This window comes from Perognathus longimembris, chromosome 18, assembly GCF_023159225.1.
Source record: "Perognathus longimembris pacificus isolate PPM17 chromosome 18, ASM2315922v1, whole genome shotgun sequence".
In the NCBI taxonomy this organism is placed as follows: Eukaryota; Metazoa; Chordata; class Mammalia; order Rodentia; family Heteromyidae; genus Perognathus; species Perognathus longimembris.
In genome coordinates this window covers 22,806,603-22,950,781 of record NC_063178.1, presented here as the reverse complement: position 1 = coordinate 22,950,781, position 144,179 = coordinate 22,806,603, and the positions used below count along the sequence as shown (strand labels likewise).

Here is a 144,179-nt window from a genome sequence, read left to right as displayed (position 1 = left end):
GACTTTCCTGCCTAGGCTGGCACTGAAGCAAGAGCCTCAGATCTCAGCCTCTTCAGTAGCTAGGATTCCAGGCGTGAGCCACTGGACGCCTGCTACTCTAGTTATTTTTGACGTAGTCTCCCTTGTTGCACCTGGAGAGATTGTATGTTTCTTTTTTTCTTTTTATCAGTCATGAGGCTTGAACTTAGGGCCTGACACTGTCGCTGGGCTCTTTTTGCTCAAGGCTAGCACTCACTACTTTGAGCCATTGTGCCGCTTCATTTTCTGGTGGTTCATTGGAGAAAAGAGTCTCCTGGACTTTCCTGCCCAGGCTGGCTGTGAACCTCAATCCTCAGCTCTCAGCCTCTTGAATAGCTAGGATGACAGGTGTGAGCCACCAGTGTGTGGCAAGACAATATTTTTTTAACAAGTTCTGAGGCTCCAAGATAGGGTGCTGGTCTCAGAGTTGTGCTCCAAGTGCCCACTTCAGCATTCTCTAATAACACGAGCTCTGCTCTGTTGCCAATTTCCTGAGTTATCAAAACAACATTTCCGTCTAGGAAAGACACACCAGTAATTTTGTATACCCCTCCCCCTGTTCAAAAATAAGAATAAAAATGTGGTGTGATTGCTTGTGCTTAGATGGCGTTGTGGATGACAACCAAACATCACTGAATCTTGCCAGTCAGCTCCGAATTAGTCTATTTTTGAAAGTCATATAAAACTCAACGGAAAGTCTGCTGGGATCAGGTGTTTTCCGGTCTTGAGAGACAAAACAGCTAATTGAAGCTCCAGCTGCTGCAAGTTTTTTCTTTTTCTCAATTTTTTTTTCCTCCTCTTGGGGAAAAGACTCTTAAAGTCGGTGACAGCAGAGCGGTAGACCTTATTTCACCAAACTTGAAGCATTCTCTAGCTCATTATTGGCTCAACTGCTTTCGGGCTGGCGGAGACATTTCTAGTATGTCCTTTTCCAGATGACAAGCAGATGGCACTTTGGCACAGGATGGAGGAGGGCTTAGAAAGCCCATAAGATGTCTCTATTGGGTTTGTTTTATGCCAGTCCTGGGGCTTGAACTCAGGGCTTGGGTGCTGTCCCAAGGCTAGTGCTTTACCACTTGAGCCACAGCTCCTCTTCTGGCTTTTTGGTGGCTCATTGAAGATAAAAGTTTCACCAACTTTCCTGCCCCGGCTAGCTTTGAACCTTGAACCCTAGGCCTTAGCCTCCTGGGTAGTTAGGATTCCAGGTGTGAGCCACCAACGCCCACCCAGCTTTTTGTCATGTCTTCAGGCTTTTCCCACGTTGTAGTCGACCCCAGGGGGCGCAGATTCCCCAGTGTAAAGTGTTTCTCTAAGGGCTAAAGACATGGCTAAAGGAAGTTAAAGATGCTCCCAGCCTAGGAAACCATCCATACGCAGTGAAAAATATGGAGATGCCCCTACATGCCTTAGGACAAGAGAAATACTGCAGTGTCTGGCAAAACTATTCATTGCAGCTGGGCACCAGGGGCTCACGCCTGTAACACCGGCTGCTAAGGAGGCTGAGATTGCGAAGCTCGGTCCATGAGACTCTTAGCTTCAAGTAACTAGCAAAAAACCTGGAAGTGGGGGTGTGGCTCAGGTGGCAGAGTACCAGACTTGAGCCAGCAAGAGCCTCAGGCCCTGAGTTCAATCCTTGGTCCCAACACAGAAAAACAACCAACCAAAAAACCCCTTACAAATTGTTCATTTGTCCATTTTAAGGACTTCTCCCCCCCACCACACACCTTTTTTTCCTTCAACTTTGGGCATTGAGAGCAATTAGTTCACCCAGTGTTCCCTCCCACCAGGAGGAAAAAGCCATTGTGAAGCAACAAAAGGTTTTCTAAGTGATCAAAAGGGTATATGACTGAAAATCTGCATAACTCAGATGCATTTGCTGATCTGAAACAACTCCAAACTTTCCCACAAAGCAATATTCTGCTGGAGGCACAAAGGAAACCCAGGGAGCACAAAGTTAGTTTGGGGTTTTGGGGTTCTGCTTAATTGTGGTGTGCTTGACTCATTCTGTTAGTTAAACACATTGATATGGAAATCTCAGCTAATTTGCTTACTTTTTTCTTCTCTTCTTTCTCTCTCTGTCTCTGTCTCTGTCTTTCTCTGTCAGTCATGGGGCTTGAACTCTGGGCCTAGGTGCTGTCTCTGAGCTGAGCTCAAGGCTAGCACTTGAGCCACAGCGCCACTTCTGGTTTTCTGGTGGTTAATTTAAGAGTCTCACAGACTTTGGTGCCTGGGCTGGCTTCGAACCGTGATCCTCAGCTCTCAGCCTCCTGAGTAGCTAGGATTCCAGGTGTAGGCCGCCGGCAGTGGACTGAACATGTTCTCAGAAATGTGAGTCCTCATATTGTTTTATTGAACTATATGAATCTGAGCTGAAAACCTTTATATACAAGTGCCTAGCAATTGTAAATAAGTACATGGGGAAAGATAAGTGTTACTTGTAAAACATTATTACGTATTTTTCTAGTTAAAATATTGTGAAATTCTACACTTAGATTAACTTGCAATTTAAAATTCACTTCCAATTAGATATTGCCTGTCCACAGTATGCCCTGGGAATTAAACATATAATTATTAAAAAAAATGAAAAATGAATGAGGGAAGGTTGCCTACGAAGCGCTGTCATGTTAATGTCATAAACTAAATTCCAATTTAGTGGATGAAAACCACAGGACGGGAGGTTTCCACAGCAAGAAGAGGGCAGCCCTGACCGGGGCTCCCCGACGCCTCACCGGGCGGGCTGCATCCTGTGGTCCGCAAATGACTTTGATCTGGGAAGGAAAATAGTCACATTTGTGGGCCGAGCCCAGGTGGCCCAGGTGGCTCAGACCCCTAATCCGCGCCCCTCAGGAGCCGGGGGCCCGAGGACGGTCCGCGAGACCCTGCTCTCCCATAGACCACTCAGGAAAAGCCAGAGTGGCTGTGGCTCCGGCGGTAGAGTGCTGGCAGGGCCAGAGCCCAGGCTCCGAGTTCAAGCCCCAGGAATGGAGGTGTGGCTCACGTTAGCAGAGTGCTAGCTTTGCACAGTGGAGTGCTCCAGAACTGGCGCGCACACACGCGTGCACACACGCGCACACACACGAAAAATAGTACTCAGGAAGGAGCAATGGGGACAGACCAGTAGGCGATCAAGGTGTGAGGCCGAAGGCAGCAGGTGGATGCAGGGAGACCCAGAGCTGAGCTCACAGCGGAAGGGGCGGGGCTCCCCGCGGAAAGGGCGGGACTCGCCGCGGGATGGGCGGAGCTCGCAGCGGAGGGGGCGGGGCTAGCCGCGGGAGGGGCGGAGCTTGCAGCAGAGGGGGCGGGGCTCATCGCGGAAAGGGCGGGGCTCGCCGCGGGAGGGGAGGGCCTAGCCGCGGGAGGGGCGGAGCTCGCCGCGGAGGGGGCGGGGCTAGCCGCGGGAGGGGCGGGGCTAGCCGCGGAAAGGGCCCGGCAGAAGCCCGGGCTGGACGTAGGTAGCGGTGGATAGGAACACCGGTCCCTCTTCCGGCTTCCTCCAGACCTGTCAGGCTTCCCGAAGATTCTGCCAGTCAGCCGACTGCACTGTCTTTGAGCCGGCCCGCCAGAGCTTTCTTAGAAGCCACCCCGCACTGTCTCGCGCAGCGACGGGAACCACTCGGTTCCCGCACCCAGCAGGGGCGCGCGGCCCCGCAGCTGCGCGCGTGCGCGTGTGCGTGCGTGCGTGACGTCTGCGCGCTCCGATCGCCCCCTCCTCCCTGCCTCCCGGGACCGCACACCTGGAGTCGTTTGCCTTCCGTCCGTGAACTGGCGCGGGGCGCAGCCGCGGGGCCGTCAGCTGGAGACACGCAGCGCTGAGCCCCCCACCCACCCCAGGCAACAGGGGCACAGAGGGAATATATTTATTTTTATTTTGAAGCGTGCGTGTGTGTGTGTGTGCGCGTGCGTGCTGGTCCTGGGGCTTGAACTCAGGGCCTGAGTGGTGCCCCTGAGCTTGTTATTTTAGCTCAAGCTAACCCTCTACCACGCGAGCTCTTCAGTGATTGACTGGCGACGAGAGCCTCAGGGACTTTCCCGCCAGGCTGGTGCTGAGCCGTGGTCCTTCGATCTCAGCCTCCTGACTCGAGCTCGGATTGCCGGTGTGAGCCGCCGGTGCCCGGGGAAGCTGCCGGCCGCTCGGTGGAGGGGCGATGGGTCTGCTGAGGCCCGCGCAGGGCCCGGGCAGCCCTTGGGCGGGGACCTGACCGGCCTGTCTGCTTCTCCTCCCTTGCTGGCTGCAGCCCGGCCCGGCCCATCTGCTTTGATCATTGTGCTTGGTCCTTTAATGATGTTACCAACACCCAAATGGTCCTTGCAGAGCCTTCTTCAAGGTTGGCCATATTTATTTCTGGTTTGAATTGTTGTTTTAACTGTGTTCTCCCCCCCCCCCCCCCACCTTCCTTTTTTGGTAGTGGGAGTCGAACCCGGGATGTTGCAGTTACTGGGCGAGCACGTTGCCACTGAGCTAACGTCCCAGACCCAGGTCTATCCCAGCTGATGTCAAACTTGTGATCCTCCTGCCTCCCCCTCCCCACCGATGGCCACCCTGCGCCGCCATGGCCGGCTCGGCCATGTTGTTCATATCAACAAAATGTGACTAGAAAATGAAAACAGTTCCTTTGCAGCCACTGGGCTCCCCTCATCAATGAAAGATCGCAACGACTCCCATGCTACTTTAAGACCCCAAGGAAGTAACGGATGGCCGTTTAGAGGCCACGTGCTGTGGCTTGCACTTGGGATCCTAGTGTGTCGGCGAGGAGCAGTGCACGCCCATCTCAGCAAACAAGCCGGAGCAGCCACCATCCCAGCTCTGTGCAAGGTAACAGCTCAAGGCTGGCCTAGTCCAAGACTGCAAGGCCTTAGACGGATGCTGACGACTCAGGAAGCTGCCACCTCAGCACTGAGCTTCAAAATCAGCACGGAAGAAAAGTCCGTGAGACTCTGATCTCCATGGAACCAGCAAAAAGCTGAACGTGGAGGCGTGGCTCCCGTGACAGGGTACCACCTCTGAGTGGAAAAAGCCAGGGGAGACCATGGGGCCCTGGATTCAAGTTTGACTACTGGCACACACACACACACACACTCACACACACACACAGCTGTATGTAAAAAGCAAAGAAAAAATGTGTTGGGAGCGTGACTTCAGTGACAGAGCCCTTGCCTCTATAAGCATAAAGCCCCGAGTTCAAACCCCAGTACTGCCAAGAAAAGAAAAAAAGAAAGAAAAGATAACTGTAAAAGTGGACAGTACTGATAGTGAGTCCATCATCATTAAAATACGTGGGGTGGGCGCCAGTGGCTCACGCCTGTCATCCTAGCTACTCAGGAGGCTGAGATCTGAGGATCATGGTTCAAAACCAGCCTGGGCAGGAAAATCCATGAGACTCTTATCTCCAGTTAACTACCAAAAACGCCAGAAGTGGTGCGGTGGCTCAAGTGGTGGAGTGCTAGCCTTGAGTAAAGAAAGCTTAGGGACAGTGCCCAGACCCTGAGTTCAAGCCCCAGGACTGGCACAAAAGTGAATGAATAGATAAATAAATAAATAAATAAATAAAAATATGTAGAAAAAGGTTACTTTATTTTTGGATAATTTGCCCATAAATGTAAAATATTCTAGCAAATATTCCTTGAGGATTTTCATGAAAATGGATGCTACAAAGAGAAAAGCACTTCAACATCAATGTTAAAACGTAACCAAGGCTCTCTATGAATGAACGTCAGTAATTGCATGACTTAGTGAACTGCGAAGCAGAGCCCCGGGAGTAGCGAGGGAGGGAGACCGGCCAGCGGCACACATTGCTCCAACAGCATTGGGTTTATATTAATTTACTTGTCAAATAAGCTAACACTCCCCCCCCCCATAATGTTTGATATTAAAGATGTGCATTTGTGTTCATCTAGGTTGAATTTCAAGTGATTTCAAGTGAAATGGTTTAATTTAAGCATAATCTCATTCTTAGGTAACTTAGCTACTTGGATCAATATTAAATCAATCAAATGAATGAATATTTCATTTGCTTATTTATTTATTTATTTATTTAGGCATTTTCCTTTTTTTTCAAATTTTTATTATCAAACTGATGTACAGAAAGGTTAAGTTTCATACGTTAGGCACTGGACAGCTTATTTATTTTTATGCCAGGCCTGGAGCTTGAACTCAGGGCCTGGGCGCTATCCCTGAGTTTGTTTTTTCTCAAGGCTAGCACTTTACCACTTGAGCCACAATGCCACTTCTGGGTTTTGCTGAGTAGTTAATTGGAGATGAGAATCTCACAGACTTTCCTGCCCGGGCTGGCTTTGAACTACAGTCCTCAGATGTCAGCCTCCTGAGCTGCTAGGATTACAGGTGTGAGCCACCAGCGCCTGACTAACATCACCAACTTCCAAACCCTAGACAAACATATGCAGTTGACCCTGTCAGTGCCTGGAAATGTTCCCAAAAACAAAGTACTGGGCAGGAGTGGGCAGGGGAGAAGAGAACAAAATAGAAGAAAACAAAGTATGTGCAGGCAGAACTGTGCATGCTATCGCCTTGGAGGTGCCTCGCACATAGATCGCCCAGAGCTCACTAAAGAGACAAAAAAGTTATTGATTGTCCATACACTTAATATAGCATTGTAGAGCTAGGCACGGGTGGCTGAGGCCTGTAATTGTAGCTACTCAGGAGGCTGAGATCTGAGGAACACGGTTGAAGCCAGCCTGGGCAGGAAGAGTCCATGAGACTCATTATCAATTAATCACAGAAAAAGCCAAACACGGCGCTGTGGCTCAAGTGGTAGAGTGCTAGTCTTGTGCAAAAAGAACTCAGGGACAGTGCTCAGGCCCAGAGTTCAAGCCCCAGAACCTGAAATTTAAAAAAAAAAAGATACATGTAGTAAATAGATTAATACTGATTACTTTTTGTAAGTTTGTTTAAATTTCAAATTCAGTGGTATTAATAACCCGAGGTTTTGAAAATAATCTTTCTTCCATAAAAGTGAAGTTCCGTAGCCTGAAAAACCTGGAATTTGACTGAAAAGATTGACATTCCACACACTACCACTAGAGGGCAGTCTAGTACCCACTGGCCGTCTCCAGAGCTCCAGGACTGAGCTGTAGCCCTGGGACCATCAGCAGCATGGTGTGTGTGTGGTGAGGGTTATTAAAACAGTAAAAACATAGGCTCTTCCAGGCATTGGTGGCTCACGCCTATAATCCTACTTACCCAGAAGGTTGAGATCTGAGGATCGTGGCTCAAAGCCAGACCGGGCAGGAAAGTGTGTGAAAAACTTACCTCCAATTAACCACCGCCCAAAAAGCTGGAAGTGGAGCTGTGGCTTAAGTGGCAGAGTGCTAGCTACGAGCAAAAAGAAGTTCAGGGACAGTGCCCAGGCCCTGAGTTCATGCCCCAGGACTGTCACCAAAAAAACTAATGGACCAGCACTCTACCACCTGAACCCCAGTTCTACTTCTGACTCATTTGGTAGCTGATTGGGAGATAAGGGTCTCATGGACTTTCCTTCCACACTGGCTTCAAACCGTGATCCTCAGATCTTGGTGTCCTGCGTAGTTAGGATTACAGGCATGGACCACTGGCTCTGGGCTCTGTCTTCTTACTGCACAAGGAGTGGATTTTGCACATGGAAACTCAGCACAAGAGTGGGATTGAAAACCCACCCAGCAAACCCCACAGCTGCTAGTGTCTTTTAAGGCCAACGCAGGCCAGCTGCTTCAACTCTCTTGCCTTTCCGTGGGATAAACTCTGATTTGAGTCACCAAAGCAGAACGAAGGGACAGCTGGTTTTTAAGGACATTTACCACTGCTGTCCTCTTTATAGGGAAGAGTCAGCTCTTGACACCCGTTCGTCTGAAAACCAAAGCCATGATTAGCCCCTCCCCAGCCCACTGACCGCAAAGGAAGAAAGGAAAGCGAGGGAGGACAGGGAGTTAGAGGATGGGGAGCTGGCTGGGGAGCCGGGCTGGACCTAGGTGGACAGAAGTCCCCAGGTGTCGGTGGCCGTTGCAGGGTTGGGACACCAGGCAATCCTGGGCTCTGTTTCTGTCATTTCCACGAGTGGAATTTCACCCCATGGATTTCCCAGGAATCTTACTGCTCTCAGAGTCAGACGGGGCGTGGCCTCAACTTAAGGAAAGGCGGCTTTGCAGAAAAGGCTTTGCAGAAACAAGTTCTAGGACAGCAGCTGGAGCCTCAGTCCCTCTCTTCAGTCAGCGTTCGTCCACATTCTGCCATCCAAGCAGCAGCTGTCAACCTTCTCGTCACGTCAGAGACCTTTGGAGGGCGTGTCCAACAGCTCCTGGGCCAGACCCACAAAGAGCGCAGTGATCTGAGGAGGGGCCTGAGAACTTGCATTTCTCCTAGATTGCAAGGGATGATGATGCTGGTGAAGCGGTTCACATTTTCAAAACCATTATGGTTTTACAGTGTGTGTGTGTGTGTGTGTGTGTGTGTGTGTGTGTGTGTGTGTGTGTGCTACTACCTGAAGTCAAGCCCGGGTGCTGTCTCTTAGCTTTTTTGCCCACATTTGAGTCACAACTCCACTTTCAGCTTTTTGGTGGTTAATTGGAGATAAAAGACTCGCGGACTTTCTTGCCTGGAATGGCTTCGAATCTCAATCCTCAGATCTCAGCCTCCTATGTAAGCTAGGATTACAGGCATGAGCTACCTACCAATGCCTGGCTTGAAGCATCTTAATACATTGCAGTGAGTTCAACATTGTTAGGGAAGGCTTGAGAAATTTCTGTGCAGGTTTTCTTCCTCCCTGTCTATAGGAAAGTCTGTTCTCAACTGCACACAGAATTAAATACAGATTAAAATATGACTAGCTTTGGTCCACCCCACCCAGGAGGCAAGTTTGTTCCCTGAATTCTAGTTTGCTTACCAGCAAGAACCTATCTCCTGCTTCTACCTCAATAACCCACAAGGTGGCGCTACGGGGCTGCCACCAAGGAGGCAAAGAAAATGTGCCAGTTACAGTAGTGCTAGTGTCTACCTAAAGAATGCAGTACTCAGTGGCACACTGTGCTACTGCCACCAGCCCCACACCCTTACATCGGGGCTTGGAATAGTCTGTTGTTAAAAAGTAAGGTATTATGTATTATGTTCTATTAAAACACAAAGAGCTGCCTCCTGGTGGCTCATGCCCATAATACTAACCACTGAGGAAGCTGAGATCTGAGGATCCGTGTTCAGGGAAGTCCCTGAGACCCTAACACCCCCTTTTTTTCTTGGGCTTGAACTCAGGGCCTGGGTTCTGTTCCTGAGCCTCATTGTGCTCAAGGCTAGAGCTCTACCACTTGAACCACAGCTCCACTTCCAGCCCTTTCTGAGTAGTTTAGTGGAGATAAGAGTCTCATGGAGGGGCTGGGAATATGGCCTAGTGGTAGAGTACTTACCTTGCATGCATGAAGCCCTGGGTTCGATTCCTCAGCATCACATAAACAGAAAAAGCCACAAGTGGCACTGTGGCTCAAGTGGTAGAGTGTTAGCCTTGAGCAAAAGAAGCCAGAGATAGTACTCAGCCGCAGGACTGGCAAACAACAGCAACAACAACAAAAAGAGTCTCCTGGACTTTCCTTTCTGGGCTGGCTTCGAACCACAATCCTCAGATCTCAACCTCCAGAGTAGCTACGATTACAGGCATGAGCCACAAGCTCTCTGCTCTCCGAGATTCTTATCTCCAATGAACCACCAGAAAACCAGAAGTGGAGCTTTGGCTCAAAGTGGTAGAGTGCTAGTCTTGGGCAAAAAGAACTCAGGGGGGGCTGGGAATATGGCCTAGTGGTAGAGTGCTCGCCTCATGCACATGAAGCCCTGGATTTGATTCCTCAGCACCACATATATAAAAAACGGCTAGAAGTGGTGCTGTGGCTCAAGTGGCAGAGTGCTAGCCTTGAGCAAAAAGAAGCCAGGGACAGTGCTCAGGCCCTGAGTCCAAGCCCCAGGACTGGCCAAAAAAAAAGAGTTGAGGGGCTGGGAATATGGCCTAATGGCAAGAGTGCCTGCCTCATATACATGAGGCCCTGGGTTCGATTCCCAGCACCACATAAATAAAAAACGGCCAGAAGTGGCGCTGTAGCTCAAGTGGCAGAGTGCTAGCCTTGAGCAAAAAGAAGCCAGGGACAGTGCTCAGGCCCTGAGTTCAAGCCCAGGACTGACAACAAAAACAAAACGGAAAAAAAAAAAGAACTCAGGGCCAGAGTCCTGGCCAGGAATTCAAGCTCCAGGATTGACAAACAACAACAACAACAACAATAACACAAAGAGTCTTCCAGATGCTGGTGGCGCACATCTGTAATTCTAGCTACTCAGGAGGCTGAGATCTGAGGATTGCAGTTCGAAGCCAGCCCAGGCAAAAAAGTCCCCGTGAGATTCTTATCTCCAATTAACCACTCACAAATGAGAAGTGGAGCTGTAGCTCAAAGTACTAGAGCACTAGCCTTGAGCACAAAGTGGCTCAGAGACAGCACCCAGGTCCTGAGTTCGAGCCTCGCAACTGACCAAAAGAAAGAAAGAAAGAAAAAGGAGTGGTAGAGAGAAAGGGAGGTGGACAGAGAGAGACAAGGAGAGAGGAAGGGACGGCGGAGCTGAGGGAGAGGAATGGGGCAGCATGGTCTTTGTCCTCGTTTCCTGACTTGGAAGCCCTCCTGTCCTGGGTTCGAGTCTCTCCCACCCACGAGTCCTATGAGCCCGCAGTGTTTTGAGCTCCCAGGCGCCCCCTCCTCGGTCCTCTGCCTCCCCTCACTGGCTGGGCACAGCCTAAACTCCAAACATGGGCGGGAAGTTCACTGAAGCTCGTGTTCTTCCAGCGACAAGAGATGGCAGGGCAACCTGGAGACGCCATTCTGTCAACAAGCAAGCTCGCAGCGCGTCCAGCTCACACCTGCGAGCCTCGGAGCGTGAGCTCATGAAATCCTCTCACACCCCATAGCCGCTGTGATCACACCCCATTGCTGCCCTACTTATGGGGGGGGGGGGCGGTGAGATCAGAAGGAAGGATCTCGGGCCGAGTGCGGGCCTGGGCAGGAATGGAGGCTCAGATCTCAACATTAACCAGTGCAACCCAAAAGGGTGAGCGGTGCGGCTTGTCAGTAGCCTGGGTGGAGCCCGCGTGCAAGTGGGGCATGGGAGGGAGGGAAGCAGGGAGGGAGGCGGGGAAGGGACATTAGCCACCTGCCAATCACACGGTGCTGGCTAAGGATGACTCTACACTCAGGTTCATGTGACCTGTTATTAAGAAATTCCTAAAAAGAAAAAACAGTCTGAGTACCCATTGGATTTATATTTCCACCAAAAGCAAAATTCGAATTGCATAGCCACTTAGGTCAAATTCGAAGAATTGCCTGCTTCAGATCCAAGCCAAGTAGCTAGACCTGTGGAAACCTCCGCGCTAGCCTTCCCAAGAGCCCTTCACTTTTGCCTTGAGGAAAACAGAAGTGTGCAGATTTACACAGAGAGACAGACACTCAAACTCTGGGAAGAACCAGGTGTGTGTGTGTGTGTGTGTGTCTGAACTGGGGCTAGACCTCAGGGCCTAGAAGTTGTGCCTTCGTTTTTTTGGCTTAAACTGGTTGAGCCATGGCCCGGTCCTTTATGATTTAGTTATTTGTCTCATGTTTACGCCTCAGCCAGTCTACACTTTCATCCCCCTACTTCCATTTCCCTCACACAGCTAGGCTAGCAGATAAGCATCATGAGGCCCAGAAATTTTATTGAGATAGAGGTCTCACAAACTTTTCCCCCTGGGTTGGCTTTGAACTGTGATCTTTCCGACCTCCTTCCCAAGTCCTTAAGATTATACACATGGCCACCACGCTCAGCTCAGTTTCTTGTGTGTTCACTTGGACTGGATATTGAATTCTGTCAGACTTTTCTGGGCGCTTATTGAGTTAATTACATAATTTTACTCCTCAAGATCTTAGTACAAAAATTACTTTGAGCTTTTCAAATGTACTAACTTTGCAATCTTGGAATGAAAATAATTTGGCTGGAAAATAATCATTATACTGCCAACTTATCACAGGGTTATTACGAAGGCATACACTGCTCAATCAATGTTTTTGGCTATAACTTACCACAAACTGAAGTTTTTATTTTTATTATTTTTTTCGTGTTTAGTTTTGCTGGTATAGAGGTTTGAACCCAGGCCTTGTGCTTGCTTATTTTCTTGGCTAGCACTCCATTTATGTGAACCATACTTCCAGCTGAGCTTTTTGCTGGCTATTTTGGTGACCTGTCTGGAGGGCTTTTCTGCCTAGTCTGGCCTCGAGCTATGATCTTCCAGATCTCAGCCTCCGGAGTAGTTAGGGTTACAGGTAAGAGCTACATGTGCTCAGCATGAGCTGAACTTTGAGCCTCCATTTTCTTGGAGAAGCTTATTGATGTTCCTGTACTTTGATTTGCAGGAGGAAAAAGCAATGTTCTGTGATTAGCAAACTTCCTAATAAAATTATTTCTACAGATACGTTGGGTATAAATAGGCACGCATTTGAAGTATGAAATAAGCATTCTATCAGCAGTGAATGGTGAGAACAGGGCAAGATAGAGATTTAGCATTTAATATGCTTCAGGAACAGTTACAATAATTACTTCTTTTAAGCAGAGTTATCTGCTAAGAGCACTTTGCTGCCAACATATTTACAATGGCTGTCATTCGGGACCTGAATTACCTTGATAGTCACGGTGTGGTACAATATAGTTACAGCAACTCCATTGATACCTTTATGTATGCCTTTTAGGCAAGAGTCTGCCATCTAGTGGCAGGAATTATTACTGCAGACATGGGAAAAAGCCCAATAGTGTATTTAGCAAACACACACACCTGGGCGCTGTGTGTGTGTGTGTGTGTGTGTGTGTGTGTGTGTGTGTGTGTGTGTATCCTGGGTCTTAAACTCTGGGTCTGGGAGATGTCCAAGAGCTTTTTTGCTCAAGGCTAGTGCTCTCCCACTTGAGCCACAGTGCCACTTCTGGTTTTCTGATGGCTAATTGGGGATAAGAAAGAGTCTCACAGACTTGAGCAACAGCTCCCTATGTCATTTTGGGTAGTTAACTGGAGATAAAAGCTTAGAGCCATGATTCTCAGATCTCAGCCTCCTGAATAGTTAAGGTTCCAGGTCTGAGGCACCAATGCCCAGCTAAGCCCCTATTTTCTGTGTTGACCTTTTCTGTTGTTGTTGGTTGTGAGGCTTGAACTCAGGGCCTGGGCATTGTCCCTGAGCTCTTTTGCTCAAAGCTAGTGCCCTACCACTTGAGCCACAGTGCTACTTCTGGTTTTCTGATGGCTAATTGGGGATAAGAAAGAGTCTCACAGACTTGAGCAACAGCTCCCTATGTCATTTTGGGTAGTTAACTGGAGATAAAAGCTTAGAGCCATGATTCTCAGATCTCAGCCTCCTGAATAGTTAAGGTTCCAGGTCTGAGGCACCAATGCCCAGCTAAGCCCCTATTTTCTGTGTTGACCTTTTCTGTTGTTGTTGGTTGTGAGGCTTGAACTCAGGGCCTGGGCATTGTCCCTGAGCTCTTTTGCTCAAAGCTAGTGCCCTACCACTTGAGCCACAGTGCCACTTCTGGTTTTCTGATGGCTAATTGGGGATAAGAAAGAGTCTCACAGACTTTCTTGCCCGGGCTGGCTTTAAAGCTGTGATTCTCACATCTGAGTTTTCTGAGTAGCTAGGATTACAGGCGTGAGTCACTGGCTGTATTTTATTTCTTCATATCTTTTTTTTTTCTTTTGGTCATGAGGCTTGAACTCAGAGCCTGGGCCATGTCCCTGAGCTTTTATGCTCGAGGCTAGTGCTCTACTGCTTTGAGCCATTGCTTTGCTTCTGGTCTTCTGGTGTTTAATTGGCGATGAGTCTCCCAGACTTTCCTGGGCTGGCTTCAAACTGCGATCCTCAGATCTCAGCCTCCTGAGTAGCTAGCATTATAGGTACAAGCCACCCGCACCCAGCAAGAGTTCACAGTTCACACTCTTTTTTTTTTTTTTTGGCCAGTCCTGGGCCTTGGACTCAGGGCCTGAGCACTGTCCCTGGCTTCTTTTTGCTCAAGGCTAACACTCTGCCACTTGAGCCACAGCGCCACTTCTGGCCATTTTCTGTATATGTGGTGCTGGGGAATCGAACCCAGGCCTTCATGTATGGGAGGCAAGCTCTCTTGCCACTAGGCCATATCCCCAGCCCCAGTTCACACTCTTGCTTGGCTTTTTCACTGAAGGCTGGTGCTCTACACTTGAGCCACACCTCCACTTCCAGCTTTTTGGTGGTTAATTAGACATAAGAGTCTCACAGCCTTTTCTGCTCAGGTTGGCTTTGAACCCAGATCCTCAGATCTGGTACAAAGGAATTTTTTTTGAGAGAACGAAAACAAAGGAAGAGGAAGGGCTGTATTAGGCTTTTGTACTTGGTTTCATGTGTGTGCGTGCATGTGTGTGTGTGTATGTGTGTGTGTGTGTGTGCTGACATATGTTATAATATGGATGACTTTGAAAACACAGTGCTGGGATTACAAGCATGCACCACCATGCTGGATATATCCACCCACATGCACACATGTTTAGCCAAACCTCACCTAAGCATACGGGCTGGGGGGCGCTTTCCGTAGCCTCAGCCCGGCGTGCGCCCGCGCATGGGTTCTGTGTCTTTCTCAGAACATCATGAACTACCCAAATCTAACACAGCACCGCGCGGCGCAGCAGGGGAGCAGGGCTTCCGGCCACAATCCAGGTTCGTCACTGCCTAGCTATGTAAATTTGGGCAGATTTGTTCACTTCTTTGGTCCTCAGTTTCCGTATCTGTAAATTATAGAAATTGCTCACCTGTCAGCTCCAAAGGAAGGGAGTTTTGTTGTTCTATGTTATATTTCTTTCTTCCTTCCTTCCTTTCTTCTTCTTCTTCTTCTTCTTCTTCTTCTTCTTCTTCTTCTTCTTCTTCTTCTTCTTCTTCTTCTTCTTCTTCTTCTTCTTCTTTTTTTTGCCAGTCCTGGGGCTTGAACTCAGGGCCTGAGCACTGTTCCTGGCTTCTTTTTGCTCAAGGCTAGCACTCTACCACTTGAGCCACAGCGCCACTTCTGGCTTTTTCTATATATGTGGTGCTGGGGAATCGAACCCAGGGCTTCATGTATATGAGGCAAGCACTCTACCACTAGGCCATATTCCCAGCCCTCTATGTTATATTTCTACCAACTAGAAAAGGCCTGGCACTCAGTAGTTGCTCATTAAGCATAATTATCACAGCCACTCTTGTGAGTGGTTTATTAAAAACACAACTTCTGCTACTTTCTCCTTTAGCTATTTTCTTCCCATTACCTTCCCCCCACCTCCTCCTCCTGGAGATTGAACTCAGGACCTCATAGTTTCTAGGCAGGCACTCTACCACTTGAGCCACACTCCCAGTCCACTTTGCTTTAGTTATTTTTCAAATAATTGCCCCAGTGCCAGCCTCAGACCGCAGACCTTCCAACTTCTGCCTTCCTTCCAGCTCGGGTTACAGGAGGGCAGCCTGTTCTTTGAGATAGCATCTCACTAACATTGTTGCCCAGACTGTTCTGGAACACAGAGTCTTTTTCCTATCTCTGTGAGCCTTAGTGTTCAGCCTTCCCATAGCATTTTTGTAGCAAGAAACCCAAACCAAGTCTGACAATTTAGCGCAAGAGGGAGTTAGTTACTCATGCAGGGAGCTTGGATATGTACAGATTCGCTGCGAAGGTTGCGTTGCACACACCGAACCTGAGCTCTCTTTTCAGGTTTTTCTCCTTCCTTCCTTCCTTCCTATACATGAGTCATCTGCCTTTCCATATATTTTCTCAGGAAGGGAATAACATTTCAGCCTCGACACTTATCAGAAATCTCACTTCCTTTCTGAAGCCATTCCTGACCAGCCTGGCAGAAGTCACTTTTATATCCTTTGAATCCTTCAATGCCAAATATCTTCAACTCTGCTTTCTGTCAAGGCTTTTATCGCTCTGTCTGAATTACATGTCCCTTGAGGCCACAGAATGTGCTGGTAATGTCAAAGGCCCTGTACCAACTTACCCAAGGAAGACACTCCAGACCTTCCTGGGGACCAAAATGCCCATGTGCCTGAAGTTAGTCTATTCTAATCTGATTACCAGACAAAAGCTGCCAGTCAGTGTGGCCCCTTTGTGTGTTCTTTTTTTCCTCATCGCTTTCCTGCTAGGGACCTACACACAGGTACCCGCTCCTTTGGTCCAGGGCTGGGCTGTTTCTGTTATGACTGCCAGCTCACAACTCTATTGTTCTGAACAAACGACTTTCTTTCTCCTCATTATTTCCGGCCCCAGAGATTGGGCCTTTCTCCTGGGAGGGGAGGAGCCCGGATGTGGCTAGGCAACAGCTCCCAGTGCTTACCTCATAAACGGGCCCTGGGGCTTAGGGCTGCCCCGCTGTTCTGCAAGCAGGCTGCGAGGAGATGTTTTCAACTCTGTCTGCGGTAGCTTTCCTCTCCAGCCCTTGGGCACCTGCCAGTCCCAGATGGGTGGCTGCGAATGTAGCTCTGTTCAAAAGTTTGGGCCACCCTCTGCTTTGTGATGTAGACTATCTCTACTCTAGGAAGACATTCCTGCCTTCTCCCTCTTTCCACCCAATACCTTCACAATCAAATCAGTACACACTTATTTTTGGTGTGTGTGTGTGTGTGTGTGTGTGTGTGTGTGCATGCATGTGTGGTGCAGGACTGGGGCTTGAACTCAGGACCCCGCACTCTTGCTTTGCTTTCTCACTCAAGGGTGGAACCACACCTCCACCTGTGGTATCCGGCTAGTTCATTGCAGAGGAGAGTCTCCTATGTGCCTGCTCTGGTTGGCTTTGAACCTTGATCCTCAGATCCCAGCCTCCTGAGCAGCTAGGATGATAGGCGTGAGCCATTGGTGCCTGGCGATAAAACTTCTTAAGAGATGACACTTAACATATCCTCCAAGCCACCCAAGTTACAATACGACGGTGCTAAAGCTGAGTACCCACAGGAAGCGGGGGGGTGGGGGTGGGGTGGGGTGTAGGTACTGGTTTTGCTCCTTACCAAGCAGGCTTGGCCCCTGGGTGTCATGGCCAGATTTGGCACTAACCAAATAAGCAAAGAAATCAGAATGAAGTATTCCACAGGCCCGGGGAGAACTGAAATGACGTCCTCAATGAACTCAGGGCCAGCTGGCTTCCTCTCGCGTGGCTTCCTGTGTGTCCTCCATTGTCAGTCTTCCCACTCTGTCCTGGGATGGTTGAACCACGGATCCTCCATCCCCATCCCCTCAGCAGCTGCCCCAGTAACCAAGGAGAGAGCGCCCCCCCCCCCCCCAGTCAGTGGGTGTTCCAGCAGTGCTGAGCACAGCGCCCCCTGCAGGACGGAGGAGCCCTTGCTTCAGGCAAGGAGGCTTCCCCCAGTCCTGGGCTGGGCTCTGAAAGCCTCATCCACTCTCCAGGGATGAGTCTTCAGTTCTCCAGAACCATCTCTGTGACCCTCGGGCCAAGGACCCACCCACTGGGCCTCCTCCGCCAGCAAAATGAAAGAATGTCTTGATCAGGGCCGGCCCGGGGCTGGGAGGGCAGCTCAGACTTTGACATGCATGAGGGGGTGAGTTTGAGCTTCAGTAATGCAATCAAATAAATGAAATGTAAAAATGAAGTGCTTGGCACAGGTTCTCGCACTTAATGCATGCACAGGAGTCTCTATAATTATATATTTCACTTAGTAGGCTGACCTACTTTTTTTTTCTTTTTCTTTTTTGCCAGTCCGGGGGCTTGAACTCTGGGCCTGGGCACTGTCCCTGAGCTGCTTTTGCTCTTGTCTGGCATTCTACCACTTGAGCCACAGTACCACTTCTGGATTTTTCTGTCATTAATTGGCAATTAAGAGTCTCACAAAGTTTCCTGCTTGGACTGGCTTTGAACCACAATTCTCAGAGCTCAGCTTCCCAGGTAGCTAGGATTACAGGTGTCAGTCACCGGCTCCTGACTTCTTTTCTTTCTAAAATGGTTGTCTCACATATTTTGTTACTGTGATAGAAAGCGAACTACCACATCCTCACCTACTTCTGATTGTATAACAACCCAAGGGGGGGAGAGGGCGCTAGTGGTTCATGCCTGATGCCTATAATCCTAGCTACTCAGGAAGCTGAGATCTGAGGATCATTGTTCGAAGGCAGCCCCTGCAGGAAAGTCCTTGAAACTTACCTCCAGTTAACCACCAAAAAGCCAGAAGTGGGGGGAAGGGGTTGTTAAAAAAAAATAGCACAAGGGCTTTGCATTTTGTTACAGTGAAAGCACTTCTCTTTGAGGCAGTTCTAAAGCAAGGTCTGAGAACAGCTAGGTCCCACCTACAAATATTTACTAGCAAGCTGGCAAATAACAGTTGCAGAGCCTGTTCTGTAAGTTCCAGGGAATGGCAGCTGCTACTGTTCCCAGACTTTACAAGAAACTTACCTAAGGAGCTTCACCAACAACCTAGCGGAAGGACTGGGTGGAGGGGTATTTATTGGCTCCTGGCCTTCCAGGGCTGTTTGAAGTTGATTGATTACCCAATTTCACTCCTGGTCATTTCAGTTATAAAATACATTGCTGCTTCTTCTTCTTCTTCTTCTTCTTCTTCTTCTTCTTCTTCTTCTTCTTCTTCTTCTTCTTCTTCTTCTTTTTTGGCCAGTCCTGGGCCTTGGACTCAGGGCCTGAGCACCATCCCTGGCTTCTTCCCGCTCAAGGCTAGCACTCTGCCACCTGAGCCACAGCGCCCCTTCTGGCCATTTTCCATATATGTGGTGCTGGGGAATCGAACCGAGAGCTTCATGTGTAGGAGGCAAGCACTCTTTGCCACTAGGCCATATTCCCAGCCCCAACACATTGCTTCTTAACAAAGTCAACTGAAAGGCTTAGGGATCTGGCTCTAGAATGTGAACTTCTGGCTAGTCTTCTAAATTCAAATGAAATACCCCAAATTGTGTGTTCTCTATTAAGAATCACGAAGAGCAACACACACACACTCACATACACACACACACACACACACACACACACACAAAACAATCCTTCAAAGCATGAAGGATCACTGAAATCTTGAGGTATTTGGTAAGTTTAGAAAGTAACATTTCAGGGACTGGGAATATAGCCTAGTGGTGAAGTGCTCGCCTTGTATACATGAAGCCCTGGGTTTGATTCCTCAGCACTACATATATAGAAAAAGCCGGAAGTGGTGCTGTGGATTATGTGGTAGAGTGCTAGCCTTGAGCAAAAAGAAGCCAGGGACAGTGCTCAGGCCCTGAGTTCAAGCCCCAGGACTAGCAAAAAGAAAGAAAGTAACATTTCAGGGATTTATGCAAGTGTAGACTTTTGTATAAGCAGGATCATGTACGTATTGGGGTTTTTAAGTGTATCCCTTTCTTTTTCTGGTCCCCTATCCTTACTTTCATTCTCCATCACCCCTCAATGTATAGTACTTACTAGTTTTCTTCTGGCTCACATACTTATACAAAGTATTTGCGTAGAATTTTGTCATTATTTGACAAAAATAGTTTGGGTGTTTTTTTGTTTTTTTGTTTTTTTTTGGTCAGTCGTGGGCCTAGGCACTGTCCCTGAGCTCTTCAGCTCAAGGCTAGCTCTCTACCACTTGAGCCACAGGGCCACTTGAAGTTTTCTGGTGGTTGATTGGGGATAAAAGTCTCACAGGCTTTCCTGCCTGGACTGGCTTTGAACTGTGATCCTCAGATCTCAGTCTCCTGAGTAGCTAGGATGACAGGCGTGAGCCACCGGAGCCCGGCAAAACTAGGTACTTAGGATACATCTGCTGCTCTGAGTTTTGCTGCCTTGAACTCATTGGTACCTCCTTGCAACCTCTATAAAGCCATGCACATAGATTTAATAGTTCTTCATAATAACTATGATAGTCCATGATACAAAAATGAGTACTTATTCTGTTTCTAATACTCCAGTACCATAAGTCGGGCTGGGAGAGACATGCCTTCTTGGTCCATAGTATTTGGCACAGAGTATTTCACAATAGTCTTCTGTGGAAGGTAGATCTGTTGGCTTTGGTTGTATAATGAACCACACCAAAACATAATGACTTAAACAAAAGTCCTTTCCCTGGCTTAGTTGGTTCTGCTGGGAGTGTGTATCTGTGTTTTTTTTTTTGTGTGTGTGTGTGTGTGTGTGTGTGTGTGTGTCTTATCCTTCAGTAAGCTAGCCCCTGCTCTTTCACGTGGTACTCTCAGGCTTGCCAGAGCAACAGAAGAAGCCAAATACTAATATGAAAATTCCCCTGCCCCCTCAGGTCCAAGACTGACTTGAACTCAGTACCTGATGCTTTTGCTCTCTGACTGGCACTGTACCACCTGAGCCATGCCTCCAACCCATGAAAGTCCTCTTCACACGCTGCTTGTGGCAGATTGGTTTGTCACACTCACCAAGACACACTACGTGGCCAAATCCAGAGTCACTAGGAAGATGAAAGCAGCAGAACACAGACGCGGGGAGGGAAGGGAGCGGGAGGGGTGGGGGGTGGTTCTGGCCATTCGTGCAAACAACCCACACTCGCAGATGTCTGCTAAGAGCTTCTACCTGTTTCATAGGATACTGTAGCTTGGGGAAAATTGCCAATTAAGAGGTTCAGGAGCTTGTAATTTCCTGCCCAAAGAATGGCTCCAGTGATGTGACAAAGCTGGCACACTTCTAAGGATCCAAGTGTCACAGAACTTACGCCAAGACTCCTGGGACATGGTCTCTGCAAGGGCTGACACCATCTGCTCTGTTCTCCCTCTTTCCACAGATGCTCCCAGGGGAGAGCTCTCCCAGAAGCCTCTGCGTGCACCTGCTACCCGGAGGCTACCCGGAGGCTACAGGAAATGTCCTCTCCTTGCCTCTCGTGTATCTAGCTTGTGTGTGTGTGTATGTGTGTGCATGTGTGTGCATGTGTGTGTCCTAGGGCTTGAACTCATGGCCTAGCCACTGTTTCTGAGCTTCTTTTGCTCAAGGCTAGTGCTCTATCATTGAGCCACAGCTCCACTTCCAGCTTTTTGGTAGTTGATTGGAGATAAGAGTCCCACAGACTTTTCTGCCAGGGCTGGCTTTGAACCATAATTCTCAGATCTCAGCTTCCTGAGTAGCTAGAATTATAGGCACGAACCACCAGCACCTGGTTTTGTGTGTGTGTGTGTGTGTGTGTGTGTGTGTGTGTGTATGTACATGTGTGTGATATTTACTAAAGCATTTGCTTCCAGGATTCTGTAAGAAGAGACCTTACCAGGCCTGCCTTATGGTTGATGTGTGTGTGTGTGTGTGTGTGTGTGTGTATGTGTGTGTGTGTGCCTGGACGCTGTCCCTGAGTTTTTGTGCTCAAGGCTAGCATTCTACCACTTGAGCTACAGCTCCACATCTGGCTTCTTTGGTAGTTAGAGATAAGAGTCTCATAGACATTTTTTGCCTCAGCTGGTTTTGAACCGTGATCTTTAGATCTCATCCTCCTGACTAGCTAGGATTATAGGCGTGACCCACAGGCACCCAGCCAGGCCTGCTTAATCCTTATTGGAAGAAAGAGAGGGCTGGGAATATGGCCTAGTGGTAGAGTGCTTGCCTTGTATACACAAAGCCCTGGTTTTGGTTCCTTAACACCACATATATAGAAAACAGCCAGAAGTGGCGCTGTGGCTCAAGTGGCAGAGTGCTAGCCTTGAGCAAAAAGAAGCCCAGGACAGTGCTCAGGCCCTGAGTCCAAGGCCCAGGACTGACAAAAAAAAAAAAAAAGAAGAAGAAGAAAGAAAGAAAGAGAAAGAATGTACCAAGACTTGAACTGAACTTAGGGCAGCACTTTCTACACAGAACAGCCTATACAATGCTACTCAAGATGAGTTACTTATTCCTGGAATTACTTACTATCAGTGCTTATGATTGCATCACCTAGACCATATAGATGTACATATCAGCTTGTAGTTGAGGTGGTTTGCACTTCATCTTTCATTGTCCTATGGTAGAAAAGGTGGCTCTTCATGCCTGTAACATGGGTCACTCCTTTTTTTGCCAGTCCTGGGGCTTGAACTCAGCGCCTGAGCAATGTCCCTGGCTTCTTTTTGCTCAAGGCTAGCACTCTGCCACTTGAGCCACAGCGCCACCTCTGGCCATTTTTCTATATATGTGGTGCTGGGGAATCAAACCCAGGGCTTCATGTACACGAGGCAAGCACTCTTGCCACTAGGCCATATTCCCAGCCCCCATGGGTCACTCTTATAATCCTAGCCACTTGGGATGCTGAGATCTAAGGACTGCAGTTAGCGGCCAGCCCAGGCAAAACCAAGTTCTAGAGACGCCATCTGAACCAATGGCTGAGCGCAGTGGCACTTGCCCATTACCCTAGTTAGTTGGGGAAGCGCAATGGCTGGTGAATACAGTGGTGTGAACCTGTTACTCCCCGTATGGAGGGGAAATACAAGCAGGAGAATCCAGCCCAGCCTGCTGGGACATAACCACTGAGTGGTGGCCCAAGTGCCTGCCTAGCATAGAGCCAGGCCATGAGTTCAATCCTCAGTACCACTAAAAACTAAAAAGAATTAAAAAGAGCCTCTATTTTGGGAAGAGTGATCTCCCAGCCCCCGAGAGGCTGGAGGCTAAAGCCTAAAGTGGCCAGCTAGGGACTTGGGGCCATAGGAGAAGCGATATCCAGTACAGAGTTCTGAGCTTTGGTGTCCAGTGAAGTCATGTCATCCTTCCAGCCTGGAGTCCCCTACGCCTTGGGGCCATGTCTGGCCAGTATTGACAGCAGTGACAATGTCATGACAAACTCGCAAGGGGTGGCAGTTGAGGAGTGGAGAAGCAAGTCCCAGAGGGAGAGCAGTGAGCGAAGAGAACGTGTGTCACAAGTATGGATTCCTAGTTGCTGCTGGGAAGAACGAGAAGGAGCCCCGTGGGCTGGACTTCTGCAGGGAGGAGATGGATAGCTGCGTTTGGGGGGACAGGGTCCCCACTCTCAGCCCACCACTGCAAAATCTGAGAACTTGGGCATCTTCAACCACCTTGCTTGTAATTCCAGAACAACTCTATGTGTGCCTAGGCTCTTAAAAACCCTCTAACTCAACAGGCGTCGGTGGCTCACCCCTGGAATCCTAGCTAGGCAGGAGGCTGAGAGCTGAGGATTGTTGTTCCAGCCAGCCCAGCAGGAAAATCGATGAGACTCTTATCTAACATTCACTCCTCTAACTTTCTGAGCAGTCCCAGAGCTCAAAAAGGGACTGATGGCAACACTTCCTTTCCTCCTTCCTCGGCTTCCTGTCCTCCTCTGGGCTTGTGCAAAACTCTCCTTTCAGAGCTACCCAACAAGAGTTTCGTGAACATGAAAGCATCGACACAGACATAGTGGCATCCTAGCTCAGCCAGTTCCAGGCGTTCTGCTGTATTTCTCACTGGGCCGTGCGTGGCTATGTTTATCTTTTGGTTCACTTGTGAGTGACAGGGAGGGCGGTCACCTCCCCCACCTGAGGTTTCAGCCACACACCTTTCCCAGCTTGGAATGCCCCTCCTCTCTAGATGCTTCTCACACCTTTCCCAGCTCCTCAAGGCTGCCAGCAGGCTTCGTCTGTAATTTCAACATCTCCTGTGCTGGCACCCGGCATTCAACAGAAAAGAAACTGCTCAAGTCGCTTTCTGCTTAACAGAATATTTCCTTCTCCCTCAGAAGATACTGGTGTGTGTGTGTGTGTGTGTGTAATAAAAATAAAAAAAATAAGTTCACTTGGCCTTTGTAATATATTTCAAAACCCAGGGCTTTTACAGATTTGTTTTTTTATTTTATTTTTGGCCGGCCCTGGGGCTTGAACTCAGGGCCTAGGTGCTGTTCCTGAGTTTCTTCTTGCTCAAGGCTAGTGCTCTACCGCTGAAGCCACAGCTCTATTTCCAGCTTTTTGGGAGTAGTTACAGTAACTGAAGATAAGAGACTCACAGACTTCCCTGCCAGGGCTGGCTTCAAACTGCTATCTTCAGATCTCAGCCTCCTGAGTAGGTAGGGTTACAGGGGTAAGCCACTGGCACTTGGTGTGTGTGTGTGTGTGTGTGTGTGTGTGTGTGTGTGTGTGTGTGTGTGCTGGTTCTAGGGCTAGCTGTTCCTGAATTTTTTTTTCTTTCTTAAGGCTAGTGTTCTACCACTTGAGCCACAGCTCCACTTCTGGCTTTTTGGTAGTTCATTGGAGAAAAGAGTGTTATGAAGACTTTTGTGCCCAGGCTGGCTTCAAATCCTGATACTCAATTCTCAGTCTCCTGCGTAGCGAGGATTACTGGCATGAGCCACCAATGGCCAGCTTCTCGTAGATTTTGATTCAGTAATTTCACCAGTAGAATGTACCAGGGGCTTGCTCAAAGACATATTTATAAGATAAGTCAGCCCAGTCCTGATTATAATACTGAAAAACTGCATAACATCATAGGCAAAACAGAAATTATTTAAGTAAAATATGTGGATATGAAAGAAAACATTATCTACTGTCATTAAAGATGATGTTGTAGAAAAAATACCTATGACAAACTAATAGGTCAGAGCTCTCTTATCTTCCTCATTCTTTATGGGCTGGGAGCTACCTATGCAGAAGAAATACGCCATCTTGGGGGTTTCCAGGTGGTGAATTTGGGCATTTATTTGGACCCTGAAAAGGGGGTCTTTTCTTTTTCCAACCAGTTTACATGATGATAGTTAGACAAGGCTTAGTGTGTAACTAAGGCCAGAACTAGGGATAAGTTTGAGTTGTGTGATTGAAAATGCCTAAAGTCAAAGCAATACAATTTGGCAGAGATTTCTGGAAAAGATTGTATAGCCGCTAAGACTGAGCAGCTTGTGACTTGAACTCTAGCCTGCTCATTTCCAACTGCGTCTTTTCTTTATCATATCTGCAGAATACATTAATGAGTGGGAGGGTAGTCTGGCTTCTGGGAAGGGAAGAGACAGATAGGGGAGAATCATCACAACCATAGCACTGCTGTGATGGAAGCAGAAACAGTTCCATGATCCGCAGGAGAGGAAAGGCTGAGTATATGTCTATGATCCTAGCTCCTTGAGAGGCAGAGATTGGGAGGACTGAAGTTCGAGGCCAACTCAGGCAAAACTATTATGCAACCTCATCTCAACCAATGGCAACAAGAGAGGAGCCAGCAGGACTCTAAGCCTAGCAGGTGAACGGACAGAGCCATCTGGGGTGAAATTGTGGTAGAAATCAAAAGAACTTGTTTGAATTTTGGAAAAACCTTAGTGAAAATTTGAATTCTCTTTGTGAGTGTAGAAACCCCGAAGGTTGGACACAGAGGGCAAACATGAATGATTTCATTTCTAGTTAGAGGAAAACCCACAGTTGTTTTTCTTTTAACTTCATGGACTGATTTTCAATGTATAAAGTTGAAAGAGAGAGTTAAACATGAATCAGGTAGGTTAACAATCAGAACATCATCCGAAACAAAAGGAATAAGCTGAATGGAAGGGTGGGGTGTGATTCAAGCCTTCTGTCACTAGTGGAAACATTACAAGGTTATCTGCGATTAAGCCAAGTTTCATGTTTGCTTCTCCAGTCAGCTTCTTCTGTGTGTGCTGGTTCTGGGGTTTGAACTCAGGGCCCGGGTGCTGTTCCTTAGCTTTTTTGCTCAAGGCTGGCACTCTACCACTTGAGCCACAGCACCACTTCCTTTTTTTTTTTTCCTGTGATGAATTGGAGACAAGAGTCCCATGGACTTTCCTATCTGGTCTGGCTTTGAACCCCGATCCTCAGATCTCAGACTCCTGAGTAGCTCGGATAACAGGCGTGAGCCACCAGTACCCAGTGCTATTGTATTTTGAAATGCCAACTCTAAACCACAGTTCCCAGGACTTGCCGTTGGATGTCAAAACCGAGATGAACAGTCTGAGTCACAGAGTCCTTCACTTCAGATTTGCTAAGTCATTCTAAAAGTGGGCCATGGGTGTGGGAATGGCTTCTCCGGAGTCACCCTAAGGCAACAGGATCCCATGGCGGGATTCCCACCCGGGGCCTGCTCCTGGTCCCCTCCCCGCCCGGGCTGTGGCTGGAGGAGCTGCTCCCTGCCTTGTGCTTCCCCCGTGGGCAGCTGCTGCCCGCAGCTTCCATCTCAGCTTGCAAGCTGAGCTGCCAACTTTCCATTCTAGGTTCCCAAATGAAGACAAAGAGTCAGATTCCCAAGTCACACGAGGGCTTTTTCTGTTTGCTTCTTTTCTCTCTCTTTTAGCATCCGTGTTGTTCCCCCCCCCCCCCAGGACACCCAATGTACCTGTCACAAAAACAAACAACAGAAAACACACACCCCCCCAAACCCCACAAGAGATGGCTGTGTCCCAGGAGTCAGACGCAAGCTGTTTTGAGAGATCTGTTTCACGGGTGAATCGCCCATTGTGCTGAAAAGCGAGCTTCTAAGAAGCCAGACAGGCAGCCTCTCCCGAGGGATTGCCTGAAACTTCTCTGAGACTCCCAAGGGAACGTTCTAGAACAAACGGTGGCCTGAAGCAGCAGGGTGTCAAATGCCAGTCCTGCAAGGTTTATCTTGTCTGCGATGACATACATATGACTTTATGCTCGTGAATATCAAGTGACAAAGGTGCAAAAAGCTTTGTCTCCCTGCTGGACTCCCTCTGTTCTCGGGGGTGGGCTCCTCTACTGACTAGCTGCTGGTGGTACTGCAAGATGGGACATTCTTCTAGAAATTCTCACTTGATAGGTGATCAATTATAGAAATTCTTACTTGCTAGGTGATAAATGATGGTTAAATAAGATAAGGGTCACACCCAGAGAGTCTGATACACAGAAGGCGAGGAATCTTGCTCAACTCCCTGGGTCAAAAATTTGTTCAGCCATGTGCTAACTACGTGAATTACAGTGCCTCCATTTTCTGGATGCAAATTCCCATCCAAAATCATTTGGAAATCTCCTCAGAGGCTGTTCAGAGGGTTCGGTGGGTTCCTAAGTGTGACGCAGTTAGAACCATCTTTGACGTCAAATGATACTTGTTATGAGTTTGCTTCCATTGTAGTGAGAGCAATAAACAGTTTTTCTAGACAAATTAGTGGGGTGCGAGGATCTCACCTTCGCTTCTGTAACTCTACAGGCTCCTGTTTTAGCCTTCAGCAGAGGTGCACATGGCGGAAAGGCCTGCTCACCTCACCACATCCTGGATACAAAGGAGAAAAGCCTGTAAGTCCTTCAAGGGCATGTCCCCAATAGCCCAACTTCCTCCCATGACATCGACCTCCAGGGAGTTCCTTCCCTTCCCGGTATTACTACCGGCACCGCACCGACCAGGCCTTCGACACAAGCGCCTTTAAGAACTTTCAAGATTCATACTATTATGAGCTGTGCACCAATGGCTCACACTTGTAATCCTAGCTATTTAGGAGGCTAAGATCTGAGGCTAGAGGTTCAAAGCCAGCCTGGGTAGGAAAGTCTGTGAGAGTCTTATCACTAATTTACAAAAAGCCAGAAGTAGAACTGTGGCTCATATGTTAAAGTGCTAGACCTGTATTTAAAAAGCCAAGCAAGAGCAAGAAGTCCTGAGCTAAAACCCCAGTACCAGTATACCCGTGCGTGCACACACACACACACACACACACACACACACACACACACACACACACGGTAGCACATTACTTTGAGAAGGAATTCAGGCATATCACCCCTCTGATCAGTGAGAGACAGCCTTACCTGAACAGGAAAAACTCTTTCATTACACGTTGGAATATATTTAAAGACACAGACACCTCCTGCTGACGGAAATTCCCACTGAAGTGTAACTCTGATAGAAGATCCTTTCCTGATATCAGATTTAGTTGTAGCAGAAACAAAAAAGTGCTGGGTCCCAAAAGGGAAGCCACCACTTAGAGACATTTGCCCTAGAAAACTAATTTTTTAGTGTCTACTCCTTGTAGGGTTACCAGACTTGAAGAAAAAAGAAACAACTAATAATTGTTAGTGCTAGTAAACCTCCTATAATATTTGGGAAATGTAAAATATTATTTGCCTGTTTAAAATTCAAGTTTACCTGGGTATTCTGTCTTTTGCCAGGCAACGCTAGCTCCTTGACCTGGAAGTTTTCCCCTGGGTTGTCTCCTAGACAGAAGGCCTAATGATGTCAACACTAAGTGCCTTGACGTCAGAGAAGTTGGCCAAGTGCCTTTCTAACCCAGCAGTTTCAAGTGAGCCTTGAGCTGCACCCAGGAATATCTGGATGTAGCTTAGCTGGCTGAAGTTTTCAGAGTTCCTAAGAAAGGACCAGTCAACTAAACAAGTGATTGGCAGTCCTGGGACTGATGGAATGTTGAGGACTATTGGATGGGGTGAATCTTCACACTGTGCTTGAACCTCTTTGTTTATTTACTATTGCTGCCATCACAAATGATAGAAGTTCAATGGCTAACAATAATACACTGCTGGAAATGTAGCTCGGTGGTAAAGCACTTGTCTAGCGTACACAAGGCTGTGGGTTCAGCCCCTAGCACCTCAAACCAAACAATTTGTTGGCAGTATTTGGTTCCTTCTCATCTAATTGTAGGGCTGATGTCTCTGTGCCCTTGCTGGCTATTGGCCAGGGGTCAGTCTCTGCTGCTAGAGGCTACCGTTTCATTGGCTCATGGGTCTGTCCATCTCCAAAGCCAATAGCAGTGCATCAAATCCATCTCAGGTGTCAGTCTTCTGCTGCCTCTGGCTGGCTGCCTCCCACTTTCCTCCGATGAGAAAGCTCTTGGCATTACATTGGGCACATCCAGCTAATCCAAGATCATTTCTCCATTTTGAGGTCAATTGTAATAAACTTAATTGCATCTTCAAGTTCCTTTTTGTACAACACACTGGAGTGTATTTCCAGGTAGAACATTAGGAGACAAAGGTGACAGGCTCCAAATCCTGCCTGTACAAGAGGCTTCTAGCTCACCAGGGTTGGCACTTCCCAAGGCAGAAGAGGAACTTGACATGACATCAAAGGTCACAGCTCTTCACAGATTCATCTGCTCTGTGCCATGTGAAATAACTAGGGTAGAGGGGGGAAAAGAGCCCTACAACCTTAGCGAGGCCCTGTGGCTCAAGCCTGCAAGCCTAGCTACTCAGGAGGCTGCCATCTGAGGATGATAGCTGGAAGCCAGCAAGGCAGGAAAGCCCGGGAGACTCTCCTCTTCAACAAACCACCAAAAAAGACATGAGTGGCGCTGTGGCTCAAGTGGTAGCGTGCTAGCCTTGAGCATAAGAGCTCAGGGACAGCGCCCAGGCCTTGAGTTCAAGCCCCAGGACTGGCACACACACAGAAAAAAAAGAACCTTGGTCTCCTCCCAGTTCAGCCACCACCAGGTTAAGTCAATGTAGACAAGTCATTTAAAGTCAACGGCCATGTTATCTGTCCAATAACAAGAGCTTGGAGAGGAGTCTTGCTCCAGGGCAAAACTTGCGATGGACTTTTCCCTGGCTCAACGGGAGGCGACCATACCAGTCTCCCCCAGCAGGCCTCCCTGGGGGACTCTGCTCTTCTTCTGCTCAGCCTCTGTGCAAGGCCAGAGTCTTGTCGCCAGCCCCGGTGCCAAGCCGCCAGCCCCCGTGCCTCTGGTTAGAAGCCTCCTTCTGGGGCGGTGACCCTGCCAAGAGTGAGACAGATGTAGGTAGACTTCTGCTCTCCCCGATGCAGTAGGCAGTGTGTTTCTTCTCCTGGTCCCTCCCCGACTTCCTGTCCTCACTCTTGACCCTCTGCTCCCAGCCATAAACCTGCAGGAGGAAAAAAAAAAGAATAAAAGAAAGAAAGAGGGGCTGGGGATATGGCCTAGTGGCAAGAGTGCTTGTCTCGTATACATGAGGCCCTGGGTTCGATTCCTCAGCACCACATATACAGAAAATGGCCAGAAGGGGCGCTGTGGCTCAAGTGGTAGAGTGCTAGCCTTGAGCAAAAAAGAAGCCAGGGACAGTGCTCAGGCCCTGAGTTCACGCGTGGCCTAGGACTGGCCAAAAAAAAAAAAAAAAAAAAAAAAAAAAGAAAGAAAGAACCAACTCTTTTTTTCCCTTCAGATTTCTTTATTGTTAAAGTGATGTACAGAGAGGTTTCCGTTTCATACGTAAGGCAGTGAGTACATTTATTTTCTTTTTTTTGGGGGGGGTTAAGTTATTACATATACTTCGCAGTACACATTTTGCCATTCACAATGGTGAAAATTGTCATTCTACTCTACATAGCTTATGAAGTCTATGATCTTCAACAGTACAGACACTTTCTCCATTTGGGGTGATATGTACTTTATGTTTCTTTTGTTTAGCAACATCCGTTCCCTCCTTCCCTCATTCCTTCCTTCCCAATCCCACCCATGAGATGCTCGGTTCCCTTTCCTCAGTGTCCCATGTAGCGATGAAGAACTAACTCTTAAGGGGTTGGATGCCTGGCTCCGTGGGTAGAGTGCTAGCCAAGGAGCGGAAAGTATCAGGTACTGAATTCCAGTCTCAGAAACTTCAGGAGCATGTTTGTTTGTTTTTTGCTTAAGATCCCTCAACAGTGAACAACCAATCCCCTCCAGCTGTCTCTGCACTGAGTCTTACCTGGTGCTGTTCCAGGGCAGAAATGGACCTGGGGATTATTCACACCTCCAGATTGGCTTCTTGCTTGTGCCATTGCAAACGATGCCTTCTCGGTGACTATTCTGTTGGTGTGTTGGCATCAGTGGCATCTGATGGCATCAGTGGCCCCTGGCAGATCTGTGCTCTAGCTCTTCGGAGCTCATGACCACACTCCATAGGCGAATGGAACAAGCAGTGTCCCGAACTCTAGGGCTCATCCACCGACATGAATGAATCCATCCATCCATTTAGTCCATGACATTGATTCCCTCCCATTAGGGGTTGGGCACAAATCCCAGCCAAGGATGCAAAGATGAGTAAGACTTGTTCCATCACTGGGAGGAAGCTGGCATTCCAGTTGAGGCATGGGACTGATTCACTGTGGCACCTCGGGATTCAGTCTCTCATCAAGTATTGATGGAAAGGCTAATTTCCCGCATGAGGTCTGAAATAACTCTCACAATAAATGTCTGAGACAAGTGTAAGGATCACCTTTACTTTGCAGAGAACGTTTTGTTTGTTTTGTTTGTTTTAGAGAGGCTCTCTCTGGAAGGCTTGCCTGGAATCCACCATTCTCCTGCTACGGCCTCCCCAGTGCTAGAATCAGATGCAAGAATTGTAGGTTCCCCACTTTTGGTAAATGATACATCAGGATTCGAACTCAGAACTTCTGATTTAAATTCAGTGCTGTCTCCTTCATCCCAGCTAGAGATTAGCTCTTGGTAAAGACACACAGGGAAAGGTTGATGCTTCTGGAGTTATCCCTCAGGAGTTTGAAAAGGCAAAGTGTTATGTATAATCATGACTACTGTTCAGTCCTAGGGCTGGAATTTATGCCTGGACACTGTCCTTGAGCTTTTTATTTCTTTTTACTCAGGCTAGCACCCTGCCATTTGAGCCACAGCTTAACTTCTGGCTTTTTAGAGGTTCATTGGAGATAAAAGTCCCAGGGTGGCTTTGAACCCTGATCCTCAGCTCTCAGCCTCCTGAGTCACTAGGATTACAGGCATGAGCCACTGGCACCCAGCTTTATTATACTTTTATAATCATCATAGTTTAAATTCTTATACTTTGACAGAGCTTTTGGTTTTTTTTTTTTTTTTTTTTTTGCCAATCCTGGGGCTTGAACTCAGGGCCTGAGCACTGTCCCTTGGCTTCTTTTTGCTCAAAGTTAGCACTCTACTACTTGAGCCACAGCGCCACTTCTGGCCTTTTCTACATATGTGATGCTGAGGAATCGAACCCAGGGCTTCATGTATACGAGGCAAGCACTCTACCACTAAGCCATATTCCCAGCCCCCAGATTTTTTTTTTTTTGGGGGGGCCAGTCCTGGGGCTTGGACTCAGGGCCTGAGCACTGTTCCCTGGCTTCGTTTTGCTCAAGGCTAGCACTCTGCCACTTGAGCCACAGCGCCACTTCTGGCCATTTTCTGTATATGTGGTGCTGGGGAATTGAACCCAGGGCCTCATGTATACGAGGCAAGCACTCTTGCCACTAGGCCATATCCCCAGCCCCCCAGATTTTTTTTTTTAAATTCCAAGTCAAGCATACACCACTGTACACAGATAAGGATTTTTTCTTATTTTCTTTTTTTTGCTGAGATAGAAGTTTAGTGCCATTTTGTCACAAACCTTATTTAGTTATGTGCTGAGAACCAGCATTGCTCAAGACCCTGGAACAAATGGCCTTTTCCAGGAGGATTTTTTTTTTTTTTTTGGCCAGTCCTGGGCCTTGGACTCAGGGCCTGAGCACTGTCCCTGGCTTCCTTTTGCTCAAGGCTACCACTCTGCCACTTGAACCACAGCGCCACTTCTGGCCGTTTTCTGTATATGTGGTGCTGGGGAATCGAACCCAGGGCCTCATGTATACAAGGCAAGCTCTCTTGCCACTAGGCTATATCCCCAGCCCCTCCAGGAGGATTTTTGTTTATTTGTTTTGTTTTTGTTGCCAGTCCTGGGGCTTGGACTCAGGGCCTGAGCACTGTCCCTGGCTTCTTTTTGCTCAAGGCTAGCATTCTACCTCTTGAGCCACAGCCCCACTTCCGGCATTTTCTATATATGTGGTGCTGAGGAATCGAACCCAGGGCTTTATGTATATGAGGTGAGCAGGTTACCACTAGGCCATATTCCCAGCCCCCCAGGAGGATTTTTGGAAAAATCTGTCTTTGCATAATGACCCACTAGACATAATGGCTCTTGAGAAGGCTAGTCCTTTAATGAGGCATTTACAGATCACAGCCCGATCTAGACATAAAGGAACCCATTTATTGCCTCTCACTGACTGAAAGGGAAAAGCTCCATGTGGGTGTTTGCAGAATGCCAGATAACAATAAAGGGTGTAGCACAATTCCCAGCTAGGAGAGCACCTGTAATGTAATATAGAGATGATGTAATGGTCTCCTCCCTGAAATTCTTCCTCTCCATTTCCGGGAGGGTGAAGGTATTGGCAAATATTTCAGCTAAGTGCTCTTGTCTGTGCTCTGGTGCTGTGTTGACGGAGATGGATGCTACAGAGGCCGGTCCTGGCCCCAGCCCATCCCAAAGTAATCATTACTTTCTTTGTTGTTTCTGCTCTCACTCTCTGTCCTTCTTTCCCAGGTTCCTCATGAAAAAATGCAGCAGTCCATGCAGACTTGAGAAGCTTGGCCCCTCGGCCTTACCTCAGTTTCCTGGAAAATTCTGCAGCCACAGAGCAAATATCATTTTCTCCAATGGACTTCAGTCAGCCAGACCACATCACTGACTACAATGCTCCCTTTTATCTTCGGTTTCTTCCTTAGACATATACAGCTTGAAAGTACAAATGAGGAAGTCTGAATTTCACCCTTCCCCATTGGGTGGTAGCCAAATCATCACCTCACTCAACCTGTGCATGCCCCGTTGTCAAACAGAACTAACAGAAGATTTTATTTTCTGAAAGTTGATATCATAGTTTAAGTTGGTTGCAGAAGGAGCCTGTCTACAGAACTTCAAACTACAGTGAATCTCCTTCTACATAGCAAGTGAAAATAGTAATCACTAGAATCTTGACTCATATATCTTTCTTTTCTTTTTTCTTTTTCTTTTTTTTTTTTTTTTGGCAGTCCTGGGCCTTGGACTCAGGGCCTGAGCACTGTCCCTGGCTTCTTTTTGCTCAAGGCTAGCACTCTGCCACTTGAGCCACAGCGCCACTTCTGGCCATTTTCTATATATGTGGTGCTGGGGAATCGAACCCAGAGCTTCATGTACGGGAGGCAAGCACTTTTGCCACTAGGCCATATTCCCAGCCCCTATCTTTCTTTTTAATAAACATCTTATGAGCACCCACTGCATGTAGAGTACTCTGCTGGACACCTATTGGGGGATACAGATTGGTTCTGTCAGCAGGATTTACCATCTTTTTTTTTTTTTTTAAACAAGCAGAGTACTGGAGCTATAGCTATCTGTTCAATAACCAGGCAAGACTGGTGCTGACTCTAGTGAGTGATAAGTTGTATAAAGGGATTCTAATTCAACACATCAATTTGTGACTAGCGTGGATCTTGATCAATGGTTCCTCTTCTGTCCTTTTCTTCCCCCATCTTTATCAATGTTACCTCTTCCGTTCCCTGGCATCTCTCCCAGGTGTACACCATTAAAGGGGAGGCAAGGCCTTGGCCAGTGTCCAACTCCCACATTGAGCTTAATGCTTGAGGGTGGTGTGGTTTCTGCTAAAGGCCCGCAGAGTTCATTCCAAGTCTGCTAGTGGGCACTTTGGGGCTGTAAGTGCACTCATTTTTAATGGATGAGATTCGAAGGAGACACTGAAATGGTCCACCAGCTTTAACAGGCCAGCCTGAGAATTTGGGGGAGCATTCGGTGAAAGATTGCAGGAGCCCCGCCTCAGCTGGGGGTTGGGGGGTGACTCACCTGGAGCTGTAGAGGCTGGACAGGAAACGGTTGCCTCTTTCCTGGCTGTTCCAGGCTGGACCTGCGTTCCCGGTGAGACTCGGTTGCATTAGGATTGGGGCTGAATTGAGAAGGCAGTTTTTTTTCTGCCTCTGTCGTGAGTTTTCTTGGGGAAAAGGGAGTTGGGCAAAAGGGTGAAAGAGTGAATGCAACAAGACCAAATAGAAAGGAATGGAAGTGACCTGCCAGGCCGCCTCCTTAAAGTCAGCCAGCAATTCCCAACCTGGAGCAGTAAATGGAAACCAGGGGAGCCCCGGATACCCCAGAAATACCCTCCTTACTGTGGAGCCTGGGTTTGCTTTGAAGCTCAGAGCTCGTGATGAGTGGCTTTCACCCTCCAACCTGGGGAGAGCCCCTGGCCTGGCCTCTCCACAGCTCAGGGACCTCTCATTTCCTTCTATTCCTTGCAGCTCCAAAACCACAATTGTAAAATAAGGTGAATCATGGAAGCTGCCTATTGGACTGCTGGTGAGGATTAGTGAATCAAAACATGAAGCCCCTAGAAGGATGTATACCTCGGTGTGTGTGTGTGTGTGTGTGTGTGTGTGTGTGTGTGTGCATGTGTGTGCATGTGTGAGTCTTGGGGCTTGTACTCAGGGTCTAGGTGCTGTCCCCGAGCTTTTTTTTTGTTGCTTAAGGCTCTACCACGTGAGCCATAGCACCACTCCTGGCCTTTTTCCCTGGTTAATTGGAAATAAGAGTCTTATAGACTTTCCTGCCTGGCCTGGCTTGGAAACTCCATCCTTGAATCTCAGATTCCTGAGCAGCTAGAAGTACAGGCACGAGCCACTGTCATCCAGCATAAAGGTTTAGCTGTTTTGATGGAGTCAAGCGTAGGGGCACGTGTCAACACCAGTAGATGCACAGACTCCGGTTATTAAGTGACAGATGAACGTGGAGAACATGTTCGTTTTCAAGAAGCCATTGTAAAGACTCCTGCCTGCAGGAAATGAATCTGCACTGGTGGTGCCCAGCTAGATGCCCCGGATGTAGTTTCTTTTCTTCTACTAAGCCTCAGTGTGTGTTTCCTTGATTGTGCCAACCAGTGCTTCTTAGATGCTCATCACGTGAAATCATTGGGGACTTTGGTGATAAACAGATTCTCACTTGGTAGGTCTCAGGATGCAGAGGTTCTACATTGCTTACAATCTCTCCCAGGGGGTGCCAGCACTGTGACTTCACAGATTTTGATTACCAGCGATACTGCTAACAGTGTCCCTTGAAGTCTCTTTGTGTTAGTGGAAATCTTCTCTATCTTCCATGCCCAATACAGGAGTCATTCCACACAAAGCACCACCAACTATCCATCTTGTAGCTCCTCCTCTCCAGTGTTCTGCCTGTTTTAAATAATAGATGATTTGTGTAACCCTGGAAATAAAGCTATTGGAAAGTGATGTTTTCATTTGATTTCATTGTGTTAACAATCATATGCTATTGGACAGTCTAATTCTGGACCCTAGCTCAAGTGCTCAGGGTTTGGGTTTTGATCCTGATTAAGAGTTAAGCATTACAGCTGATTGCTAGTGGCTCACACCTGTAGTCTGCACTACTCAGGAGGCTGAGATCTAAGGATCACAGTTCAAAGCCAGCTCAATCAGGAAAGCTCATGAGACTCTAACCTCTAACCACCAAAAGAAGCTGGAAGTGGAGCTGTGGCTCAAGTGGTAGAGTGTTACCCTTGAATACAAAAGCTCAGGGACAGCTCCCAGGTCCTGAATTGAAGCCCCAGGACGAACACACACACACACACACACACACACACACACACACAAATTTAAGAGTCACAACTGTATTCAGGACCATGTACATCTTTACCCAGTGAGGACTGAGCGAATAAGTGTACACAGCTCTACTGGGCTATGTACACATCCAGAAAATACAGTCAATATGTGTGCTCTGGAATCTATACATGTCTGTAAAATAATCTTTCTATTTGCAGATAAACTTCCTGGTAGAGCTGTTTGATTGGATCTGTCCTTTCACCTCAAGGCTTGGACTTAAAGCCACTGTTTATGTGTGTTGGTAAAGGAAGACATTCAAAAAATAATTTAATTAATATCACATCCTTAGCTCATGATTTTTTTTCCATGTTGGTACTGGGGTTTGAGCCCAAGGACCTCACATTCTTGCTTAGCAGTGTGTGTGTGTGTGTGTGTGTGTGTGTGTGTGTGTGTGTACACGTGCACTGGTCTTGGGGCTTGAATGCAGGGCCTAGCTACTGTCTCTGAGCTTTTTTTTTTCTCTCCTCAAAGCTAGGATTCTACCATTTGAGCCACAATTTCACTTCCGGCTTTTGGGTGGTTATGAACGCATGGGTTTAACTGCCCGGGCTGGCTCCAACCATAATCCCCACAGTTCAGCCTCCTGAGTAGCTAGGATTACAGGCGTGAGTCACCAGTACCTGGCTTTGCTTAGCTTTTGCTTAGCTGGTACTTCCACATCCAGCTGTTTGCTGGTTAATTGGTAATAAGAATCTCTTGAGGGCTGGGAATATGGCCTAGTGGCAAGAGTGCTTGCCTCCTACACATGAAGCTCTCAGTTCGATTCCCCAGCACCACATATATGGAAAATGGCCAGAAGGGGTGTTGTGGCTCAGGTGGCAGAGTGCCTTGAGCGGGAAGAAGCCAGGCCCTGAGTCCAAGGCCCAGGACTGGCCAAAAAAAAAAAAAAAAAAAAAAAAGAATCTCTTGGATTTGTGGAGCTAACTTCTAATGAGATCCTCAGATCTCAGCATCCCGAATGCTAGGATTACAGGCGCGACACTAGTACAGGGCACTAGTTCACAATTTTCACCTTTCAATTGTTTTTCTGGCATGCCCCTGAGAGCCCTACATGTTATAGAAAAGTGCATTTTCAACTTAGAAGTAGAGAATTCAATCAACTAAACACGATCTCTATTGTACTGTATTGAGAAATATGAAAACCTTAACTGTTTGCAAAATAGCAAGTTCTCTTTCTCCTTCTCCTTCTCCTTCTTCTTCTTCTTCTTCTTCTTCTTCTTCTTCTTCTTCTTCTTCTTCTTCTTCTTCTTCTTCTTCTTCTTCCTTCATCTTCTCCTCCTCCTCCTCCTCCTCCTCGTCCTCCTCCTCCTCGTCCTCCTCCTCCTCCTCCTCCTCCTCCTCCCTCCTCGTCCTCCTCCTCCTCGTCCTCCTCATCCTCCTCGTCCTCCTCGTCCTCGTCCTCCTCCTCCTCCTCGTCCTCCTCCTCCTCGTCGTCGTCGTCGTCGTCGTCCTCCTCCTCCTCCTCCTCCTCCTTTTTTGCCAGTCCTGAGGCTTGGGACTCAGAGTCTGAGCACTGTCCCTGGATTGTTTTTGCTCAAGGGTCTAGCACTCTATCTCTTGAGTCACAGCTCCACTTCTGGCTTTTTCTCTTTATGTGGTGCTGAGGAATCGAACCCAGGGCTTCATGCATGCTAGGCAAGCATTCTACTGCTAAACCACCTTCCCAGCCCTAAGTAGCAAGTTTTCTCAGGTTGAAAATGCTATCTAAATCTTTAGCTTTCCTCCTGATTGTTCCAAATGGTCTTTGACTTGTGCCGGCACTTTCCTGGATTTGGTAGGCTCGTCAGGCATCCTGAATGAATGGCGAGGAGCCTTACATCCACATGAGTGACAAACGACTGACGCAGGCCCAGAATGCAGCGCGGGAATGTGAAGATGCCTGGAAGCCCAGCATAGCTGGGAGGAAGGAAGCTAGTCCCAGTCTTCACTATGTTGTGCAGAGATGCTCATTGCCCTTTATTTCATGTGGAACACTTCCTGATTTGCAGGTTATCCTAGCTCATGCTAACTTCTCTGTACCATTCCAGGTTTGCAATATATGCTGCTGACACCAGCATTCTTCCTTGTGCTTTATGTTACATGTACAAGATCATTTTTGTCTCAGGTTATGAATGATTGCTTTCTTTTGACTCTGCATTTTTTTTTGGTGGGTTGTGGGGCTTGAACTCAGGGCCTGGGTGCTGCCCTTGTACTGTTTTGCTCAAGGCTAGTGCTCTCCCACTTTAAGCCACGGCTCCATTTCTGATTTTTAGATAGTTAACTGGACATCAGAGTCTCAAGAATTTTCCTGCCTGTGCTGGCTTCAAACCATGGCCCTCAGATCTCATCCTCCTGAGAAGTTAGGATTACAGCCAGGAGCCACCAGCATCCAGAGACACTGCATTTTTTAGCATGAATATTTGCAGTCAGAATAACCAACAGCCTATGTATAGGTACCAAGTAAAGAGGTAGTATATGTTGCCAAGCTTAGTGGCATATGCCTGTAATCCCAGCACTTGAAAAGCTAAGGAAAAGGATTGAGAGTTCAAGCCCAGCCTGGTCTACATAGGAATTGAGATCCTGTCTCAAAGACAATTAAGCTTATTTTAGAAACTGGAGCTATTAGATTGTTAGAAATTAAACAGTAATGTAAACTAAGTGAATTTAATAACAATGAGCACTTTAACATTTACTTTTACTTAACAATACTAGAAAGTATTTCTAACTCATTGTTTGTGTGTGTGTGTGTGTGTGCACACGCGTGTGCCTATCCTGGGGCTTGAACTCAGGGTCTTGGGTGTTGTCCTGAGCTTTATTTTTATTTATTTATTTATTTTTTGGCCAGTCCTAGGCCGTGAACTCAGGGCCTGAGCACTGTCCCTGGCTTCTTTTTTGCTCAAGGCTAGCACTCTGCCACTTGAGCCACAGCGCCACTTCTGGCCATTTTCTGTATATGTGGTGCTGAGGAATCAAGCCCAGGGCCTCATGTATACGAGGCAAGCACTCTTGCCACTAGGCCATATTCCCAGCCCCCTGAGCTTTATTTTTTGCTCAAGGTTAGAGCTCTACCACTTGAGCCGCAGCTCTGTGGCTCACAGAAAAAGCCACACTTCTGGCTTTTTTCCTGGTTAATTGAAGATAAGAATTTCATGGACTTTCTTGCCTGTGATGGCTTGGAAACCTGATCCTTGTATCTCAGTCTCTTAAGAAGCTAGAATTACAGGCGTGAGCCACTGGTACTCTATGTCAGTTTTATACAGTACCTTTCAGAGTTGTATCTTTGCATTGTAACTTCCATTCTTAGTAAAGCATACTCACAAAAGCATATTGTTGAGACAAGAGGAGAAAGCAAGAAATAAATGCAGGTAAATAGCCAAGGTCTTGGAAAATATAAGAACTGAGAACTAAGAACTAAGAATGTGGACTTAATAAATAGTGAAACCCAAGTGAATAAACAAGAGAAACTATTTAGAGTCATTTATGCATATTTTTGCAGTTCACTATCATAAATAAATGAGCTCAAATAGAAAAGGACAGATGCTGAAATATGAAATCGAAAGATAAAGATGTAAAAAAATATCTTGGGCCTTAAATTCTTCATGTTTGTGAAGAACAGATGAAATGTTAAAACTTCACAGCAACAATTGTTTTCTCATGCCAATGGCTAGATTGCTGACTTTTCTGTGAAATGAGTGAATAGACCTTTGTCTCCAGTGTTCTGGACACACAGCCTTTGTTGCAAACCTCTGAGGAGTGAGGAGGAGTGAACTTATGTTGGGACAAGCTAATATAGTTTAGAAGACAGATGCTTGGTGGCGATGGCTCACGCCTGTAATCCCAGCTACTCAGGACGCTGAGATCTGAGGATCGCAGTTTGAAACCAGCCTGGGCAGGAAAGTGTGTGAGATTCTTGTCTACATTGACTACCAAAAAAGAAAAAAAGCCAGAAATGGAGCGGTGGCTCTGGGAGCACCTAGGCCCTTAGTTCAAGCCCCAGGACCAGCACAAAGAGGTGTGTGTGTGTGTGTGTGTGTGTGTGTGTGTGTGTGTGTGTGTGAGAGAGAGAGAGAGAGAGAGAGATTCTTATTTCAACTAAATATTTTCTTATTTGTTCTTAGAGTCCCAGGGCAGATTCCAAGTCATCAACTCTTACCTCAGCCCTATTCCAAAAATACATTCCTATCTCCTCTGAAGGTTAATGCTCAGAACCAAGAGCTCTACTCCGTACCACCCCAGTTCCCGCCCCGGTGTAGGAGCTTTGTCACTAGCATTCCCATTGCAATTCTGTAGCCAGCTTAATACATTTGAAGTGTGATCAAAACAAAAGGAATCACAATTTAGATTTAATTACTAGCTAATGAGAGAAAATAATGGTACTAGATTAAACATGATTCTTTGGGCTGGGCTAATAGAATACCTAACTCTAACTAGCTAAAGCTAAAAGAGGACATTAGCTGTAGATGCAGTCCATGGAGATCTCGAACTAAGGCTGGGTCTATGGAAGGAATGGATCCAGGATCTCAAATCCTTTTTATCTGCTTCCTTCCTTTCTTCTGTTCTCAGTCCACCAGGCTGCCTTAATTACAACTATGTACCTGCTCCAATCACAGATTCCCGATGAAGCTAGAATTATGTTTCTATTTTCCCCAAAGCCTTAGGTCCTATAAAAGGTGTTAAGGACCTGAGTCTCAAAAACCCTGCTATTCCTGTGTGAGTAATTTGGAATTTGTGGAAATGGCAAGGCAACGCTTCTGCCTACCCCAAGGGAAACTTCCTGCTGTTTCCTCTTCCTGCTGGCTCCTCTTCACTTTGGGGGCCAGCCCAGATCTGTGGAACCTTGCCCAATTCTTTCACCCCAATGAATCCCTTCCTCCTCTTCTTCTTGCCTCTACATTTTGCCTTCACTGCTAAAGATGCTACTTATTTTTTATATTCCTTTCCATAATGCAGGGAATAGCAAACCTGGCACCTAGCAGAAGCTTACTAAGTATCTACTGTTTTGAACCCAACCGGGACATGCACAAATTGGCCCAGTTTAGGGATTGTCCTGTGTCTTTACCATTAAATCAATGGATAGGTTCTTTCTTTCTTTCTTCTTTCTTTCTTTCTTTCTTTCTTTCTTTCTTTCTTTCTTTCTTTCTTTCTTTCTTTCTCGCTCCTTCTCCTTCCTTCCTTCCTTCCTTCCTGCACCACGGCTTGAACTCAGAACCTTGTACTCAGCTTGCTTGTTCAAGGCCTGCCGTGCCTCCAGCCTAGCTTTTTGCTGGTTAATTGGAGATAAAAGTCTCCTAGACTTTTCTGCCTGGACTGGTTTTGAACCAACATCCTGATATCCTCGTATTTGGAGTCGCTAGGATGACAGGTGTGAGCCATTAGGACCAGCTTTCATTTTTTTAAATTTTCATTTAACTTTATTGTCAAGGTGATGTACAGAGAAGTTATAGTTACTTAAGGTAGTGAGTACATTTTCCTCTCTCTGTCTTTTTTTACCAGTCCTGGAACTTGAACTCAGGGCCTGGCACTTTTCGCTGAGCTTCTTTTGCTCAAAGCTAGCACTCTATCACTTGAGCCACAGCGCCACTCCTGGCCCTTTTTATTTTTTTTGTATTTTCTTAGATTTATTGAGGTATGTTTATGTACAATCAAATTTCATAATTCTAAGTTGATAATTTACTGAGTTTTTCCTTTCTTTCACCACTATGCAAGCACGCTACCACTGAACTGCTTCCCAAGCTAAATTTACATTAGCACAATCGTGTCTCCATGACCCCCAAAGTTCCCTCATCATCTCAAGTGAATCACCCCCCTCCTCTCCCCCTCAACCACACAGCTGCTTTCGATCACTATTGTTTCCTCCATCTGGAATTTCATCTTAACGGAAACATACTTTGTACTCTGTGTGCCTGATTTATGCTACTGCGCATAACCATCTCTCTTTCTCTCTCTCGTACTGGGGATTTAGACAAGCACTCTGGCAGTTGAGACACCTTTCACTTTTCAGGTTGCTTTTCAGATAAGCCTGCTTGGGCAAACCTTGGACCAAGATCCTCCTACCTCTACCTCCTGAGGAGCTGGAATCACAGGCTTGCACCCGGCTTGTTCTGGAGTTAAAGTCTTGGAATGTTTGCCTGAGCTGATCTCAAATTCACAATACTCCTGGTTATACCTTCCTTTCATGTCCTTGGGATTGTAGGCCTGTGCCTTCATGCCCAGATTAAGCCTTTTGTTGAAAATAGATATTATAAGCCAGGTGACAGTAGCTCTATAATCATAGCTACTCAGGAGGCTATGATCTAGGATTGTAGTTCAAAGCCAGCCCAGGCAGGGAAATCCATGAGACTCTTATCTCCAATTAGTTAACTAAAAAAAAGCCAAAAGTGGAGCTGTGGCTCAAGTGGTAGAATGCTAGCCTTGAGCAAGGGTCCTGGACAGTGCCCAGGCCCTGAGTTCAAGCCCCAGAACTGGCGTAAAAAAAGTTATAATCTCTATTTACCTTGTCACTTTTTGGGGAAGAATGATTGATTCAGTCAGGATTGCTTGATTGATTTTTTTTTTTTTTTTTGGCCAGTCGTGGGCCTTGGACTCAGGGCCTGAGCACTGTCCCTGGCTTCTTCCCGCTCAAGGCTAGCACTCTGCCACTTGAGCCACAGCGCCGCTTCTGGCCGTTTTCTGTATATGTGGTGCTGGGGAATCGAACCTAGGGCCTCGTGTATCCGAGGCAGGCACTCTTGCCACTAGGCTATATCCCCAGCCCACTTGATTGATTTTTTGAGACTCCAGCATTTCATTACAGAGGCCGAGCTGATCTCAAGATCATGATTCTCCTGCCTCTACTTCCCAAATTCTGGGATTACAAGTATGAACCACCATGCTGGGTTTGGCCTTTTCTGTGTATATGGTGCTGAGGAATCAAACCCAGGGCTTCATGCATGCTAGACAAGCACTCTACCCACAGTCTCAGCCCAACATTTTCATCTTTCTTAAAAGAAAAAAGTTAAAGTCATGACTTGAAGAAACACTGAAAAAACCAGAGCAGTGTTCAGGCTGCTTCTTAATCTTCTCATTCATGTTCAACCCTAAAAACCACCAGATTTTCCCCTTCAAAGTCCTGTGCCGGCTGCCAGCTTGGGGACTTTAAGTAAGGCATTGTTGGATCCTCACTGGCTCAGCAGCTACCTCCCTCCTTGGAAAACTTCAAAGAGATGAAGGCAGCGGGAAAAGTGTCGTTTTTGTTTCTCTGTGATGCCTGAGAGCTTTGTAGGAGAGAAAGAAAGATAAAACAACACAACCTCTGCGATGGCCTCCAGGCCCCTTTCCTCCTCTGTACCGTTGTTATCGCTGTGAAAGGCCACTGCGAGTGTGGCCCTGTATTCCTCCCCTGGAGGCCGCTGCCAACAAGGCCAGACATTGCCCCCCTAGGCTTTAAAGATTAACACAGGCAGGCTGGCACTCTTGTCAGCTCCATAGGGGCATTTTTCCCTGAGAAGGACTGTGTAACAGTCGATTACTTTTCTCTCTGAGTGGCAATCACTTGGTTATCTACACTGAAGTCAGGGAACTGGTTCTTCTATCTAAAGTCATTTTGCGCTGGAGGGCTTGTTTGGGACCTGGCATTGTGGGTTCCCAGGGGCCCGAGAATCTGACACGTCAGGAGGGAGACATACTCTTTGCTAGAGGAGCAAAAGTCACTTCTTTGCTCTGGCAACCTTTGACCTGAGCATTCTGGTCTATCTCTGTGTGTGAAAACTCAAATGGCTTTTTGTCTCTAAGACAGCATTTTTGACACTGTGATTCTTGGCAGACATTAAGTAAGCACGGCATAAATAGCACTGCAGGGCAGGGACGGCTAGCATTTATATTTAATTTGGTGGAGTATTTTTAAAAAATTGTTGTCTGGTTGAATCATAATCCTTGGCTATTTAATAAAGAATAAAAAGGGAGCAGTTTCCTGATCCATCTGATAACAAATTCTGGGCCTCCATTCTCTCTCATAGTTCATAGGATCAAGTTTAAGAGCCAAAAGAATACGTTTAAGTAGAAAAGAATACAACATTCATAAAGCAAAGCAAATCAACAAAACCAGACAAAGAACCCAAGTGAGTTTCTGTCTTAAAAAAACAAACAAGGAGCTGGGAATATGGCCTAGTGGTAAAAGTGCTCGCCTTGTATACATGAAGCCAGGGTTTGATTCCCCAGCACCACATATATAGAAAAGGCCAGAAGTGGCACTGTGGCTCAAGTGGCAGAGTGCTAGCCTTGAGCAAAAAAGAAGCCAGGGACAGTGCTCAGGCCCTGAGTCCAAGGCCCCGGACTGGCAAAAAACCAAAACAACAACAACAACAACAACAACAAAACCCCAAAAAAACTTAAAGGAGATTTCTGAGGAAATTTGGTTCTCTTAGTTTTGTTTTGGGAAAGAGAAATCCAGGTTTCTCTTGGGAATATATATATATATATATATATATATATATATATATATATCAACACCATTTTTAGTTGAACTTTGTTTTCCTCTTTCATAAACAACTTTGTTTTCTATATACTTATAATTTATTTATAAAGAGGCGTTCTGTGGAACAGACTTTTGCTTACTGAGCATAGCTCGAAAGCAGACTGTATTTCTGGAATCCTCTATCTTCCTTCTAAGGCCAATCTAAGAGAGCCACAGTGATGGAAGATTTCAAAATTCTTAATACTTATAACTTTATAACTTTATACTTATAACTTATAACTTTAGTGAGGAAAAAGAAAAAATATCATGTATACAGTTAAGCCAATAGACTTTATATAAAAAATACTTAGTATTTCAAAGAAAATTGTATTTTTCCCTTTTCTTTTTAAAAACCTCTTTATTGTTATTATTAAGAAGTTACACAAAGGGTTACAATTCCACAAGTCAGGTTATAAGTACAGTGTTTCTTGGTCAATGTCACCCTTCCTTCATTCTCCTCCATTTTCCCTCTTCCATCCCTACCCTCAAGTTATTTTTCACATAATGTACATTGAATATAATAACTGCATTTGACACCCTTCTTTCCACCATTCCTGTGCCCTCTTCCTTCTTTGCTTTTTTTCTGTGCCAGTACTGGTGTTTGATTTCAGAGCCTGGGTCCTCTCCATTAGCCTCTTGAGTAACTAGGATTACAGGCATGAGCCACAGGTGCCTACCTATAAATACTCATCTTTATATTGTTTCTAAAGCCCCTTTACCCTCAGCTAACCTCATGTCCTATGCCGCTATATTCTCTTTAGCACAACAGCACATTCTGTAAATTGCTATCCTATCTTGCGTTAAAGTGCTGGTGACTCCGTGGCTACTGTATATGTTCTTGGTACATTGTGTATTGTATATATGTCTACCTGACCTAGGGAAGGGAAAGAAAAACAGGGTGTAAGATATCACAAGAAATGTACACACTGCCCTACTATGTAACTGTACCCTTTTTGCACAATACCTTGTCAAAATTTTTTTGTTTAATTAATAAATAAATTACAAAAAAAACCAAAAAAAATAAAAAAAGTGCTGGTGACTCACGCCTGTAATCCTAGTTACTCCGAGGCTGAGATTTGACAATCACAGTTCAAAGCCAGCCCCTGCAGAAAAGTCCGTGAGACTCTTATCTCCAAATAAACTACTTAAAAAAGCTTGAAGTGACATTGCGGTTCATATGGTAGAGTGCTAACCTTGAGCAAAAGAAGCTCAAGGACAGTGCCTGGGCCCAGAGTTCAAGCCCCAGAGCCAGAAAAATAAAAGTACTATCACAATCTGGTGTTAGTCAGCTTTCCATCACTACGACACAAGCCTGAACTTATCAACTTAAAAGGAGGAAAAGTTTTCTGTGGGTCATGGTTTCCAAGGTTTTGCTCTGTCCTCTCTTACCTGTAGCACACAGTACAACATAGTAGGAATATGTGGGAATTTGTGGCAAAGACCTGATCATATCATGGCAGCCCGGAAGCAAAGGGAGAGGGGAACCTATCCTTCATGAACTAACCTTCTTCTATGAAGCCCTCATTCCCCAAAGGTTTCACCACCTCCCACTAGAGTCCCCAGTCACCTGGAAGTCACCATGTGCTCTTTGAGTGCTGGCAGTATGCCTTGTACTTTCGTTCTACATTTTCCACTGCCTTCATCATTGTGCTTGCCATATTGAAAAAGAAATACGTGTTCAATTTAACTGATTTGAATGTCTTCACAAAAATTCTATCATTTCCATGGCAATCATTAGCAATTAATATTTTTCCTTAAGAATTACTGAAAATTACCAAGGGAGGTAATCCTCTTAGGGGAGGAACACCAAGGGACGCTGCCTGTGCCTTGAATCATATAACAGAATACTCATTGGAAAAATTAAAAAGGTGTACTGAAAATAGACACAGGGCTTGGAGATGTACATGACATTTACTGTACAATTTTTTTTTGTAAACACTGTCCCTTATATGCCTAGTTTTGTATGGGAACTCCACATTGGCACCTTATTGGGCCTGCTCAGGCAATAAGAGCTTGTGTTTTTAAAAATTAATCTTATTTATTTATTTATTTATTTAATGTGGTACTGAGGAATCAAACCCAGAGTCTCTTGAATGCTAGGCAAGTACTCTACCACTAAGCCACATTCCCAGCCCCCAGAGCTTGTAGTTTTTATGCTTATTTATTATTTTTAAATTATTATTATTATTAAGGAATTGTACAGAGTTTTTCTACCTTCTTTCTTTGCTTTTTGTTTAGTTGTTTTCCCCAACCAAGGTTTCAGAGACAGCGTTTACCCCAGCACTGATCTTTTTCCTATAACAATCAGTTCAGTTACTCTCATAGTTTTCTGTTAGTAAGTTCAGATAGGATCTCTTGATTCTGAATTCAGAGTTTAAGTGGATCTCTTCAATTTCACAAAGCTTATATCTTCTAAGCCCCTTTCCATTGTTAGTGGCAAGAAGAATTTTGAGGGAGCTCAGCATTGTGGGTAAGCCATAGAAGGTCCAGCATATGATACTATTTAAGAAAAATCCATCCAGGCCTTCTTACAGAGTGAAAGAACAATGGCTGAGTAAAAGAGAGTCATTAATATCCAATGTATGGTACATTTGAGGCTTGGGCAGAAATTTGGACCAATGGAATCATCTCAATGGTAGAAACCCAATTATCTGTGATAGGCTAGCCTCTATCAATGAACTTTTGAAGATATAAGGGGCAGGGGATGAGTGGGAAGAGTCTCTTATAATTCCTCTGGTTTAGCATGAAAGTAGCTAGTGTGTGTGTGTGTGTGTGTGTGTGTGTGTATGTGTGTAAGAGAAGGAGGCTTGGTATTTGAGGATGTGAACATTTTGAGATAAGAAGAGTCCTTAAAAGGATATTTTTAGTCTACCTAGAAGTTGAGCCTATAGGTAAATGCTCAAGCAGTCAACCATCTAAATGAGTCAAGATTATATTCGTACCTCCAAGTGGAAAATCAAGTTATCCCATGTGTGATTATGCTTGCATGTGTGCATACAGGTTTTCTTGAAGGCAGCAAATTAATTCAGGGTCTGTTAGACATGGATAGCAAAGCAAAGGTGTTTGTTGGCAAGATGGTTTCTCTAACCTACCACTTAATTATCCAACCATTTTTTTTACCAATATTTCATAACAGATCCATTCTGTCCCAAGCAGAGTTATGAGAAAAAGGAGCTCCTAGCATTGGAAAAGTTCTGAAAGCTATTCAAAGTCTCAAAGTCTCTCCAACCACAACTCAGTACCTTCTACCAAGTTCTAAATTCCAAATTCAGCGTAGTAACAAGCATAGCCTCTTCTCAGCCACAGCATTTGTTTTTAAGTTCTTGTTTTCTCTAAATTAAATTATCATTTTTTTTTTTTTGCCATTCCTGGGCCTTGAACTTTGGGCCTGAGCACAGTCCCTGAACTTTTGTGCTCAAAGCTATTACTCTACACTTGAGCCACATCTCCACTTCCAGCTCTTCATGGCTAATTGGAGATAAGAATCTCACAGACCTGGGGCTGGGGATATGGCCTAGTGGCAAGAGTGCTTGCCTCCTATACATGAGGCCCTGGGTTCAATTCCCCAGCACCACATATACAGAAAATGGCCAGAAATGGCGCTGTGGCTCAAGTGGCAGAGTGCTAGCCTTGCTAGCCTTGAGCACAAAGAAGCCAGGGACAGTGCTCAGGCCCTGAGTCCAAGCCCCAGGACTTGCCAAAAAAAAAAAAAAGAATCTCACAGACCTAACTGTCCAGGTTGGCTTCAAACTGTGTTCCTCAGACCAGGAACTTGAGTAGCTAGGATTAGGAGTGTGAGCCCCTGGCTCAGATTTTAACCCATCTAAGATTTAAAATTTTTAAATGAACATCTCCAAATATAAATAGAAGTAGAAAGAATGGCAAAATTAGCTACCTTGACTCATTTTTCAGCTTCAAGAATTATCAGTGACATGTTTATGTCATCCAACAGTTCTCTTTTTTTGTGTGTGCTGGTACTGGGGCTTGAAGTCAGGGTCTGGGCAATGTCCTTTACCTTTATTGCTCAAGGCTAGCACTCTACCACTTGATCCACAACACTACTCTAGCTTTTGGATGGTTAATTGGGGACAAGAGTCCCACAGACTTTCCTGCCCAGGCTGGCTTTGGATTGTGATCTTCGTATCTAATTTTTGATTATCTAGGGTTACAGGCATGAACCACCCAGTTAGACATAGTATCTTAAAAACAGGACTTCTTTTTTTCTTTTTTTTTTTCTTTTTTTCACTTTGACACGAATACCATTATCCCTCCAATTCATCCCCCAAATTAATAGTGATCCTTTAAAATATAAAATATTTTGCCAGGAGCTGGTGGCTCATGTCTGTAATCCTAGCTACCCGGGAGGCTGGGATCTGAGGATCACAGCTTGAAGCCAGCCTGGGCAGGAAAGTCTATGAGACTCTTGTTTCCAAATAACCACCAGAAAACTAGAAGTGGATCTGTGGCTTAAAGTGGTAGAGTGCTAACCTTGAGGAAAAGAGCGTAGGGATAGTACCCAGGCTCTGAGTTCAAATCCTATACCAGATTTTAAAAAATCAAATATTTAGTCAAAGCTCAACTTTTCCCAAATATATAGTTTCTTTTTTTTATAATAGTCTCAAGGTTTTACATTATTAATAGTCTATAGGAATATATTGCCTTCATTTAAAAAAGTATATCAGCTTGGTGCTTGCTGGTGGTTCACCCTGTAGTCCTAGCTACTCAGGTTAAGATCTGAGGATCATGACTCAAAGCCAGCCTGGGCCTGAAAATCCCCGAGACTGTATCTCCAATAAACTACCAAAAAGAAAAAAAGGAAAAAGATCTGGGAGTGGAGCTGTGGCTCAAGTCATAGAGTGCTAGCCTTGAGCACAAAGAGCATGGGGACAGTGCCCTGTCCTGATGTCAAGCCTCAGAAAGGCATACTCATGTACCAAATGTGCACCAATAGACATGCACAACTTGAGCTTTTCTTCTGCACACTGCGTGGCTCTGAGTGGCCCAGGTGAAGAGGACACTGGTGAGAAATAAGGTCAGGTAGAGAAGATGAGGCCTGATATTTTAAATCACAGCAGGGAAATTTAAGCTTGGTTTATGAGAGAATGGAGGAATTTTGAAGGTTTCTCTTCTACTCTCTTCAAGCCTTTGAAGATGTTTGAACTCTGAGGTGACAAGATGGAACTTCATATCCTCCAGTGAACAATGCCACAATGAGGACAATGTCCTTTGCCTCTCATGGCTTGAGTCTTGGAGGGTTTTAAAAGCTATTAAAGTACTAAATGTTCTGTTAAATCCTGACTTATGCTGATGAGAGTATAAAGACTATATTTAGTTTGGTGACTTGCCTTTCAACCAACAGATGATAATGCAGACATTCTACAAAGTTTGGGGTATAGTACCTTTTAATTCCCAATAAGAAATTTAACTAAAAGTTTTAAACAGGGCTGGGGATATAGCCTAGTGGCAAGAGTGCCTGCCTCGGATACACGAGGACCTAGGTTCGATTCCCCAGCACCACATATACAGAAAACGGCCAGAAGCGGCGCTGTGGCTCAAGTGGCAGAGTGCTAGCCTTGAGCGGGAAGAAGCCAGGGACAGTGCTCAGGCCCTGAGTCCAAGGCCCAGGACTGGCCAAAAAAAAAAAATAAATAAAAAAAATAAAAGTTTTAAACAAAATAAGCATATGAATAGTATAATGTAAGACTATTCTTTTCTTTTTTTAAACCGGTCTTGGGGCTTGAACTCAAGACCTGGGTAGCTGTTCATGAGCTTATTTTGCTCAAACCTAGTGCTCTACCACTTGAGTCACAGCTTCACCTTTGGCTTTTTGGTTGCTTAATAGGAGATAAGAGTCTCACAGTCTTTCCTGCCCAGGCTGGCTTTGAATCGTGATCCTCAGATCTCAGCCTCTTCAGTAGCTAGGATTCTAGCCATGAGCCGCCCATGCCCGGCCCAAGAGCATTCTTGATGGTGAGGAGAGATAGAGGGAAAGAAATTCACTTTGAATAAGATTTTATTTTTCAATTCCTAAGAAAGCATTTATGTCTTTAATGTATATGTCTTAACCAATAGTGTAAGAGATAACTGTTCATAAAAATACTAAATGAAGGAAATCTGCCTGTACTTGTTTTCACACATTATTCAAAAATGAACTCAAGCCTTCATTAGAGGTCAAGTTTTTGCAGAGATATAAAAATTGAGTGCTAGAGCTGGCAAGAACATATGTGATAGAATTTTGAAACCCTTGTAATCTATGAGTCAGTAGCTCTGGAATGTTGGAGAAAAAAGAATGGCAGCAATCAATCCAAGAGGACCCAAAGGCACGCACTCTGTGAGCGGTTCCAAGTCTATTTTAGCAAGTGCACATGTCTCCATAGTGAAAGACACTCTCCAAATGCTTGAATGGCATCTGGATGATACAGGAGTACATGTTTTATTTTTTTTTAAGTCTTTTAAAATAATTCCAATTTTATTAGGCCATCCAAAGTCTTTAAAAGGAAAGAATGCCTTTCAAATTTTAGAAAGGAATTTAAGGAAAAGACTACAATGAGACTGATAACTCCTGTCATGATGTTGTTATTAAATGAAATGGATGGATGTTGCATGAAAACATATGAGTGACAGCTAGGAAAGCAGAAAATAGCACATGGGGTAGTTCTTCCATTAGCATGACATTGATTTGTGTGGTGGGTAGGACTAGAAGACTCCCTGAAAGCTTATAATTGGGGCTATGTCAACCATGACAACCAGAATTCCAGACACTAATGATAAATCCAAGTGCATATCATCACTCTTGACATTTTATTTATTTATGTGTTTGTTCATCGTGCCAGTCCTGGGGCTTGAACTCAGGGGCCTAGATGTTATCCTGGAACTTTTTCTTTTTTTTTAGTGCTCAAGGCTAGTGCTCTACCATTTAAGCCACAGCTCTCCTTTTGGCCTTTTGATGGCTAATTGAAGATAAGAGTCGTACAGACTTTCCTGACCAGGTGGCTCCAAACCACGATCCTCTGATCTCAGCCTACAGAGTAGCTAGGACTACAAGCATGAGCCCCCAGCCCAGATCACTCTTGACATTTATACAAAGCAATCTGACAAGCCATTACAGCTCGATCTACTAATTCAAGGATGTATATAGTATAACAAAGACCATCCATCACTGACACAAGAGTTCAGAAGCTACACTTCCTTTTGTTGGCTAAAGACCAATCTCGGTTTCCTTGAAAACATGAGAATAAGCACAAACACCTGCCGTGTTAACTCTTAACTCGTTTACTGGGAGGGACCTAAGGAGGCGCATTTGCAAGATGGTTTTGCTCCCAAGAGTGTGCATTGTGTGCTCTGCCATGTAGTCTTTCACAAAGCTTCTCTTCAGTGCTCGATTTCCTCTCCTGCTGTCATTTCCAAATCCCATTTGCCATTCAAAATCGGGAGATTTTGCTTTATTTACCCAAGGACCCAGGCTGAACTGGTAGCCATTCACTGTGCCCATGGGGACCGACTATGTAATTTTTAAGATCCGGTACAAAGTGAAATGACTCCTTGTGAAAAAAAATTATGAAGGATTCCAGGAAAGAGACAACAAACCATTAGACCCAAAGTGAAATCCTTCCTAGCACTAGGTCCTGCCCAACTACACGGACTGCAAAATTCTGAAGTCAGCCCAGAGTGCAAGTCTTATTTTGCCTTTCCAAAGAGTCCAAATGATTGAGCAAAAGGTGACTTGGTGAACCTTGTGTTAGCTGAAGGAAATTGGGTTTTGCTGAAATTGGAGGAAGCTGTTTGGGTCCCATCAACTTCAAATGGTTGTTGTTCTACAGTGGTGTGTGTAACTACTAAGAGAGTCCCATCATTTCTTGCTCTCTTGTCCTCTCTGACTCCATTTCCTCCTCAGTGAAACAGAAACAATTATGATACCAAGTTTACAGGAGATAATTAGAAATGGCAAAAGAGATCATGTACATGAGAGTACTTTGAAAGCTAAAGGACCATGCAAATGTTATTAGTTTTCTCTCTGGGGATATTTCTATCCTTATAACAAATTCTGGTTTATATTTTCCTTTCCCTTGGACAATACTAGAGACACACTGGCAGCTAATTTGCTTTTCTACCTTTTTTTTTTCTCAGACACTCTTTCTTCTGATAAGGAATTACAGCACTGCCATATCGCCTGGAATTATGTTCCCCCGAATCATAAACTATTGTAAATGGTATAGTTGATATTTCAGAGGATATTCACTCCTATCATCTAGACTGAGTAACTTCTATGGATGGTTAACCTTGGGCACTTCATGTTTCTGTTCCAAGTTACTTTGATTGAAGAGAAAGTCATTTTCAAAATGTGGCCCTAAATTGTGGCTCTATTCCACATGGTGCAGTAACTGAATTCACCTATGTACAGAATACATTCTGCCCTTGGTTTCTTGATGAGACCTTAACAAGCGTATGTTAAATAAATGAATTTGTAAGTGAATAAATAAAAGAAAGACAGGGTAATTGTGTGATTATACCAAAGGATTAACTGCCTATTTAACTGATTTCTTTGATGTAGGCAACAATTATTCTTCTAGTTGCTACCAAAAGGCCTCAAACACGAGTAACCCATTGCAAGTAGTTGCTGTGTTCAGTCCCAGGAAAGATGCAGTCTCTTAGTAAGAACAACTGCCAGGCTGAAATAGAATAGAATCAGGCAAGATACATCAGTGGCCAGCTCACATCAATCCTAATTCTTAAGATGGGAATACAGCTCCGGCCTTGAAGCCCTCAGTTTTCTGTACTATAGTCTAAGGTGTCATCTCAAGGCCAGCTTTGAGAGGTGAGGGAAGATACAAGATCATTCTAGAAAGAGAAAAATGTGGTCTTTTCACTTTATGACTCTCTCCTCTTTACAGCCTCCCTCATCTTTTCTTCACTCTATAACAAAACACATAATCAGCCACATTGTGAATCCATCATAAAAATCTGCATCATAAAATTATATCTGGAGCTCACCCCATTCTCATGGAAGGCCTAGGAGTTCAGCTGGTCCTCCTGATTCCTTGATTTGGAAAGTTGAGGCAGTGGCTTAAAGGAAAGAAACACATTTTTTGTTTTGTTTTCATTTCTCATGTATTTTCAATACATTTTTGGATGAGAAGTGTCACAAGGAATCAGTAAAGTTGTGTTTAAAAGCTGATTAGAGTCCCCACTCCTGTCTACACAGAAAGGAAGAACTCACAAGTTCAGAATGTGACTATGATTTTTCTAGAGAAGTCTCTTGGTCTGTGGAATTGGAGACTACCCAAGAAATTCCAATCAAGTAGATTGCTTGCTCTAAAAATGGAAGCATTCCATTTATAATGTTATGAAAGAAACAAACAAAAAACTTGGTGCATTCAATCTTTGGGATGATTAAGTAATCTAAAATTATGTGATGTTAAACCGTTAGGGGAGAATTGAGAAGCCTCTGTAAAATTTTTTGAATAAATTAAAATTTTTACTGCTAATGTTTCAGGGTCCTAAGATAATAGAGTGAAAGGATTAAAGCTGATTTAGCTAAGTAGAATAATAAGGAAAATTGTTATTTTAGAGTAGCTAGTATTTCCTGGTTTTGCTAGATGAACAATTCAACAAGGAGAATAAGACTTTCCTTTGTGTTGACTTTTCCAGACAATAATGGAACTACTGTAAGAAATGAAGAAAATAGTAACATGATACATTAAAATGGAAAAATTACTATTGACTTTTGGCTTTTAGAAAGTTATATAGTTTGTAGATTATTAAATTTGGTTCTACAGCAACATTAGGACATTTGATTATTACAACTTCTAGTCTCTAATATTATTTTCTATTAAATGGAAAAGGAGACTGGGATATAGCTGAGTGGAATATAGCTTAGCTTAGTGGTAGAGCAGGCCACAGGCTCAACCCCCCAGAACCAAAAACTAAAGAAAAGGAAAAGGACTTTGGGCATACTTGATTTCCTGGCTTAGGGCACAAAATAGCAAGACTGTTTTGAAACATCCTCTCTTGCCAAAAAGCAAGAATGAGCCTAAGGACAACCGAAACCATGCTAAAGTGCAAAGCCTCACATTGCAAAAGAAAACCTTAACAAACAATAAGTGTTGTTAATATAGCTAATTAGAAAAATGGAAGCTCTGAAAGATCATGACTTTCTGATACCCTGAAAAGGAATCTTCAGACATTAAATAAATGGTAATGTAGAAAGAGTAGCTTTAAGGAGGTATGTTTTAAATGTATTGGTTCTAATAAATGAAAGAGATATGGTGTGTTTTCTTTGATTAAGCTTATATGTCTTTTTTTTTTTTCTAAAGTAGGCATATGTACTTCTATCTGTAAGAATAAAATAGTGAATACAAGATACTGGGAAATAGTCCTAGAAATTGTATATTAAACATGAGGCACGTAACACGTATATTAAACATGGTTTCATGTAACAACAGGAGAAATCAGAGTTTAACATTTAATCTCTGCACCTGGTCACGTGTGTTACAAAAAATAAAAAGTGTTCAATAGACAAGTGCGTCAAACCTTGTAAAAAGGAATGCAAACCAAGCATTTTCCAGGTAATTAAACCTTGTGATGGTCCTATCAGTTATAGTGCAGTACAGCATATGGCTTTAACTATGGGGTTAATGTATCACAATGGCAGAATATGTTAGTTAACACTAGCCAAGTAGGAACCAAAACAACCATTCTGATGAAAGATACTAAGTTGCAAAAACAGAAACATATGCTAGAAAGCTCTTACAAAGTTTCACAGAGCTGACCCAGTACAGGCTGATTGTGAATGACAAGTTCATGATTGATTGATTACCTTTGTGACTAGGGATTGAACCTGTGGCCTTCTGCAAACTCAGTAAGCACTCTACCACTAAGCTACAACCTCAGCTCAGGGAGCAGTCACATGTCAGCCAAGAAGCGCTTTGTTTTCTTAGAATGCTGGGGCTGGAATACAAAGTCTTACACACACCACGCATTCACTCTACCACTGAGCTATGACCCCAGCTGGGCCTTGTGTGTGCTTGGTTAACTAACACAGTGCAAGTATCTTCAAAACTAGCAATACTAGTACATGTGTTTGTAGTGATAGCTTAAAATTGTCTAAAGGAAAGCAATAAATTAAACTAAATTTTATTATTTTTATTTATTTATTTATTTATTTAGGCCAGTCCTGGGCCTTGAACTCAGGGCCTGAGCACTGTCCCTGGCTTCTCTTTGCTCAAGGCTAGCACTCTGCCACTTGAGCCACAGTGCCACTTCTGGCCGTTTTCTGTATATGTGGTGCTGGGGAATTGAACCCAGGGCCTCATGTATACGAGGCAAGCTCTCTTGCTACTAGGCCATATCCCCAGCCCTTAAACTAAATTTTAAAATGTTTAAGTTTGACTTTCAAGAATGTATTAGATCTATGAATTTAATAATCTGAGCATTTGACGAAGTACGACAATCTGTGAGTACTCTTCTCTCTGACCTCAAATTCTCAGATCCTGAAGATTGTAACCAGTAGCTCAGAGGGGTGACAGTCAGCTGGAAAAACTATTAAGCATACTTAATTTAAAAAGGTAGACATGGGACTGGGTACTTTAATTACACCCTGCTTATTTCTTAAGCAGGGTGATGGAGGAATAAGTATTCATACTATTGTATTCTGTATGTTTTTCTGTGGTGAAATATTTCAGATGAATACAAATTTATGATTATTCTTGAAGGAGGAGGAAATATCCCTGATCAGAAAGATGGTCTTAGACAAAGCTGAAATAGCTAGATTGCACAAATCACACTGAAAATCTTTTGTGTACTATAATCTTACCTCCAAAGACAAAATTTTACAAGCTGAAAATTGTTGTGGAATTACTATATTGTGATTAGCCTTAGCGTTTGATTTAATGATAGTAACGATTACATATATATGAACCAATTACATGTCTTAAATATAAAAATGTTCACTAACTTTTCCTGGAGATTAAGTCACATTTCTTCTGTGGACTTTCCAGTTTGTGCTGTACCTTCAAGAATTATATGTATATGTGGGAAGACATTGGTAAACTATCAGTATCCCATGTATTGAATAAACTAAACAAGTCACCAGTATTATTATTTTTGTTTGTTTATTTGGGTGAGGCTTGAATTCATGGCCTGGGTGCTATCTCTAAGCTTTTCAAGGCTTACTAGCCTTGAAAGGCTTACTACTTGAGCAACAGCTCCATTTCCTGCTTTTTGCTGGTTAATTGGAGATAAATCTTATGGACATTCCTCTCTAGGCTGGCTTTGAATAGCAGTCCTTAGATCTCAGCCTCCTACGTAGCTAGGATTGCAGGCGTGATGCAGTGGTTGGCCGCTCCTATCTTTGTATCTACATTGGGGAGCAATCACCATCATGGAACACTATCGAACATGCCACCAACCTACAAACATAAATAATAGTCTTTTAGTGCAATACTGTGCTCATGATGCAGTGATTAAAGTCATTATGCAAATTATGAAGATGGCAAGCAGGTTACATGCTGGGCATTGTCAGCTGGGGATTTTGTTCCTCAGAACCACTTTAAAATCCACTGGTCCCTAGTAATCCTCAGAAGTCTAGAAGGCATTGGCCAGGCTCATGAAGGAATCAAGAATTCAAAATGTCGAACATAGACAAAGCTAAAAAGAAGGAAGGTATTTGTTTTCCACAGTTGCCACATGAGAGTTGGTAGCAGAATGGAACCAAGAATTCTGAGATCCATAGGCCAATGTGCTCCTGTTTTCACTTATTTCCATTGTTCTGACCCCAGGCGATGGTACTGAATGCATATGCACTGAGACCCTGGCTTCTCAGTGAATCACTTCTGAATTAGCTGATCACATACTTTCTTTCTTTCCTTCCTTCCTTCCTTCCTTCCTTCCTTCCTTCCTTCCTTCCTTCCTTCCTTCCTTTCTTCCTTCCTTCTTTCCTTTTTTTTTTTTTGCCAGTCCTGGGGCTTGAACTCAGGACCTGAGCACTGTCTCTGGCTTCTTTTGCTCAAGGCTAGCACTCTGCCACTTGAGCCACAGCACCACTTCTGGCTTTTTCTAGATATGTGGTGCTGGGGAATCGAACCCAGGGTTTCATGTATATGAAGCAAGCACTCTACCACAAGGCCATATTCCAAGCCCCTTCCTTTCTTTCTTTTTGGTCGGTTGTGGGGCTTGAACTCTGGGTCTGGGCATTGTCCCTGAGCATTCCAGCTCAAGTCTAGGGCTCCACCACTTGAGCCACAGCACCACTTTGGGTTTTCTGATAGTTAACTAGAGATAAGAATCTCATGGACTTTCCTGCCTGGGCCGGCTTTGAACTCCAATGCTCAGATCTCAGCCTCCTGAGGAGCTAGGATTACAGGTGTGAGCCATGGTACTCAGCCTGGTCACACACTTTCAAAAGCTTCCAATTTGGATGTTCACTTTTTGAGTCCAAATGGACTCTTCAGAATGTTTATGTCTTATGTAACTTGTAATCCTACCTCTCTGTTGTACTAAGTTACAGTGTGCCTTTTACTGCATAACTCAATTCTGAGAAAATAAAGACTGGAGACACCTTCCTTAATGGGCATAGTCACCACTTGCTAAAATCATAAATATAAAGAGCATAGTGCCCACTGCACAGTGGACAGGATATCATAACTTTGCAAGGAGGCTGTGGTAGAAGAAAATCAACACCATCAGTCCAATGCTTGCTGGGTTGAGCCTCTGGCTCCTGGCACTGGCTGTGTGACCTTCAGCTATTATTTTACTTTCCTGGCTACAGTTGCCTTGGTGATAATGGATGAACAATAGCTTTCCTGTTAGAGAGAATGCATGCAAGGTCATGGTTAGGGTGAGGTGCGTGAAACCAAGTTGAGCAAGCAGAGTTGGGCTTTTTTTCCTTTAAAAAAAGGATACAAGTTTTTGATATTTTCTCACGATTTTTTGTTGGTTTTTATTTTAAAATAATGCGCTGAAATATTATTGATTTCCATTACTGAGTTTTGAGTTCATGCCCGAGGCAAGAGCTTCCCTCGGCTCTCCCTCATCTGGGGACTGGTTGCATTCACTATTCACCAGCCAACACAGAACCTGGAGAAAATTCCAAGACTCCTCATTCCTAACCTCCTCCACACTTCAACAGCCCCCAGCTCTCACAGAATCTCGGCTCCTTTACTCGTTTCTCCCATTCCCATGTGATCACTTGCTTACAGCTCCCCTCTCCAAAGATGGCAGGAGCATGTTAACTAGTCTGTCCTATCTAGTCTGCTTGCTGCCCCTCCAATGCACCCTCTTAATCATTGCCAGAGGGAACTTTCTTTAAAAAAAAAAAAATCTGATCATAGGATTCTTTTGCTTTAAAGTCCTCAAAACTGTCTTTTTGTTCTGAGAAAAACTGATTTCCAAGGTCTTTTGCATTCTGACCCCTGCCTTGTTCTAGAAGCCTCATCTCCTGCTATAGCTCAAATGTGGCCCTCACTCCACATGCATTATGCTATTTGAATTCCCACCTCTAGTATAATGCTAATAAGACTCGGAAAAAGTCCAATGAATGACAGTGAATTATATGAAAAAACAAGATAGGGGCTGGGAATATGGCCTAGTGGTAGAGCACTCGCCTGGTTATACATGAAGCCCTGGGTTTGATTCCCCAGCACCACATATATAGAAAAAGCCAGAAGTGGCGCTGCAGCTCAAATGGGGAGAGTGCTAGCATTGAGCAAAAAGAAGCCAGGGATGGTGCTCAGGCCCTGAGTCCAAGGCCCAGGACTGGCAAAAAGAAAAAAAAAAAAAGAAACGAAAGAACAAGATAAAGCACTGTGCATAGGAAGTATTAAAAGTATTAGTCCTCTTTTGGTTTTGCACGCTAACTCCATGGTTGTCACCTTCAACTACCCAATACTTTCTCTTTTTTTGGTGCCGGTCCTGGGGCTGGAACTCAGGGACTGAGTGTTGTTCCTGAGCTTTTGTGCTCAAGACCAGAACTCTACTGCTCGAACCATTCATTCTTAGCTAGTACAGAAATGGATTAGAACTCATTTCCTCAGTCCCATTCCTATCAAGACTCTAAAACGTGGCCACCTCTGTGGAATAGATATGCAAATAAGTCCATTTCTAAACTCATGGTAACATGTTCCTAGAACACTAGTTGCATAGATAAGCATATGAAAACACCCATGTGGATATCGCATTTGAGAAATCTCATAAAACCTGAGGATAAAAATAAGGATAAGAGTCTTCACCTTTAGTTAAAAGAATTAAGTGTTTACATAACTTTGTCGGGAACAAATGAATCATGGAAAATGCCAAGATTTTTCATATCTCAACCAAGTGCGTTGGCATATGTTTGTAATTCCAGCATTGGGGAAATGGAGCTAGAAGTTTCTCATGTTCAAGGCCAGCCTGGTTGTTACAGCAAGTACCATGCTAGCCTGGGCTATATAAGGAGTCCTTGTTTCCCAGAAGCAAACAAACAAATCTCAGATCACAAAGAGTCAGGAGCCAAGTATATAAGAAAAGCACAAGTTGTAAGAGGAACTGGGGAGACTTGGCAGAAGCTTTTGAATTACACTTCCTCCTAAGGAAATAAACAGTGCTAGTCTACCATCCTCAAGTTGGAATATTAGTTGAAGTCACAAAGAAATTTTATAGGATGTACATACATGAGGGTTGTAACTGTAGAGATTGTTTTCTGTAGGTAGGGGCAAAGTAGACAGGAGAATAAATCAATTTTCTGCTTGGAGGAAAAAAAGAAAAAGTAATTTTTATAGTAACAAAAATTAAGAACCACTAAAAAACCGTGGTGCTCAGAGAACAAGGGGACATGGTTTCCTTGATCTATGACTGTTAGGGAGGGAGGAGGACAGTAGAGACCAGGTCTGCAAATCAACAAACTTCTTTTCAAATGGTATTTCCATATGTTTGGGTCAGCGACTTTACATTATGTAAAACCAAACAACTACTAAACAAACATAAAAAGGTCTAGAATAAACCTATCAGTGGATCACAGTAGCTCAACAGCTATGTACACATGATCATATATGACGAGGATAAGCAAAAAGAACTCCAGGAGAAGGACACAGGAGGATTCTATTGTTGACGTTATCTTTAAAGTTCTAGATGAATTTCCTGTGGCGTACCCTACGTGGTTACTGTATATGTTTTTGGTACACTGGATATTGTATATATGCCTACCTGATCTAGGGAAGGGAAAGAAAAATGAGGGTGTAAGATATCACAAGAAACGTATTCACTGCCTTATTATGTAACTGTACCCCCTTTGCACAACACCTTGTCAATAAAATTTAATTAAAAAAAAAAGCTGTGGTGCTGGTGCTTCATGCTTATAATCCTAGCTGCTTAGGAGGCTGAGATAAGAGAACCATGGCTTGAAGCCAATCCAGACAGGAAAGACTTGTATCTCCAATTAACCAAACACACACACACACACACACACACACACACACACACACACACACACACACACACCAGAAGTGGAGCTGAGGCTCCAGTGGTACAATGCTAGCCTTCCTTGTGCAAGGAAAGCTCAAAGACAGTACCTATGCGCTGAGTTCAAGCCCCAGGACTGGCACAGACAACAACAACAAATACTAAAAAGAGGATTATTCAACTCTCTATATTCTCCAAATCCCCTAGCACCTTTTTAATGCTAGTATAGGATTTTCCAATGGAAACACTTTCTTTGAATCTTCCATGATCAAAGCAAAATTCTTCCAGTTGTCTAAAGTCTCATTCTCTCTCCATTCTTCTAATCTCTTCCAGTGGGTTAACATGGGCCTGTGGAAAACCAAGAGAGCTGATTGTGCTCTTGGCCGTTAGATTCGTCCAGATGTACCACACAACAGATGCCCAAGTGGGACTAACTGTGCAAGAATTTTACTAAGGAAAATGACTTGCGAGGCAAGTAAAGAAAGGGCTGCAGAACTCGGTGAGAGCACTCTGCCCATACTCAGGGCTAAGTGAAGGGAAGAGAGAAGCTGGGGGCGGGGGGCGGGGGAAGATCCCTGGGTCACTGTGAGGTGGAGAAATTTCAGCACGTCTATCAAGGTGTCCTCAGGCAACACTGGCCACCAGCAGAGCCATCAGGGCCCGGCATGCTATTTATACAACAGCTGCTGCACTGTTAGAGGCTGGAAGCTGCCCCGGGGAACAGCAGCTGGGGCTCATGTTCAATCCCACTTCCTGCAGCTTGAAGCCTGGGAGACCTGTCCTTATAGCCACTGCAGAGCAACTCAGTTTCGGTCAATAGGCTATGAAAAGAAATCATTGCTTTGGTATTAGTGTGTGTGTGTTGTCACTGGGGCTTGAACTCAAGGCCTGAGCATTCTTGTTTGGCTTTTTCTCTAAAAGCTGGTGTTCTACCATTTGAGCCATACCTCCCCTTCTAGCTTTTTGCTAGTTATTGGAGATAAGAATCTCTTGGATTTATCTGCCTGGTCTCACTCTGAACCATGATCCTCAGATCTCAATTACCTGAACAGCTAGGATTACAGGATATAGCTGGGCTCTGGTAGCTCATATCTACAACCCTAGCTACTCTGGAGGCTGAGATCTGAGGATCATGATTCAAAGCCAGACAGGTAAGAAAGTCTGTGAGACTCTCATCTCTACCACCAAAAAGCCTGAAGTAGAACTGTGGCTCAAGTGGTAGAGGACCAGCCTGAGCACAAAAGCTCAGGGACAGTGCCCAGGTTCTGAGTTCATCTATCTATCTATCTATCTATCTATCTATCTAATAGTTCCTTAATCTTTCTCGTCATCATTCCTTCTCTCTTCTCCCAAATCTCAACCTAACATCAGGTTTCATACATATATCTATTTTACGTTTATCTGTTGTTTTTTCCTGTTTAATTCTGTGTTAACTAGTGTTTTATTTTCTGGTATTCCCCACTATCGACCCAGGCTTATTAGCCTACCAAGTACACACACGCACATGCACACACACACACACACACACACACACACACTACTTCCTCTATGTCTGATTTTATGATGTCCTGTCAATCCTGATTGACCCTCTATGAAACCAACCCATTCACATTGGATGGACAAAGAGCTTATGTTGAGATTGTTATAGCAGGCCAGGAAGTGGAGAAATAAAAAAAACTCCCTATTCATTTCTACCTCCCTTCCTTTCCCTAGGCCTGCGCCTTTCCAGCTTGCTTTTTCTTCCTCCAGCATCTGACTCAGTCAGGTAAGCAAGCGTATGTCAGGGAGCAACACATACAGACATCCCTCTGCAAAGACAGCCATAAAATTCTATGCATAAGATTTAATAACTGCCCAAATTCCAAAAGTTATCAGAGACAGCTTCTTCAGCATCCAGCAGAAAGTTGGTAGAATTAAGATTTGTTCAGAGAATGCAAGTCATGGCTTCTAACTACCATGCACAGAAGTGTTGTCATTTGTAACTCATGAGGTGTTTACTGGTAAATAGTGTCAGATTCAAAGCTGTGAGATTAAACAGATTAAACAGAAATATCTTCAACTTAGATGAGGTTATCAGTGACTTTGAAAACACCTCAGATGCATTTATATAGACACCTTTGTTCTCTTTCCTTTGTACTAGTTCCTTTCTCTGGCAGTACTGAGGATTGAACTCAAGCTTGCTAGGCAGTCACTCTACCACTTAGGCCTTTAGCTTCTTTTTCCATTGGTTATTTTCAAGGCAGGACCTCACTTGAAGCTCTGGCTGGCCTGGACTATAATCCTACTTGTGCTTCCTCATTTTGCTGGGTATCCCAGCTATTATGCTTCCCCTATAGTTGGGATGACAGGCAGACACTGACACACGCAACCTTTGGTCAGGATGGAGTCTCATTAACTTTTATGTGCAGGCTGGCCTGGAATTGCAATCTCCTGATCTCTACCTCTCAGGTTGGTAGGATTATAGGTTTGAGACACCATCCTAGGGTTTATTATTTAAAAAATTGAAGCAGGATCTCATTATGTATTCCAGGCTATTCTGGAATTTGTGATCTTCCTGCTCCAGCTTCCGGAATGCAGGGATTACATGGATGGATGGATGGATGGAAGGATGGATGTATATGTAGATATATAGTATTCAAATATATAATATATTCAAATTTAAGTTGCTCATAAGAGGTTTTATCACTTGTCTGTAACTTACTTTAATCTAATAGCTTTGATAATTGAATATAAAATTCTTTTTAAAGAAAATTTAAATTGTATATGTGATTTCTTTCTACCTGTGCAAAAATCAGAATCTCTTTAGATAATAACCTTGAGAAATCAGTGACTTGGAAGTTAATTATATCTGCAAAAGATCTTCTCTTTTATCACTGAGTTTTTCTGTAATTAATAATTAAAGCTTTCCAGGCATGGCGGCACATTCCTGTAATCCTAGCACTTGGAAGACTAAGGTAGAAAGATCAGGAATTGGAAGCTAGCCTGCCTGGTGTTTGTAGCAAGACTTTCTCTCTGTCAAAAAAAAAAAACAGTCAGGCTCTGGTGGCTCACGCCTGTAATCCTAGCTACTCAGAAGGCTGAGATCTGAGGATTGTGGTTCAAAGCCAGGCCAGGCAGGAGAGTCCCTGAGACTCAAGCCAGCCCAGGGAGGAAAGTCTGTGAAATTCTCATCTCCAATTAACCACCAGAAAACTGGAAGTAGAGCTATGGCTCAGTATGATAGAGTGCTAGCCTTGAGCCAAAGAGTTCAGGGATAGTACCCAGACCCTGGGTTCAAACCCCATAACTGAAAAAAAAAATAAAGAAAAGAAATGAAAGCTTCCCCTTCTAGAGAAAGGAAATCGATATTCCAAAGGGGGATATTCTATTATCCATCCACTAAATTAGCAAAGCAAACAGAGCTCAGAAATAGTTCGTAGGAGATAGTATCTTACACTACTGTGGCTCTTGATAGTACCTTAGATACTCCTGGATATCATTTATAATCACCAATTAACAAACAGATATTGGGGTGACAAAGCATGTGACTATAATTCCTGGTATCTAAAAGAATATAGAGCTGTTGCTACTTCAACTGTTTTCCTGAGCACCCAGTAACATATAAGGATCTGTCTAATACTCCCATGTTCAAGCTTCCTTTTTCATGGTGTCTATGACCCACCAATGACACAGAACCGGAGTGTGTATCTGGTACCAGTAACACAGTACTCAACATTTCTGTAAGGAAAGGAGAGAGCTAGACAAAGAAACCCAACTTGTTGTGAGTTATATGTAAGAAAGAGTCAGGCACTATTCAAACTAAGTTTTATTTTTTACAATAAAAAAAAACTCACTTTAAGGTGGGGAATGTGGTAGAGTGTTTGCCTTGCATGCATGAAGCCCTGGATTTAATTCCTCCATAACAAATACACAGAAAAAGCCAGAAGTGGCGCTGTGACTCAAGTGGTAGAACACTAGCCTTGAGCAAAAGAAGCAGCTCAGGGACAGTGCCCAGGCCCTGAGTTCAAGCCCCAGGACTGGCCAAAAAAAATCCCACTTTAATGTTTAGTGGGTCTAACATTTCAAACTATAGAGTGTTAAATATTCAACTTTTCTATGTTTTCATTTTCCTACATCTTTATAACTGATGTCTCTTAGTGTTCTGACAAAAGGCTTTAAAAGTCATGGAACATTTCTCATTAGTAATTAGAGTGTAGTTTACAACACATAGTTTAGAGTTATTGCCATGCTTACAGTCATGTATTGTAGACAAGGTGAACTACATGTACAAATTTAAGGGGATGAAAATGTCTGGTGATAAAATCATAGAGATTCATCTCCCACTGATGGTCGCCTCTGCTTACAAAAACACAATACTTTATTCTACCATATTCCAAATGATCACGCTGTTTGAAGTTTAAGAGAGCAACCAGTTTTCAAATGCTTTTGAGATCGGAAACTATTCCAAATTCTACATGTTTGACAGAAAACATGGTGTATCAAGCATTAGAAAATTTTACTATAAATATAGTTTACTACACATCATTGTGAGAATCACTGCATTGTATCAAATTTCCAGTTCCCTATTTATTAATAAAGTTCAATGCTTGTGCTTAGTCACTATAAACTTGATACCATCAGAAAGGGATTTGCTTGACTTCAGTTTGACTTGCAACTTTCTGGTCATCTTGCTCTATAGTCTTTTTTCCAGCTGTGTCTTTGTGAAGTATAACTCCTCAGACTTTATCTCTAGCCCTAAGTGATTGACAGGCCAATATTATTATATTAGCATGGGCAGGCCCACAACACCTCATTCCCCGCCTATCTAAAATCCTTATCTTCATTCCTAAAACCCTACTTATTTCTAGTTGTTTTTTTTTTTTTGCTCCTTGATTTCATAACTTGTTTAAAATGCCTCTCTCTTTCTTGTGCATCATGTGCAGAGCTTTGTAATTTTTCTGTAAATCTAAATTTAGAAGGTTGAGTTAGAAACAATAATGGATAACATTTATGCATAAAAAGTCCTAAGAAATCATACTGACAGAAATCTGACAAGTAGTTGTCAGGTACGGGGATATAAGGGAGAGTAGTCTGTATCTTGATTGTAGTGGTAGTTGTACCATTGTACACACTTGCCAAAATTAACAGAACTTTTTGAAATGGGTGCATTTTATGGTGTATAAGTGTTAGAAATGTGCGACCCTCTGGTGTCAGAAATGAAGAGACACACAGAGATATAGATTTTGTCAAGGCAATTTACTTTTGTGCAAAAAGGTGAAATACCATTACTATACTCAGAGCTAGGCAGGTGCACCATGCAAGGCGGTTTGCTAGGCTTTTATCCCAATCCAAACTTCCTTTCCTCCTTGTCAAGGAGTTAGACTCATAGTCTAATTGATTACCAAGGTTAGAAAAGGGCTATTCTTTAATTGCTGTCAAAGGCTTACTTTTATTTTTTTTTCACTTAGCAATTCCAGTTTATTATTTCTTTTAACTTCTTTAGCACAAGAGTTATCTCTCGGGGCTGGGGATATAGCCTAGTGGCAAGAGTGCCTGCCTCGGATACACGAGGCCCTAGGTTCGATTCCCCAGCACCACATATACAGAAAACGGCCAGAAGCGGCGCTGTGGCTCAAGTGGCAGAGTGCTAGCCTTGAGCGGGAAGAAGCCAGGGACAGTGCTCAGGCCCTGAGTCCAAGGCCCACGACTGGCCAAAAAAAAAAAAAAAAAGAGTTATCTCTCTAACATGGCCAGCTGGTAACAAGCAGTACAGGTAATAGCTATAATTGAAGTAAATAAAGCAAATGATTCCAGGAACTATCAATACACACTACTAAATACACTTTAGCTTGACAGAAAAGAATACTTTTTCTCATATAAGTAATAATTTTAACAAAAAGACAAATGTCATGGGAAGGTTACAAGTTTCTCACATTGTTGAGTAAATGGTTGTAGAAAAATTACCTTAGCATGCAAAACCATTTGGTGTAAACAAACTGAACAACTCATGGGGGGTGGGGGGAGGGAAAGTGGAAGGGGAGGGAGGAATGAGGGAGGAGGTAACAAACAGTACAAGAAATGTACCCAAGGCCTAACATATGAAACTGTAACTTCTCTGTACACCACTTTGACAATAAATAAGAAAAAAATTATCTTAGCAGCAGTATGAATGATTTGGGGATGAGATCAGCAAGGAGATGACTAAAGAAGTCCAGGCAAGAATAGTCTGAAGTCTGAACAAAGAGCTGGTGGATTGAAATTGAGACAAATAGGTGATTTCAAGCTACACTGGAGAAAGGTGATGGCAATTAAAAGAGCTATCACTCACAGAGTGTTCACATCCCCTGGCTAATTTAATTCTAGAGAAAGAGAGATCCCTGTATTATAAGGAATAATGGATGCAGAAAAGTAAAGAAAATTGTCCTAGAGCTGAAGAGAAGAGGCTAGAGGGACAAAACAAATGGACTGCCATCAGGTCTAAGGACTCTTTTTTTTTTGGCCAGTCTTGGTTCTTGGACTCAGGGCCTGAGCACTGTCCCTGGCTTCTTTTTGCTCAAGGCTAGCACTCTGCCACTTGAGCCACAGCACCACTTCTGGCCGTTTTCTGTATATGTGGTGCTGGGGAATCGAACCCAGGGCCTCATGTATACGAGGCAAGCTCTCTTGCCACTAGGCCACATCCCCAGCCCCAGATTTCCAAGTTTTAAGAGCTTCCTTGATCATAATATTTGCTTATATTGTAGTATGTGTTAGCTGCACAAAATATACCCATCGCATCTCCACTTTACAGATGTAGTCCCTAAATCTCAAAGGGGAATAGCAAAATGTTCATTCGTTTCCACACCTGTACCAAACCTTACACTCACATTCAGGGAAGAAAAAAAAGCAAAACATGCCCAAGTCAGCATAATAATGGGTTGCTTTAAGAGTTCCATACAACTAAGGGGCCACTTGTTAAATGAATACATAATATTTCTCCATTTTACTGGATGCTTATTTATCTGTTTGTTTTAAATATTCCTTTCCTCACTGAAGGGGAGAGTGTCTGTGTTCCTTCTCATAATGATTGACATGTTCAGGAGTCAAACAGCCTTGGATTGACTGTACTTGGTACTGTGTCATGAGGCAGGCATTTTTGTGATCCCTCTCTGAGTCTTCTCAATAGCCTGATGGGTAAGCATCATCCACATTAGGCAGTTGAATAAACTAGAGAGCTTTAGTGACTTTGTCCAAGATTCTGTAGCAAGTAAATAGGTATGCCAAACAGAAATCTGAAACCAGAGCCCACTGACCTGGCAGCCGGGCCGTTTCCACAGATGAAACAAGAGCCTTCCCAGGAACCACTTGTGGCCCTGAAAAATTACTTATCTCTTGTTCTCCTGCCTTTTCCTCCCTAAACAAGAAGAGCCAGAGGACCCACGTATAGACAGGTTTCACCTGGCTACTGAATAATCCAGGTAGATATGATTTAATTTCTGAGTTATAAACTATCAAGCTAAAGCTGGCCTTCCAACATGTTTTGTTTGGCTTTGATTCCTCCTCCCCCTCCCCTTTCCCCTCCCCTCCTCTTCCTCTTCCTCCTTTTTTCCCCTTTTTCCTATGGGGGAAATAAACTCAAGGTCTCAATCACTTGAGCCACATTGCTAGTCCTTTTTACTTTTTGTTTTCTTTTCAGATAGGGTCTTGTACTTGTGTCCATGTCAGCCTCCCACTGCCGTTTTCCAATTTGTACCTCCACGTAGCTGGGATTACAAGCATGCGCTACCACATCCAACTCCACATGAAATTTACTTAAAAAAATGAAACCAGAGCAGGGGATGGGACATACTTGTAATCTCAACACTAGAAGTTAGAAGTAGGACAATGAATTCAAAGCCAGTGTAGGCTACAGAGTAGAACTCTATCTTAGATAAACATATAGAAAGAAAGGTCCAAACTTGAATTTTCACACAGTCCTTACTGGACTCTGTGATCTTGGATCAAGCTGTTTTGCTCATTTTTGTTCCCCATACAAGCCCTGCAGGTGGTCCTTTAAGAGCTAAATTAAAAATAAATCCCAGCTAAATTATTAATATCCCTGGGAATGAGTACTACTTCAATCAGTTAGTTTGTATCTTCTTGTAACTAACCTTAAAGGCCTCTACCTAGCCATGTGCCAGTGTATTCCTGGCTATTCAGGAGTCTGAGGATCACAGTTCAAAGCCAGCCTAGGCAGGAAAGTTTGCTAGGCTCATACTTCAATTAATCACTAAAAAGCTGGAAGTAGAAATGTGGTTCAAGTGGTAAATTGCCAGTCTTAAATGAAAAAGCTAAGGGACATGAGTTCAAGCCTCAGTGTAGGCACATACACATGTGTGCACTTACACACACACACACACACACACACACACACAGACACACATCCTCCATTAAGAAGAGGGAGAGGGTTCTTTCCATTCCTAGCGCAGCCATGGCTTGTGGTCCCAAGAAGCATCTGGAGTGGGTAGCCACTCCCAAGCACTGGATGTTGGACAAACTGGCCGGTGTGTTTGCTCCTTGTCCGTCCACCAGTCCCCACAAGCTGAGAGAATGTCTGCCTGTCATATTTTCCTAAGGAACAGGCTTAAGTATGCCTTGAGAGAAGATGAAGTCAAGAAAATCTGCATGCAGCATTTCATTGAGATTGATGGCAGTCAGAACTGATATCACCTACCCTGCTGGTTTTATGGATGTCATTAGCATTGGCAAGACGGGGGAGGATTCCTGTCTGATCTATGATACCAAGGGTTGCTTTGCTGTTCACTGCATTACAGCTGAGGAGGCCACGTACAAGTTGTGCAAAGTGAGAAAGATCTTTGTGGGCACAAAAGGAATTCCTCATCTGGTGAACTCATGATGTTCAAACCACTGGCTACCCAGATCCCTTCATTAAGGTCAATGACACCATTCAAATCGATTTGGAGACTGGCAGATTTCAACTTGTGTATGGTGACCAAAGGTGCTAACTTGGGAAGAACTGGTGTGATTACCAATAGAGAGAGACACCCAGGTTCTTTTGTTGTGGTTCATGTGAAAGATGCCAATGGCAACAGCTTTGCCACTCGACTTTCTAACATCTTTGTTCTTGGCAAAGGCAATAAACCATGGATTTCTCTTCCCTGAGGAAAGGAGATCTGTCCCACCATTGCTGAAGAGAGGGACAGGAGGCTGTCAGCCAAACAGATCAGTGGGTGAATTTCACTTACTGTCTCTGTGTGCCATTGGAAATAAGAATCAAGAGACTTTTACTTAATGACATGGCCTCTATTACATCAGAAATAAGAATCACGGCCCTTGTCAGCTGCCGGGCGGAGGCTAGGTCAGGATCATGACTGGCCCGGAGAGGTTTCCTGGGCAGCAGGGGCAGCGAGGCTTGGGATGAAAGAAGCTGGACAGATGCAAAATCTGGAGAGCGCGGGGGCTGGGCGGTCAGTCAGCACCCAGACTGGCAGCATGACTGAAAAATGAAGAGGAAAAGTATGGACCCTTGGGAGATAATGAAGGGGTGAATAAAGTATCTGCTGACAAAAACCAGGTGAAGAAAACTGGTCTTGTGGTGGTGAAAAACATGAAAATTGTTGGTTTACATTGTTCTAGTGAAGAGTTACATGCTGGGTAAATTGCTCTTATAAAACACGGATCAGCGCTGAAAAACTGTGATCTTTATTTTTCCAGAAAACCATGTTCTACTTGTTTGAAGATGATCGTAAATTCTGGAGTTAACCGGATTTCGTATTGGCCTGCTGATCCAGAAACAAGTTTGCTTAGTGAAGCATCTAGTTCTGAAGACGCCAAATTAGATGCAAAAGCTGTGGAAAGACTGAAGTCTAACAGTCGGGCCCATGTGTGCGTCTTAGTCCAACCTTTAGTGTGTAGTATGGTGCAGTTTGTAGAGGAGATCTCTTACAAATGTGACTTTATTCAAAAAATTACAAAAACAGTGCCAGATGCTAATGCTGACTTTTATTCTGAATGTAAACAAGAAAGAATAAAAGAATATGAAATGGTAAAAAAAAAGAATCAAAGAATTTTAAATAAAAATGATGATGGTGCAATTAAAAAAAAAGAGGGAGAAGTTTGGAGAAGAAAAGACAAAGCAGTTGAGCTAAGAGAAGAAACAAAATTCTAATAAATGGAAGCCTGGTTTCTTCTCCATTTTTCCCATAGTCCTTTCTGATTCCCTGAATTTTCTCCACCTTCAATGCTTTCCTTTGTCCCTCAGCCCCAACTTGCAGGCAGGAATCCTTAACCAATAACTTCCAACTACTTAGCATTCATTAGAGAATATTGCAGTTATGTTCTGTAGTAATCTATAACTCAAGATATATCAGCTGTCTCTGCCTTGTAAGATTTCACTTCCCTTCATGATGAAATATGAATAGTCTGAATCTCTATTCTATATGACCTGGGGAAATACAGTATTTTATCATCAATAATAATTAACTTTTATTGAGTACTTATTGCCAGGTACTTTCATCTTAGTTTAAACAAGAGAACACAGGACACATATACATTTGTAAGAGTAATAAAGAACTTTTAAGGATAGAAAACACAAAAACCATGTTAAGAAGGAAATGTTATCATAAGGAAATCATAATTTTCCAAAGGCAAGTGTTTGTTTTATTATGCAGAACACTATAATTCCCATGTTCCTGGATCTTTTTGTGTTTGCTTATGTGCTGGTTCTGGGTTTGAACTCAGGGCCTGGGCATTGTTCCTGAGCTTTTGTGCTAAGTCTAGTACTCTACTACTTGAACCACACATCCAGTTGTGACTTTTTGCTGGTTAATTGGAAATGAATCTCAAGGGGGAAGGGGAGCTGTGGGGCAAAGTGGCAGAGTGCTAGCCTTGAACAAAAGATCAAGGACAGCACTCAGGCCAAGAGTTCAAGCCTCGTAACCAGCAACAACAAAATCAACAAACAAACAAAAGAAGTCTGTTTATAGCAGGGCACCAATGGCTCACAGCTGTAATTCTAGTTACTTAGGAGGCTGAGATCTAAGGATTGGTTTGAAACCAGCCTGGGCAGGAAAGTTCGCCAGACTGTTATCTCCAATTAGCCACCAGAAAACCGAAAGTGGTGCTATAGCTCAAGTGGCTGAGTGCTAGACTTGAGCAAAACGAGCCCAGGGACAGTGCCCAGGCCCAGAGTTCAAGCCCAGGACTGGCAAAAAAAAAAAAAAGAGTTTCAAGGCACTTTCCTATCCAGGCTGGCTTTGAGGCGCAATTCTTAGATCCAGCCTCTTAAATAGCTAGGATTATAGTCATGAGCCCCAGGACTGGCCCAAGAACAAAAACGAAACAACAAAAAAGAACAGTCTGCTCTCTGAGATAAATTTCAGCCCCTCTTGTTCTGGACAAAGGAGCATAGTCTCCAAAATTGTAAATACTTCTCAGTTTAAAGGATTCTAAGGCCTGGAAAATCAAGGTAGAGCTCAGACTTAAGACATACATAGATAACTCTGCCTCTCATCAAGTATGCTTTGTGGACCCAGGTTTGATAATTTTCTATATTCTTAGTAAGAGATTAATTTAAATATAAAAATCTGTAATATACAATGAAAAATCCAATGTAAGTATATGAGTCCTAACAGGTTTGCCTTAGGTTTCATTCAGTGACTAACAGAACTCTCTTGCTTGCAACTTTGGACTTGAGGGAACAAAATTAATGACTGTTTGCACTTGGTAAAGCTGTAGTAAATGGGACAAGACAGCACGATTTGAGAAGGGAGAAATAATGGCATAGAAGTAAATGACCTCAAATTCAAGTTACATATATGTAGTCGTGTATATTATGTGTGTATCATAAACATCAGTGTTTACATTTTTAGAATTGTTGAACATGTATATATTATATATAAACATGTAGTTTATGTACATATCTGTATCACTTACATATGTATTCAAGGTGTAACTATATCCCATGTATTCTATGTATTAAATATACTAAATACATATATACCCATTATATGTATTACATATATGTATTACTTGAGTGTGTGCATATGTATCTGTGTGTGCATAGAGAGCAAAGAATTCTACAGCGAGCCAGATCTTACACTCATTTTCCTTAGAGACCCAAAAAACAGAGACTAACTTATTTCACAGGGAACTACGTTCAAGTATTGATTATAAGATTTTTTGTAGTCAAGGCACACATTGTTCTTTGATTCTAGTAAGTCATGTGCTTATTTTCAGCACACCAATGATGAAATGAACCCTCTCCATTTGAATTATATTGTACTTAGAATTTACATTTTGACTGCTGAATGAATCAAGGTTTTGCTCCATTAGTACTTATACTTTAGAATTGTGACTTTTTTTCTTCTGCCTGTCCTGGGGCTTGAACTCAGAGCCTGGGCACTGTTTCTGAGCTTTTTTGCTCAAGGCTAGCATTCTACCACTTGATCCACAGCCCCACTTCTGGCTTTTTTTTTTTTTTTGGCCAGTCCTGGGCCTTGGACTCAGGGCCTGAGCACTGTCCCTGGCTTCTTCCTGCTCAAGGCTAGCACTCTGCCACTTGAGCCACAGCGCCGCTTCTGGCCGTTTTCTGTATATGTGGTGCTGGGGAATCGAACCTAGGGCCTCATGTATCCGAGGCAGGCACTCTTGCCACTAGGCTATATCCCCAGCCCACTTCTGGCTTTTTTGATGCTTAATTGGTGATAAGAGTCTTACCAACTTTCATGCCCAGGCTGGCTTTGAACCATGATCCTCAGGTCTGAGCCTCCTGAGTAGCTAGGATTACAGGCATGAGCCACCGACACCTGAAAAAGTCAAAGGGATAGGCAAATAACTGTTCTCAGACTGTTAGTTTCTTTCAGGGTAAGGCTAACTTGACAAATATTCTACGTATTTCTGTAGATTACATCGACAACTAATGTGACAAATATATGGTTTCCACAATAAAGAATTACATTTTATCTTTACTTAGATAAATCACACATATTTATATGTATATATACATATATACACGCACATATAGCATAGTAACTCTTCCCTTAATTTTATTTATTTATTTTTTTTGGCCAGTCCTGGGGCTTGGACTCAGGGCCTGAGCACTGTCCCTGGCTTCTTTTTGCTCAAGGCTAGCACTCTTCCACTTGAGCCACAGCGCCACTTCTGGCTGTTTTCTGTATATGTGGTGCTGGGGAATTGAACCCAGGGCCTCGTGTATACAAGGCAAGCACTCTTGCCACTAGGCCATATCCCCAGCCCCATCTTCCCTTAATTTTAATATGTAAGTCAAAATACTCTTTAGAGTAAATCAAAGAAAATGGAATGCTGTCCATGTGCCAATGGCTCACACCTACACTATCTGCTCAGGAGGCTGAGATCTGAGGATTGAGGTTCAAAGCCAGGCTGGGCAAAAAAATCCACAAGACTCTCATTTCCAGTTAGCCACCAAAAAACCTGAAAGTAGAACTGTGGCTCAATGGTAGAATGCTAGCCTTGAGCAAAAAGCTGAGAGACAGTGCTCAAGCCCTTAGTTCAAGTCCCAGGACTAGCATGAAACAAAACAAAACCAAAAAGAAAAAGAAATGCTAAAGCCTAGTGTCAGTGTCTCACACCCATTAGCTACTTAGGAGGCCTGGGAAGGAAAGTTTTCCAAATCTTTTCTCAACTCCTGGCTCAGTGCAGTGGCAAGTGCCTGTGGGTGGCTGAGATTAGAGATGAGAAGGACCATAGTTTCAGACAGACATAGGCAGACAAGTCCATGAGACTCCATCTCCATGGAGAAAGGCTAGACACAATGGATGCACCTGTTATCCCACTCACTAGGGGAAATGTAGGTGGATTGTATCTCAGATGCAAGCCTGAGGTAGGAAATGAGACTCTGTCCCAGAGCAACTAGCAAAACACAGAGCTAGAAGTATGTTTCAAGTGGTAGAGAACCAGCCTAGAAGTATGAAGTCCTGCATTCAGACCCCAATGTCACCAAAAAAGAAAAAGGGAACAGAAAGAAAAGGAAGAGAAAATTTTAATAACAAAGATTCCTCCTACCTAAAAAAATTGGTTTCATTGTTGATCTGAATGAAATGTCACATTGCCCTACCAGTAGATTCCTCATTCACAAAGAGTAAAGTCAACAGTGAGTTTTAGAGCTATCAGCTGTAAATGTGTAAAAGTGATCAGCACAAATTACTCTCAGAAACATCCAACAGCCACATTTATTTTAATGTTGGGAATAAAAAGGCCTGCTGACTCTTACTTTCATCTAGCAAGCAAACAGCTATTATCATGTTATTTTACTATCAACAGTATTATTCAGATATCACCCATAAATGATACAGGAACTTTAAAAGACCAGGCCCTTATAAAAATGGAGTTTATGAAGTAAGACCCTTTAGCCATGTTTTCTTTTCTTTTTTTTTTTTTTTTGCCAGTCCTGGGCCTTGAACTCAGGGCCTGAGCACTGTCCCTGGCTTCTTTTTGCTCAAGGCTAGCACTCTGCCACTTGAGCCACAGCGCCACTTCTGGCCATTTTCTATGTATGTGGTGCTGAGGAATCGAACCCAGGGCTTCATGTATAGGAGGCAAGCACTCTTGCCACTAGGCCATATTCCCAGCTTTAGCCATGTTTTCACTCTCTGCAATTTCAGCTATTCTCAGTCAACTGCCATCTGAAAATATAAAATGGAAAATTCTACTAATAAACCATTCATATGGTTTAAATAACACATCATTCTAAATTAGCATGATGAAATCTCATACTGTTCCACTCTGACTCACCCAGAATGTGAATCATCCCTTTGTCCAGAGAGTCATGATGTATTGAATGTACATGCAGAAAAATAAAACATAGTATATATCGCCATCTCCAATTTCAGGTTCACTGAGGGTCTCAGAACATATTCTCCTCAGATAAGGTGGACTGCTGTGTATATTTGGCTTGCTAACCTAACAATCACTTTGAGTGTTTATACAGCTGAAAGGCAGCTCTTCTAACTAAAGTAGTACACTCCTGCAAAAGGCTTAACTATGATAGACATGTCCCAACATGACTACCATTAGGATGAGAGAAACTTCATCTTCTTGATTTCAAGAGTCTCCTATTTTGATCCTATCTATAAATCAGAGGTGTATGATAAAATATCCGATTTAAATTTTCTATTATACTTGAGAGCCTCCAAAATAGAGAGAGTTTTTTAAAAAATTTACCAGCTATTGAATAAACTTTTTGTTGTTATTATAAAAGTGGTATGTACAGAGAGGTCACGTTTCATAAGTCAGGTAAAGAGTACATTTCCTTTTGGACAATGTCACTCCTTCCTCCACTTTCTCCCAGTTTTTCCTTCTCATCTCCACCCACAAGTTATATAGTTTATTTTCAGCATTGTATCTAATGAGTACCAAGGCTGTGTTTTTTCACCATTTGTCCCTCCGTTTCTATGCTCTCCTTACCCTCCTAAAGACAAACGAACAAACAAGACAAAAGAAAAGAAAACACGAACAGCAATGGGAAAAAAAACCCAACCCAGACAAATTCTCTAAGTCAGTTTTTCCCCATCTCCTCCTCTCGTAGAGTTACAGGGAGATGGGCAGTATTGACACATCAGTGTTCAAGGTTCCAAAGGTTCTTTGACACTAAGAAACACACTTTGAGAACTTACTATTCCTGCAGTTAGAAAAGCTCAAAAGTACCTGAACTCCAGGAATATGTTCCCTGAACATGAATTTCAATTCTTTGCCTTTCAATTAAGCTAGTTAGCCAATTGGGTTTGGTTTTGCTTAAGTTTTGATAAAGAAAAAGGCTACAGATGGAAGAATACAGACGGACAGTTTTTACTGTATGAAAATCTCTGCAAAAAGTAACCACTGTAAACCACACGTCTGATTCTGCAATTAGTGGGTGCTGTAATGTGTCACCTATGTTCCTAAATTCACCCTGGTGGCAGCACACAGATTCCTGGGGATTACTTATGGAGGAAAGAAACTGCTTCAGCTAAAATCATGTCCCTTCCTTAGGGCTAGCCAATATCTGATGTCGGCTACTTGTCTCAAGTTCAACCATATGGATGGTCATCCCTGCTCCAACTTCTCCTTAAAATCAAAAGAGGCTTCCAGGCCCTGGTGGCTCACCCCTGTGATTCTAGCTACTCAGAGGGTGGAGATCTGAGGATGGAGGTTCAAAGCCAGCCCAGGTAGGAAAATCAATGAGACTCTTATCTCCAATAACCAGCAAAAAATTGGAAGTAAAGCTGTGGCTCAAGTGGTAGAGCACCAGCCGTGAGCACAAAAGCTGAGGGATAGCACCCAGCCGCTGAGTTCAAGCCCCAAGACTGGCACACCTGTGCCCACACAAATCAGCAGAGGCGTCCTTTTCATTATACTACAGTCTAACTGCTCTGCTTAATTCTGTGTCCCTTATTACTTTATTGGCAGTGTTAGGTTCCTCCCGTTAACCTTTTACAAGCAAATTTCTACCTCAGAGACTTTTTTCAACCCAATTTAACCTAAGGTATAGAGCAAAATTCCTGATAAATTATAGAGACTCTCATTTTTATGCCACTGTCAATGATTGCTTTGTTAGTTTGGCTCAAGTAACTGAACTGGTTGTAATAAAATTCATCAGGAGGTGGATTTAGCTGCACTGTTAACATATGGTAATTGGAAAACGGAACATAGAATATTTATGTCTGATTTCAGAAACACAGAATAATAAGGCTTGCCAAAACATATTAAATGTGTGAAAAAGCAAGCAAGACTCGAGAGTGACTCGAAGTAACACACTTGACTAGCAAATAGGAGGCCTTGAGCTCAAACCCCAATAAGAAATATTCTTCAATTTCTTTTTTCTCAATTACGTAATTTTCTCTCTATGATATAGTCAACTGGGAAAAAAAAATAAAATCTTCATCGCTGAAGACCTCAGAAAAGCTGCTGGTTATTGTCAAATCATGGTCCGTCCAACCTGGCGTTCTGCAAATGAGAGGGAGATTTTGTGAAAGACTGGATTGTCAGGAAGGTTCTCCCAAATATCCATTCTTTGTGCAGCTATGTCACTGCTGTTCTAGAACCCACGCTTAAAATTGGTACTTCTTCTACCTTTCCCTCTAGATCAGGACTTACTCAATGGGAAGCTGTTCACATTTGTATCACACCACCTCATGAACAGAGCATGGGGAAAATTATTCACTGACTTCCCATGTTATCAGTACAGAAGATTTATTAGCACTTGAGAATTGGGACACTGAGCTAAGAAAACATCATTATCGAAAATGAGTTGCAGCTATTGCTCTCAAGAAACGTATAGTCTACAGTGATGTCTAAGGAACTAGGCATAAATTATGGCCAACTAAATATGGTAGGATGAATAATCATCTTTATCTTTGATTCTCCTCAGAATCTCAACTAAATGACACTAAAGGAATAGAAAAGTCTTAAATCCACAAGTACAAGGAAAACTTCAAAGTTGGCCATCATTAAACAAGAAGATATCAATAAAATATTAGAAATGTGTCACTGCTTAAATAATCTGAATAATGTCAAGATGTCTGCTGGCAGGGTACGAAGTTAAGAGATAAGTCTTTCCTGTACATAGCATACCAGAAGGTCTCAGGAATTATAGATACTGAAAGGAAATATAGATACTAGGAGCTAAAGGTCTAAGCTAGAGGGGAAAATAAGAAGGCTTAGTTAAAAGTTTATGTAGGGCTGTCAGGGCTGGGGATATGGCCTAGTGTCAAGAGTGCTTGCCTCATATACATGAAGCCCTGGGTTGGATTCCTCAGCACCACATATAGAGAAAAGGCCAGAAGTGGTGCTGTGGCTCAAGTGGCAGAGTGCTAGCCTTGAGCAAGAAGACACCAGGGACAGTGCTCAGGCCCTGAGTCTCAAGCCCCAGGACTGGCAAAAAAAAATTTTTTTTAAATAAATAAAGTATATGTAGGGCTCTGGTGAAATGTAGTTCTTTTCAAACAAAATGTGGGAGGATTGCTTCTTCCTTCAGGACACAGTTCACTCTCTGGAAACGTAGAATCAGAGTGTAGTTCAACTTGGGGATATTAGAGAGGTCAGCTCCCTTCTTGAAAACAGGGAAATAAACTCTACAAACTAAATATCAAGACAACCTCATCCTACTTATTTCACTGAAAAATGGCAGCCAGACTTGTGGTAACCTCAGCAAATTTGAGAGGTCCTTGAATAATCACTCCAAAAGAAATATCATAAAATCACATTTAGTTTCATTTTACCTGAGTTGATCTACAAAGTCAATGAAATCTTTATCAAAATACCAAAATACCAAATACCTCCTGTTCATGACCATGGACACAGATTACACCATACCTTCACAGAGTTTTCTACATCAATGCCAGCACTTTCTTTTCACTGAAATGGATTAAAGAAGAAGAAACATTTTAAAAATTAAAAAAAATACCAAATATTGCTCTTCACAGAAGCATAAAAAGATTCTAAAATTTGCATAAAATCACAGAAGACTCTAATCTCTAATGAACCACCAAAAAGGCCAGAAATGGAGCTGTGGTTCAAGTGGTAGAGTGCTAGCCTTGAGTGAAAAAGCTAAGGGACACTGCCCAGACCCTGAGTTCAAGCCCTAGTTCCAGCACACAAAAGAAGAAAAAATAAGAGAAAAAAGAAAACAAAAAATCACAGAAGACTTGCACATAGCAAAAGCGACCATAAGCAAAAAGAGCAAAGCTGAAACACAATACCTGACTTCAAAATATGCTACAAAATGATAGTAACCCAAATTGCATGGTACTGGTACAATAGATACACAGATCAATGGTAGTAAATCTATGTAAATAAATTAAAAAATTAAAATCTATGTAAATAAATTAAAAACACTTGCAGAAGGTGGGACTTGAGGATAGATAAAGTTGAATGGACAAAAGAAAGAGACGTAAGGTGGGAACAGTAAGACTTGAAATTGGGGAACAGTAAAGGGGAAGGTAGTGAAAAGGCCAGTTTCTAGATGTTAAGCAAGTAATCATGGAAATCCCTACTTATCTAAGGGGCAGTCAGGTGACAAAAGGTCCAAGAGTCCAATCAGAGGAATTTGAATGCATTGCTGGGGGACAGGGGAGAAGGAAGAAATTGCTGCTCGTTCTTGAGCAATGAAAAGAATATAAAAACAATGCTTTTAGAAAGGTAATCTGAAGACTGATTGTAGGGGGAATTATCTAGTCATTGTCACCATTTTGTTTGTAGTACTGATCTACTAGGAGGACTACTCCATACTTACTGAATGATCCAATGGGAAAGAGACTAAGGGCCCTTGTAGCAATCTAGGTTTGTGTAGTGAAGCCCTGGTCTAATAAGGGGAGGCAGAAATGGAAAGGAACACATTTGAGAGCTAGTATAGTATCCTGATCTAAAAAGCTCATTAAAAAATGTCATTTCACATGAACTACAAAACAAAGTTTTGTACAACAATCATGATGTAAGCAGTAGGTCTATTAGGCCTCCTCAACTATTTAATTTATAACTACTCAAGAATACAGACCAACTTAAAAACATTTATTATACATAAGTAACATTTTACAAGCTCGTTCCCAGGAGACAAAAATTTAACTTCCAAATTCTAAGTTATTTTTCTGTTTACTGTGCAACAAATTATTTGAAACTGAGTAACTTAAAACTCTAACCATTTTAAATTATATTTCATGATTTTATGGGTCAGGAATTTGGGCAGGCCTCAGCTGGGAGATTCTTCTCTGAAGGTGTAAATTGAGATCACTGGCTGGGTTTCAGTTGGTGGATGTTCTGATCTAGATGCATAGTGACTCCATCTTCACCAGTAAGTCTGATTCTTAGGGATAGTTGGAAGGCTCTGATCAGCTGGAACCAATGCTTGGAATGTCTAGGATCTTTCTTGTATGGCGCTCTCAGGTTAGCTGGCCTTCTTACAAGGTAGTTAAAGCTCCAGAGAGAATCTTCTAAGAGATCAAGGTAAAAACTGCAAGGCATTCTCATGCCTAGTTTCAGATAGCATATAATATTACAAGTGAACTAGTTACACTGAATTAATTACAAATGATACATGGCCAGCCAGGATTCCAGAGAGAGGCTACAGAAAGTTACCAGTCTTGGGAGGCCTGGTTCATTGGACTACCCTCATTGAAGACTAACTTCCACAGTAGAGATTTAGTGTTTTTAACCTATAGAGGTAAAGGGACCATCTACATTCTCATAAGGAAAAATTGTGTTAATGAGTCTCAAACTGTACTCCTAATCAAATTTACACTTTTAGTGGAATGATGAATAACAGCAGTCTTTTCTATACTGGAAACATTGGGATTATTCAATTCTTTTGTTGTTGTTGTTATTTCCCCATATGTGAAAACATTTTTAAGCCCTATTGCCTGAAATCATTATTCCTCATTAGTGTGACAGGACAGTTTTACAGTTTTTAGGAGGATGTTGTTTTTCAGATAGCATTTGCCTCCTCTTTGGTTTTATGGTAATGGTCAAGATCTTGGTGCCATTTTGCTCAGAAATATGTGGTTAGGTCTGAATGTAAAATGTTATCATAGGACGCTTCCTTTTCCATCTTTTACTTTCAGGAAGACTGACTCCCAGGATCTGTTGTGCAGATTGAAAGAAGAAACAATGGTGGAAAGGCCACAGAATCTACTCAGTAATTTCCAGAGCTGCATGTTGTAGTTCTTCATTCGCTTCTTTTGCCTTTGGATTTCATACCTATGAAGTCTCCTGAAGCACCCAGGAGTCTGCTTCCATTGACAGAATCTGGAAATCACTGCTCTTGATCAACCATTCTCTGATCTTTGGAGTTGGAGAATAAAGAATAGTGGAGTGAACACTGAAACCCTTTAAATACAGATGACCATGTTTCTCTTTTGCTTGTATAGGTGATAGAGGAAATTGTAGTTACCCGTTGAAGGTAACTTTTTAGCCTGAAAGTATGGAAGAATGCTGATACTGGTGAGTCATTAAGTAAAGATTTACAGAAAAAGGAGTTTGGGAAGACAACATTTCACATCTCTGTTGACATTGTAGGGTTCAATGTAATAAGTAAGACCAATGGCCTGCTCCTCTGAAGTCCGGCCTAATGTTGATACACCTACAATTCAGGTTTGAAGTCTCTTGAACTGACTCATTTGAATTTTAACCAAATTCTACATTTCCTCAGAGCCTCATGTTAACTCGATCTTCTTTTTTTTTTAAGTGAGATTCTGCATCCAGTCCCTGATATGAGCTCTCCTTCAATGTTATGGATCAAACAACCACAATCTATTCAACTATAGATTCTTTTTTTGGGGAGATATGAGGATGCTAACACCTGAGTGAACACAGGAGTCACTGTGTTTCCATTGTCCAATAATTCATTTAACAGACAAAAACTGGGGACCAGAGGAAAGGTTTCTAATTGTCATTGTAATTTTCCTTTGAAGCATCTCAGCCTCATTTAACATAAAGAATCTTTATGGTATCCATCTTCTAAAAGTAGACTGTGAACTCTACTAAAGAATGGTTTTACACATCCAGGAGCAAAAAAAAAAAAAAAAATGGTTTTTGTTGTTTGTTTCAGCAGTTTTGGGGAGGGAGGAATGCCAGGGCCTCCCCTGTGGAAGAAAGAGGTCTGTCACTTGGCTAACACCCAAGGCTTCTAGAGTGGAGTTCTTTTCTTTGTTGGTCATGGGGCTTGAACTCAAGGCCTGGACACTGTCTCTGAGCTTTTTAGCTGGAGGCTAGCTATCTACCTTTTAAAACCATAGCACCACTTCTGGATTTCGAGTGGTTAATTGGAGATAAGAGTCTCATTAACTTTCCTGCTTGGGTTGGCTTCGAACCACGATCCTCAGGTCTCAGCCCTCCTGAGTAGCTAGGATGACAGGCCTGAGCCACTGGGACCTGGATTGGAGTGGTTTTCTTAGACACATAATCCATACACTTTTCTAGACCTTTTTAGGAAAAAGAGACTTTATGCTCTGGGCCAGTCATTTCCCCGACACTGGTGAATTCTGTAAGTTCCATGTCTGGAGAGTGGGATTTCCAACTCACTGATCGGTGCAGTCCGGGGCGCTGCTGCGCAGCTGTGCGGTGCGGGACCCTGGATAAATGAGGGGGAGCAGGGCCTGAAGAGTCAGGGTGTGCGCGCGTAGGTGTGTAAACCCACTCTACCCGTGCAAATGTCTCCGGGAATCTTCTCCATTTCTTAGCACTTTCCTTCTTCCTTCTTATTCCATTTTCTCCAGCCCCCACCCCCCACCCCCCATCCATTTCCCCCTCCAGGACCCGACTCCGGGCAACGGCTGCCACTCCGGCGATGCTCCACCCCATCTTTCAAATCCGCACCAGGTTCTCCAGGAATCAGGCCAAGATGACAGCGAACACTTCCTTATACGGCTCTGCCATTGCATGTACACAGGCTAGGACGTTAAGTAAGCGCTCACGCCGGGGAAGCCGAGCGCGTCTTCCTCAGCTCAGCTGCACTGTGCAGCTGCGGGGGCCGCGGGGGCCCCAAGCCCGGGAACTTCCAAAGGAAACTCCGATGGGGGACCCCGGCCCCGAGCGGCGGCCGAGCCCGCGGCGCGGCCCGCAAGGCCCGGCGCTGGACGCTGATTGGTCACTGGGGCCGCCCGGAGCCCGCCCACCACCGCGCGCGCCTGCGCAGTTCTCCTCCGCACCGCCCAGCCCCAGCCGCCCAGCCGCCCAGCCGCCCGTCTGCGGCCTCCGGAGGTTCTGCGCGTCAGCCGGAAAGCCGGCGAGCTGAAGCCGGCGGGCGCGCCTGGCCCACTCCTCTCCCGTAGACAGGCGCGGGGGGCCCCCAGCCAGACCGCCGCAGCCCCCCTGCGCCCTCGCAGCCCGCTCCGGCCGGGTGGCGGGGCCGCTGAGGGATCCCGACCCTCCCTGCGGTGCCGCCGCCACGGCTGCCATGATGGATCGGAAGTGAGCCTCGGGGCGACGGCTGCCGGCGCGGGCGCTTCGAGTCCCAGCTCCCCGGCCGCCCCTGCCCGCCCGGGGTGGGGAGCGCGGCGCGGCGCGCGGAGGGCAGCCGACTCCCCTCGGCGCTCGCCACCTCCTCGGACGCCGCGTGCCCACGGCCTCGCCCCGCGCTGAGCGGCGGGGAGCGGCCCCCGGCCTCGGGCCCCGGCGGCGAGGAAGATGGCGGACCCGGCCGAGTGCAACATCAAAGTGATGTGTCGCTTCCGACCCCTCAACGAGTCCGAAGTGAACCGCGGCGACAAGTACGTCGCCAAGTTCCAGGGCGAGGACACCGTCGTGATCGCGGTGAGCGCCTCCCCCGGCCCGGCCCGGCGCCCGCGGGCCTGCGTGCGGGGGGAGTGTGGGGGGGGGCGGGCTGCGGGAGCGCGGGGTCCCCGGGCCTCCCCGGCGCAGTACCGGTGACCCCGGCGGGGGGGGGGGCGGGACGGACGGCACCGGGTTAGTGGTCCACGGAGCGTTCCGAGATGGCCCCCGCCCTGGTCCTGGGCGCCGGGAGACGGGAGGCGCCCCGTCTCGGCTTGGGGACACTCCCCCACCCGGGGCGCCGGCCCGGGAGCCACGGGGCGTGGGGGGGAGTGCACCTTTGCCGGGTGTGTGTGGTGCGTGTGTGTGCGGTTACCGATGCTGTGGAAGTTTATGAATTGCCCTCAAATTTACCATCCGTAAAAAGAAGATGGGCTCAGAATTCAATTCGAATGTGGAGCCCAGACGAACCTGATCAAATGCTACTTGGGTTTTTTTTTTCATAGAAAAGACGTAACTAGGAGTTGAACTCCCTTGAGAGAAAGAAAAACTAACAAAACCGTCCTTTAAACCTCTATAATGTTCACCCACCCGCTCCTGGAGTGATGCCTAACTTTTCACGTTCACAGCAACCCCAATGGCAAGTTGAGGACTGCGAAAAAGAAGTATTAAAGTTTTCTTCGAAATCGAAATAATCGATTTTGTTTGATCATACACAGAGTCAAAGCAGATTCAGGTTGGGTCAAGAAAAGTGTTAGAAAGATCTAGAAGCATTGGTCTTTACAGGGCTTTACGGAGTAACTAGGGGAAATGTGTTGGGACATTTTCTACATTGTTACCAAGGCATAAAAATTGAATATGTTAATTTGGCTCCAATGGAATTAAATGTTTAATGTTTGGGCTATTTAATTTAGCAATAGGGCAGAAAGGTCACAAAGAGATGGATGAACCTTTGATAATGGAAATTATTGATATTGACGATAGATCTAATGTTCTTTGGAATGTGAAGGTTGCAAAGGTCAGTTCTAGATAATGAATGTGTTAGCCTCACATCTTCTTGGTAGCCTTTTGGCAGAAAAAATCATTAGGTCACTAACTGCCAGTTGCTAGTGTGTGAAGACTGTCAGTCCAGTTCTTTGTTAACAAAATCCTTGAGACAAACTCTTGCTGTAAATGACATCATACTAAGGGCGGAGAAGTTAGGCACAGACATCCTTCTCCCTTAAGAAGTTATGTTATGTTGTACGTGTAATCCATAGAAGCTTGCAATGCTGGATTAGTTGCCAAACTTGAGGGTACTAGTTTCTTAAGAGTTTTTGCCATTACTCAACTTCAGTAATGATTTATACAACAAAGCTGTTTTTTTCCTTCATTTGTATTGTCTTATTCCTCCTGATTTTTCTGTGTGCTTAAACAAATCTATAAGAATCACTTAGGTTTTTGTTGTAATGCTGAAACTTAGGATTCACAACTATAGTAAGATTATATTAGTTAACTTCTAATGTGGCCCCAGGCTGGGAATATGGCAAGAGCGCTTGACTCGTTTACATGAAGCCCTGGGTTCGATTCCCCGGCACCACATACATAGAAAATGGCCAGAAGTGGCGCTGTGGCTCAAGTGGCAGAGTGCTAGCCTTGAGCAAAAAGAAGCCAGAGACAGTGCTCAGGCCCTGAGTCCAAACCCAGGACTGGTAAAAATAAAAAATAAAAAAAAATAAAAATAATGTGGCCCCAAAATGATATATGCTTTAAAGTTAAAACAGTTTCCATAGGGAAATAATTCTATTTTGTTTCCTTTTGAGAAAATGTTTAATTATCCTCAAAATTTTCAGTTCCAAAATTTCTTTAGTAATGTAAATTATTTTTAAGTAATAGCATTAGAAATAATAGGTGATTGTTAGGCAAATTAGTAATGAACAGTTAGTTAACCTTTAGGTAAATTGAAAGAATTTAGTGTTTAAAAGTATACAGCAATTTAGTATTTAAAAGTATAAAGTAAAATAAATTGTAACTGGATGACAGAACCTTTGAAAATGTAAGGGAACATGTTTACTCATTTTCTTGCAAATAGTAACTATGTTCAAATTATATATATACATACACATAATTTAAAAGGTTGTTTGGGAATCCATAAGGGCAGCTTCTAAGTTCAGTTTTAGTGCTTTGTCCAAAATTTTTCCTGTTACATATTACTCATGTAAATAATGATTTTAATTTAATATTAACTCCTGGGAGAAAAACCTTTTGATTATAGTGTTTCTCTGTTTTGTGCAAATATAAGTACTTGAAGGTGCTATAACTATCACATTGAATGAAATAAATGTGTTTAAAATCTTTTAAATTATAAAAATAGAGTCTTTTTAAATTGGAGAACCTTGTATCTATAAAACGAAGCTCACTTTATTCAAATGAGCTTGCTGAAAAAACTCTCCAAAACTTAATAGAAGAAATTATTTGTGTATTCATGTAAGGCATCATAGAAGTAGAATATACACATTTGTGTGATTATTTTTGCTAGTCATAGTTTTTTATATAGGAATCCTATAAAGGGTGCCAAAATCAAAATCAGCCTGCTGTAGGTTATTGAAAGTAGAAGAGAAACCAGATTATCTTGCTCATTTGCCTTAAGCAAAATAGTTTTGTCTTTCAATTCAATTTTGTGTTCGTACTTTGATTACCTGAGAGAGAGCTGTCATCACATGGATTTGCAGTTGTGGAATGTTAGCCTTGTGGTTAGTGTCTAGGGAAAATCATACTCCTGTGTCAGCTGAATTTCAGAATTTCAGAAAAAAATGGTCAAATGGTGGTGTCCTTCATAACCATATTTGGAGCTTAGTCTGGGCTATGCAGACTCTTAGAAGAATCTTTTTACTTAAGAAATCTTAAGTAAATTTAATTAAACTTGGGCTGGGGATATGGCCTAGTGGCTGCCTCGTATTCATGAGGCCCTGGGTTCAATTCCCCAGCACCACATATACAGAAAATGGCCAGAAGTGGCGCTGTGGCTCAAGTGGCAGAGTGCTAGCCTTGAGCAAAAAGAAGCCAGGGACAGTGCTCAGGCCCTGAGTCCAAGCCTCAGGACTGGCCAAAAAAAAAAAAAATAATTAAACTTCCATTTGATGTGCTCCTGCAAAGCCTATGTCAAACGTGAATATATCTTGTGGGTTGGAGTTTGCAAAACTGATTACTTTTGAAGATACTTAGAATTATAGATTTGATAATGTACATTCCCAGTCTTAAAGAACAGGTTTTTGAAATACCAATATGTAGATATATAGTTTTCCTTTATTCTGTTTGAAACATTGAGATATGCCTTAGTTATACACCATTAGAAATAAGTTGTTTCACACAGTCTTGGCTTTCATTCCAAAAAGCCAGGGTCAGTTAATACTTTATAATTAGATCTTTAATCATAGCATTTGCTTGACATAAAAATTACTTAGTTTTGCAATGAATAATACTGTTTTGTCACCTTAATGCTAGGCATTTGGGTTAAATTCTTGTTTAGCTCTGATTGAACTTCAGAACAGTAAATCTGTCTCAACTTTTATGTTTCAGTTTTCCTTTTTACTCATTGCCATTTTCACATGTAAAAAGTAGTGGTACTGGGGCTGGGAATATGGCCTAGTGGCAAGAGTGCCTGCCTCATATACATGAAGCGCTGGGTTCAATTCCCCAGCACCACATATATAGAAGACGGCCAGAAGTGGCACTGTGGCTCAAGGGGTAGAGTGTTAGCCTTGAGCGGGAAGAAGCCAGGGACAGTGCTCAGGCCCTGAGTCCAAGGCCCAGGACTGGCAAAAAAAAAAAAAAAAAAGTAGTGGTACTTTTCCATATTTGCTATGAGGTAATAAGCATAATTGTTTGGCGTATCTCTGTAAATGATGGAGGAGCACTTTTTTACTTGTGTAAAAATTGGAGTGTGACTTAAGAGCTCAATAATGCTGTTTATTTTTTGTTCTTTATGTTTAAATGATTTCATTCTTGTTATTTGAAGGGATGCTTTTGCCTTCATACTTTTACCTATTTCTGTTGATTAACTTATTCTTGCAGGCAGCATTAGAATTAATCATTTGACTTTAACTTTCAAATAATTTTTACCCTCCTGTTACTTAATGTATAGTTGGGCTAGTTGCAATCTGTTAACTTCTTCATTGAGTGACGCTTATCTCCATTTCAGTTCATTTAACATTACTTGATCTGTGTATTTAGATCCTAGTATTCAGTAGTGTTACCAGGCTTATATAATAGCTCTTGTTTAAATGCTAGTCTGTGGGGCTGAGAATATCGCATAGTGGTAGTGTTCTTGCCTCGTGTACATGAAGCCTTGGGTTTGATTCCTCAGCACCACATATATAGAAAAGGCCAGAAATGGCGCTGTGGCTCAAGTGGTAGAGTGCTAGCCTTGAGCAAAAAGAAGCCAGGGACAGTGCTCAGGCCCTGAGTTCAAGCCAAAAAAATAAAAAAAGAAAGAAAAGAAAAATGCTAGTCTGTGCTAATGATCGTTTCTAAAACAATTGTGGTACTTATCTATGTATATGATATCATATAATCACTAAAAAAGTGCTAGATAAACTCAGAGGGAATATTAGTTGGGCTCCCCCGCCCCTTTACTCCCCTTTATTTTTATACTGGCCTTGAAGTTAGGGGCTTCCTGTTTGGTAGGCAGGTGCACTGACTACCACTTAAACCATATTACCAGCCTGAAGCTACTTGTTTTGTTTGTGGAAAGATTACTGGGATGGCTTATCTCTGTCTGAATGTTGGTGTCTTGGTAGCATCTTTGGAAAAGGACAACTTCATGTATGTCAAGTCTAAAGAATAATCAGACACTGATGCTGTTTGAAGTTTATGCCAAAATGAGGTCATCTTAGAATATTCATCAGGAATGCTTTTAGCTGTAGAAGAAAATAAATAATAATAATAATAATGGCTTAAAAAGTAAGGGGTTATTTTTTTTCTGCCATGTAACAAAAAACAGAATATACTGTTCCATGCTGCTGCTACTTTCAGGACCCTGATTTTTATTTGCTTTTAATCATCACATTGCTCATGTTTTCAAGAGCAATGGCATTGGTTCCAGTAAGGAGAACAAGCAGCTTCAGCTGGGATAGTCTCTGTATTAGGAAGGTAACATTATTCTCAGAGATTAGATTTTCCGGGTCTGGCCATATGACTATTAGGTGCAGAGGTTAGGCTAGTGGAAAGTAGCGAGGAAACAGTTTTGGACAGTCCTGTAAAGAATATCTGCTTCATTGTAAACATTGCATACTTTGGAAGATTGTGAAGTGCAGTTTCTTTTTTTAAAAGTAACTCTTTTTTCAGCTATGACCAGGGAATGTTTTCTAGGGTTATGAGGTGTTTCCCCACCCTGTTTAAGACCCTAGCTTTCTTCTTTTGCTTTGGAAAAAAATCTAGGTAGTAGGCAGATACATGTAAATACTCAGAACTCTTTTCCTTGTCTCTTCTTCTCTTCTTTAGATGATCAGTCTTCTCCTGGATTAATTATTTCTGCCAGGGTTTAACATTCTCAGGTTTGCTTTCTTAAAAAAAAGATCTCTTGGGGCTAGGAATGTGGCTTGGCGGTAGAGTGCTTGCCTAGCATGCATGAAGCCCTGGGTTTGATTCCTCAGCACCACATACACAGTAAAGGCTGGAAGTGGTGCTGTGCCTCAAGTGGTAAAGTGCTAGCCTTGAGCAAAAAGAAGCCAGGGACAGTGCTCAGGCCCTGAGTTCAAGCCCCAGGACTGGCAAAAAAAAAAAAAAAATCAAGAAAAAAAATCTCTTAGGTTCACAGCCAAATTTTCTGCTTGATCACGTCTCATTCCTTTTTCAACCTGTTATGACCCAATCTTTTTCACTGGAATAGTTGCAGTTTTTTTCTTGATTTCACACCTGTATTCTTTCCTTGGTTGGTTTGGGTATTGTATTTTGATGTCTTCCTCCCTCCTCCTTCATTTCCTTTTATTTTATTAGACAATATCAGTGGTTTTCCAAGAGTGCATTTGGAGTCTCAAATGTTCTTTCTGGGTGATCTACAAAGTTCAAATGACTTTTTCACTGTGCTAACATTCACATTTGATCCTTGCTCCCTGTACTTTAGACTTAACAACTTCCTTTAGTTTCTTAAGTGCTAGGAGCTCATTTCTGCCTTAGACTCTCTCTCTCTCTCTCTCTCTCTCTGCCAGTCCTGAGTCTTGACTTCAGGGCTTGAGCTTCTTTTGCTCAAAGCTAGCACTCTTATCACTTGAGCCACAGCACCAGTTCAATCTTTTTCTGTTTTTGTGGTACTGAGGAACCGAACCCAGGGCTTCATACATGCCAGGCAGACACTCTACCACTAAGCCACATTCCCAGCCTTGCCTTAGATTCTTTAAACATTCTATGCCTAATGCCTAGACTGCTTTCTCATTCTAACTTAGTATCCCCTTATGACTAGTACTAATGAAGATGAGAGTGAGGTTCTCTTCAGTTCTTCAGCATCTCTTTTCTGAGAGCATTTCCTTGACATTCTCCTGCTCTCCTCTAAACTCAGGTTCGCTTCAATATGTTACTGGGAGTAGTTGCTTGATTCCATTGTAGTTACTCAATTATGCCTATCTGTGTCTGCCTTGGTCATGCTAGCATGGCTTCTTGAATTCCACAAGTAATTTGCTAAATGGGAAAAAAAAGTTGTAAATTTGTCACAGGGCCAGGTGTGATAGCACACACCTATAATCCTCCCTAGTGGGAAGGAAGGTGGCCATCAAGAGAATAATAGTTCCAGGCAGCCCAGGCAAAATGTTAGAAAGGTTCTCTTCTCAACCAACAAGCCAGTTTGGTGGAGTACACCTGTAATCACAGCTGAACATGAGGCATAGGAAGGAAAATCAAGTGTAGGAGGAAAGTGCTCTTGCCACTAGGCCATATTCCCAGCCAATAGGAAGGAAAATCAGTATCAGAAGCCAGCTTTGCACACAAAACATGAGAGGCTATATGAATGGAGGTTTGGCTCAAATGTAGAACACTTGCCTCTCACAGATGTGAGGCCCTGCGTTCAAACTCTAGTATTGTTAAAAAGTTGTTTCAGTAAACCGAAAAGGCTGAATGTGAGGTAGCAGATAGAAGCCAACGTTTTAATTTTGTCATTAACATTTCATACCTTTCAAAGTTCTAGTTTCCTTGTCTGCAAAATATTACTGTTGAAAATACAGGCTCAATATTTCTCAGAATAGACATAAAAAATTTCACTCAAGCCAGGTGCTGATGGCTCACATCTGTTATCCTAGCTACTCGGAGGCTGAGATCTGAGGATTGAAGTTCAAAGCCAGCCTGGGCAGGAAAGTTCATGAGACTCTTATATCCAGTTAACCAACAGAAAACCAGAAGTGGCACTGTGGTAGAATAGTGGTAGAATAGTGGTAGAATGCTAGCCATGAGCAAAAGAGTTCAGGGGCAGCGCTCCCAGCCCCAAGTTCAAGCCCCACAACCAACCAAAAAAAAAAAAATTCACTCAGCAGTATTGGAGTGGCTACCATACAGTAGTGGTAATTATAATTACTGTATTAGGCCCTAGGGATATAGCAACACTAAAAGAAACATTCTTGTTAGTCATAGTTTTATATGTGATAATGGTTACTCAAGATAAAATGAGATGATGCAGAGTAAGTATGTTATTTTGAAAGGTAGACATGCTATGGTATTTTTAAAGAAGTTTAGAAGTATCTATTCATTTTTCATTTAACTGAAATGCTTCTGTTTTTGTTTTTCAGTCCAAGCCTTATGCATTTGATCGAGTGTTCCAGTCAAGCACATCTCAAGAGCAAGTATACAATGACTGTGCAAAAAAGATTGTTAAGGGTAAGATTGTTTGCCTTGGTGAACTTCATTAACTTAGTGTGCCAGCAGTAAGATAAAATTGAGTTTATGATCTTTCCCACTTACCTCTACATTTCCTTTTTAATGTTTTTTTCTCTTAATTGCAGAGCAAAGTTCAGATAACAATGTCAAATACAAATACAAATAGTTAGTAAACCACTATGATCTAATTATATGTAGTACATAATGAAGAGTGTTAATAGGAACTATTGTACATGCTTATTTTTTTGTGTTCCAACACAGGGCATAGGTACTGTCCCCGAGCTTTTGCTCCCGGATAGTCTAGTAGTCTACCACTTGAGCCACACCTCCACTTCTGTCTTTTTTTTTTTTTTTAGGGTCGCTTATTAGAGTTTCATGCACTTTCCTACCCAGGCTGGCTTTGAACTATGATTGTCAGATCTGAGGCTTCTGAGTAGCTAGGGTTAATATATAGATATGAACCACCAGTGCCTGGCTTTCATGCTTGGTCTTGAGAGATGTATTTCTGTTAGCCATCTCCAGGAGAATTTCCAAGGTAAATGATTATAGAAATGGGACAATATGAAAAGGATAATAAAATGATTGGATAGTATAAAAAAATAGTGGAAAATATCAGTTTGTCATTTGTTCATTTCATTGTTACTCCTTGTAGAAAAGCTTAACCTGGAGTCTGGAGAAAAACCTTTGAGGGGGCTGGGAATATGGCCTAGTGGCAAGAGTGCTTGCCTCATATACATGAAGCCCTGGGTTCAATTCCTCAGCACCACATATATAGAAAATCGCCAGAAGTGGCACTGTGGCTCAAGTGGTAGAGTGCTAGCCTTGAGCAGAATAAGCCAGGGACAGTGCTCAGTCCCTGAGTTCAAGCCCCAGCACTGGCCAAAAGAAAGAAAGAAAAACCTTTGAGTAGTTTAATAGGGATTGCTAAAAATGAGAAAGGTAACTCATACCAGGATATATTTTTCACTTTTCTAAAATCAGAACTCTAGGTTGAAAGGAAGGTAGGGGATTGTCTGGAGTTAATTCCCAATTACTATAAAAATTCCTCTTACCAGAGGGATTTTTACAATAAAATAGCTGTTTTGATATGATTTATTCCATTTTTGACAGCTTTGATTAATAAAAAGTGCTTCTTAGGTTGAAGCAAAAATCTAGCTAGAGGGTGTTGAGATTCAGTAGCTTTTAAATAGGAACACAGTTGATTTTACAGGAAAGTACAGCTTATGCATAAAAACAGGCTTATAGACATGATGGAGGGGAAATGTAGATACTTCTTTGCATGTTGACTCCATATTCCATATTGAAGCAAAGTCAAATGAAGAACTGGAAGGAGGTTCTAAGAATAGGCATGAAATGTAGACCAGGGCAATGTGGCAGTATTGTTGGGTAGCATTGTGGGCCTTTGTATGGTTAGCTGCCAGGGAAGAGTTGAATTTATCCATTTGGAGTTTAGCCAGGCAAGTACAAAAGAGGAGAACGGCAAGAGAATTGAAGATATTGTCAGGAAAGTTACAGCATGAGGCACCCTGAGGAACAGTGTGACAGGATGGTAAGATTACTTTGTTTTGGATCTGAGTGAAGACAAAAGTTGTTGGAATCAGGTTACCAGGAGAAGTAACAGAAGTTGGGTATTTAACATTGGTATTATGGAAGCAGTATAGTTAATAGTGAAAAAGTCGAGGTCTCACCATGGAGATGGCAGTTAGATCAAGGATCTGGGGAGCCATGGTGTTTTACATTGAAATCACTGACAGTTGCAACAGGAATTATGTTAAAGAGAGATGGTTAAACTGAGTGCTGAAATCTTCATAAAATGAGGGAGAACTGATGGGTAATTCCGTAACTTAACTGCAACAAAGGGAAGGAGCACTTTTATTCTATGCTAAGTATCAAATAATTTTCCAAAATAATATGAGTATAGAATGTGAGACTATTGTATTCTTTGTAAGATCCATTCATTATTCATTAATACAATTTAGGATTACAGCTTTTTATTTCCTCCCTGGAGTAGGGGATCAGACCCGGGGCATTCCTGTTAACTAAATGATTTGTAGCTAAGCTATTTCTGTTTGCTGTGATTTCATTAGCTTTTTCATTAATGAGAAGTGATTTATTCATGAAAACATGAGCAACTTAACCATACAAATCTTTTCCTTTCTTTTCCTTTTTTTGGTACTGGGAATGGAACCCAGGGACGTTGCACTTGCTAGGCAAGCGCTTTGCCACTGAGCTTTGCTACTGAGCTACATCCCAGCCCACAAATCTTTTTCATATATTCTACTGCCATGTTGAAGCCATATTCCATACTTGCACATTAGAGTGTAAATATTTGAAATGCAGATGTCATTTTGTTCATTTTGGCTCTTGATCATATTTTTGCTTCACTTTTATATTATCTTGATCTGCTAAGTTGGCTTCCAGCATATCTGATAAATCTATAATGCTGTCAAGGACATTGAAGTCTGAAAAGTATTCGAAACCATTAGTAAAATGCTTAATGTATCTTAGTTTTTTAAAAATTAAATAAGGTGTATGGCAGTTAATAATGATATCACACTGTTTGAATATTCAACCAACTTCAGAGCTTCTTTCCTGTAGAGTTGTCTAGTTCTTAGTTTGTCAAAATACTTAGAAGAATTTGATGGAAAACTTGGATCTTATAAAGTCATGTTAGATTCCTCCAAAGCTCCAATTGTATGACCCTAGCTCAACAGAAAATGAAGTTAAATTCAACCATATTTTTGTTAGTGCAATTTTGGGATATATGCCTGTGGTGGCCATAATCACTTTTCCCTTTTCAAAAATAAATTTGCAAGTTGTGGGTTTTGTTTTGTTTTTGTTTTTGCCAGTCCTTATGCTTGGGACTCAGGGCCTGAGCACTGTCCCTGGCTTCTTTTTGCTTAAGGCTAGCACTCTGCCACTTGAGCCACAGTGCCACTTCTGGCCTTTTCTATATATGTGGTGCTGGGGGTTTCCTGTATAGGAGGCAAGCACTCTTGCCACTAGGCCATATTCCCAGCCCCTCCTTTGTTCTTTCTGATTTTTAAAATTTATTTTCAGCAGAGTGATTTTTTTTATCTGTGTAACATAATAACTGGAAACTTGGGCTCATTTTAAATCATTTTTCTACTATAAGCCTACCCACATCACAAAGTCTGCTAACAGTGTTTCCTTACATAATATACTGACAACTATTTATGTAACATTTGTATTGGGTTAAGTATTGAGTAATCTAGAAATGTTTTGAAGTGGGAGACTATTCACAGGTTATGTATATCATTCCATTTTATATAAGAGACTTGGGCACTGAGGACTTTCGGTATCCTTAGTGGGTCCTGGAACCAATCTCTCTTGGATACTTAAGAATGACTTTGTCTTGTCCGTAAGGATTGTATTACTGCAGTGATACCTGGCCCATTTTAAAAAAATTACTTGTTTTCTCTCCTGCACCCAGGGTTGATAATAGATCATAGTGGATGCTCCATAAAATTTTCCAGTGTTGAATATTCCATAACCTATGTAGTCATACAAAAATTTAAGGTTACATTTGAAGTCTCAAATTAGTTATATGCATGTACTTACTGTTTTAGGAGTACTTATTCTTTTTTTTTTTTTTTTTTTTTGCCAGTCTTGGGGCTTGGACTCAGGGCCTGAGCACTGTCCCTGGCTTCTTTTTGCTCAAGGCTAGCGCTCTGCCACTTGAGCCACAGCGCCGCTTCTGGTCGTTTTCTGTATATGTGGTGCTGGGGAATTGAACCCAGGGCCTCATGTATATGAGGCAAGCACTCTTGCCACTAGGCCATATCCCCAGCCCCTAGGAGTACTTATTCTATTACGTTCACACAACAAAAATTTTGTGCTTAAATTTTATGTAATGGATTAACGATCTTAAGCAGGGAATGTGGCATAGATGTATTGAGGACATTTGCATATAAAGAAAGTGAACTGAAATATTATTTTGCCATAAGAAGAAAAAATTAGGTCATTTGCAGGAAAATGGATGGTAAGTCAGTAACGTAAACTGAAGGACAAGAACCGTATATTTTCTCTTGTGGAATATAGACCTAAAAGATAGACATAGATACGTGTGTGTGTGTGTGTGTGTGTGTGTGAGAGAGAGAGAGAGAGAGAGAGAGAGAGAGAGAGAGAGAGAGAGAGAGAGAAAGAGAGAGAGAGAGAGAGAAAGAATTAGAATGGGTCTGCTACTTTTTTCTTAGATTATTTCTTCATAATGGCTTGCAAAGGTCTGGCAATCTCATCTGTTGTAATTCACAGAATGATTTTGTTGTTCTTAAAAAAATACAAAAGGTTGGGGCTGGGGATATAGCCTAGTGGCAAGAGTGCTTGCCTCCTACACATGAAGCTCTCAGTTCGATTCCCCAGCACCACATATACAGAAAATGGCCAGAAGTGGTGCTGTGACTCAAGTGGCAGAGTATGCTAGCCTTGAGCAAAAAGAAGCCAGGGACAGTGCTCAGGCCCTGAGTCCAAGGCCCAGGACTGGCAAAAAAAAAAAAAAAAAAAAATACAAAAGGTGAGGCTGGGAATATGGCCTACTAGTAGGTACAGTGCTTGCCTTGTATACATGAAGCCCTGGGTTCGATTCCTCAGTACCACATATATAGAAAAAGCCAGAAGTAGCGCTGTGGCTCAAGTGGTAGAGTGCTAGCCTTGAGCAAAAAAGAGCCACGGACAGTGCTCAGGCCCTGAGTTCAAGCCCCAGGACTGGCAAAAAAAAAACCCAAAAAATAAATTTAAAAAAAGCTTTGAGGGAAAGCTTAAAATATTTGAGATTTCTTGCTAGGCAACTAGCAAGATGCCCTTGCATCTAATCCTAGCTACACAGTTGGCTTAGATCTTCTGAGGATCACAGTTTGAAAGTAGCTGAGGCAGGAAAGTTTGTGAGACTTTTATCTCTAATAGGTTACCTCCCCCCCACCAGGTAGAGCTGTGGCCCAAGTGGTAGAGCACTATCCTTGAACAAAAGAAGCTCAGGAACAGTACCCAGCAAGCACCACCACCCCCCTCCCCCCGCAAAAAAAATTGAGATTTCTTAAAAATAATAAAATCTTTCTAGGGTAGTAATGCCTTCTTCCTCCTCTTTTTGTAGTACTAGGATTTGAATTTTGGGTTTTACACTTACAAGACTGAGGGCTACCAGTTTACCCAAACTTTTAGTCAGTTTTACTTAATACCTGTTGGAGATCTAGATGTATTCACTTATTGTTGGGAGTTTTTTTTTTCCTTTTTAAAATATTAAAAACAAGGATTGGGCATGCGGTCCCAGCTCTCGAGTCTGGGCTGCGACCCTGGCTGGTCAATATACTTTTTACTTCCCCAATAAATCCATCGTTTTACTTGGGAAAAAAAAAAAAAGGATTGGACTTGTCTTGCATGTTCAAAGCCTGTATTTGATCCCAGCACAACAAAACAAAGTAGTAGATAGGTTGGTAAGAGTATGTAGTACTTTGTAAGTGGGATAGGAGGAAAGTATAGGTTTGTGGTGTTTAACCACCATGCAACCACCAGTTAATTACTTCCTCTAAAAACTAATTCATATCTGCATGTAAATTGCATGATTTTTTTTCCCTTTTAGGTCACAAAGCTTTGGAATACAAATTAATACCATTTGAGATGTACACTGATATAATTGTAGGCAATAGAATTAAAAAATGTTTCTTAATTGATCTTGGAAAATAGGCTAGGTCTTAGAGGAAGAAACAATTTGCTTAGATGATTGATTCATTAGTAAAAAAATTACTTTAAATACATTATTTCTTTTCAAGTCTTCAAATTCTTTACATACTGAACTTTGACTCTTTCATGTTAAAAAAATCTAAATCTTTCTAACTATCCCACAAATATTTTGTTATGCACTATTGAGTATGCATGAATTAGGAACTGTGTGGGGGGGGTTCTTTTTTTAGACTGGTTTATTCATCACTTAGGTCAAATGTGAAGTTTTCCAAAAATATTTCATAAGTAATTATGAGTGTTGATTAAGAAAAAAAATCCCTGAAGTATAAAACTTCTTATTTTCTTCTAGATGTACTTGAGGGATACAATGGAACAATATTTGCATATGGACAAACGTCCTCTGGGAAGACACACACAATGGAGGTAATATTTTATAATCTGTTCTTGGATATAGCTTCTAGTTTCCTTATTTTTGGAATATTGTGCAATACTTACACATTTGCATTACTTTGTCTCATGCCAGCAGTTTACAAGCAATATCAATGTTGAACTTAGCTCCTGAATTTGAATAGTTGAGAGATTATACACAGATTTGCCTTCTTGGTTAGCATAATCACAAAATAGTGAATGTTTTAGAATTAAGCAGGAATTCTCTATTATGGAAAATTTGAGTGCTTATAATGATTCTGTTAAGAATTGGTTCTAGCTGTGTGCTGGTGGCTCACCTCTGTAATCCTAGCTATTCAAGGAGGCTGAGATCTGAGGGTAGCAATTCAAAGCCAGTCCAGGCTGGAAAGTGTGTGAGACTTGTATTGCCAATTAACCACCAGAAAACTGCAAGTGGAGCTGTGGCTCAAAGCGGTTACAGTGTTTTCTTTTTGGCCAGTCCTGGGACTTGAACTCAGGGCCTGAGCACTGTCCCTGCCTTCTTTTTGCTCAAGGCTAGCACTCTGCCAACTTGAGCCACAGTGCTGCTTCCAGCCTTTTCTGTTTATGTGGGGCTGAGGAATCAAACCCAAGGCTTCATGCATGATAGGCAAGCACTCTTGCCACTAGGCCATATTCCCAACCCGTTACAGTGTTCTTGAGCCAAAAAGCTCAGGAACAGTTCCCCGGGCTCTGAGTTCAAGCCCTATAATGGACCTTCTCCCCTCCCCCAAAAAGGGGGGGCTGAGACCTGGAGGATTGTGGCTTGAGGCCAACCAAGGCAGAAAAGTCCTTGAGACACATGTCCAATTAAACACCAAAATACCAAGTGTAGAGTATTAGCTGTGAGCAAGAACTCCAAGCCAGAGATCAAGGCCCTGAGTTCAAGCCCTGGCAACACACACACATACATTCCTACCCTCAGTGATTTTTTATTTATTTATTTATTTATTTTGTCAGTCCTGGGCTTTGGACTCAGGGCCTGAGCACTTTCCCTGGCTTCTTTTTGCTCAAGGCTAGCACTCTGCCACTTGAGCCACAATGCCACTTTCTGGCCGTTTTCTATATGTGTGGTGCTGAGGAATCGAACCCAGGACTTTTCATGTATACGAGGCAAGCACTCTTGCCACTAGGCCATATTCCTCCTGAGTGATCAATTTTTGCCTTCCAAAATACCTAACACAGGTCTCTGATAAGAATGTTATCACTGATGTTTATCTTAAATGTGGCTTATTCCAACTTGGCTTCTGAAAAACAGTTTGAAGGAAGTAGAGGTGTGGCTAAAGTGGTATAGTACCAGCATTGAACGGAAAAAGCTAAGGGAGAACCCTGAGTTCAAGTCCCAGTACTAGCACCAAAATTACTGGCCTTACTAGGGCATCTGCTTTTATCATTTATCTGAGTAAACTACTTGAAGTAAATGACAGCTTATTTTGATGTGATTTTCATTGCCTGATTTCATCAAGTAAGACCAACATTCTACCATTTTCAGGAATTTTATTTCAAATTGAACGAATGGTGTAGATTTACATGGAATAAATTAAAACCTTTTTAAATTTATTTCAGGATGATAAATAATTTAAACCTAGTCATTACAGAAAATGTTAAAATCAGACATGTGCTGAGCCACCAGTGACTTACCTCTACAGTCCTTAGTTGCTCAGGATGTAGTTTGAAACCAGCCTGGCAGAAAGATCCAAGAGACTCTTATTTCCAGTTAGCAAAAACCTAGAAGGAGTTGTGGCTCAAGTGGGAAGTTCTAGCCTTGAGCACAGAATCTCAGGGACAGCCTCGAGGCTGGCACACACAAGAAAAGATTAAATGTGTTTTTTGTACAATAGTGTACAATATTATACTTAATAGTAAAATGGCTTTTGTTGTTGTTGCTTAGGGTATTTAGAAAGCTCTGTCCACAATAATAGCATTTGCAGTTTCTATACTCTATTGATCATAAATTACAAATGAAATGTTTTATCTCTTACAACTTGTTTAAAAAAATCCGGTTTGTTTTATACATAGGGTAAGCTTCATGATCCAGAAGGCATGGGAATTATTCCAAGAATAGTGCAAGATATTTTTAACTACATTTACTCCATGGATGAGAATTTGGAATTTCATATTAAGGTACATTACAACTTAACAATCAGACCCAATTAAATATTTAATGAGCAAATAACTATTTTATAATTTTTTTTAATGTTTTTGCCCTTTAGGTTTCGTATTTTGAGATTTATTTGGATAAGATAAGGGACCTATTAGACGGTAAGTATAATTAGTTACCGCTACTTCAATAGTAGAAATGAGACATTTATTAGTAACTTATATTTGAAATTGACTTACATCAAGTGTAATGGACAAATTAAAAATTATTTTGAAGTTTTACCTTTTGATAAAGAATAACTGGTTAAGAGCTATATTTACAGGTACTTTCTGTGTGATGGCACTAAGACTTGAACACAAGGCCTTGTGTTTTTGCTTTGTGTGTTGGTGCCCTGCCACTTAAGTACTTACTTCTTAAGTGATATTTTTGGTACTACACTTGGAGTTAAGAGAATCTGAGTCCTAAGTTTTCATATCAGCTAATAGTCAAGTATATTATCCTTAGGCTTAAAGTCCACCTAGTTGTATAGACTACAAAGGGAAGCCTATTGATTGTATTAGTTACTTCACAACTGGTCTAAGAGTTTAGGATAATATTGCTAATTTTTCTCTTTTCAGTTTCAAAGACCAACCTTTCAGTTCACGAAGACAAAAACCGTGTTCCTTATGTGAAGGTACTTAGAAAACAATAGAAAATGGTTGTTTAGAAAAAAATGGTTAACTTTTTAAAGGATTTGACAATACCTTAAACTTTTTCCAGGGATGCACAGAGCGTTTTGTATGTAGTCCAGATGAAGTTATGGATACTATAGATGAAGGAAAATCCAACCGACATGTAGCAGTTACAAGTAAGTAGAGTATTTGTTAATACTAGTTATAAATCAGGTGTATAAATCAACTTTTGGATAACTTACCCAGTTGATAACTGTAAGTTTTTTTTAATGTAAAATAATTCTTTAAGGGACATTATTAGGATGGGAACCATGTTTATTTATGGTTGTTCATTATTTCATTTCAGATATGAACGAACATAGCTCTAGGAGTCACAGTATATTTCTTATTAATGTAAAACAAGAGAACACACAAACGGAACAAAAATTGAGTGGAAAACTTTATCTGGTTGATTTAGCTGGTAGTGAAAAGGTAAAGTCTTTCTATATTCTAAGCTATATTTAAGCATTTTTGTAAACTTTACCTTGAATTGGACTTACACAGTATTCATTGTGGCATGTGGAAAATTTCAAAATTACTTTGTTAAGCTGAGAATTGTAATTGTTCATGTCAGTGCTTTATGATTACATAATGAATGATGTTTGAGATTATTGTCCTTAGACCATATTTGGTTCTCCTAGTATATATGCCTTGACTTAAGGATGTGTGTTTATATTGACCATTTGTTCAATATATGTAATGAATTTTATTAAGTATTTCTTTTTCCAGTTTCTATGTCTTATCTGTATTAGTGACTTGCACTGCTGGCCAATATTGCTTATTCCTTTCTGGTTTAGTTGTATAGTTGTCCCTTGCTCTCCATGGAAAATTGTTTTTAAAACTTACTCCACCCTCATGCCACCCTGTGGATACCCAAAAACACAGCTGTTCATGTCTCGTACATTATATGCACAGTATTTATATGTAATTTAGGCATATCCTATACACCTTAAATCATCTCTATATTACTAATAAATAATATAGCATAAATGCTTTGTAAATAATGGTTGTATTGTTTAAGTGACTAGGCTAGGCTAGATGTCAGTGCCTCATGCCTGTAATCTTATCTACATAGTAATTTTGTCTACATAGGAGGCTACCCCAAGTTAAAAACAAAATAATTAGTGGGACCTTTGCAGGCCTATCATCTCAGGCATAAATAAGAAGGTCAGTTTCTGGGCCTGCCTGCCTACACACAAATTCAGTTTGTCTTTATAACATCAAAAATAATTAAAGCAAATAGGCTTGGAGTGTACTCAAATGGTAAAGTACAAGTACAAGGCCTTACGTCCAACCCCTGGTACTGCCAGAAATTAAAACAAGAAAATCTTACGTGTTTAAGCATGAGGTTTTTCCTAAATCTTGTACACCATTGGCTGGTTGAATCCATGGATACAGAGTTTTGCTGATACTTTTCTTTGGATTATTTTTTCATTTTTATAGTATTGTCTACCAAATTTTAGTTCATATTGATATCAATAAATGTTGATGTTTTTATATTGCCCTTTATGATCAGTATTGCCGTGCTACTAATTTTGTGTATTCTGGTTAAATTCAATACATATTGCGCAAAGAATATCTCTAACCTTGGAATGTTAGGAAGCCATTTCTTTTTTTTTTTTTGGCCAGTCCTGGGCCTTGGACTCAGGGCCTGAGCACTGTCCCTGGCTTCTTCCCGCTCAAGGCTAGCACTCTGCCACTTGAACCACAGCGCCGCTTCTGGCCGTTTTCTGTATATGTGGTGCTGGGGAATCGAACCTAGGGCCTCGTGTATCCGAGGCAGGCACTCTTGCCACTAGGCTATATCCCCAGCCCCAGGAAGCCATTTCTTTAACCAATAATGTTAGCATAGGTATTTGGACATTTTTCATTTTTTTTTAATAAAGCAAGTTTTGTTATATATTATGTTTAGATTTAGTCTCTTTTCTGCAGGTTATAACCATTAACATTAAATTGTAGCAGATTATAGGTTTGTCTTTTCTAGTATAGCAGAGACTAGCAGTGAAAATTGCTACGAATTGTTTATTTGAAGAGCACAACTAAAAGTAAAATTTGATATCTTAGTAACATCTTTTATTAAATTCTTAGAAGAATAATACTTTCAGAATCCTAAGTAGAACTTTAGAATAAATGGTTGGCAAATAACATCATGAAGCTCTTGTTTTACCTTTGCTGGTTATTGATGTCTTGTACTTTCTAGAAAGTTGAAAGTGAGTCATCTTAAACTTGTACTTTTGTTTCATCATTGTGGAATCTTATAGGTTAGTAAAACTGGAGCTGAAGGTGCTGTACTGGATGAAGCTAAGAACATCAACAAATCACTTTCTGCTCTTGGAAATGTCATTTCTGCTTTGGCTGAGGGTAGTGTGAGTATACATATTGTTGCCCTGCTATTTGGGGGAAGGTCATTTTAATATAGGTGTGTATGTATACATATATATGTATTCATATATATTTATATATGTGAGATTCACCGAATCTGTATAAATTAGCTGTCTTTTAAGTGTTAACATAAATCTTAGTTTCCATCTTGATATTAATCTGTTAATATAACTATTTTGAGTAGTTTTTATACTGAATTTTATGTAAAGTAATCCATTAATCTTCTTTTCTTTGTTTTTAATATGTAGACATATGTTCCATATCGAGATAGTAAAATGACAAGAATTCTTCAAGATTCATTAGGAGGCAACTGTAGAACCACCATTGTAATTTGCTGTTCTCCGTCGTCATACAATGAATCTGAAACTAAATCTACACTCCTATTTGGTCAAAGGTTTGTTGTTAAGAAATATAGAGCCTGCCAGGAGCCATCGTCTCATGCCTGTAAGCCTAGCTACTTAGGAGGCTGAGATCTTAGGAACTTCCATTTGAAGCCAGCCTGGGCAGAACAGTCCCTGTGAGACTCTTATATTTCCAGTTATCCACTCAAAAGCTGTTAAGTGGTGCCGTCGCTCAAAGTGGTAGAGTGCTGGCCTTGAGCATAAGAGCGCTAGTCCTGGATTCAAGCCCCATGACCAACAAACAAACAAAAGAAATATAAAGCCTAAAATATAGGCAAACTTTTTGTATAATAAATTTATTAATGTCAGCTGTTCAGATCAGTACCTATTTTTAATATGCTAGACATTCTGCTTTTTAATTGAGAGTTAATAGGTGCATAGTTTATTATGCTTACATTGTTCTCATACACATTAAAGTCATTTGTTAATTTCAATCAGATTTGTATGAGAATTTTCAATTCATCATTAATAAGCATCTGAATTATATATGATAAAAGCCTTGCAAATACAATCCATTGTTAAGCCTGGTTCAAAAATTTATAAGAAATGGTTAGTCTATGAAAATCAGTCATACTACTTTACCTAAGACCTTAAATCATAATTTATTTTCCTAATTCAGCCTTGAAAATTGAGAAAATGCATGCTCTGGGTTTTTTGTTTGTTTCTTTTTCTGTCTTTAGTGAGGTGTTGTTGGGGTTGATTCAAACTCAGGTGGTTATAAGAAAGCACTATACATAATAGCTTTTAGACTTTAGTCTGAGAGAACTGGACAAAACCCAGAAAATTGAGCTATTAACATTATACATTGTACCTGTCAATCAAAAGTAATTTCAGTTGCATCCATATTTTCCAATTTTATCTCTTAGGGCCAAAACAATTAAGAATACAGTCTGTGTCAATGTGGAGTTAACTGCAGAACAGTGGAAAAAGAAGTATGAAAAGGAAAAAGAAAAAAATAAGACCTTACGAAATACCATACAGTGGCTTGAAAATGAACTCAACCGATGGCGTAATGGTAATTATTTAAGAAACTTAGTATTTTTATTCAGTATAGATTTAGGGCTATTTTATGAACATGATATTTTGATATGAATGTAAGTGAAAAAGCATATCCATTTTCAGTTTTTACGTGTTTTCAGAAAGTTTTGTTTTCCTGAAATAAAAAAGTTTAGAGGCATAAATACCAATTTGAATGTTATGCCATAGCAATGTAGTTATGTTAGGAAGACGCAATAAAATGAATTTCAAGGACAAAACTGAATCATAGTTTCCAACATTTGGAAGACAGAGGCAGGAAGATTCTAAGTTTGAGGCTATCCTGGGCTGCCTAATAAAAAACCCTGTTTCAAAAGTCTCCTCAGGGAGAGGGCAAATAGAAAGTTGATTAGAGTTACTGAAATTGAGTAAGAGAGAAAGTAAAGTGTTGAAGTAGATTCATTAGCAATCATCCTCTGCAGAAAAACCAATTTGTAAAACTTCTCCCTTACAAAATGACTTTGAAAGAACTAAAAGTACTTTGAAAGAACTAAAAGTAGGGGGCTGGGAATATGGCCTAGTGGCAACAGTGCTTGCCTCGTGTACATGAAGCCCTGGGTGCGATTCCTCCGCATCACATATATAGAAAAGGCCAGAAGTGACACTGTGGCTCAGCAGCAGAGTGCTAGCCTTGAGTAAAAAGAAGCCAGGGACAGTGCTCAGGCCCTGAGTTCAAGCCCCAGGACTGGCAAAAGAAAAACAAAAGGAGAGAACTAAAAGTAGGTAAGAAATCAATCTTAGTATGTGCTTATACTATAATAAAATAGTAAAAAGAGAGTGAAGTGGATAGGAAGGGCCATTTAACATTACCCATGTCAACCCATCCCCAAGCCAGCTTAGTGTTCAGGAAGAAAGAGAGATGAGCACAGGCCTTGGACCCCACCAATGGGCAGGCTCCTACTGCCCAGACTTGAGGCAGGTACTCACAGACTGAGCTTTCAGAGCTGCCTCAGTGCCTAGTGGGACCCTGCAGTCCCGTCCTGGGCTTTTCACCTGTGAAATAGACTCAATCTCCCGTGTCAGCAGTTGTTGGCTCTGGGCAGGCCTTAGGGCTCCCAGACATCTATCCTGCCGGGATCTCTGGATGGGCTGACTGGCTTTCTCATACAAACTTAATTTGCAGAGTAGAACAAGTCGTTAACTTCAAGTTGGAACACATCAAAACACACTCATAGGGAAATGTGGCATCCTCAGACAAAGTGCCATTACCTGACCCAAAACAAATGGAGATGAGTGTGTTTCTGAACCTATGAGAATTTCAGGAAAATCCAAAGACACTAAGTGACCAGAATGGGAAATTGAATTGAAACCAAGTAGGAAACACCAGCAGCGGAAAAAAAGACTCTGTGAATTTAAAACCGATTATTTGAAAATATATAGCCAGGACAAAAAGGAATGAAGTCAAATAAAATTGAAATTCGTTTGAGATATATGGATTTTTATTGACATTTTATTGTTGTATTTCAGGGGAGACAGTGCCCATTGATGAACAGTTTGATAAAGAGAAAGCCAACTTGGAAGCTTTCACAGTGGATAAGGATATTACTATTACCAATGATAAACCAGCAGCCACAATTGGAGTTACCGGAAGTTTTACCGATGCTGAAAGAAGAAAGTGTGAAGAAGAAATTGCTAAATTGTACAAACAACTTGATGACAAGGTATTCATTATTTGTTCTAGGTCTGGAATGTTTTGAATGTTAGGACTTCTAATGATCTATGTACAACTTCCTTGGTTTCTGTTAGCTTTTTTTTGGCGGGGGGACCTTTTGTGCCCAATGCTAATGCTCTACTACTTGAGCTATAGCTCTGCTTCTGGTATGTTGGTGGTTAATTGAAGAAAAGAATCTCATGGACTTTCCTGCCTGTGTGAAGTCCTATATTTCATGCCTGGCACCACAGGAAGGGAGAGAGGGGAGGGACTGAGAGAAACTTTCTGAAGAAAATTTGATGCAATGGCATTTGGACTGTGGGGTCTGATATCCTAAGAAAAGATAAAAGAAGAAGAACAGAATATGTCTCTTAAATCATTAGTCTCACTCATGTGAAAAATAACGTTTTGGACTTAATAGAAAGAAGGGAAAGGCAAGTATGGTACAGTCTAGGAGAAAATAACTTTTTAAAACGTATTTTAAGCAGAGATGGCTTATATGAAATGTTTTGTATCTGATTTTCAGTAATAGCTTTCAACATTTTTTTCTTTTTAACATTTAAACGCTTAATCAGTTGTTTTTTAAAAATAAGTTTTCCTGTGCATAAGTGAACTACCATTATTGATAACTGAATTTCTTCTGTTTGAAAATTTTCTGAAGAGATTAACCTATTTTGAATTTGGAGAAATTATTTGAGCTATTTGTGGGCTATAGTAATTTCAGAATTTGTGTGAGAAACAGTTACTTGAATGCCTTAAAATTTTTAGGATGAAGAGATTAACCAACAGAGTCAGCTGGTGGAGAAACTGAAGACACAAATGTTGGATCAGGAAGAGGTATGTTTAACTGTTTTTTATAATGCATCCAAAAATGTTTTGTTACTGTCATTTAAAGATTTAAAAAAATCTGTAGATCCAAGAATTTAAAATTATGTGACTATGTGCATGCCTTGCGTGGCTTTCCTGAGGTAAATCATGGATGGAAGCACTCATTAACTAACTTCCTCTTACGATATTTTTCCATTTTAATTTTGCTTTGTTTTTAAATTGGAATTTCCTCTCTCCTGGAGAGAAGAGAACTTTTAAGAAATATTTTTACCAGATGTGGTGTATACACGTAATCCTAGCACTCAGGAGGCTGAGGCAAAAAGCTATATGTTAAACAAAAAATTTTTATTTTGGGGGGCTGGGGATATAGCCTAGTGGCAAGAGTGCCTGCCTCGGATACATGAGGCCCTAGGTTCGATTCCCCAGTACCACATATACAGAAAACGGCCAGAAGCGGCGCTGTGGCTCAAGTGGCAGAGCGGGAAGAAGCCAGGGACAGTGCTCAGGCCCTGAGTCCAAGGCCCAGGACTGGCCAAAAAAAAAAAAAAAATTTTTATTTTGGTCTGGGGATAGTATAAGAGTTTGAGCTCCCATTCACTCTGCTTGCTTGCTTGGATGCTGCTCTGTACTTTAGCCATGCTTCCTGTTTTGGCTTTTGCTAGGTATATTTTTGTTTTTGTTTTTGTTTTTGCCAGTCTTGGGCCTTGGACTCAGGGCCTGAGCACTGTCCCTGGGTTCTTTTTGCTCAAGGCTAGCACTCTACCACTTGAGCCACAGCGCCACCTCTGGCCGTTTTCTGTTTTCTGTATATGTGGTGCTGGGGAATCAAACCCAGGGCTTCATGTACACGAGGCAAGCACTCTTGCCACTAGGCCATATTCCCAGCCTTTGCAAGGTATTTTAAAGATGGAATCTTAAAAGACTTTTGTGCTCAGTCTGGCTTCAAAATGCTATCCTCTGGATCTCAGGATCTCAGTCTCCCGAATAGCTACGATGTAGACTTTAGCCATCAACACACAGCCAAAAACTTTGAGCATCAATCTTTTTTTTTTTTTTTTTGTCATGGTGCTTGAACTCTGGGCCTGGGCCAGCTCTTCAGCACAAGGCTAGCACTCTACCACTTGCGCCACAGCACCACTTCCGGCTTTCTGGTGGTTAAGTGGAGCTAAGAGTCACAGGACTTTGCTGCCCTGGCTGGCATTGAACTGTGATCCTCAGATCTCAGCCTCCTGAATAGCTAGGATTACAGGCATGAGTGCCTTTCTGCTGGACTTGTAAAACCTTTTTATATTACTTAAAGCAACGTAGAATGTTGTTTGTGTCTTAACTTTCAATTCTTAACCTCCTCCTAATGAAAAATACTTACACACATATATTACTATGAGCATTTTCTTTTTTGCATTACTAGCAGTTGAACCTAGGGTCTTGTGCATGCAGGCAGTGTTCTACCATAAAAACTTTTATGTTAAGCTAGGTGCTGGTGGCTCACACCTGTGTAATCGTAGCTGAAAAACTGAAAAACAAAAAGCCAGCTTTTATAGTCCCTCATTTACTTGAAAACAAGATGCAAGTCTACAAGAATTAAAGACTTGTTAAAAAAAACAAACCCATTAGGGCGGGGAATATGGCCTAGTGGCAAGAGTGCTTGCCTCCTACACATGAAGCTCTGGGTTCGATTCCCCAGCACCACATATATGGAAAACGGCCAGAAGTGGCGCGGTGGCTCAGGTGGCAGAGTGCTAGCCTTGAGCGGGAAGAAGCCAGGGACGGTGCTCAGGCCCTGAGACCAAGGCCCAGGACTGGCCAAAAAAAAAAAAAAAAAAAAATCCCATTAACTTTAATTGTATTTTTCAGTATGACTTTTTATGGGAATGAGAATGTCATGAATAAAAAGCACTTTTTAGGGTTAGTCATGTGGCATAGTGCTTGCCTAGCATGTACAAGGCCCTGGATTTGATCCCTAGCACCACAAAATAAATTTTAAAAACTCTTTCATAGTATCTACCCACCTCCATTGTGTTCATTTCTGCAGTCTTTCCTTTTGAGACAAGCACTCTTGCCACTAGGCCATATCCCCAGCCCCCAGTCTTTCCTTTTATTTCAGATCTTCCATGTCTTTCTTTTCCCATCTCCTATTTTGGTCCCTCATTTTTCTCACTCTGTATGGTAGAAGGATAATGGGAAAAAAATGGTCCCTAAGTTTGTCCATCCTCAGTGAAATTAATCCTGCCATTTCATCTTCATACTTACATAACTAATAGGACATTTTGGGTTGTGTTGGGCTTTTTTGTTTTGTTTTGTTTTGCTGTTTTTTCCTATATACTATAGGATATTTAGCATCCCTGATCATAAATGATATTATTACCCATAATGAACATCCCACAGATTTTCAAATAAGAACATTCCTACACATTTGCAAATGTCTGTACTAAAAGCTATTGATCTGCCTATGGCTCAAACCTGTAGTCAATCCTAGCTACTCAGGAGTCTGACATCTGAGGATCGCGGTTTTAAGCCAACCCTGGCAGGACAGTCTTTGAGACTCTTTATCTACAATTAACAGCTAAAAAGCCAAAAGTGGAGCTGTGGCTCAAATGGTAGAGCCTTGAGCAAAAAAAGCTCAGGTATAGTACGTAGGCCTTAAATTTAAGCTGAAAGACTGGCACCTAAAAAAGAGTCACTGACTGGATGATTGCAGTAGCTTCTTGACCAGTCTATTCTCCATTTCAAATTTGATGTGCTTAGACACAGCGCAGCTGCCCTTTGTTGTCCAAAGTAAACCTAAACATCTAATTTTTTCCTTTTTTTTTTTTGCCAGTCCTGGTGCTTGAACTCAGGGCCTGAGCATTGTTGCTGGCTTCTTTTTTTGCTCAAGGATAGTACTGTACCACTTGCCACTTCCGGCCTTTTCTGTTTATGTGGTACAAGCCACAGTGCCACTTCAATCAAGCTTTTTCTGTTTATGTGGTGCCAAGGCATCAAACCCATGATTTCATGCATGCTAGGGAAGCAACTCTACCGCGAAGCCACATTCCCAACCCCTAAACTTCTAGTTTCCTGTTTGTCTGAGCCTTTTTAGTAATTTTCACCTGACTAAAATCTACCTATCTTAGTCAACTTTTCTCTACTCACCAGAAACATCCCCTGCCTTTATAACTTACATTCCACCATGCATTGGCCTTATCTAGGTTCCGGTCTTATTTTACTAGACTCCTCAAAGACAAAATGTTAACTTCCATTCTATCTCCCCCAGTGCTTGTGTAATAAGTATTCAGTGAATCAGTTGAATGAATGAATGTTAATCACTAGCATCCACATTTTGTTCCTCAGTGCTTAGTAAATGATGCATTAGATGCGTTGTAAAAAAATTTTTTTTGATGAAAATACATATTTTACTTTTTCTTACAGCTTCTGGCATCTACCAGAAGGGATCAAGACAATATGCAAGCTGAGCTGAATCGCCTTCAAGCAGAAAATGATGCCTCTAAAGAAGAAGTAAAAGAAGTTTTACAAGCCTTAGAGGAACTTGCTGTTAATTATGATCAGAAGTCTCAGGAAGTTGAAGACAAAACCAAGGAGTATGAATTGCTTAGTGATGAGCTGAATCAGAAATCGGTAAGATACAGATTCGTTTTCCTTAATACTTTAGCATAATCAATGTTAATTAGAAAGTTACTTAAGTTATTTCTAAATAAGCCTAAGATATTGATAGCATCATTTTTCCGGATAGCATCCAGACTTATGCCTTAACTTCAATTATCCTGTATGAAGCCTGTAGCTGAAGGAAGAGGGTTCTATTTTGGTCCCTGAAGGTCTATTAAGGTGTACTTTCAGGACTAATTGAAAAAAAATTTGTCTTTTTTTTTTTTTTTTCCATTCCTGAGCCTTGAACTCAGGGCCTGGACACTGTCCCTGAGCTTCTTTTGCTCAAGGCTAGCACTCTACCACTTGAGCCACAGCACCACTTCCAGCTTTTTCTACTTCTGTGGTACTGAGGAATCGAACCCAGGGCTTCAGTCATGTTAGGCAAGCACTGTACTGCTAAGCCACATTCCCAGCCCCAGATTTTGGCTGTTCTTAATGATAAAGGGAAAAAGACTAAAAGCTCCTAGTTTTTACTCTTGGGTGATGATTATTCAAAAAGCTTATTATATATTATATTATTATATGCTATGATTATTCAATAAATAAACACATAAAAAGTAACTTAACTGAAGTATTTAGAGTAGTTATAGGACATATAAGCATGTAATTTGTAGTCTACCACCTGGAATGGTGCCTTCCCAGCACAATGTAATGGGATCTTCTGTGGTTCTCTAATATGTGGAGATTTTTATTTACCATTCCTTAGGGCAGGGGCTACCAACCTCCAGTAATGCCAGAAATAGTATATAGCTATAATTGTTTCAATGTCACTATTCTTAGGTTCCCATTTAGAAATCAGTCAGTACCTGGAGTTGCACTCAGATTGAGTACCCAACACCTATTTTCCAAACTTTGTACTTGTCTAAGGGAAAGCAGTCAGCCCTGTGAAATAGCACTGTTAAATGGTTTCCTTCCCCTGATGAGTTCATTTCCCCTATTTAATAACCAAAGTTAATAGCTTGAAGTCAGTTTAATACCATGGATATTAAAGACATCGTTATAGAGTTCCTAAATTGAATTGTTAAACCTAATTGTTGTTTAGTAGGTAGAACAGTGGCAACATCAGAACTCAGCAAGCTGGTCCTTGTCTAGTAGTTTCAGTTTCTAAAGACATAAATGTGTCCTGTTGTGGAGGTGAAATCAGCACTACCACAATTGATATGAATTAGAAACCTGGCATTCAGTATCTTAAATGCTTAAACAATATTAGAGAAAATGTCTGGCAGTTTTCAACATTATGGTAGAAGCTTGCAGTGTTATGAGAATTGCAAGAAAGCTAGCATCCTATTCTAGATTAAATTGGATGAACATACTGATATTCCAAAATTTCGGGAAATTACTAGCCACCAGAAGAAACAAATTGAAAGGAAGCTTATTGTGGGTTCACATCTACAATCCCAGCTGTGTAGGATGACTTAGATAATAGGATCATTGAGGTTAGGCTGGGGCAGGTTGAGACAACTTACTAGAAAAATAACAAAAAGAAAATAAAACTCTATACTACAAATGCAAGGGCTGAAAATGAAAAAGTTGTATTAAATTGCAACTTAATTTAAAGAATGAGCCAAATTGGGTTGGACTTTTCAAAATTTGATGGCTTTTACTGTAGATTCACAGTAACTGAGCTCAGTAATGTTACTTCATTGCTAGCTCCTGTACAGTTGTTGAAACCATAGTATCACAAGTCGTATTCCTTAGTGTGTGGATTCTTTTCAGTGAGTATTATATAGAAAGTAAATGGAGAAAACTTAGCTCTATTCTAACATTAATTTGTTCAGATTTAATTTCCAAAGGTAAACCAATATAGCAATAAGTAATAGCTAATTAATTTTGAAATTGCCATTTCTTGACAAAAAAATTCAATCTCAAGAATGCAGTGCAGTGGGCACAGACCACCTACTCTCTGTGTGTGTTTATGTGGTGTGGTGAGAAGGGAAGTACCTGTTTTGGATTTAAAGACTGTGAGAGTTCTACCACTTGAGCTACACCTCCAGCCCCTGCATATCTAGTCTTTGTTTTGTTTGTTTGTTTTTGTTGCCAGTCCTGGGGCATGGACTCAAGGCCTGAGCGCTGTCCCTGGCTTCTTTTTGCTCAAGGCCAGCACTCTACCTCATGAGCCACAGCTCCACTTCCGGCTTTTTTCGATATATGTGGTGCTGAGGAATCGAACCCAGGGCTTCATGTATACAAGGCGAGCACTGTACCACTAGGCCATATTCCTAGCCCTGCATATCTATTCTTAATAGACTGCAATATGGCTACTTCACATAGTGTGTGAAACCTAAAATAGTTTTTAAGCTGGAGTTGGGAGCTGGCCCCAAAATTCAGTCAATAGATCTCTTGATCCCATAAAGGCTAGGTGACAAACTTGAGATCCTCAGGAGTATTTGAATTGCATTTCATCTGTTCTTCTCATTTCAGGCAACTTTAGCAAGTATAGATGCTGAGCTTCAGAAACTGAAGGAAATGACCAGCCACCAGAAGAAACGAGCAGCTGAGATGATGGCGTCTTTACTGAAAGACCTTGCAGAGATAGGAATTGCTGTGGGAAATAATGATGTGAAGGTAAGTAGAACTAAATATTAAGTGAATATTCAGCTCATAAGTTTGATTACTACTTATTTTCATAAGGCTCAAAGGTTTGCATTTAGAAATTATCTTAATGTTATTATGTTAAGTATTTGTAATATTGTCGAAGTAGTTAAAGGTAGAAAGTTATAAATAAACTGGCCTGTGCTTGCTTTAAATTTTTTTGAAGGAAAAATAATGAACACTGAATAATGCTTCTTTAAAAGTTTTAATATGCCTTGTTTTGTTTGTTTTATTGTGGTTTTTATGTTGTCCAGACTGGCCTTATAATGGGCTCAAATGACCAACGTGCCTCAGCCTCTCACGTAGCCGGAGACACCAGTCATATTCTGCTGTGCCCAACTTCCTTCCTCTTATTTTCCCCTGTATCTTGCAGTTGATGCTGATACTGGTTATGCCAGCATTGCGTATGTGTAAACTATTGAGCGAATCTTAACTGCAGAAGCATGCACATACTTTTTGTTTGTAGAAGCCAGGATTCTTGTAATTCTATAATTTCTTCACATTGACTCACCTTTGAAACAGAGGAACTAAACACTGGGTGATGTAACTATCTGTCTGAATATCCTGCCCTACCCTTTTTATGGTTATATGGAATACAAACATACATGGGAATTGTTCCATCTTTGGATGGAAAAGTAAATTTACCTCATATCACTAAGCACTAGAAAGGGGATGTTCAGTTGCTTTGCAGATTTATTACCTTTTTTTTTTTTAAGGAAAAGTTTTATGTTCATTTAAGCAGAAAAAAATGATGAAGGTAGAAAAAAGACAAACAGTAGTTTTGGCTTATATGTTGTCACATGACCAGGGACAGAATACAGGTTCCTTGACACTTAAACTGCTTTGATACTGCACCTTTCTAATAGTTTGGAAACAAGTCAGTCTTTCAAGTCGGTATTGGGAAGTAAGGGTGCTTAGCCTTTTGTCCTTGACATGTAGCTCTTTTTCTGTTGAGCCTTACTTTTTTCCTTACTTTTACAGTTTATAGATTTTAATACATTATAGTTCCATCATCACAGTGTTGAGAATGGTTTACCACCATAACAAATCTGTGCTTTACTACACTATTCCCAAGCCTTTGTCACTGATACTTTTACCATCTCTGTAGTTTATCCAAAATTCTGTATTGTTGAAATTAGACCGTATATAGTCATTTCAAACTAGCTTCTTAGCAGTATCTGTTTATGGTTGATTTTTTTATCTCTCATTTGTTTAATATTCTGTCTGGTATATGGCTTTGAACTCAGAATCTCCTGTTTGTTCAGCTTGCTTGCTTCATCAGCAGGCACTCTGCTGCTTGAGCTTCACTCCAGCTAGCTTTTTGGAGATGTAGTCTCATAGGCTTTTCTGCCTGGCTCGGCTTTGAACCATGATTCTCAAGATTAATCTCAGCCTCCTTAGTAGCTAAGGTTCTAGCAGATGGTTTTGAGATTAATTCTTAATATGTAGCCCAGTCTGACCCGGAGCTCATTTTTAGTCCCTGCTGGTCTGGTTCTTGTGATCCTGTCCATTGTGTAGCTCAGGCCTGCTGCCACCCCTCAGATGCTGAGATCACAGGAGCATGCCACCAAGCCAGCTGTTTAAAAAAACTCCCAAGTGGCCTTTCAAAGTGACTAGCAGTTGATATTCCTTCCAGTGTTTAATGAGAATTGTTGGTTAATTCTCAGTAGCATTTAGTGTTATGGTTTTTTGGTTTTTGTTTTTGTAACCGTTCTTCTAATATTTTATTATTTTAATTTGCAGTTTGGTTGTGTGGTGTTGAGATTTTGGAGGGGTGGGTATATGCCTTGGGTATATCTTTTTTTTAATCAAATACTGTTTTTCAATATTTCTCCAGTCCATACTGGATTGCCTTTTATTTTTCCTCTTAAAAGTGTATTTTGTAGAACAGAATTTAATTTTAATAGAGTCTAACTTACTCTTTTTTTTTTTTTTTTTTTTTGGCCAGTCCTTGGCTTGGACTCAGGGCCTGAGCACTGTCTCTGGCTTCTTTTTGCTCAAGGCTAGTACTCTGCCACTTGAGCCACAGCGCCACTTCTGGCCATTTTCTATATATGTGGTGCTGGGGAATCGAACCCAGGGCTTCATGTATAGGAGGCAAGCACTCTTGCCACTAGGCCATATCCCCAGCCCCTTACTCTTTTTTTTAATGAATTATGCTTTTGGTACTATTTTAAAAATTTATCACCAAAATAAGATTTTCTTCTTTTTTTTGCATTTACATTTAGGTCTGTTGGAGCTAATTTTTCTGTAAAGTCTGTGTCAAGATTCATGGTTACTTGTGGATGTTTTGTTAGAGCACTGTTTGTTGAAAAGAATATCTTTCTGCACTGAATTACCCTGGCCCTTTTTTTAGAGATCGGTTGATAGTGTATTTATGTGGGTCTATTCCTGGGCTCTGTATTCTGTTCCATTGACCTAGTTGTCTTGTGTACTATACAGTTGTTGCCCTTATCCACAGTTTGGTTTTACACAGTTTTAGTTTCTATTGTTGACTATGGTATGAAAATAGTAAATGGAAAACCCCAGGAACAGATCATGTACACATTTTTATGGTCTATTTAGTGTATTATAGTTATTAAAATTCCTATTTTAGTAGATGTTATTGTTAATCTCTTAATATGCTCAAGTTAAACTTTACAGGTATGCATAAGGAAAAGACAATGTCACAAGTTTCAGTACTACTCAGGGTTTCAGGCAGCCATGGAACAGTTTCTAGGGATAAAGGAAATTTTGACTGCTTTGATTCTTGCAGTAAATCTTTACCATCATTCGTTAGTATTGTTGGGTTAGCAATTTTGAGTTCTCTGTCCCTGTATATAAATTTCAGAACTAGCTTTTCAATATTTACAAAGCAACTTGCTGTGATTTGGGGATTACATTCTTTCATGCTTTTTAAAAAAAATTTAATGTCAAGGTAATGTACAGAGAGGTTACAGTTTACATACATAAGGTACTGAGTACATTTCTTGTCAAACTTGTTAATTCCTCTCTCATTTTCTTCCAACCCTCCTTCCATGCTGTTTTCTTATAGATTTTTACATACTAGGTTTATTACCTTTGCATTTTTGTTTGTTGGTTTGTTTTTGTACTAATGTAAGTGAAACTTTGATTTTTGTGGTTCAGGTGTTTGAGCGCACTGCTTTCAGTATGCTAATAACCACGTGCTCTGCTGCTGAGCTTCAACTCCAGCCCCTGTGTTTATTCTCCAAATTAAGTAGGATTACTCATTATTGGTTGACTTTGTTTTTGCCAGTCCTGGGGCTTGAGCTCAAGCACTGAGCACTTTCTCTGGCTTCTTTTGCTCAAGGCTAGCACTCTGCCACTTGAGCCACAGCGCCACTTGTGGCTTTTTCTATATATGTGGTGCTAAGAAAGCGAACCCAGGGCTTCATGTATGCAAGTTTCAGGAGTTTTTCTTGAGGATCATATCATCAAGAAATATAAAAACAGTATATCTACCTTCCTAAACTCCATTCCTCATTGATTTCTTTTCTCTTGGGTGGTAGGGGTAGTCATTGAGCTAGAGTCTCATTATGTAGGTTAGAATGGCTTCAAATTTGTCATCCTCTTATCTCAACATCCCAAGTGCTAGGATTACAGGCGTATGCCAGATGCCTGGCTGGCATTGAATGCTGTGGAATTTGTAATGAAACCCATAAAAAGGCAAAGAAGACATAGTTCTTCCTTGCTGAGCTTAAATTAAATCACCCTTCCACTTTTACCTAAATACTTCTTACTTGCTCAGTTTTAATCTGAACTTGTACACAGTTCTTGTGAAAAGGAAATCCAGCCATTGAAAAGAGCATAAATCCATTCGTTTAAGTTGTAAAGTAGGAAAGGCAGGCTAGGCCTAGTAGTGCACGTCTAAGTACTCAGGAGTCTGAGGCTGGATAGTTTTGAGTTCAAGGCTAGCCTGGGCTGCCTAGGAAAAACCTGTTTCAAAATGAGAAAAAAGTGGAAAAGGGTAAAAAAGTAAGCTCTATTTAAACTTTACTAAAATAATAATAAAATGTAAATTACAGACTTCCTTTGAATGTATTAAAATGTATTGTGTTAAAACATTTCCTAGGCTAATTGGGGGTAAAGCACTGAATACGTTTCAGTTTTTGCTTCATTTGTTTCTCACAGCAGCCTGAGGGAACTGGCATGATAGATGAAGAGTTCACTGTTGCCAGGCTCTACATTAGCAAAATGAAGTCAGAAGTAAAGACAATGGTGAAACGCTGCAAGCAGTTGGAAAGCACACAAACAGAGAGCAACAAGAAAATGGAGGAGAATGAAAAGGAGTTAGCAGCATGCCAGCTTCGTATCTCTCAAGTGGGTATTTTAGAACATTTCTTCATTCTTGAAGTAGCCATATGTAAATTTATTACAAAGGCTTTTAGAAAAATAGGGTACTCAGTTATTTTCAGCAATGAAATAAAAAGCTTTATTTAGTTAAGTTGTCTTCCCGGAGCAGTTGCAGTACAAGAGCTCAAGTGATTTAATTGGATTATATTTGCTAGTGTGTGTGTATGGTCAGTGTAGAAATTTGCTAAATAGATGTGACTTATGTGAATGGAAAAGTGCCATAGTGGGGAACATTTTCCAGCTTTGGCTGGTCCGTTATTTACTCTGATAGGAATTGACCAAGGAGTAAAAGGAATAACAGCGATAATGACAGGAATATCCTCAATACCATAAGCCTTACTGCCTTCATCTATAAGTGGCAATGAACTATAAATATTGAAAAATTTTTTAAAAAATTTAAGTCTGGCCCCTAAGCACTTTAGGATAAAAGTGCCTTCATACTTACTGTGTACATACATATTATGTAAGCAATAAAAGTAGCTTCCTTTCAAATATTCCTAACAAAATGTGTGTGAGATACATTTCCCACCTCACGTTAGTACATTTTTTCCAAAAGCATGAAGCAAAAATCAAATCACTGACTGAATACCTTCAAAATGTGGAGCAAAAGAAAAGACAACTGGAAGAATCTGTAGATTCCCTTGGTGAAGAATTAGTTCAGCTTCGAGCTCAAGGTATTGGCTTCATTCTTTTGTGCCTTAGTATAGTTGTTGTTCTCCTGTATTCACACGGATAGAAAACAGGAATGTGTGTGGCTTTGAGGTGGTTTTTTTGTTTGTTTGGTTGGTTTTGTTTTTTTTTTGGTGCTGTACTGGGGCTTGAACTCTAGGACTGGAGCTCAACCTGAGTCATGAATGGTAATCTGTCACTTGAGCCACACCTCTCTCTATTCCAGCCTTTTTGCTGGTTAATTGGAGATTAGAGCTTCAGATTTGTCTATTCTGGCTTTGAACTTCTAGTCTCAGATCTCAGCCTCTTGATCACCTAGGACTATAGATCAAGCCAAATGATGGCATCTTGGCTTGAAGTCCTTTGTGTGTGTGTGTACATGTGTCAGTACTGGAGCTTGAACTCAGGGCCTGGGTACTGTCCCTAAACTTTTTTGCTCAAGGTTAGTGCTCTACCACCTAAGACAGCTCTACCTCTGACCTTTTAGTGGTTGATGGGTGATAAGAGCCTTAGGGACTTTTCTGCCCAGGCTGGCTTCAAACAGTGATCCTCAGACCTCAGTCTCCTGAGTAGCTGGGATTACAGGCATGAGCCACTGGTGCCTGGCTCTGAAGTCCTTGTATAATTATGCTTGAATATATAAATAGTGAAGTTGGGAATTTCCCACAAAACTGTTGTGTGTGTGTGTGTGTGTGTGTGTGTGTGTGTGTGTGTGTGTGTGTGTGTGTGTTTGTCTGTCTACTCCATGCATGGGTATGTACATGTAAATTTTAACATAGGGCTTTTATATGAACACTTGCCTTATGATACTAAATGTTCTAGTCAACATTGTCATTGAACTTGGAGAATACTGCTAAGTAACCTACTTTTTCATAAAACTTATTTGCTTTTTTGGTTTATGTGAAGAATAAGGCTTATTTATTTTGCTGCATTTGTCTTTTTTTTTCTCAAACAGAGAAAGTCCATGAGATGGAAAAAGAGCACTTAAATAAAGTTCAAACTGCAAATGAAGTTAAGGTAAGTTAAGAGATTTAATGACTTTCATCCATCATTATTAATTTTTGTTAATCTGACTTTAAAATCTCCATTTTTACTTCCCGTATTTTAGCAAGCTGTTGAACAGCAGATCCAGAGTCACAGAGAAACTCACCAAAAACAAATCAGTAGTTTGAGAGATGAAGTTGAGGCAAAGGAAAAACTTATAACTGATCTTCAAGAGTAAGAATTTTACTTCTTCATGTTGAAATTAATTTAAATAGATTGGGTAGGAAGAAACAGTAGGTTACTGGTAGATAGTATTGTCTTATTTGAAACTTGCCAGCAGAATGAAATGATAGTTTTTGGCTTGGAAAAGTATTTTAACATTGATGAACAGAAGTTGTAAGTTATAGGTCAGATTTTTGACAAATGCTTTTAGGCCATTTAGTTTAAGTTCTCAGCAAAAGTAAAAAGTAAAACTCCAGCTTAAACTCATTCTCACAAATAGTTATCAGAGTTTTAAAATCATTTGAGAAAAGGGTAGTTGGAAATTGTTAATTTTACATTTTAATAGATGTCATCTTAAATTATCTTGAAGCCATTTACTTTACAGAATTATAGAGGTCTGTAATGATTTGAGTAAGAACCAGGAGATTTAAATAAAATGATAAAATTTGGAATATAGATCTCATTGTTAATACCTAATAATAGGAAGTAAGGATAAGGATTCTAGGAGTAGCTGCTTTCAGCCAGACTACTTCCGATGTTTTGATATAAAACCATTATTTTATTCTGCTCCTAGAATCCTTCCACCTTCCATGGGGATGAGAAAAGAGGCTTTCATTTGATGTTTAGAAGATGAAGTTAAGGGTTCAAAAAATTTTGATGAGGCATTCAGAAAACTAAAGTTGAGCTTGCTTTTTTTCAGCCAAAACCAGAAAATGGTGTTAGAGCAGGAACGCCTAAGAGTGGAACATGAGAAGTTGAAAGCTACAGATCAGGAAAAAAGCAGAAAACTACATGAACTTACGTGAGTATTTTAACTGTATTTTAAAAATAAAAAATTGAGCCATTTCCCTCAGATGCATCTGTCTTCTGAGTTGGTTTGATTCATATATGAAAGTTGAAGTATGTACTTGTCTTTCAGTGATGGTTCAGATTTAGATGGCTGCTGAATAGAGAGTGTCGTTGTGTACTTTCACTCATTTATTGAGTTTAGTACCCAGTTTTCCAGAATCTGAGTAGAGGAAAGCTTGTAATGATCAGTTTTCATGTGCCTTAAATTACAAACAGACAATATGTACGTAAACTTGTGGGATGGTTGCACCTGTAGTGCCAGTTCAGAGTGGATTCTGTAAAGATTCTCCAGAGTCAGTGAGGACGTAGCTCAGTGTAGCCGAAGTGCTGGAGGCCCTGCATTCAGTCCTCAGCACTGGAAAAAATAATCTGCTGTGAGTGTACTGTAGTTTAGTTCAGTATAGGTTTAATGTAAAATGCTTTAGTCTTTGTCAAATGATAATATCTGCAATCCCTAGTTAGTATCATTTTAGATAAAATGTAGTATATAATATGGCATATTTAAAAATGAAAGTATAAATCACTCCTTACTCCTTAAATTTTGCTAAATACAGAAATCTTCTCCATCAAAGAGGGATTCATCTAATAAACTATTTTCTTTTTGGCCAGTCCTGGGCCTTGGACTCAGGGCCTGAGCACTATCCCTGGCTTCTTCCTGCTCAAGGCTAGCACTCTGCCACCTGAGCCACAGCGTCCCTTCTGGCCGTTTTCCATATATGTGGTGCTGGGGAATCGAACCGAGAGCTTCATGTGTAGGAGGCAAGCACTCTTGCCACTAGGCCATATTCCCAGCCCCCTCTAATAAACTATTTAAAAGGAGATGACAAGGCATTAAAGATTACAAGAGGAAACTACTGATTAAATATAAATTCTTTCATTTATTTAGGTCTAATTATAGTTATTAAATTATTTCCTTATAACTTCACAAGAGAAGATATAAAAATGGCAAAGAAACATATGAGGAAATGCTTAACATCCCTGCTAGTAAAGGAAATGCAAATAAAAACAACCCTGAGATACCACCTCACCCCAGTTAGAATGGCCTATACTCTGAACTCAGGAAACAACAAATGCTGGAGGGGCTGTGGGGAAAGAGGAACCCTTCTCCATTGTTGGTGGGAGTGCAAATTAGTACAACCACTTTGGAGAACAGTATGGAGGTTTCTCAAAAAGCTCAATATAGACCTACCCTGTGACCCAGCCATACCACTCCTAGGCATCTATCCTAAACAGCAAAATCCAAGATATCAAAAAGGCATTTGTACCTCCATGTTTATCGCGCCACAATTCACAATAGCTAAAATATGGAAACAACCCAGATGCCCCTCCACAGACGAATGGATCCAAAAAATATGGTACTTATACACAATGGAATACTACATAGCAATTAGGAATGGTGAAATACTGTTATTCGCAGGGAAATGGTCAGAACTCGAACAAATAATGTTGAGTGAGACAAGCCTAGAACACAGAAAACAAAGGGGCATGATCTCCCTGATATATGACTGTTAACAAAGGGAGACGGAGAGACAGTAGAGACCAAGTCTGTGAATACTGTATATGTTCTTGATACATTGTATATTGCATATATGTCAACCTGACCTAGACAAGGGATAGAAAAATAGGTCGTAAGATATCATAAGAAATGTACACACGGCCCTACTATGTAACTGCACCCTCTTTGCACAACACCTTGTAAAAAAATTTATGTCCAATTAATAAAAAAAATAAAAAATAAAAAAAATTATTTCCTTATAGAAACGAAATGAGGGCTGGGAATATGGCTTAGTGGCAAGAGTGCTTGCCTCGTATACATGAAGCCCTGGGTTCGATTCCTCAGCACCACATGTATAGAAAAGGCCAGAAGTGGCACTGGGCTCAAGTGGTAAGAGTGTTAGTCCTGAGCAAAAAGAAGCCAGGGATAGTGCTCAGGCCCCTGAGCTCAAGCCCCAGGACTGGCAAAAAAAAAAAAAAAGAAAAAGAAACGAAATGAACATACTTATATATATATTCTTCCACTTTTAGGGTTATGCAAGATAGACGAGAACAAGCAAGACAAGATTTGAAGGGTTTGGAAGAGACCGTGGTAAGACAGTTGTGAAAATAAGTGGGATTGGGAGTGTTTTTCCCGTTGTGGTTATTTTGAATTTGAAGTCTAAGTTGCAAAACTGTTTCTGTTCTTAATTCAAGGCAAAGGAACTTCAGACTTTGCACAACCTACGCAAGCTCTTTGTGCAGGACCTAGCGACCAGAGTTAAAAAGGTAATAGAAAATACCGATGTGATATTTATAGAAGTACTGCTTACTTTTGTGTAATTCTTTGCACTTACAAATGAAATGATTATGTGACGTGTCATTGTCCATGTAGTTAACTTGGTTTTCATAGTATTGTTACCCTTTTTTCCAGAGTGCGGAGATTGATTCTGATGACACTGGAGGCAGTGCTGCACAAAAGCAAAAGATTTCTTTCCTTGAAAATAACCTTGAACAACTCACTAAAGTGCACAAGCAGGTAATGAGGAGTATATTTTGTGTTGTCTATATAACATTGTAAAAGTCACAAATTTGAGGGTAGATAGTATTTTTACCTTTTTTTGCTAGTCCTGGGGCTTGAACTCAGGCCTGAGCACTGTCCCTGGCTTCTTTCTGTCAAGGCCTTGGTGCCACTTCAACTTTTTCTGTGTGTGTGGTGTTGAGGAATCAAAACCAGGGCTTCCTGTATGCTAGGCAAACACTCTACCACTAGGCCACATTCCCAGCCTTGGAAAGTATTGTAATCCTTTAGAGTTCTAAGAAATTTTTATGGCCTGGGCCATTCTGTTACTTTATTAAGCAGTTATGTAAAGAAAGCTACCAGTGGGCACTCATGGCTCACATTTGTAATCCTAGCTCCACACGAGGCTGCGGTGTGGAGTTGAAAGCCTGCCAGTAAAGCCCAGGAGATTGCATCTTCATTTAACCAGCAAGTTGGACTATAGAGGTGTAACTCAGGTGGTAGAGGGCCAGCTGAGCAAGCGAGCTGGGCCCGTGTGAGGCCTTAAGTTTATTTAAACCCCTGTACTGTTTGGGTCTGGGTATATAACAAGAGAAAACCCCAAAATTAGCAACTTGTAGTGAACTTACTATTTTTTTCTTTCTGTTGTTTTGAGACAGGGTCTTGTGTTTAGTTGAGGCCAGCCTCAAACTCCTGATCCCCTTCCTCTCAAATAGGGTGTTAGCGTGCCCAGCTGGAAGTTAGTATTTTAACCATCTTATTATCATAAAAGACTACTGAAAACATTCTTATTTCCTCTATAGGATTTCTGATAGGTTTTCTTAATTTGTTAATAAGTTGTTGTACTCAAAATACAGTTTTTTTTCTTTCTTTTATAGCCTCTTTTACATTTAATTGCCCACTGTTTGAAGTATATGATAAGGCAGTTCATCTTTTTTTTAGGGTAATACTATTATGAATTATTTGGCTAGTTTTAAACCTGGTGTTGATACTAGAGTAAAGATTAAGTCCTTTTTCCTTTTCTTGTTTTCAGCACTTATTAAGGAGTTGTGTTTGTGTTTTTAACATGTCTAAAAGTATTTTCATTTTCTCCAGATTCGTTTTGTAAGGATAATCCTGTGCTTAAGCACTGTGTTCTGGTTTACTGTCTTTGCCTAACAGGGAGAAAAAATGTGCTCTGTAAAAAATTTAACACCTATCTTGCTATGCATCTGTGTGATACATATGAGTATATATGTTTTTCCATGTTGCTCCTAAATTGGAAAACCTTAACAGACAATATTGTTTTACTTCTTTGCTAAAGCTAGAATCTTTGTTTTCTTTGTACATCCTTAGTTGGTACGTGACAATGCAGACCTTCGCTGTGAACTTCCTAAGTTAGAGAAGCGACTGAGAGCTACTGCAGAGAGAGTGAAGGCTTTGGAGTCAGCACTGAAAGAAGCCAAAGAAAATGCATCTCGTGATCGCAAACGCTATCAGCAGGAAGTAGATCGTATAAAGGAAGCAGTCAGGTCAAAGAATATGGCCAGAAGAGGGCATTCTGCACAGATTGGTTAGTAAGCATGCTAAAGCCTTCAAACCACATTTAGTTGAACATTATTTTAATTTCACAACTCATTGCCATGGTGGTGTGTGTCTTTATTTTCAAAATTACCAAAGAGTGACACTGTTAGGAAGAGAGAAATTGAATGATGCCTCCTTAACAGAGCAAGTAAGTAAACAACCAGATATGCAAGCAGGAATGTGAGGGTTAAGAGAAACTATATACAGCAACATTTTTAAAGAAAAAAAGTAAAGTGCATGAAAATAAATCATCAGCAATGAATTGATAGATTTAGGGGAAAGAGATTTTAGGGTTTAAGCATCAAGTCCTGGAGAAAAGAGTGTAGCCAAAAAGGCCAGCGTGAAAAAAAGGCAAAAAACAAAAAAAATTCAGAATTGTTCACAGATAAAAAGAGATGGTCGTTAGAGTCACGTGTTCAGCTTCATTCTGAGTCGGTCTTTGTTTTCATATTAGCTAAACCCATTCGTCCCGGACAACACCCGGCAGCATCTCCAACTCATCCCAGTGCAATTCGTGGAGGAGGCGCATTTGTTCAGAATAACCAGCCAGTAGCATTGCGAGGCGGAGGAGGCAAGCAAGTGTAAACACACATACTCACAGGTTTGTACTTTCAATCTGGCTTTTGAATTATAGTTGTATGTTGAAATACTTAGCCACTGGTTGGTAAATAGATTTTAGATTTTTAAAATTCTCATGTTAGTGATTTATTTATTATTGTAATTATTTCTGGTGGTATCATACTGTGGCCCAAACTCACGGCCTGGTACCTCCTAGGCTAGGCAGATACTCTACCACTTCAGCTATGCCCCAGCCCTGTTTTGTTATTTTTATTTTATTTTTTTTTTAAATTTTATTTATTTATTTATTTATTTTTTGCCAGTCCTGGGGCTTGGACTCAGGGCCTGAGCACTGTCCCTGGTTTCTTTTTGCTCAAGGCTAGCACTCTGCCACTTGAGCCACAGCGCCCCTTCTGGCCATTTTCTATATATGTGGTGCTGGGGAATCGAACCCAGGGCCTCATGTATATGAGGCAGGCACTCTTGCCACTAGGCCATATCCCCAGCCCTGTTTTGTTATTTTTAAAGTGTTGTACTTTGTGAACATAGCTTTTCATGATTTCTTCTTTTAGTCTTTTTTCATGGTTCAGATAATACTGTGCATTCAAATTTGTGTTCTATTTTAGAAAGATTGCACAAAATTGCATATTAGTCAGAAGTATTGTCTGGTTGCTTCCTTGCCCTCATTGAATATTCATAAGGGGTTTTTTGAGTGCCAGTTCAGGGGCTAAAACTCAAGGCCTGGGTGCTGCCCCTGAGCTTTCTTGCTTAAAACTAGCACTCTTACTACTTGAGAGAACTCCACTTCCACCTTTTTTTGAGTGGTTAATTGGAGATTAAAGGAGAGAGATTTTCAGAGCATACATATTGTTTCTTTTTAGAATTTTTCATATTTCTATCCATTTGCAATTTTGAACTCAGACCTCATTCACAGAGAAGTTAACCAGGAACCTTGTTAAATAAATATAGGTAATCCCAGTGTACTGATGACAGTCTGGGAAATAGGAGGGAGGCTAACCTGGCTATCTTAGGTTTACAAGATTGGGAAATTATGTAGAATATGATTGCAGGCTATAAGTGTGGTTTAAATGGTAGAGCACCAGCCAAGTGATAGAGCCAAGCAAGTGCGAGGCCCTCAGTTCAAGCCAGGCCCTAAGTTCCAGCCAGCCCCTAATAGTTCCCCAGAAAAGTGTAAAGTTTGTATACACACTTTAAGTACACAATTAGACACTTAGACAATAATAATACACAAATGTGTATATGTACACATATAAAGCTTATAGGTTTGTTTTCATTGCTGATCCAGACTATAGTAAATCTGATTTTTAAAAGTTTTTCCCAGTTGGGGCTGGGGATATGGCCTAGTGGCAAGAGTGCTTGCCTCGTATACCTGAAGCCCTGGGTTAATTCCCCAGCACCACATATACAGGAAATGGCCAGAAGTGGCGCTGTGGCTCAAGTGGCAGAGTGCTAGCCTTGAGCAAAAAAGAAGCCAGGGACAGTGCTCAGGCCCTGAGTCCAAGCCCCAGGACTGGCAATAAAAACAAGTTTTTCCCAGTTTATCTTAAACCATTATTGATGACAGAGTATTAATTTGCAAAGCTAAATACTTGAAAAACTAAATATAAAGCTATATAAAAAGGAATTTAAATTTCTTCTTTTTTTTTTTTTTTTTGGCCAGTTCTGGGCCTTGGACTCAGGGCCTGAGCACTGTCCCTGGCTTCCTTTTGCTCAAGGCTAGCACTCTGCCACTTGAGCCACAGCGCCACTTCTGGCCATTTTCTGTATATGTGGTGCTGGGGAATCGAACCCAGGGCCTCATGTATACGAGGCAAGCTCTCTTGCCACTATGCCATATCCCCAGCCCCAGGAATTTAAATTTCTTTTTAAGGATTAAGAAAAACATTTCAAGTCACTGAGTTTGTTTTGGGGGGGGGTAACCATTAATAATGCTAATTCATGCCTTTAGTTTCTCATTTTATGGGGTAAGTCTTGTCTTACATGATATTGTGAATAGATTGAGTTGTGCTGAATGTTAGTATAAATAGGCACTTCAATGTAGGATAACTACAGGTAATAACTACTATAAATATTCACTGTTCAGTATCACTTTTTCGATATAGATATTTCTCTTGTTTATCCCTATCTTCCCATTGTAGTCATCCAGTACTCCATCTTCTTCTTCTTTTTTTAACAGCTACCACGTATGTGACAGCTAGTTTCTAGTTAGGTTTTTGTGATTTAAGAATGTCATGAATTACTGTCTACTGGTTTAAAAAATAGGCCATTGTTTTATGTTGTAAACAAACAAATAGAATCCACACACCTGCTTACCAAAACTATTAGGGAAGAAAAAGACACGTGAAGGGTTTTTTGTGTTTTTTTTTTTTTTTTTTTTTTTTTGCCTATTGTAGGGATTGAAACTGATCTGGGTCTATAGGGCGCTATCCCTACCACTTTAAGCCACAGCTCCACTTCCAGTTTTCAGGGATTTAACTGGAGATAAAGAATCTACAGACTTTGCTGCCTGCCTAGGCTGCCTTTGAACTGCAGTCCTCAGATCTCAGCCTCTTGAGTAGTTAGGAATACAGGCATGAGCCACCAGCACCTGGCTTTATCTTTTAAACATTGTTCTACTCATGAGTAGTTCTGTTTATGAGGCAGATAAAAAGATAAATCATTTAATATTGCTATTTATTAAAAGTTAGAAAGTGGTCAAAGCTATCATCTGAAACGTTTATAAACTATTGGCATATTTAATTTCCTTGTTTTTCATTCTTGAAGTTGTAAAACCGAAAACAATTTGTCTGCTTTCTTCTGTTTTCAGATGTTGGAGAGTAACTGAAGTATGAAGAGGACATAGTATCAAACAGCCATTCAGTGACTGTAGCCTCTACCCACCATGGGATTGTGGAATTATAACTTTTTTTTAAAAATGTATAAATTGTACCTGGCCTGTACAGCTGTTTCCTACCTACTCTTCCTGTAAACTCTGCTACTTCCCAACATCACTAGAGTGCAATTTTGGCATCTTAGGAGGGGGAAAAAAATGACAGTTTACAACTGTGGCCCTATTTATTACACAGTTTGTCTTTTGTGTCTTAAATTTAGTCTGTACTGTGCCAAGCTAACTTTACCTTATAGGGCTATGCTTTTTGTATTTGCTTTTGTGTGTTTATTTTTAATCTCAGTTTAAATTAGCCGCTACTAGCTTAAACTAGCTGCTACTGCTTCTTGTTTTTCTTAAATGTCTTCCTGTTTTGTTTTGTTTTTTTTTTTAAGGAAAATGAAACATTTAGATAAATGTCTTAAATTTTACCACTTGCAACACTACATGCCCACAAAATATATCAGGTCAGTACTGTATTTTAAAATCCCTTGGAATGAAATCAGGGTTGAAATTCCTTATATTGTCTCTGAAATTTGCTTCTGAAAACTGCTGTTTGAGCACTGAAACCGTAACATTGCCTTAAGTAGGCATGTAGACTGAGCACAGCATCTCCATTATTACCTCAGGAGATCGCCTGTTGCTGAATTATTTGATATGGAATATTTTACATATCAAAAGCAAATCTCAGTTTAAGAGTTTGGAAAAGAAATTGTATCTCTTCCTAATTCTGTACTTAACCTAGCTTGGTGGAATGAAAATACCCTGCTTCGTTCTGGTGAGCCTGCTAGCTACTGTAAGACTTGGACAAATAACAATTTGTCATCTTTAATATAGTGAATGAATTAAGATACTATAGAATTAAACAAAATTTTATATTGTTAGGTAACTGTATTGGCTCATCTAAATTTTATGGCCTACACAAATTAAGGGAAAATGTGAAGAAACTGGTCAGATATACCATAAGTTTAAAATACACAGGTAATTTTGGTCTGAAATCTCTGTGGTGTTTTTAGCCAGCTACACTAAGTCATACACTATAATTTATTTCTTATTTAGTCTAGAAATAGTGAGTTGCTTGCAAGTCACTAATAACCCTCAAATAAACTTGTCGGCCATAGTGTATAATTTTGTAATCAGTACAAAATGTGTACCAGTTTTTGCCACTTTGCTTTCAGATGTTTAAACTAAGTCAACCATTTATTTTAGGGAACAATAAAAGTAAAGTAATAGGGGAAAAGATTTTAATAATCACTTCATCAGTGCTGGGGTGACTGTAACCATGTTAGCAGGAATTCACAGAAAATGGGTATTGAAGATGATTCAGTCAGTAGAAACACTTGGAAAGTCTGTGTTAGGATCTGGCTGGCAGAATTAACTTTTTGAAAAAGTTTTATACACAGATATTTGTATTATTAAATTTGGAGCCATAGTCAGAAGAGTCAGATCATAATTGGCTTATTTTTCTATTTCCTTAACTGTAATTTCCACTTTTGTAATAATTTTGATTTGAAAGATAAATTTATTTATTTTTTTAACAGTAAAAGTTACTTGCTGTTGTAGTCTGCAGCCTTTCAAATGATTATGTTGCTCTTGTGATTGATCAAAACAAACACTCCAAAAATTAAGATGAAACTAGGTGCAGCAAGATATAGGTAATACAGTTATAACAAAAAATGCTACAGCCTCATTATGACAATATTCATAAAGGAAACAGGTGTTTTTTTTCTCTTGTCTGAATATGGTAGTTGCATTCTTTTCGGACGTATCATGGGTATTGGTGCTGTGTTACAGACAATGAATTGTAACTAGCATGTGATTCAGAATACACAATGTTAGTTTTTAAAAATATGTTAATGGTTCTTTTCTATTTATAATTTCAAACTTTCATGAAGTATACCAAGAATTTCATAAATTTGTTTTCAGTGGGTTTTCTTTGCTTTGGTAGGTCACTAAACATTTAGTCTTAAGAATAGAAACTTGTGGTCATCTAGAATATTGATACTGTTTCGATTTGCAGTGTCTTTCTAAAAAATTTAAATTTTGGACTGGATATAGTAACAATCCACTGAATAGTATTGGTAAATGGTTCAAAGAGAAACTCAGTAAAATAAAAGTAGTATTTATTCATGATGATCAATTAAATTATTTACTTAACTTAAGGAAACTAACTACTGTGCATAACTCAATCTGTGTGTAACTCAGTCTGACATGAGGTGAAAGGAGAGAGTCTGAGTCTACCTGTGGAATATGTTGGGTTTATTTTCAGTGCTTGAAGATACATTCAAAGGTTATTGGTTTGGGAAGTTGCCATAATTTTTAAGTTAACCTGCATGCTATAAATGTGTTTTGTGTTTAAATAAAGAGAAAAAAATGTGAAATGTAATTGCTTTCTTGAAACTTACTTGAAGTATTAGGTTGAGTTTACATGGCCGAGTGGCCTGCCCTCTTAGAATAAACAACAAAGCCCCAAGTATCGATCAAACTCAACAGTTACCAACTCCTAGCTAATCATTTTCATCTGTAACCCTAACCCCTGGCTCCGCCCTTACTAGTTTAAAGCAATCTACACATGCTTTTTATCATAAGTATTTTTAAACGAAAAAGACTCTTTAAAAAACAACCGGGGACTGGGAATGTGGCCTGGTGGTACAGTGCTTGGCTTGCATGCATGGAGCCCTGGGTTCGATTCCTCAGCCCCACATAAATAGAAAATGCCGGAAGTGGTACTGTGGCTCAAGTGGTAGAATGCTAGCCTTGAGCAAAAACAACAACAACAACAAAAAAGCCAGGGACAGTGCTCAGGCCCTGAGTTCAAGCCACCGGACTGGCAAATAAACAAAAACACAATCAATTGTGGGTATGGTGGTTCACTAATGTAATTCCAATTATTGAGGCTGAAACAGGATGATCAAGAATTTTAAGACCAGCCTTAGCTACATAGAAAAACCTTGTCTCAAAAATCAGACAGCAATACAACAAAACCTAACAAATTTTTAGTTCTTGTAAGTAATTTGCATCAGAAAGCCCCACTCCGTCTCATTTTTTTCTTTGTAATTGATTCATGAAAGAAACAGGAAACGCTACAAAGTGTTCCCAAATTTGGTCAGTCAGACCTCTTTGACACCATTTAACGTAGTTGCCTGACACTTGTATTTTTGTAGATTTGTTTTAGATCCATCTGAAGGTCAGCTACTGGTTTTGTTAGAAGAGGGCAGTAAATAGGAACTGGCTAGTGGACCAGCCGTGGCTTTCAAGGCTCAGACTGTCACCCAGGCTGATTCTCTAACTTGGTTATGGTGACACCCACACCCCAGTAAACATTTGTGTGCAGGTTATCTATTGTGTGATGATTTTGATGCCTTTGCCCAAGAGTGAATATTGGAGAATCATATGGCAGCTCAGCTTTTAGTTTGGAGAGACCTTCATACTGATTTCCATAGTTGTTGGACTAATTTCCATTCCCAGCAATAGTGAATAAGGCTCCTTTCTCTCACATCCTTACCAGCATTTATTGTCTTTTATATATATATGTATATATGTATATGTATATATGATTATCATCCTACAGGTGGGATGGAATCTCAGTGCCATTTTGATTTGTACTTCCTTTATGGCTAAGGATATTGAATTTTCTTTATTGGTCATTGGTCGTACTTACTTTGAGAACAGTGTATTCATTTGCCTGTTTATTGGAGTTTTGTTCTTTTGGTGTTTAGTTCTTAGAGCTCTTTGTGTTTTTATCCAGTGAGTAGTTGGCAAGGATTTTCCTATGGTCATTGTTTCCTCGGCTGTGCTGAGGCTTTTTCATTTGATGTAATCCCACTTGTCAATTTTTGTTCTTTATTTCCTCAGCAATTGAAGTCCTATACAGAAGCTTATAGCATTTCCTTTGGATTTCTTATAAGTTTCCATCTCTGTTTACATTACAGCACCCACATGTTAATTTATTGCTAAGAAAATTTATTGAGTATATAGGCAAGCAGGTCAACAGACAAGCAGAAAGAAAGCAAGACTCCCTCTAATAGCGTGTGGGATAGAAACCCTCATTGGTATTTTAATTCCTGGTCTGATAATTCCAGAATTTTCCAATTCTGATAGTCTCTGCGCTACTAAAGTTATATATATATATATATTTTTTTTTTTTTTGGCCAGTCCTGGGCCTTGGACTCAGGGCCTGAGCACTGTCCCTGGCTTCTTCCCGCTCAAGGCTAGCACTCTGCCACTTGAGCCACAGCGCCGCTTCTGGCCGTTTTTCTGTATATGTGGTGCTGGGGAATCGAACCTAGGGCCTCGTGTATCCGAGGCAGGCACTCTTGCCGCTAGGCTATCTCCCCAGCCCCTATTATTTTGATCTTTTGTTAAAAGCTGGACTTAGAAAGACAGAACTCAGTCCCAGGTCTAACAGTGAGTGAGCCCCAGCCCTTCCCAAAGCATCTACTCTTCTGCAGTAAGCATTTTGTGTTCATCCATCAAGTTTGGGAGGCAGAAATCTGCTCTGCTGGGTCTGAGAGATGATCATCTTATCTGGTGGACTGGAAACGAAGTCTGCGTGAGCAGCTGTTGCTCCAGGCTGTACTGTGGAGGCCACTGTTTGACTTGAACCTCTGTATAAATGGCTTTTCCTCATCAGTTCGTCACGTGACGGCCCGCATGCTCATGCCTAGGAAGCTAGAGGTGAGGGGAAGTCGAAGTTAGGGTGGATGACAGGGTCAGGTGGCCTGCTCTTGTAGCTTGCTTTTCCTCTTGTACTGCCATTGTCCTGATGGCATTGTGGGTTTGACAAAACCACGCTTAATGGCAGTTCCAAGTGGCTGATCACTGTGCAGTGCTCCATGTCTGCTAGGCCTGACAGTCCTTGTGGATCCAAGGCATATTATAATTCACTGCATTATCTACGACCTTGTTCCAGGCTTTCGCGGGCTTGCACGTGGTTTTTTTTTTTTTTTTTTTTTGGCCAGTCCTGGGCCTTGGACTCAGGGCCTGAGCACTGTCCCTGGCTTCTTCCCGCTCAAGGCTAGCACTCCGCCACTTGAGCCACAGCGCCGCTTCTGGCCGTTTTCTGTATATGTGGTGCTGGGGAATCGAACCTAGGGCCTCGTGTATCTGAGGCAGGCACTCTTGCCACTAGGCTATATCCCCAGCCCCTGCACGTGGTTTTGCCATGGGGAATTGTCATCAGCTCCACTTGAGGGAATGGGGGTGCAAAGCATCCCCCACCATTAATAGCTCAAACTTCACCTCTGGGTTTTTCGGTGATGTCCCCCAGAGTGATGGCAACTTGGACCTCGGCCTGCATTTGCCACACAGCCTTCTCCTGGTCTGGATCCCACTTAAAATCTGCAGCATTATATATTCCCTAGCAAGCGGTACCAGAAGTCAGGGGCCTGCTGGGCACTGGGCTTAGTGGCAAGAACAAGAAGACGTAATCATTTGTGCCTCATGTGAAGGAGGAAATCTTGGCACTCTTGTACTTGATTCCTACAAACTTTATATGGTAGGCTCCCAGATTTCTGCAAGGTTGTCCTTCACTGTAGCGATAGCTGTAGCACACAGGCTCCAGTGAGAACCTCTTCTGGCTCATCTTGCTCTCCGTGGGATTGCTCAGATCTTATCAGCAACAGTACAAGAGCCGGGAAAGTTCGTATAGCCCTAGAGTTAACATGTTTGCTACATGTGATTGGGAACTGCTTCCACTCCTCACCTCGTTTGCTGCTTGTTCTAGCGGAAGTGAGACGCACTGCCAGGAGCGTGGTTGGTCACTGTACATAAGCCAATTCTACTTACATACAAAGATAGAGCCCAGATGGATCCCCAGAGCGTGTGCGGTTTTAGCATAAGCACAAATACATCACCTATAAATGTATAACTTTTTTTTTTTTTTTTGGCCAGTCTTGGGCCTTGGACTCAGGGCCTGAGCACTGTCCCTGGCTTCTTCCCGCTCAAGGCTAGCACTCTGCCACTTGAGCCACAGCACCGCTTCTGGCCGTTTTCTGTATATGTGGTGCTGGGGAATCGAACCTAGGGCCTCGTGTATCCGAGGCAGGCACTCTTGCCGCTAGGCTATATCCCCAGCCCCTAAATGTATAACTTGACCAGCACTCCTTGTCCCGTGTTCCCTCATGATGGTGTACTAGGTATCAGTATCAACTTAGACCCTGAGTCTACCTTTCAGTAGAGCTCAGTAGTAACGCACTGACATCACATGTGCAAGACCCTGGGGCAGTCTCGTATTTAAGGCGTATGTGTGTATGTACACACATTGTATTTCTATGCATGCATATGTGTATATTTGGGTATTTCCCTTCAGTGACCAGTCAACCAGGGCAAATGACCATAACTGTGCAGCAGGACTAGGAGAATTCAGTCTGACTTATTGTGTGGCAACGTCCTTCCTGGAGGTCCAGGGAGGAACAGGAGAGGTGAGGTCAGAAAAGCCAGTGAGACTTATGTGCAATTAACCAGCAAAAAGCTGGAAGTAAAGCTCTAGCTCGACTGGTAGAACACCAGCCTTGAATGAAAAAACTAAGGGACAGCACCTAGGCTCTGAGTTTAAGCCCCAACACTGGCAAAATATATAAACTACTCAAGGAATTTATTGTTTCACTGGCTTAAGACCCATTTGTTTGAAGTGAAAAAAAGGTAGTATAATCCGGGCACTGGTGGCTCATGCCTGTCATCCTAACTACTCAGGAAGCTGAGATCTGAAGAACGCAGTTCAAAGCCAGCCCAGGCAGGAAAAAGTCCATGAGACTTACCTCCAATAAACTCAGAAAAAGCCAGAAGTGGCCCTGTGGCTCAAGTGGTAGAGCGTTAGCCTTGAGCACAAAGAGGCTCAGGGACAGCACCCAGGCCCTGAGTTCAAGCCCCAGGGCCAGCAAAAAGAAAAAAAAAAGTATAACAAAACCCAAGCCCTCCCAACTCAACGCCCATTGTTTCTTCAGAGAGATAAGACACCAACCAATAAGAGAGACAGAAAACACCCGCATTAACATCTTGGCCACATTAAATTTTCTCTCAGAATTAAAAGTTAGGCACATCGCTTTTCTGTACAATAGCTGCAATTGTGCACAGGCCCCCTGCACATGGTTCTAAAAATGAACTTTTGTTTGATGCAGATGTAGGCGAATTTAAGTGAACAAAGGCCCACATTTTCAGCCTGAGAACATTCAGCAGGAAATGACAAAAGGATTTTTCTTCTGTTAGACTGGAGACAAACGCAAACGTTTTGTGGCCATAGGTTACAGCAGACCTGGAATCGGTTGTCTCTCGTTTTCAAAGTGCCTCATGCTGCCAGATGTTTCCTGACTGGTCCTGTCAAGGGTTCAAGGGTTCCAGGATAAGCAGGGAGAAATCGAAACCTCGTTCTGTGACCTCGTTCTGTGCTGGCTGATTGGAGATGAGAGTCTCGTGGGCTTTTCTGCCTAGGCTGGCTTCTTGATCCTCAGATCTCAGCCTCCTGAGTAGCTAGGATGACAGGCGTGAGCCACGAACGCCCAGCAGGGTTTTGTTATTGTTGTTGTGTATTGTTTTGTTTTGAGATGGCGTCTTGCTACATTGCCCAGGCTGGTCTCAAACTGCTCAAATGATCCTCCTGCCTTAGCTTGTCAAATCGTTGGTGCAGCTATACCACGCTTCACAGACCTATCTGTCCTTTAAGCACGATCTTGCTTTTCTGGAAGCATATGCTTTCTTACATAGGATATTCATGCTTTAATTTCATGGTTTTAACTGTCTCTACTCAATAAACACAAAATACGCTTCTCCATTGCCAGTCTCACCCATCAGCTTTCAGTTCATCCATTCAACTCATGTAGGTCACGGGCACTTGGGAGACTCACGGGCCTCTGTAACTCAACACTCCCAAAATTAAACTAAAAAACAAATCCATAGTTCTTTACCTGAAGACACTGGAAACAAATGTTGTACAGGTTTTCATTTTTGTAAATTTTCAATTTTTCAGAATTTACACAGAACAACATACCTGTAATCTCCAGCACTTGGGAGATTGAGGCAGGGGGCTTGTGAGTTCCAGGTTAGCCTGCTAGGGCTACATGAGACTATTTCAGATTAATTGAGTCCGGACACAGGGGCTCACCCGTGGAGTCCTAACTACCTAGGAAGCTGATTGGGAAGATTGTGGTTCAAAGCTAGCCTGGGGTAAAAAAGTTTACAAGATCCTCATCTCAACCAGTAAAGTCTGGGCATGATGGTATACACCTGCCACCCCGGCTGTGTGGGAGGTGAAGGAGGACCGTGGTGCAGGCTGAATTGGTTAGAAATGCCAGGTTCTACCTGAAAAATAACTGCGGGCACGCGTCAAGTGGCGAAGTACCTGATTAGCAAATGCTAGGCTGAGTTCAAGCCTGAAAGGAAAGAAAGGATGAAAAAGGGAGGAGGGAGGGAAGGAGGAAGGAAAGGCAACACGGCAAGTATAAACGCGAGAGCTAGGTTAGTATGTTGTAAGCAAAAATATACAGCTATCAGTGGGATATAAAAATGCTCAGAATACCTGGGTTTGGGGGTGCATATCGGAATTCGCAGTACCTGGGGCTTACTAAGGCAGGAGGATCTTTCGATCTTAGGAGTTCAGTTTGCCTAGCAAGAGCGTGTCAAACATAAATCACAGGGCTAGGAATATGGCCTAGTGGTAGAGTGCTCGCCTCATATACATGAAGCCCTGGGTTCGATTCCTCAGCACCACATATATAGAAAAATCCAGAAGTGGCGCTGTGGCTCAAGTGGCAGAGTTCTAGCCTGGAGCAAAAAGAAGCCAGGGACAGTGCTCAGGCCCTGAGTCCAACCAGTAGGACTCAGGGAAAAAAAAAAAGTCACCAACAGCCCTAATGAATATGGAGCTTTTAGATGTTAATTTTTTAAAGAAAGATAAAGCTGGATGCTTTATGATTTCATGTCCATGCCCTAGCTACTCAAGTGAGGATTTGGAGGATGGTGGCCAAAGGCCATTCTGAACAGAAAAGTCCATGAGACTTATCTGCAATCAACCAGCAAATAGCCAGGCTGAAGGTGTGGCTCAGGGGTAGAGTGCTAAGTGGTGAGCTAGGAAGCTGAGGCCCTGAGTTCAAAACCTGACTGAAAGGAAAAGGAAAGGAAGGAAGGAAAGAACCAGGAAGGAAATGGATCAGGGCCTAAATCATTAAGGGCAAAAACTTTTTTAAGTGTTTAACATCAGTAATTCCCAAAGACATGCAACTTAAGTCCTGGTGGAAATTTGAATTGGTACAAAATTCTGAGGACAAATCAAGGTGTTTAAAATGTCCGGGCTGGGGATATAGCCTAGTGGCAAGAGTGCCTGCCTCGGATACACGAGGCCCTAGGTTCGATTCCCCAGCACCACATATACAGAAAACGGCCAGAAGTGGCGCTGTGGCTCAAGTGGCAGAGTGCTAGCCTTGAGCGGGAACAAGCCAGGGACAGTGCTCAGGCCCTGAGTCCAAGGCCCAGGACTGGCAAAATAAATAAATAAATAAATAAAATGTCCAACGAGGGTATCATGCCATCCGTCACTGCCAGTTCTAGAATCTCAACCTTCGCTGCCTCAGGCAACAGGGACTCCCCTCCACAAAGCACAGGGAAAAAAGTGGGGTGAACCTAATTGGGTGCCTACTGTTGGGGTCTAGTTTCCAGCCATACACCTCGTCCAGGAAGCGGCCTGCACCGTGCAGATCTGCGTCTGGAGCTCAACGCGTCGTGGGCTTTTCCACTTCCGATCCACGCCCCTCAACCACCTGCTCACCCCGCTTCTCTCTGCAGAGGTCTGGATCTGCACCACCCCCCCACGTCATACACAGCAGATGTGTCTAGGGAGGGGTGGGAGACAGGAGCACCCCAATCCTTCTATTAGCTATCTTAGGGGTTTGTACAAAGGGCTCGTTTCCTTGTTTCTCGCCCCCCCCCCAGCCCCCCTCCATCTGATCCGCCAGCTTGGAGAGCCATTCTAGGCCACCCGCTAGTTCACACTGCCTGCTCAGCCCCTGGCTTCTCTCTGTGTACACACGGTGCCTCACGCAGGCCATGCAGCCGGGCTGATGAAGAGGCCACCCCCAGGTGACCCCAGGTGACCCCCAGGTTACAGGATGTGACCTCCCTAGCTTCCCACTGGGGACCGCGGCTACTTCTTGCCCTCCATCCTCTGAGGCCAGGGCGTCCTGTTTGTGGGATCCCTCCTCTCTTCCTCATCGCGGCCTTCTGGCGGCTCGCTGAGCCAGGGGCCAGCAGCTGCTTCTGGGGGACACCGCATCACCCCATCCTCACCCACCGTGCTTCCGAAGGTCACTCTTTTCTTGGGCATGATTGGACAGGGGACTCTGGTCGAGATGGAGACGCAGGGGAAGACGGGAAAATGGGGGGCTGCTTTCACCAGGGCTGCATTTCGAGTATCTGGTTACCATCACCTAGAAGACGGGGGCAGACATTGGCACCTTCTATGAGGTCAGAGCCACCGTCTGCCCGGCGCAAGGGTGCCTGGGAAAGCCTGGGCACCCGAACTCTGAACTCTGCCAGGAGGGAGGAGGAACCGACGTGTCACAAGACTGGAAGAGACCAACTGGATGACCAGTGATGGCCCTCCATGAACATCTGTCTAGAATACGTTCAGGAAGTGGAAGTGAGGCCCCAGTAATAGCTCCATCCTTGACCCGAGAAAAGCCAAGCAAGAGCACAAGGACCTGGGCTGGGAACGTGGCCTAGCGGTAGAGTGCTGGCCTAGCATGCATGAAGCCCCGGGTTCAATTCCTCAGTACCACATAAATAGAAAAGGCTGGAAGTGGTGCTGTGGCTCAAGGGGATAGAGTGCTAGCCTTGAGCAAAAGAAGGTCAGGGACAGGGCCCAGGCCCTAAGTTCAAGCCCCAGGACTGGGAAAAAAACAACAACACAGGACCTGAATTCAAGCCCCAGTATCAGCACACAGACACATACAAAAGTCCACTGTTGCTGGTGCTGGTAGCTCACACCTGTAATCCTAGTAAGAAGGCTGAGATCCCAGGATCGCAGCTGGAAGCCAGCCTGGGTAGGAAAGTCCACGAGACTCTTAGATCTGATTAGCCACCAGAAAACCAGAAAGGGGGCTTTGCCTCAGGTAGTAGACCACTAACTTTGAGCAGAACTCAGGGACTGTGCCCAGGCCCTAAGTTCAAGCCCCAGGACCAATAAAAATAATCATTAAAAGTCCACTGTGAAGAAGACTGCTTATCTCAGAATTAAAATGTAGGGATGGTTAGTACTAGCTTGATATCCCCCACCCCTTATTTTTTATTGTGGGGCTCACACTCAGGGCCTGGGTACTAACCTTGAGCTTTTATGCTCAACGCTAGTGCTCTATTACTTTGAGCCACAGCTCCACTTCTGGCTTTTTGGTAGTTAATTAGAGATAAGTGTTTCATGGGCTTTCCTGCCGGGGCTGGCTTAGAACCATGATCCTCAGAGCTCAGCTTCCTGAGGAGCTAGGATCACAGGAGTGAGCCACTGCCACCCAGCTCTCCTTTTACTTTAATAAGATACTATTTTGTTGTTGAGGCACTCGGGTCTAGTTAAATACCTAGAAGAATTCCTTGAGGTAAGAACCCTATAGCTCAGTTTACCTCTGTAAGCATATACCGTGTGGTCTGATTTCTATCCTCTCCTAAGTGATGCAATCAAATCTGTGGTTGGTCTTTTTCTGCCCTCTAATGATCACAGTGAGAACGATAGATATTTTTGCGCTCTCTTTCAGAGGAAATAGAAACCTAAGAGTTCTGCGGAACCCTAGGAGCAGACCCTCTAAACGACTTGAGGAATGAACGGGAGGCTGCAGCTCTACAGCCATGCTCACGGTGAGCACTGTCATATGCTGCATTTCAAATCTGTTTTAGGGCACACCGATCAGCTTGGCTGTTGTTGGGACTGAGGTGTGGAGTCAGCACCTTGCAGGTCCCTGCCCCATCGGCACAGGGCCCTAGCTTCTTTGTTCTCCTTATTTTTCGGAAAAGGTCTCAGTTTTGCCCAGGGTCAGCCTCAGACCATGCCCTTCCTACCTCCCGTCTCCCCAGTAGCTGAGACCACAGGCACACACCACCACAGTTGGCTTACTGGTTAAGATGGGTGTTTTGTGAACATTTTGCCCAACTAGCACTCTTCCATTTGAGCCACAGCGCCACTTCTGGCTTTTTCTGTTTACGTGGTGCTGGGGAATCGAACCTAGGGCCTCGTGCATGCTAGGCCAGCACTCTACCACTAGGCCACGTTCCCAGCCCTAACTCCTGGTCGATTAGCCGGGATTACAGGTGTGAGCCACCAAGCTGGCCTCTGAAAGATCAGATCAAAGTACATCACCTGCTCTTTAACTGTACAAAAATGTTACATTTCTCCCAAACTGGAATTAAAGAAAAGTGTCTAAGTTTCAGTTCCGACTCACATTTGGAGGTGTCTTCTGCCCAGGAGACAAAACTGGCCAGCTAGTTGAGGAGGCAAGCCGTGAGAAGCTGACACTCCTGAAATGCGTGACGATGAGAACTGAGGATGCATGATGAGCATCCAGTACTTGCTGCTATCAAAGGCTGTAATCATTTATAGTAGATGACTCAAAGGAAACTTTTCTTTTCTTTTCTTTTCTTTTTGCCAGTCCTGGGCCTTGGACTCAGGGCCTGAGCACTGTCCCTGGCTTCCTTTTGCTCAAGGCTAGCACTCTGCCACTTGAGCCACAGTGCCACTTCCAGCCTTTTCCCTTTATGTGGTGCTGAGGAATTGAACCCAGGGCTTCATGTATGTGAGGCAAGCACTCTACAAATAGGCCATATTCCCAGCCCCTGCAAAGTCAACTTTTTATCACTATAACAAATTTCTGGGAGAAATCAACTTAAAAAGTGGAAAGGTTGGGCCAAGAATGTTGCTTAGCGGTAGAGTGCTCGCCTCGTATACATGAAGCCCTGGGTTCGATTCCTCAGCACCACATAAAGGGAAAAGGCAGAAGTGGCGCTGTGGCTCAAGTGGCAGAGTGCTAGCCTTGAGCAAAAAGAAGCCAGGGACAGTGCTCAGGCCCTGAGTCCAAGCCCCAGGACTGGCAAAAAAAAAAAAAGTGGAAAGGTTGTTGGTGGCTCATGCCTATAATTTTGGCTACTTGGGAGACTGAGATCTGAGGATTATGGTTTGAAGCCACCCTAGGCAGGAAACTCCGTGAGACTCATCTCCAATTAACTAGCAAAAAGCTGAAAGTGGAGCAGTGACTTAAGTGGTAGAGCAGCAGCATCCTTGAGCAAAAAAGCTCAGGGACAGCGCCCAGGCCCTGTGTTCAAGCCCCAGGACTGGAACAAAAAAAAGAAAAAAGAAAAAATAGAGGAAAAGTTTATTTTAGGTCACAGTTATAGAGCTTTCACCTAATTACTTTGGGGTCGGTTGCAGAACAGCACATCATGGTAGACGGGAAGCAAAGAGGAGGCGCTAACAAGGATCCCAACCTCCTTTTCAAGGCTACACCCCCCTAGTGTCCCAACTTCCTCCCATCAGGCCTTTTTTTTTTTTTTTGCCAGTCCTGGGGCTTGAACTCAGGGCCTGAGCACTGTCCCTGGCTTCTTTTTGCTCAAGGCTAGCACTCTGCCACTTGAGCCACAGCACCACCTCTGGCCATTTTCTATATATGTGGTGCTGAGGAATTGAACCCAGGGCTTCGTGTATACGAAGCAAGCACTCTACCACTAGCCCATATCCCCAGCCCCCCATCAGGCCTTTCTTCCTAAGGACTTCTGAAGAGCCCTACGGGCTGAAAAGCAGGATGTGAAGATGCAGGCCTTTTGGGGACACTTATTTAAACCACAGCAAGCATGTAGAGACCCTTTGGTACCTACTAGTTACTAGGTATGTGTCCTATTTAATGTCTTCCTAAGTCACTTCAAATCACAAGGACTAAAGAATAACAATCAAGTCACATCTAAAATCCTGGAACTGAATTCAGTAAAGAGGGGTTTTTGGTTTGTTTGTTAGGGCCAGGGCTGGGGCGCTTGAGTTCAGGACCTGGGCACTGTCTAAGCTTTTTTAGCTCCAAGCTAGCATTTTACCACTTGCGCCACAGCGCCACTTCTGGCTTTTTGGGTGGTGAATTGGCAATAAAATTCTCACAGCCATTCCTGCCTGGGATGGCTTTGAACTGTGCTTCTCATGTCTCAGCCTCCTGAGTAGCTCAGAGTATAGGCATGAACTACTGGTGCCCAAATAAAAAGGTCTTGGTTTGTCTTCTTTTATTTTTGCGCCAGTCACGGGGCTTGAACTCAGGGCCTCCGTGCTGTCCCTGGGCTTCTTCCTCACTTCCAACTTTTTCTGAATAGTGTATTGGAGAAAAGAGTCTCACAGACTTTGCTGCCGGGGCTGGCTTTGAACCACGATCCTCAGCTCTCAGCCTCCTGAGTAGCTAGGATGACAGGCGTGAGCCACTTGCTCCTGGCAATAAGCGTTTTTATTTCGTGAATGTTTCCCACTTTCGAACAGCTGTGTGCACCCCGCGGCCCTCTGTCACTGGGCGTCTCGCTCCTCTCTGCCTCACACCCCGGTTTAGATCACTCTGGTGAAGACCAGCCCTGCAACTTCTGCTCCCTTCAGATCCGCTTGCTTTATTCCCTGTCCAGTTATGAAAAATAACTCATCGGTCAGAGCTTCGGTTACCTGCAACAGGATTAGATTCTGGACAACGTGAGTAGTAAAGGACTCATTGGAAGACACGTAAGGGGCCCGGGGACGTAGTGGGCAGAGAAAGCAGGCTGGGAAAGGGCGGGGACGAGGGGTCACCCCGACAGCCCAGACTCTGAAGTGAACCTGACCCACGTGTGCACTCGCGACACCGCGTGACACCAGGGGCTCCGCTGAGAGTCTCGCCGGTTATGCATTGGGGTCGAGGCAGTTTGAATCTCCTAAGTGACGGGGGGAGGGAAGATGAGGTTGCTCACATCGTTCCTGCATCTTCTCATAAGAAATACTACCTGTTGTAAGAATCAACCCAATGTAAGCGTCCCCTGTGGCCCGAGGAGGTCTGTTGTAACTAATGGAAAGGGTTTCATTCGTGGTGTAGAAGACACATGGTCTATCATTGGGCTTATGTTGGATTGGTGTCTTTATGACTAACTTGTCTCATTTAAGAAGACATTGGGATCATTTCAGGTATCATTTATTGTTTGTATATTTGAAATGACAGTATTTCTCTTTTACTGTGTGTGTGTGTGTGTGTGTGTGTGTGTGTGTGTGTGTGTGTGTGTGTGTGTGCTGGGATATGAACTCAGGACCTGAGTGCTGTCTCTGAGCTATTTTTTGCTCAAGGCTAGCATTCTACACTTGAGCCATAGCGCCACTCTGACTTTTTGGTGGTTAACTGGAGATACGAGTCTCAGGGCTTTTCCTGCCTGGGTGGCTTTGAACCGTGATCCTCAGATCTCAGCCTCCTAAGTAGCTAGGATTGCAGGTGTGAGCCACTGGCTGGCTCTATTTTATTTTTTAATCCTGGGCTGAACATAGATTGGTTTTATACGTTTGTTAGGGGGGGGGGGAGTTGCTCATTCATATTGAAAGTTCCCTCATGTGAAGATTATGTCCCAGTGTTCGCCCCAAATCCTGTGAGGTAAACACGACTCTCGTCTCCACTGGACAGGTAAGGAGCCAGCCTTTGACGTAGGAGCTTCTGGTGAGCTTTGCACATTCCAGCCGTGGACAGATGCTGTCATGGTGTCCTTGGAATAAAGGGGAAGCACTATCGCCAGGGGCTCGAGCCAGCTTTCACTTCTAGCAGCTGAGTTCAAAGCTAATCGATGGTGGTATATCACGTGCTGGACTAGGTCGAACATCTCTAGGCACCATTCTCAGAAAAGGCAGAAAAAATGCACAACAAGTTAGCCGAGTGTGGGTATGCTCAACTGTAATCCCGCCACTCGAGAGGCTGAAACAGGACAATCACAAGTTTGGGCCAGCCTGGGCTACACAG

At 42.4% G+C, this 144,179-nt stretch overlaps 1 protein-coding gene, 1 long non-coding RNA gene and 2 pseudogenes across 2 annotated transcripts; 3 read left to right on the top strand and 1 right to left on the bottom strand.

The window, feature by feature from the left end:
• The first annotated feature begins 69,590 nt into the window (after positions 1-69,590).
• Positions 69,591-70,354, top strand: LOC125367141 (annotated as a pseudogene).
• Positions 70,355-70,479: 125 nt separating this feature from the next.
• On the top strand, positions 70,480-71,177 carry LOC125366708 (annotated as a pseudogene).
• A 12,627-nt stretch (positions 71,178-83,804) lies between these two features.
• Positions 83,805-128,264, top strand: Kif5b (kinesin family member 5B). The gene is made up of 26 exons (XM_048367381.1): positions 83,805-84,379; positions 92,089-92,176; positions 98,223-98,296; positions 100,319-100,423; positions 100,513-100,561; positions 101,018-101,073; positions 101,160-101,247; positions 101,418-101,542; positions 103,372-103,476; positions 103,741-103,886; positions 104,760-104,908; positions 106,396-106,589; positions 107,348-107,416; positions 110,816-111,022; positions 113,474-113,617; positions 117,776-117,964; positions 118,554-118,671; positions 119,622-119,683; positions 119,775-119,884; positions 120,573-120,674; positions 122,747-122,807; positions 122,912-122,983; positions 123,129-123,233; positions 124,551-124,767; positions 125,233-125,379; positions 128,164-128,264. The coding sequence occupies exons 1-25, from the start codon at positions 84,254-84,256 to the stop codon at positions 125,361-125,363; spliced, it is 2,892 nt and encodes a 963-aa protein (XP_048223338.1). The 5' UTR covers positions 83,805-84,253; the 3' UTR covers positions 125,364-125,379; positions 128,164-128,264.
• Positions 88,170-88,762, bottom strand: LOC125366709. Its single transcript, XR_007213956.1, has 2 exons — positions 88,439-88,762; positions 88,170-88,320 (listed from the first exon to the last, which is right to left on the bottom strand). It is a non-coding gene; the product is annotated as an uncharacterized LOC125366709 (long non-coding RNA).
• Positions 128,265-144,179: the final 15,915 nt, after the last annotated feature.

Excerpts from the sequence above, each read along its gene's own strand:
- Kif5b (XM_048367381.1), top strand. The coding sequence starts at position 84,254 with ATGGCGGACCCGGCCGAGTGCAACATCAAAGTGATGTGTCGCTTCCGA. Across the intron at positions 100,562-101,017 it reads GATAAGGGACCTATTAGACG|TTTCAAAGACCAACCTTTCA; the intron begins GTAAGTATAATT and ends TTCTCTTTTCAG. Across the intron at positions 103,887-104,759 it reads ACACTCCTATTTGGTCAAAG|GGCCAAAACAATTAAGAATA; the intron begins GTTTGTTGTTAA and ends TTTATCTCTTAG.